Here is a 117325-nt window from a genome sequence, read left to right on the forward strand (position 1 = left end):
AATTTATAATAAACGAACATAGAGTACAAAAGAATAAAGAAGAATAAATAAAATGCTGACAAGAAACTAAAATGATAATCTAATAATAAACCTCATAATATATTTCCATTAATTAATAAACTCTTCTGATACAACTGATCCTCCAAAATACAACTCGGGAATCCATACTGTGTGGACCCCTAAAAAATCCAAATTAAACAAATGACAGCAATAACTGTCTAAATGAGGAAACTGAATCATAAAGGAACTCATATGTAGCATCGGAAGAATGAAGTAGACTGATCCCAACTTAGCACGAACAACCTCTACTCCTGACGAACACCTGAAAAATAATGGTGGGTCAAGCACACAAACAAGTTCTACTCTACTACAGTCCAAGCAAATATCCGATACACGTATACATCTTAGTCAATCCAACAGTAACTAGTAGTCCGTATATATATATATATATACACACTAAAGGAACCTCACTAGACTATAGGGTTGTCTCAACCTAAATAGTAGGCAACATGCAAAACGCACATATAGTGGGCATGAATACCTAGACCTACCAGGGTACACAACTACATTATATCTAACTACACATCCCTGGCGATACACGCACCCTAACCACTGATCCTGAGACTCAAGCTCATATCATGGCACCATACTTATATATATATAATCTAGTAACCATCCTATCCAGTATAAATTAATCCTCCATAAATCATTCAACTTGTTCAGTTGACCTGACTTGAATATAAGTAGGACTTAACATTTTAGTTAATCCATTCCCTTGTATAATAAATTAATCCTCCATAAGTCATTCAACTTGTTCAGCTGACCTGACTTGAATATAAGTAGGACTTAACATTTTAGTTAATCCATTCCCTTGTATAATAAATTAATCCTGCATAAGTCATTCAACTTGTTCAGCTGACCTGACTTGAATATAAGTAGGACTTAACATTTTAGTTAATCCATTCCCTTATATAAAATAGGTAGGACTTAACTGATACGTTAATCCGTCCCTAGAATAATACCGTCCCATACCGGTGCATTAAATCACACAATTCAACAATTGATGTAACGATTAAGGAAATACATCAAACAATTCAGAAATAACTATGATAATATTTTATCAAGTTATTACAAAATAGGAATGACTTATTATTTATTTAAATTTCCTATATCACATGTCCTACATAAACTGAATCTTATACATATGATGATATTTTATTATACCGTCAAATAAGCATTCTCCATATCCAATTCATCCTACAAATTTAATCTCAATTGTTAAAACATATTAAAAGATTAAATTCATTCGTTTGTTTAAAACATTCAAATAGCAAGCATCATTATGATTGAGTCTATTTAAATTTATTTAAACCCAAACTTAGTTCCTATTTAATGTTTAGAAATCCTAGGCATGTTTCTACGTTCCATCATTCCACATGTATGAAATATACATAATTTAAACATGTAAAAATTCACACCGGAAATCAAATCAAAATCATGCATTTATCAATTCATAACACAAAAACAGATATGAACCAAATTCATAAAACCTATATTCTAATTTAATTAAACATGCATAATTATTTAATTTAATGTATTTAATAAATCCTGAAATTTCCTAGGCATGTATAGAAATACGAATCAAAGGGAAAGAGATAGAAGAAGAACTTGCCTTAAACTTTCGGATCGAAAGTTAAACTTCTTCTTCCTTAATCTTCTCTCTACAGGGTTTTTTTCCTCCTTCCTTCTCTAACTCTCTCTCTCTCTAGAATATATCACTTGAATATTTCTAACCCCTTTTTACAACCTATAGTTATATATTTATAGGCTAAATAAAATAACCCTAACCCTTTTTCCAATCCAAGTCAACTTAAAAAATATATATATTAAAATATTAAAAAGGTAAGTAAAATATGTTACGTATATAATTTATGTATATGTTTATTAAATAAATAAATTATACACATTCCATTATTTATTAATGGATTATCCAATAATACTTAAGTTACCATAATATTATAAAGTAACTTAAAACATAACACGTATCAAATCTATGTATATTTTTATTATTTAAATATAAAACATATACATCAGATTAAATATTACTACCCAAGTTACCATATAAGTAATTAATAAATTACTTTCCCTTTTATATATATATTAAAAAGGTAAATAAAATATGTTACGTATATAATTTATGTATATGCTTATTAAATAAATAAATTATACACATTCCATTATTTATTAATGGATTATCCAATAATACTTAAGTTACCATAATATTATAAAGTAAGTTAAAACATAACACGTCTCAAATCTATGTATATTTTTATTATTTAAATATAAAACATATACATCAGATTAAATATTACTACCCAAGTTACCATAAAAGTACTTAATAAATTACTTTTCTTTTTATATATGTATATAATATATATCTATATATATACATATACAACTATTCATGGGTAATAATCCATACACATCCAACCTCCTATCCAAGTAGTCAATGGGATCGAATTGGTTAGCCCATTACTACTAACCATAACCATAAAAGAAAAATAAAATAAAATAATAAAAGAAAAGAAAATATTTAATTTACAATTAATCAAAATACCATTTAAGCACATAACCTAATTAAACAATTAACACATAGACAAATACAAATAATACATAGACACAAAATCAAATAATTAAGTAATACCTAATTCAATTAAACACATAAGCAATTAGTCAAATAATCAATTAAATAATTAAAAATATAATTAAAACAAATAAATAAATACCGAGACTATCCTTTTAAAATTAGGGGTATTACATTTTTCCCCTCTAACAAAAGGAATTTCGTCCTCGGAATTCACCCTTACTTTCTTCCATTATGCTTGGAAACTGTGAGTGAAAAATATCCTCTTATTCCCAAGTAGACGCAACCTCACTATAAGGGCTCCACTTAACTCCAATATATCAAGTGGTATACAGGGCTCCTATATTTTAAGAAACACAATAATCATACGATGCGTAGGTTGTATCAAATAACAACGTAATCCTCCCATGTCGACAGGGGCATGATCTACATACCTCCAAGTGCCATAGAATATACGCACAAACTCCTATGCACCCAACGCTAATAATTTGGTAATGCCAATTCAGAGGCGACTGCCTCAATTGCGAAACACAATCCTCTAAAAGTCAATGTAATAAGTAAAATTGACCTTTCTCCAAAAATCGCCTTTCTTCCTACATGGAAAACAGAACGAGCAAACTACTCCCCGATAGAAAAACTCTAGTATACGAGTTCAACTATTTACAACATCCCACTGTCGCCTCCCAACCGCGCGCAGTTCAATACAAAGAGAAGTATCTCTTTCCGACATATTTTTAAATGAAATCGAGGTCTGATTGTACAACCCTTACTTCCATTTCCAACCAACAAATGAGAGGTATGCATTGTGAAAGATACAAAACCTTCAAAGTTGTCACACTAACCTCCTTGTGCCAACAATTTCACAGATAAAATTCCGACAAGTGAAGTAAATACTTCCAACAGTCCATGAAAATCTAGGATATACGCCTCAAACATATCATTTATGGTCTAATTTAATCTCTCGATTAATTCCTCCGTCTATATATATGAAGTAGAGCTGCTGCTCCAAAATCTTCAAAAAGCTCCTTCGAAATAGCACTGTGCATCCACTAATATGGACATCCACATGCTATAACACCACTATCACTGAACTATAAAACTACTATGAAGTTCTAAAATAAGCATCACTCAAATTTATGTCCTCAAGCAATCTTTCTCAATCCACCACTCGGATTCCATATGAAAAATTGAAATTCCAAATCAATGTCGATCCTTCCCACTGACCGTCACTCCTGTTTAGTTCAACTTCCATATTTGTTATAGGAAGTGGCTAAAGATTCCTATGATATCCGATGATCAACTTTCCACCTTTGTAGCAGGTTTTACACTTAGGGCAATTATATACACGTCCCTATCCGTACTTGTTCACCAAAACTGACGTTTAATGTCATGATGTACCTTTGAACCATTTGGGTGTACCAAGAAAAATTATAAATTTCCATCTCAGTCGCCCGACCGTCATATCACTATTTACAGAAACTACTAACTCTCCTCCAGTACCTTAAACTCCTTCTTTAGGGTCAGCTCCAATATTTAAAATTGACCTCCTGAACTACCTTGGTAATAACAAGTGTTATTATTACACCTGCTAGACATTCAACTGATAACTCATCAACGAACCGAAAGATTTAAATATCTTATCGGTTGTTAAGAGCATCCACTTCCATAGTTGCTTCCATCAGACGAAACTTGATATAAAGTGTGAATTACCACTTCTATCCATCTAAACCGTCTCGTGATCCATTCTATTCGTATGAACTAAAGTCCTACTAGTTCGAAATAGACAAGAACTAAGCTGACCTAACTTATCAGTCAACCAATATCCCATCCAGAATCATGACCCTTATGCAAAGTCAGCAATCCCTCAACCAAATCCGTGAAAAATGCTTTCATTTCCACTTCAAAATAGGGAATAGCTGTAAATGATCTAGTGATCTCTGATGGTCCATCTTGACTATCTAATAAAAATTACAATGGGAGACAAAATCACTATGTCCCCCCTCCTGTCTGTCCTCCAAACGTCTGTTTCATACCGTGAAACATCATATTTCCACTAGGATAAATAAAGAACTAAAAGTTGTGAAACTCAGTCCGTGCATCCTCCATCCAATTTGTTTATAGAAAGTACCATTAGTCTAGTACCACCAGCTTTCGTCTGTACCCAACGTTTAAATTGGAGAATCTTCAAAAGCGAATTCTATAACTAAATCTATCCACCACTGATTCGTGATAAACTTGCCGATATTGAAAATCAATCGGTAATTCCATTTATCAATAGTTAACTATAACTTTAACTCAACAAAAGTCAACAAACTACGACCTTTCCATACATACCATGCACCTCATCTTTATATAAGTATTTGATCTCACCATCTTGTCTTTGACACACCCTACTTCTTTAAGACAAGTTAATGACAATCCGACTTCTTTGTCTAACTTCAAAAAAATATGAAATCTTCCCATCCTCACATAAGTCATCAATTTCCTTGCAACAGCTAATTGTTGCAAATTGTGACTAAAAAAATAATTCCATATTATTTATGGAAATGAAGAGACTTAATTTCCTCCTCCATGTGCAACACCGACAAATTCCTCCTAATGACACACCCTCTTGAATAAATTCTTGATTAAGAATTTAATGATGAATATTTATTCAGTCTCTTATCCTCACTCGGTGTCATTCCAATAAGTACTTAATTCAGTACTAAATCCTCCTTCCGTCTTGGTAACAACTTCTGAAATTTTCAAGAAGATGTTCAGCAAATCCAGCACCTCTGATAAATCATCATGGTGTTACAGTGATCTTTATTTACCACTACTTCACGCATACCGAAACATTAACAATCACCAATATCATGGCGTTGTAATATGATACGAATCCATACCTAACATAAAGTCTATCAAACTAATCGTTCTAAATTGTTTGACTTGTAGTGATTGTTTAATTATCCCATCCCAAAACACACCATAATGACACATGTCCAAGTCCAATAGATTGGCTAGATTTATGTGTATCTACCAAATCTTACGACCGTATGCTCACAAATCTAGCGTAAATAACGCTATTACTCAATGTTATTAAAACAATAATTGGTTGATCACATATTTATGTCCCCAACTAAACCACATACCAAATCCCGAGTAATTAACAAAAATAAAAATAAAACACATATGATAAACACAATAAAACAAAATATACTCCTACTTAGGACATCGTTCTTTCTAGAAAAGAAAGTCTCATTTGAAATCAACCTTACTAGATTGTTTCAAAATTTTCTTTTATAGTTTCGTAAATAATCATCCAACCTCTAAACATATCCTTTAAAACATAGCTTAAAAATACAAATGTTTGCTTAAGCAAATACCAAGGGATTAACCATCATCCTTCTTATATGCGGAATGTAAACTGTCTAACTTGGTTTTATAAAACAAATTAGAATGTCACAACATAATACCAATGCCCTCTTGTATGTGATTTAAAAATTATGTATTTTGTTCTGATAAAAACACATCCGATCCCCAAACTCCTGAACAATACTTCTTATATACCTCTTTTAGAGATGATAAGAAAGATTAATTATTTGTAGATTGATCAACCCCAATTCTACTATTAACATTCGTTATACTATTAGTAATTCAGATCACCTCGCGCGATCACCATCTTCAAGATTTAGTACCCTCTCTATTGGATGCACATAAATCTCCTCCATTAGGATCCTTTTCGGCTCCTACTCCTCGCTTATCTCCTTTTTGAGATTAACTGAAGTTGTGTTGGCCCCGATATGCGGTGACCTATCACGTGCACCTAAATCCTTCCTTAGCTTATACTTTTAAAGTAACGCCAAACAAACCTAAACCATCGATCCCTAGCTCTGCCTTTTGGCAACGAAATCGATAACGTACTCCTTTACTCCTTTGGATCTTTATCGTTTTCGCCTTGAACCCATCATTTTCCTAGTGCTAACCATTCTATGACTACAGAATATAATTGACATCAACTCCTCCTAACAAACCGTAAATAGAGTACAACGAATCCAAATACGGGCTCTAAGTTTTAAGAGACGCAACGCGGAAGTCACATAACAAAAGACACTCGTAAGAACACTTGAACCTGGAGTGCTCTGATACCAACTGTGATACCCCCAGATTCCCGAATGCGAGTTGGCCAGGCCCACGCCCGAATACCCGAGGATATCAAAACAAATTGATAATAAACGAACATAGAGTACAAAAAAATAAAGAAGAATAAATAAAATGCTGACAAGAAACTAAAATGATAATCTAATAATAAACCTCAGAATATATTTCCATTAATTAATAAACTCTTCTGATACAACTGATCCTCCAAAATACAACTCGGGAATCCATACTGTGTGGACCCCTAGAAAATCCAAACTAAAAAAATGACAGCAATAACTGTCTAAATTAGGAAACTGAATCATAAAGGAACTCCTATGTAGTATCGGAAGAATGAAGTAGATTGATCCCTACTCAGCACGAACAACCTCTACTCCTGCCGAACGCCTGAAAAATAATGGTGGGTCAGGCCCACAAACAAGTTCTACTCTACTATAGTCCAAGCAGAGATCCGATATACATATACATCCTCATCAATCCAACAGTAACTAATAGTCCGTATATATATATACACACACACTAAAGGAACCTCACTAGACTATAGGGTTGTCTCAACCTGAATAGTAGGCAACATGCAAAACACACATATAGTGGGCATGAATACCTAGACCTACCAGGGTACACAACTACATTATATCTAACTACACATCCCTGGCGATACACGCACCCTAACCACTGATCCTGAGACTCAAGCTCATATCATGGCACCATACTTATATATATATATAATCTAGTAACCATCCTATTCAGTATAAATTAATCCTCCATAAGTCATTCAACTTGTTCAGCTGACCTGACTTGAATATAAGTAGGACTTAACATTTTAGTTAATCCATTCCCTTATATAAAATAGGTAGGACTTAACTGATACGTTAATCCGTCCCTAGAATGCTACCGTCCCATACCGGTGCATTAAATCACACAATTCAACAATTGATGTAACGATTAAGGAAATATATCAAACAATCCAGAAATAACTATGATAATATGATATCAAGTTATTACAAAATAGGAATGACTTATTATTTATTTAAGTTTCCTATATCACATGTCCTACATAAACTGAATCTTATATATATGATGATATTTTATTATACCGTCAAATAAGTATTCTCCATATCTAATTCATCCTACAAATTTAATCTCAATTGTTAAAACATATTAAAAGATTAAATTCATTCGTTTGTTTAAAACATTCAAATAGCAAGCATCATTATGATTGAGTCTATTTAAATTTATTTAAACCCAAACTTAGTTCCTATTTAATGTTTAGGAATCCTAGGCATGTTTCTACGTTCCATCATTCCACATATATGAAATATACATAATTTAAACATGTAAAAATTCACACCGGAAATCAAATCAAAATCATGCATTTATCAATTCATAACACAAGAAAAGATATGAACCAAATTCATAAAACCTATGTTCTAATTTAATTAAACATGCATAATTATTTAATTTTATGTGTTTAATAAATTCTGAAATTTCCTAGGCATGTATAGAAATACGAATCAAAGAGAAAGAGATAGAAGAAGAACTTACCTTAAACTTTCGGATCACAAGTTAAACTTCTTCTACCAAAATATACTCCTTGCCATTTGACATTCCTTGATCTTCTCTCTACAGGATTTTTTTCCTCCTTCCCTTTCTAACTCTCTCTCTCTCTCTAGAATATATCACATGAATATTTCTAACCCCTTTTTACAACCTGTAGCTATATATTTATAGGCTAAATAAAATAACCCTAACCATTTTTCCAATCCAAGTCAACTTAAAAAAAATATATATTAAAATATTAAAAAGGTAAGTAAAATATGTTACGTATATAATTTATGTATATATTTATTAAATAAATAAATTATACACATTCCATTATTTATTAATGGATTATCCAATAATACTTAAGTTACCATAATATTATAAAGTAACTTAAAACATAACACGTATCAAATCTATGTATATTTTTATTATTTAAATATAAAACATATACATCAGATTAAATATTACTACCCAAGTTACCATATAAGTAATTAATAAATTACTTTCCCTTTTATATATATATTAAAAAGGTAAATAAAATATGTTACGTATATAATTTATGTATATGCTTATTAAATAAATAAATTATACACATTCCATTATTTATTAATGGATTATCCAATAATACTTAAGTTACCATAATATTATAAAGTAAGTTAAAACATAACACGTCTCAAATCTATGTATATTTTTATTATTTAAATATAAAACATATACATCAGATTAAATATTACTACCCAAGTTACCATAAAAGTACTTAATAAATTACTTTTCTTTTTATATATGTATATAATATATATCTATATATATACATATACAACTATTCATGGGTAATAATTCATACACATCCAACCTCCTATCTAAGTACTAACTATAACCATAAAAGAAAAATAAAATAAAATAATAAAAGAAAAGAAAATATTTAATTTACAATTAATCAAAATACCATTTAAGCACATAACCTAATTAAACAATTAATACATAAACAAATACAAATAATACATAGACACAAAATCAAATAATTAAGTAATACCTAATTCAATTAAACACATAAGCAATTAGTCAAATAATCAATTAAATAATTAAAAATATAATTAAAATAAATAAATAAATACCGAGACTATCCTTTTAAAATTAGGGGTATTACAATGGCAATCTTATAGTCTTGGATGGACAAAAACAGATTGTTTGGTCATCAAATATTCCAAATCCTTCCTTGATTCTGGGAACCTTATCTTGTGAAATGACTCCAATGGAATCATGGTTATCAAAATCGCGATTCTGAGTCGTAGAATCGCACGATTCTACGATTCAAAGTCCAAAATCGATTCAAATCGTAACAAAATTGTTCAATTGATAGAATTGGGGATAGAATCGGTAGGATCGGGGTAGAATCGTAGAATCGGGGGTAGAATCGTACGATTCTACACGATTCAATCGATTCTACAAATTTCAATACACTGTCAAAGATTGTTATTCAATCATGAATCCTAAAGGTTTCATCACTATACTATAGGTGAAGAGAAGAGGGCAATTCACTGGACAGTCACAGAAATCAGATTAAAATCACATAAATAGGCAAAACATGGTACCTTCATCCTTGTCCGCTGGTAGAACTGGTTGCTGCTCGCCGGTCGCTACTTCATCGGTCGTTGCTCGCAGGTCGCTGATCGCTCCCCTCTGGTCGCCGCTTGTGTCGCTGATCCCCTCCTCTTCGTCGTTGCTCCCCTTTTCTTTATCACTCCTCTTCTTTCACAGACTTTGAAGTCTGAAAGCAAAGATAGATACTGATGGCCAGAGATAAGGTTGCTTCTTACGTGGGCCGTCAGGATTAATTTAATGCAAAAAAATATAATTTAAGTAATTTATAAATACATTCTAAATATGAATATAAACCTTACCAATATATATGTCACGTGCGAAAGAGGCTACCGTGATCTGCCCTTCCTTCACAGACTTCGACCCACATCATCTTCATGTTATTTAATTTAAGTAATTTATAAATACATTCTAAATATAAATATAATAAAATATGATATGAGTACGATAATAAGATAAATATTAAATAAATAGTCTGTAAGATACAAGTATATATAAGATACAATAAAAAAATAAAAAATTATATATATATATATATATATATATATATATATATAATTTAATTTAGTTTTCAAAATATTATAAATGTAAATATAATTACTAATATAATATAGGAGTTAATTTAATGCAAAAAATATCTCTTAAATGTCAAATTTTATTTTTTGATAGGCTATGTTGAGGTTAGATATATTTAATTGTGTGTTTTGATCTTATTTTTGTCATATTTTACAGATTTTATTGTTTAAAAAGTTAGTTTCAATTATTTTTTCACAATTTGGTAGAATCTTACGATTCACGATCCGATTCTACGATTCCGATTCTACGGAGACCAAAACGATTCTGCGTAGAATCCCGATTTTAACAACCTTGAATGGAATCATAATGTGGGAGAGTTTTGAACACCCTTCCGATTCTTTCTTGCAGGAGATGAAAATTAGTACTAACAAGTTTACAAATAAGAAGATTCAGCTGACCTCATGGAAAAGCCCTTCAGATCCATTGAATGTATATGTATGGAATGGTAGAATTTTTAGCTACTTCTTTTTCTTTTCTTTTTTCTTTTTTAAGTGATTTTCTCAACTTCCAAACATATTTTACTCCTAGCAATTAATTCAATGAACTGGTTGCTCTTATTTTTCCTTTCTTAAACAATTACCCACAAATCTTTGCACACCATATGTCCTTAAAGGACTTTTGCAGTTTAGTGTGTCCCGTCAACCTAAATGCAAGTTGTTACTGGCATGGGGGATTTTAGTAAATTAGATTTGTTGTAATCGGAAGAACTGCTTGGTACACGCATATATGATATAGCAAAAATCTTCATTTTTGGTGTTTTAACCAAGTTTTTGAGAAGTTAGTAAGCTAGTGTTGTGCAGTCACTGTAAAGACTAGAGTTCATTGATCTATTGAACCATGCATGGCTCTAAAATTAAAACCATCTCAATTAAATCAGTTTTGGCCTTTAAGTTGACATAGAAATGCAACCTACATACACTGTCTGAATCAGTTAATTTTTGTTTGACAATTGGTTTTTTAGTTTTGGATCTCGCTTTTGTTGTGATAATCAGGTAATCATTCTTTGTGTTTGGGATTCCCATGCTTGCCTTGTCCTAATCATTTTTTTGTGTTTTTACCAAGATTTTGAATGGTTAGCAAGTGTTATTAAGTAAATAAGTCATTACTCACTCTAGGAAGCTCAAAATTGTGCACACTTTGTTTTGTTAACGTGTAGACTCATTGATCTATTCTATTGAAGCCCAAAAATTCGAACCATCTCAATTAAATCAGGTTTGGCCTTCAAGTTGACATAAAAATGCAATCTGCATTCTCTGTAAACTTGGATCAGTTGATTTTTCTTTTGGTCAATTGGTTGTTTAACTTTGGATTTTGCTTGTGTTGAGCTAATCAGTTAATCTTGTCTGTGTTTCTAATAGGTGTGTGACTGATTATTAAGTTCAAATTTCTTATATCATACAATAATATGCGTAGCCGTGGTGAAGTTCAGGGCATCGTCTTGGTGAAGCAAGTCCTGAACTTTCCATATGAATGAGCTCAATTCCTTTTGTTCAATCTTTGGTGAACTCTTTATTTCTAAGTTAGCTTTCTTGTTTGGCACGAGCCTAAAAATTGAGCTCGAGCTTGGCTCATTAGCTTAACGAACGAACTCGAGCTGTTCATGAATAGTTAGCCCGGTTCATTTTTCAGCCTTAGGCAGTAGACACATAGAGCAAGTTTGTTTCTTGGAGGTCAGTTCATGAACATTGATGAAAACCAGTTCATTTTTTCTTTTTCTTTCTCCTGCTCCAAAGATGTTATTTCCTAAGCTTTCTTCTGATAAGTAATTACTGATGGAAATTATGGAAATAGGGATGAATGTAGAAATGGGATGGAAAAATGTTATTAAGGATATTCCACTTGAGGTAGGAATCACCGTTTACACGCAAAATGTTGATCAAAATACTTCCTACCTTTCCCTAACTTGATGACACTCTTACATAATCATGCTCCTAACAACTTGATAAATAAACTAGAATGATAAAGATAACATCTCCTAATAACATGGAGATAACCCAACAAAAGATAAGCACAACCCAAACACAACTTGTTGCTTTACTTATAGGATTACCCCTGATATTTAGGATTAGGAGTCCTAATCCTAGTCTTCCGACCAGAGTCCCTATCATCTTCTTGGACCACCGTCTGTAATTATCATCTCGCTCTCAATTGCTAGTTTTTTTACTGTACTTATTGTTATGATAATCATTATTTCATTGCAAAATGTCAACCTTGGTTATATACTTATCAAGCATCTAATCATGTAGGTCGGCTCATTCATATGGGAACAAACATCTTATCGTGTAATCGGGCTCATTCATATGGGATAAAGATAAAAATGACGAATGAGGAGTAGGCTTGATACAGGACTATGCTTGCTTCTATAAGAGATCCAATATGCGAGGCTTGTAAAGTCGGCCTATTTAGTTGGCTTGTAAATCAATAATTTTTTATTAAACCAAAACCAATAACCATGTTTTGAAAAGTCACTTTTCGAACATGCAAATTATGGCATATAGGTGGAAATCACTCTCTCTATCTCTCTCTCCGCTTTAGAAAAGCTTTTTGTAACAGGATTTAATTATTTTTTTATTTTTTATTTATTCACACCAGTGCTTTTGTAACAGGTTGTATTAGACCGAAAGGAGTCGACCAATATAACTGATTTATATTGGCTTTGATAATAAGCTACAAGTAGGCAGATTTAATTTTTTTAATTTATCGGTAAATGGCAAAATTAAATATTTGAGACAAAATAATAGGGGTTTTGAAAAGTTTAAACAAACTACTTGCTTAAGGAATATTAGACCATAATCAGAAAGGACCTGGCCTTGAGGAAATCAGTAACAAGTCCTAATCATTTCAACTTTATATAAATTTCAAGTAGCCCTGAAACTTGTGAATTATTGTCTTAGAACAGAAGACATTATTATTATTATTATTATTATTATTATTATTATTATTTTAACCACCATAAATATTCTTTGGGGCCACACATGTGGGTGAAAGCCGAGCTTTACTTGACCCACATGGATGGAGTTTGGAATTTATTACTTAAAAAAGGGAAAAATCTTTTATCTCTAATTTTATATCATCACATGGATTTAGTGAATTTATTTCTTTATTTTTTGTCATTAGTAAGAAATTCATACACATCACTCACCCATACACTTTACTCCTTTAAAGACTCAAATCCTCACCATTCGCATTGGGAAGTAAAAGAAATATCACTAGGACAAGGGTGCATGAATCTAGTAAATTCAGAGAGGTTTCATAGGCTAGTAGTACTACCTTTCTTTTTTTTTTCTTTTTTTGGTAATTACCATTACAAACTTCTATTAAATTTTACTCCATGGAAGATGGAATATTTTGTTTCCCTCTAGATGTATCACACCAAGTATAGCAGCCACCAGAACTATTAAAAATTTCGAAACGTTGAAATAGAGAAGTTCAAAAGAAGTATAGAAGGAAGGGTAGTTTAGCCTGTGAACAAATTTGAAACTCACCACCCATCAGGAAAAAAATAGTAAGAAATATTCCTAAACAATCTCGATTTCTCTCTAATTTCAACTATTCGTATTGACTTTGACTTAAATGTGTTAAATGACTTTATACCTATTGTAAAATATCTAATTTTTTTTTGGACAAAATAGCTTTTTTAAGTTTTTTTACCTTAAAAAAAATACATATACATTAAAAAAAATCTAGTAACATAATAGGTACCTTGATTGAATTATTTTCATTCAAATATTCAATCTTTACATACTAAAAAACTCGTTGTTATTTCAAAGAAAACTCAAATAAGTTCAACTAAAAATTCTTATTTTTTTTCAAAGATTCAATCTTTTTACATTAAAAATGTCTAGTGACTTAAAAGGTACCTTGATTGAGGTATTTTCATTTAAAGCTTTAATTTTAACTCGTTAAAATACTCTTCGTGACGTCAAAAAGAACTCGAATAAGTTTAACTCAAAACTCTAATTTTTTTTCAAAAAAACCCTGCTACTTGCAAGCTTTTTCACCTTAAAAAAATCAAAGCAGACTGAAAGGAGTAGTCATAATGTTCGAATTTTGCAAAACAAAATTGATTCAGTGGCAGTTACAATTGCGCATCATTGTTTTGTTTCTAATAACATTTTAGCAGTAATCATCATCATAGTCAATTTTAGCTGTGTTAGATCACAATCGTGCTTGACAAACAAAAACAGAAAACTTCAACTAAAAACCAAGCAAGCATAGGAAATTATGCCCCCAACTTGAAATGTAATGGCTATAATATTCAGAAGGATGTAGATTACTCTCCAGCTCAAATGACACCAATAGGACATGAACTGAGGTCAAGATCAGTGCAACTGCATCAGCTACAGAGAGCTTCTCTGTGAGAGCTTTAGGAAGTCCCATAACACAATCAGCAGTCCCAATCTGGAAAACAATGGCAATAGACAGCTGAAGTCAGAAGAATATATATATATATACACAAAGGCTGTGTTTGATTGTCTGAAATTGGAGGAAATTTTAGTTTGATTATTGTATTATTATATATATAAATTGATATTATAATTGTCTTTTTTTTTCTTTTCTTTTTTTTATTAAGCTTTTTATTGTCATAAATTTACATGATATATATATGATCATGTATTTTTTTTAATTATAGAAATTATAACCTAAAATGATGTTTTTTAATTGATTAAAAGGCTAGTTACTTTCAATTATGGAGAATAGTAATATTTCATACATATATTATATTACATTATAGTACTAAATTTGAAGCCTTCCAAATTTGAGGTCATTGGTCGCCTTGCCCCAAGATTGGCCCTGCTTAAAATTCATGAAACAATAAAAAAACAAACAAGAGACAAAGTCTAAAACTCCTTAAAAATATTTGCCTGTGTAAAAATGCCAGAAATGAGGCATTTAGGTGATGCGATAGGCCGGCTTATGAATTGGCGCTGGTCTTTGGAACTTGAAGTAAGGAAAATTTGTCCTATGCATTTATGGTTTAGCCGGTTGTAAATCCCTATAAAAAGGTGGAAGTTTGAAGCGAAAACATATATTAAATGAAGAATTGAGAGAAATATTATAATAATAAAATAAATCATTTTCTTGTGTAAATATAAAAAAAATTTCTTCTTTTTTTAAGAATAGGGATAAAAATAAATTATTTTTACCACACAAATTATTGTATTATTACGTATATAAATTAATATTATAAGTACGTGTTTATCGTCTTATTTATTTTTTTTAAAGTTATTTATTGTCATAAATTTATATGATTATGTATTTTTTTTAATTATGAAAATTATAAACTGAAATGATATCTTTTAATTGATTAAAAGGCTAATTACTTTTAATTATGAGAAATAGCAAAATTTCATGCATCTATTGCGTGCGGATTTCTATATTACTAAATTTGAGGCCCTTCTAAACTGAAGGTCCTAGAGGACTGCATTGGTCACCTTGCCCCAAGACCGCCCTGTTTGGGAGATTATATGTCAAATGACTAATTAGATCATCCCTTTTTCAGTAGACCACGATAGGCTTTATTGGATTGAAGAAGAGCATGACTATGGTCTCAATTGCCACAAGACTACTTCACCGATGGTCCTGATGGATGGAGATGATACGGTCCAACATATTTTGGATTATGTTGGTCGCCTCACGAAAACAACTCTTCCTAATTTTACACCACAACCAGTGAGAGTGGGAATGGAGGTGACAATTGACAAATCTGTAACCCTGCCGCACCATGAATTAATCAAATGTTTTATACTAACCAAGTCAAACTTAGAAACAAAGCAATATCAAATGAGATAGAAATCAAACTATTTACCTACGGAATATAGCCGTAGATAAATTTTTTAGATACTATTATATGACTATATTGTAATAAAAATCTAGATTTATATATTTATATTTATTTACAAGACAAAAAATCTAGAATAAATAGTACTTTTTTGGGTTAATTACAATGACACCCCCTGAGGTTTGGGGTATTGGCATGCATATATAAGTTAGTCATTTTTTGAACACTCACACCCTCCGCCAGAAATTTAATCCAAACAAGCCCTTAAAAGTTGTGAAAAGACGATATTGCCCTTCGATAAAATACCAATTATTTATCTAAAATATCAAAAAATATATATATGACAGAATTACCCTTTTTATAGGTTTTTCTCTCTACCTCTGTTCCAAAAAAATCCCCCAAAATTTTCCTCTCTATCTCAAGAACCCAAAAAAATTTGTAAAGTGGTGGTGGCAATTGTGGCAGGGGCGTGGAGTGGTGACGGGGCTGTGATTTGGGGGTGGCGGGCTTGTAAAGTGGTGGTGGCGAGTGTAGGGCTGTGATATGGTGGGTGTGGGTGTGGGTATGGCGGGGCTGTGAAGATAAAAGGGTAGAGAGAGGCGTCGATAGAGGTGGCGGTACAGTGATGGTGGCTATGGTGGTGTGCCGCCAGTGGAGGTGGCAACTCAGACCTCTGCCACCACCGAGTCCAACTCAGACGATGATGGGCGACGACGAATTTCAGAATTTCCCCTTTCTCTCTCTAAAAAACGTCACCGACATACCACCAATTTCAGAAATCTTTGGTGCCTCACCGGTCCGACATCAACCTCTCCCTCCAAGACTGCCCTCGATCTCACCTGCCCTGCCGTCATCTCCTGTGCCGATATCATTGTCGTCGCTGCCCGGGAGCCGTCACCATAATGGCTCACCTGCCCCGCCGTTGTTTCCTTCGCCTGATGCGCCACCATCTCCTGCGCCGAGATCCTCGCCGGTTTTGGTGTTGTGCTTGTTTGTATATATATATCTGTGTGTGTGTGTGTGTGTGTATCTATATATATATATGTATGTGTCTATCTATATATATATAATTTGTAAATTTACAACCCTTCGTCTCCTACGACGTTAAACAACCCTTCGTTTCGCCGGTAAGCAGAGTTCGGTTTGGTCTTGCATTACAAAAGCCCCATATTTCAGAATTGGGGTTTTGATTCTCGGCGCATACTCTCTACTCTTCCTCTGCTCCACCATTCATCCAGAACGGGGATCAACAGACCAGAAAAGATCAACCCCTAAACTTTGATAACAACTATAATATATATGTATATATAACCTCCACCAATTTCAGAACTTAAAAGACACAGAAAAAGATCTATTACCCAGTTTATGCCACCACTCCACAAGACATTGAGAAAAAGATGAGATTAAAGCTATGTTTGTCTGTGAAAGAGAGATGAAAGAGAAAGATGAGATGAGAGGGTAGTTTGGTCATTTTAGGTGAGATTAAAATATACCTTAGGGCATATTAGACATTTCATGTTACTTAAGACTGTGTTTGGCACCATTTTTTTTAAAATAGGGTGTTATTGTTCAAGTTTGCAAACTTAGGGGGTCTCATTGTCCAGAAAAGGACTAACTTATATATGTATGTCAATACGACAAACCTCAGGGGGTGTCGTTGTAATTAACCCTAGTATTTTATTTTTTTAAGAAATAAAATTTTAAAATATCTACCAAATTGATACTATTAAATTTGCAAAAAAACTATAGAACATTTAAAACTCTAGATTTTTTATAACTTTTGGCTATAAATACCATCAGGAATGGTATTTCACCATGAAATAGCTTAAGCTTATATTTCAATCATTTATGAGCTTATTTCAACCCAATTCAACAAGTAGATGGTGCTAGTAGTTAACAAATAGAAAGAAAGAAATTCTCTAATACTTAACAAAACGTGGGTAGTCCAAATAATTCGGGCCGGGTCGAAGTCATGCTAATTAACTATCAAAATTGACTTCCAAAATTTCTTTGCATTCTACATGTTGTTCGAGGCCTGAGCCGTGATAAAATCAAATTCTAGCCTTAATGTATTTATTTAATTTATAATCTTGATTTTGCATATCGATAGGCGTGACAATTCGTGTTTGCGAAGTACAAATAATTCGGGCCCGGTCAAATTCTAATTGTTAATTAACTGATTGAGTTGAGCCCAAAATTTAAAGAGTTCCTCTCACAAAGTTTGAACTCAAGAACAAGTTTGAAATTAACTAAAAATTCAATTTCAAACTTAAAATTAACTAAGCTCCTCTTGAATTAATTGTTGAGAAAATATTAACTTCCTCCAACTCACCCAACGATCGGCTATTGTTGAGAGTTAAATCACTCTTTCATCATACAAAGTGAAAGCATCATCACATCATATCAACACAAGCATATATGGAAATAACAAGGGTTAATTACAATGACATCCCCTGAGGTTTGTCTTATTGACAGTTAAATGAAAGTTAGTCCATTTTTGAACATTGACCACCCCTTAGGTTTAATAAAGTTAACAAAGGTACCCATCTGCCACATCTGATACGGTGAATTGACAATATTGCCCTTTGACTTGGTAGTGGACTTGTTTGGATCATAGAATTACATGTTAACCTTTATAATTCATTAATTAAACCAAACTACCCTTATATGCAAAAACATGTCAGTAAAAAATGTGGGTGAAATCAGCCTTCAAACCCTTGTATCACACGCACCACCATCACCACTCCACATCCCCACGACCACCCATATATACATTATCAAATCCAACCTAATCACCATCCAAATCCACATAATTGCAAATAAAAATCCACATACATGTAAGAATAAATCTCATATATATATATACAAATATACAAATCCCATATTGAAAGAGAATCACATAATCTCACAGAAATTCTATAAATTGCTTGAATTTCCAACACTTGGTTCGTTAACGTTAAGTTGGTGGTGAATTTGGAGTGGTAGTTGGAGTGGAAAAATCGTTGCAAAGCTTCTTCTGGGTTCACTGGGTAAGAAGATGAAGTGCACAAGTGGGTGCAACCCCACGCGCGACGATGGAGGGGTGCGTGAGCCCATTCCAATGGCGATTGGTGCCGGAAAAGGAGTGATCCAACCCCACGATACCATCCCCATCCCGTCGACGATGACAATCTGAGACTTACAGGGCCCAAATTCAACGCAACCTGGACTAATATGGAACTCCACATCATACCTTGTTGCTCGTCGATTACCCTCAAGGTGGCGGTTTCACAGGGTGGCCATCGTGGGAAGAGGTGGCAGTGGCCATGGTGGTGATGGTGTATAGGAGGTTAAGAGGTGGCGGCCGTGTTTTTTTGGGGGGCAATGGCGGTAGGTGAGGGTAATGACAGGTGCCCTAAAACGTGGAAAATAATAATGGAGGTATTTCGGTCACGCAAATATTCTGATATTTGGATTAAGAAATTATTATTCTATTGAAGGGCAATGGCATCTTTTATACCTTTTTATGGTCTTTTTGGCAGCAATTTTTGAGAGGGGGTGTGAGTGTTCAAAAAAAAGCCAACTATCATCTGCCTGTCAATAATGCAAACCTCGGGGGTGTGAGTATAATTAACCCAAATAACAATCACACATATCCACGCACAAAATAATGTTTTACATGGTTCACCCAACTCAAGGGTTACATCCATCAAAGAAAGGGATTCACTATTATGAATCAGGGAAGAGAATATACAACCACGTGTCAAAACCTTACTCACTCACTCATCATCTATTTTGAGGCTATATGTATACACTCGGGAATTACATATACTCATTCATCTCCTCACAACACTCACCCTTAAACCCCTAACATCTTTTCTCTTTTCTCTATTCTCTCTCTCTCTCTCAACCCCTCACACCAATCTTTATTTATGGAGTCTTCAAACTCAATTCCTTGTTGGACAAGTATTCCACAACTTGCCTACAAGAAGCTGCCATAATGATCACAACTCTAAAATAGAAACACAATATGATACAATTTCCTCCACAAATTTTAGCCTTCCAAAACGAAAAAGGAAACTAATTTTTTGCACACAAATTTTGAGCCACAAACCCAACAATCTCCACCTTGACTCAAAATTCAATCTTCACATGTTTCTCCATACCTCCACCTAGAACAAGGATCTTTTCATAGCTCCATCTCAATTAAAGATTTCTCTACCTCGAACAAAAACCCTATGATAAACTTGAGAAACACTACAATCTCCACATTTTCTCAAATTTCATCATTTTTTTTTTTTTTTTCCTATCTATCCCATTGGTGTTCAATTGCTCACGCATGGCTATCCACTAATTTTCAACTCATCTTCATCAATTGCTTTTCTGACTCAAAGCAACAAACCTCTCCTCTTCACTCTTCATATTCCCTTTTGCTCTTTATTGGGCTTAGAACAAACCTCTTCATTCTTCACACCTTTGCCCCATCTTGAAAACGAGCATCATCCAGCTTATCCTAAGACTTATTCCTCATGGGCTTAATAGTATCACCTTCTTCATACCTTCGTGTCATCATCATCTCTGATTGAATCTCCATAGCACCTCACGATCATCTTCTACTCTGACAAACTTCGCAACAATCTTCTTCTGCTAATCTTTAGGATCAATCACATGCTCTAACCCACCATCGGCTCTAAAACCAATTGTTGGGAATAATTAACTCCCTCCAACCCACTCAACGATCGGTTGTTGTTGAGAGTTAAATCCCTCTTTCATCACACACAGTGGAAGCATCATTATATCACATCAACACAAGCATATATAGAGATAACAATCACACACATCAATGCACAACACAATATTTACATGGTTCACCCAACTCTAAGGTTACATTTGTGGGAGAGAAAGGGATTTCACTATTATAAATCAAGGAAGAGAATGTAGAACTACATGTCAAAACCCCACTCACTCACTCATCATCTATTTTGAGACTACATGTATACATTCGGGAATTACATATACTCACTCATCTCCTCACAACACTCACCCTTAAACCCCTTACATCTTTTCTCTCTTCTCTCTCTCTAAACCCCTCACACCCATCTCTATTTATAAAGTTTTCAAACCCAATTTCTTGTTGGACAAGTATTCCCCAACTTGCCTACAAGGAGCTACCATAATGATCAAAACTTTAAAATAGAAACATAATGGAATACAATTTCCCCAACAAATTTTAGCCTTCCAAAACAAAAAAAGAAACTAATTTTCTGCACACAAATTTTGAGCCACAAATCTAACATTAATTAACTCTTATTTGATGGGACTCGAATTCATAAAAAGCCTATTTGATTATATTCTCTTGAAAAACAATTTTGAGTAATTCTAAACATAATTCAACAATATTTTCATATAAAGATTTGAGTTCTTTTTTTCTTTTTTCTTTTTTTTTTTTCCCACCATATATAAAATAATAATTTGCGAAAAATTGTTGACCAAATATTCACTGTGTCGCAAAGTTGGCATAATTCTTTTTGGCATAACTGAGAGGCCTTGTGTCCAACTCTTGGATGCATATGTGCCTGCTCTGGACTTATCTGCATATCGTCGATTTGGAGTGATTGCGAGTATCTAAAAGCAATTGTCCACACCCTAAAGGGTGTGTGAACATGAAAAATTATTAGATAGCCCTCGTTCATAAGCCACTTGGTAATCCAACCAAGCTCAACCAAACTATGAAAGTAGTCATAATGTTTATAATTTCACAAAACAAAAACCATTCAGAGGCAGTTACAAATGTGCAACATTGTTTTGATTATAACATACAACAGCAATCATCATCATAGTTGATCTTAGTGAGTGTTAGATCACAACAGTGCATGTTAAAATTGACAAACAAATACAAAAAAACTTAAGACTAAAACCAAGCAAACATAGGAAATTATGCCCCCAACTTGAAATGTTATGGCTAAAATATTCAGAAGAATGTAGAGTACTCTCCAGCTCAAATAACACCAATAGGACATGAAATTAGGTGAAATGACACCAATAGGACATGAAATGAGGTCAAGATCAGTGCAACTGCATCAGCTTCAGAGAGCTTCCTGGATGAGCTTCTCTGTGAGAGCTTTAGGAAGTCCCATAACACAATCAGCAGTCCCTATCTGAAAAACAATTGCAATCAACAACCGAAGTCAGGAGAAATACATAAAATCTTTTAAATGGAAGCGAGCTAATTCTCTTCTGCCATGACATTGATGGTTTTAATAATCTACACAGTTTTTGGGATGTGAATTCCGGTAACAAAAAGAATAAATTAAGAAAAGAAGAAAAAAAACATATGATACTCTAGTTGGTGGAAGATATTACGAAAAACTTAATAGGACTGTTAGAAGAGCTGGTTTAGGAACTTCTGATGAGCTATTAATGTCCTTGTTAACATATCTTTGAAAATTTTACTTTTATCACACGCAACAATAAATCCGAGAGAGCTAACCACTGTATCAACCAAGGGTAGTGTCAGTGGATGTTCAAGCATCAAACCGCCAGCAACGTTGAGAATGATTCCTTCCTCAATCTGAGCATAACACCCCATTATTATAAAATAGGCAATGACGAAAAATCAAATACATAAAGATAAACTAGGGGAAAAAATACATAAAGATATCTTTGCAAAATTTACCAGGCTATCAATGACCTCAGCTGGTATGTCATGGAAATAAACCTGCATCACAACACCACCAGAAACTGATTTTCAAACTTAATTATGACAAACATCAAGTTCAAAGAATTTAACAGGAATCATTCTAAATTATTGAACATAAGACACAAGAAACTATTGGGAAAATTAAAGAACAAGTTTTTTCTAGGATAATATGAAAATATGCCTGTTAAGTCGAATTATGTTATGAATGTTCACTGTGGATGTGTGCCCTCAGATTTGTCTACTGTGCAAATATTTTTCCATTCCTTTGAAGCATCAGATACATATAATCATATCCGTATACGGTACAGTTACTCCAAGGTGAGCAAAAGTTCCAGGTAAGGAAATATCTTAAGCGTACCGAGACAGCACCCCGTTTTAAATAGTTCAGTACTAGCAACACCATTGCTTACACAAGCCAGGATTAGTCTGCACAGAAAATTAAACAGAGTGCGATGTAGGACAATGTGTGTGTGTGTGTGGTGGTGGTGGTGGTGAAGTAGTTTTTGCAGGTGAAATAGTGCAAAGCATGAGATTGGTATAGGAAAAGTAAATAGTGAACATGAAAACCAAGTTGATAATTGGTTGAATGTTTCTTGGGTGCATTTAATGTGTTTGTGTAAAAATGCCAGAATTGAGGCATGAAGGTGTTGCGATAGGTCGGCTTATGAATTGGTGCTCATCTTTGGAATTTGAAGTAAGAAAAAAGTGTCCTATGCATTTATTGTTTAGCCAGTTGTAACTCCCTATAAAAGGATGGAATTTTGAAGAGAAAACAAATAATTGAAATGAAGAATTGAGAGAAATATTATAACTCTTTTGAGTTTGAAGCTTTTGCTTTGTAATCTGCGCGAGATTTTATTATTTTCAGCTTCCACTTTGTCAGAGTGATGGTTAACTCTCACTTTTGGTGGCAGCTACTACGAAGGGATTTCCTCTTCATAGGAAACCGGGTATCGATTCGTTAAAGAGGAAGCCTCAGGCAATTCAAGCAATACCACAACACGTAATTTCCTTGCTTCCTTGGAATATATGACACCAACATATTAACATCAGCAAAACATAAATAGGGCATGTGGTCATTTTTCAAAAAAGAAAACTGTGTGGATTACTAAATCCGACCCATGTGAACTGAGCAAATTGGAAAAGCGTGCTTATCAGTTTGTTGATTTGATAAATCTAATCAATGAAGTTGTGCATCACTGATTCAGGAAACCTATGGACAGATGCAATATGCTTATAATTTCAACCATGCAAACATGACAAGGAATTAAGAGGAGTGTGATCAAATGGTCCCAAGTCCAGTGAGTTGCAAGCTCGAAAATAGATAGCCTCAGATAGATAAAACAAAGGACATAGGATTAATCTATAATGTGTTGACATGCACTGAAGCTTATATGAATGCAAACCTCTTCAATCGCAACTGTTTGATGAGAGTCAAAAATTAGATACATGCATGAGAAGAAAATACCTCTGCCCTCTCCCAGCCTCCTTTTCTTGTACCCGTCCTAAGGTTTATTACCAGTACAGATCCCACCACTGAGGCATGACCACCAGAATAGCCTGCAATTTAAATGGATTTTACCACTAGATCAAGCTAATTGATGAATGTAGTGGAATAAGTTGGTGGGGAACCCAACAATTAGGCAAACCTTTGATAAATTGGCGTGCTTCTTCCTTGCTGGACGGTTTTTCTCTGATTATCCCTTCATAGACCACCACCTCAATATCAATTAGATTTAGCAGTGAGATGCAACCCCAAAATAATGTCCATCCCCAGACCAGTTAATCTAGGAGACAAAGAATATGTCAGGCATGAGGCCCATGACATGATGAGAAAGCAAATTGGATACGAGATATCGACAAACTTATATTGTAACAGAGAACCTGTTCACTAATCTCTTAAAAACATTTTTCCTGACACCCTTACAAAAACTCCACCTAGAATTTTGTGAAGAAATAGTAGTTAATGAGGTGAAAATAACTACAAACTACAATTTTCTTCCTTCCTCTTCTTTTTTCCCTTTTCTTCCATTGGAAAGATTTTCCATATTTTTATTCATTAGAAGGCAACAATGGTTATATAAGTATGGTGTCAATAGAAATGTCCCTTATTTAGCTGCAATGCTAGAACAGGATCCATAACATTACGAGTCATCTTATAATAAGTTGATGCATGTACAACAATATCTAAAATAATTAATTTGATGAAATCAAAATCTTTGGGTAACAATTCTTACACTTGGTACCTTAAAAGATGGAGGCCATGAAAAGAGAGAAGTTATTATGTCAAAATCCAATAATGAGTAATATAAATATGTTCTATGACATTGTATCTTCAATTTGATAATAAATTCATTCTTATACGGTCAAGGCTTAGAGACCTAAATCTCCCACCATAATTGAAAAGGAAGCACTACCGGCAATCAACTCCAGCTTTTCCCTTTCCCCATCATGAATACATGGATTTAAAGGAGCATGCAAGAAGCTAAAATTGGATTTCCAATGAGGATATGGTAGATAATCATTAAATGTGATTCTCTAATTTATTCTTCCTTTTGGGAAACTGTGATGTTCTCAGCTCTGATGATCATTTGGGTTTGTTTTACCATGTCCTCCTCATAACATGAAGTTCTTGAAATTCTCAACCATCAATTTATAAAAAAATTAGTAGAATGTCTTTACTTTTCCTTTGCTTGGTGCAAAATTACCTTCTGTTAAAAAAATAAAGTAAAATTAAATTGATTTTGTTTGCAATTCTTAGTGTAACAATTCGCCACTCCTTTGTATTTTTCAGCATAATGCTAAAACACAATGCGAGCAACATGCCCTTGCCTCCACTTTAGCATGCTTTTACAGTATTACTTAACATCAGCTGTTCTTGCTGCGAAAAATGGCTATATATTACGTCAAAATAAGTAAACTGATATCAGCGAATAAGTAAAAGAACAAATAGAAGCATACTGTGTCTGCAGTAATTAGAAGTGTTGAGTAAGCATCCTCTTCCAAATGACCAGTAGTTTGGAGCCTTGATAAAATGGCATCTGCCTAGAAGAAATTCCAATTTAACGAAAGTAAGACACTATAATCAAACCCACTCTTCGAAATAGTAAGATGAGCGTCTTGATTAAATATGCGAAATAAATTTGGAGGAAGAAGAGAGGAGAAATTAGCTTCCATACAGGAACTATGAAAAAGAAAAGAAAAAGAACCGCAATCTTTGCATAATTGCGATCAGTGCAACAGACAAAGGTAACTGAAACACAAGTCATGAGAAAGCGGACAAAACTACTCAGCAGGAAAGTGGACTTCCATTGCAATCAGACTAAGGGAGCCTAACTTTAAACTTGATTATTGCATTAAAATGAATGTCGTTTGTCCTTGATTTTCTTCCTTCTCCACCAATGTCATTGTTGAAAACCTCAAACACGATTTGCTTTACTCACCGATTGTGAAGACATGCTTCAGCTATAGGAACATAAACACTTCCACGGACAGTTAATTCACCATGTCCATGTTGCCAATGTGAAGATTGAAGAGGAATGGGAGACTGCCCGAGTGGTTTTTCACTTGACTTCGGATCCCAATGTTCAACAATGTAAGTCTCTTCTTTCTGGCTTTGAGTTACTCAAATCATGCTTTTATATATATATATAAAAGCCAGAAAGAAGAAACTTACATTGTTGAACATTGGGATCCGAAGTCAAGTGAAAAACCACTCGGGCAGTCTCCCATTCCTCTTCAATCTTCACATTGGCAACATGGACATGGTGAATTAACTGTCCGTGGAAGTGTTTATGTTCCTATAGCTGAAGCATGTCTTCACAATCGGTGCCCGAGTGGTTTTTCACTTGACTTCGGATCCCAATGTTCAACAATGTAAGTCTCTTCTTTCTGGCTTTGTGTTACTCAAATCATGCTTTTATATATATATATATATATATATATATATATATATATAGCTAAACAAATGAAAGAGGAAACATGCAGAAGTCTCTCACTGCAAAAACAAAAGTGAGAAGAAGAAACAAAAAATTTTGAAAGAAAAAAAAAATATATATATATACACACACACACACACACACACACACACATATGTATAAATAGGAAGAGAATTAGTCCTTAGAAGGAAATGAAAATACAAATAAAACCTATCACAGACCAGCAAAGCGAATTTCATATCACTACGCTTAAGAAAGACACTAAATGGCATGCATTTCCACATTGCTAGTCCTCTTATAAGAGAAAATGCATCAAGATTGGCTGAAATAATAATCCAAATACACATCCATCCAATATTTTAAAAAGATCAAACACTTCTTTTAACAGATTGGAGAACTCCAAAAAGCTCCTAACATTCTTAATCTAGTCAATCACATACAAAAATATGGCAGCTTTGAAAAGTTTTTGAAATAGATGTTTATTAGGTTTTGCAAATTGCAATGTGTGTCAAAGTAAATTTTTGGATGTCATTCCACTAAGAGAAACACATAGTAAGTAAGAGTAGAGATTCAAAGAACCATCTTCAGAGTAAATGACCAGTACATGGGAAGTAAGAAGACAGACGGAACCCCCTCCTCGCGCAAAGGGGGGGTGAGGGGGGTTCAAGGCCCATAGTGGGCATTCATGGGTGTTTGTATAAGGTAGTATTGCCTTCTTAGGCCATCTCGTCTGAACCATATTTCTATTGTTAGGGCCTTTATATCGATTATTGAATCACATAAGTAAAGAGAGTGTTTACATAACCAAGGGACACAAATCTTTCAAAAATCATTTCCATGTGAAAAAGGATAACAATAGCCAATTTAGGTCTAGGGAATTGGTTGAAGAAACCTGGAGAATATCGCAATCTATATGGAGCTTCTCATGATTTAAATCACTGCAATTCCTACAGTTATTCATGAAAAATGAAGAATTGAAATTTGAGGAAGTTTTATTTAACTTGCTGCTTATTTAGACACAATTTAAAGAAAGCATACCTCCTTTTTTAAAATAAATAAATAAATAAAAAGACATTCAAATGTTACTGTATTAGTTTTGGGATGTTGTTTAAAAACATACCAACTTCACTTTTAATGTGATTGTAATAAGAACTGACACCATTTCATACTTCGACAGGTTAATAAAGGTCATATTTTCAGGTTGTACAAGTGACATTTGTGTTAAAGTTGAATTAACCAATTTTACTCCCAATAGTTGCTAATTAAGACATATCTCCGCAATCCACCAGTTTAATTCCTAATAATATGAATACCATGTGATGGGTAGTGTGGAGCATGATAAATACAGTACATCAAGGCCCAATTTCACTAATTTTTGGGATGTATTTTGGTATTCCCATGCTTGTTATGTTGCCCTAGTGTGTGTTTGATCTGTTTTGCTGTTTTATTTCGCAACACCATGTAAATAATTGCATCAAAAAATTCACATTATATGACATTAGCTCTAATTCATAGAGCTCAAACAAGAAGAAAACTAAGTAAACTCAAACCCTGAAAAGGATAAAGCAGCACAAAGTTCTGATTACCATTTAGTCATTTACCCACTTCTTCCTCAGTCATAAGGACCGTGTATGTGTATGTCTATACACACACATACATATTTATTTATATATATAATGGCTAATAGTAACAGTCATGGTGTCATACCTTTGCTTCAGCTAGAACCATTACCAATTCCTCTGGCTTTTCCTTCCTAATACTTTTCTCATCTATGTCTGCAGTCTAAATCTATAACCCAAATTAATGTTCTGGTCTTTCAAGTCAACAAATAACAATTAAAATTAAAATTGATAAAAGAAAATTTAATTATGCTTCGTTCAGAAAAATACCATGATTGTGAATTCATAGCCCATCTCAGACAAAATCTCTCGACGAGCCATTGATGATGAGCCTAAAATTACCTTCATGAGAAATTACATCGAAACATTCAAACATAATTTAAATAAAGAAAGTAAAAATGAAAATAAATTGAAGAACTTGGAGGATGAATGAGGATAATGTAACCTTGAATGGCGTGTTGGGTATGGCCATATCTCTCGCAGCTCTTGAACAGGTGTGTGTATGGAGAGTGAATTACAAGAATGGAACAACTTTATCCTTTTACAATTAGCGGGAAGCACACGCGAAAAAAATAAATTAAATTAAATAAATAGCTAATAAAAAAATCAACTTGACAAAATTAAGAAAGAAAATAAAATAAAATAAATGCAAACGCACAACTATTTTTGCGAATTGAGACGGATGGTCTTTTCAATGCACTTTTTACACTTCCAAAATTGTCTTTAAAGTACATTTTTTGTATCTACTTTTCAAGTATTATTATTATTATTATTATTATTTCCGAAATTACTATTATTATTTTTTATTCGATGGTAAAGTGCAATAGGGAAGTATAATAAGTTCTAAATTATAGGTTAAACTGTTTTATGTTTCTAAATGGTCCGAAAAAGAAAAAATAAAAATAATTTCATCTAAAGACAAAATTATTATTTGAATAATACACGAGCTTTACCAAACAGACAAACAATTTCTTCTGATATTAAAAAACTCTTTTAAAATATAATTCTCAAACACTAACACAAAAGTCAAATAAAAATGTTAATTACTTAGGGCCCGTTTGGCATGCGTTTTACTTTAGGCGTTTTGTTTTTGACTAAAACAGAAATAGCGTTTTTACTATTAGAGTGTTTTGGCAAAAATCGGAAGCATGTTTGGGAACGATCTTTTACTGTAAAAATGTCGGAAACAAAAACATGCAAAACATGTTTGGTAAGTCATGCGTTTCAAGAATTTTAAAAACAAAACATGTTTGGTAGCTCTAACTGTTGTAAACAAAATAAAACAGAAACAAAAAACATGTTTGGTTATCATTGTTTTTAATTTATTTTTATAAATTTTAAATTTATTTATAAATTTATTTCTATATAAATAGTCTATATATTTTTAATAAATATATTAAAATTTGAACACACAAATACACACACACACACACAGAGCATGTTATCTTGATCTGAAACTACACTTTAAGTTATTTGAAATTTCCTGGTATAGTTTGTTCCTTTGGTGATGATTGTCCATAGGTTTGTGTTTCATTCATTTTGCTCATTTTTCGCATTAGCGAAAGAAGAAAAAAAAAATACTACACAGCGCTGATAATAATTTTCGACTCTTATAAGTCTGCATTGGTAGAAATTTAACTCCAAAATACAGATTCTTGCCTTCTCTTTTGTAAAAAAATGTAAACCCCCACCAAATTATATATATATTAATTTTTGTAATAACCTATTTACAAGTTATTTGTAATAACCTACTTCAATTTTATTATCATTATACATGTATAGTCCAACTCAATATTAAAAATAAATAATCTCTAGTCACATTTTACTATACTACATGAGAATCAACGTTTGTAAAAAAATTTGCAATAACCTATTTACAAGTTCTTTACAATAACCTGCTTCAATTTTATTATGATTATACCTGTATAGTCCAACTCAACATTTAAAATAAATAATCTCTAGTCACATTTGACAATACTACATGAGAGTCAATATTTGTAAAAAAAATTTGCAATAACCTATTTACAAGTTCTTTGCAATAACCTAATTCAATTTTATTATCCTAATACCTGTATAGTCCAACACAACATTAAAATAAAAACAAACTCAATTGAAAGCATAATTGAAATAGAATGTATAACATTTACAAGTCCTTAAATATTCAACCAACAAATTAAACAAGTTTAAGTTGTACATAAAATGTTTGGAACAAAGCATTAATAATACATAGTTGTCACTAAAAATTGATAAGAAGTTCATAAAGTGGATGCAATGGCAACGACACATCATCTTCATAACAGCACATGTGGCCTTCAAGAGAGCATCAACACACTTCATATCTGCAATAATAGCATTTAAGTTGAATTATATATCTGTAAAAAAGATTTATATTACATATATATATTGCAAGCTCACAATAGCAACAAATATATTACATATAAAAGAAAAAATATACCATCACTTTCAGAAGGATCAAGAGTGCTGAAGAGAATTCCAAATTTGATCAGCAATAGTATTACGCAACTGATCCATTTCTCGAAGCTGAGCCGAAGGCACATGCTCAACAATCTCATCATCTTCACCATCACTTTGAGGAGGATCATTACCATCAAATATGTCATCAGGCTGATGCTGATTTTTGATGAAATTATGTAATGTGCAACAAGCCATTACAATCAATACTTGTGTTTAAAGTGTTTTAATGTGACAAGTTAGAAACTTACCGTGAAAATGAGAGTTTTGAGTTAAAATTGACTTTATTCAAGGTACCTTTATAGAAACAAGAGTGTTTTGATGTAAATGTAATAAACTAGGAGTGAAAATGAGATATTTGAGTTAAAAATAACCATATTCAAGGTACCTTTGTAGGACGAGAGTGTGTTCATATAAAAAGTTAGAATCTTTGAGTGAAAACGAGTGTTTTTGGTTAAAAATGACCTTCTTCAAGGTACCTTTAAAGGAAATATAGTGTTTTGATGTAAAAACTTACAAACTTCGAGTGAAATTTAGTGTTTTGAATTCAAAATGACCTACAAGAGTTTTTTTACATAAAAAGTGTTAAACTTTTAATCAAAATGAGAGTTTTGATTTAATACCTTTTGAAGTAACGAGAGTGTTTTGATGAGATGAAATAAAAATGAGATGAATGACTAATATAAGACGACTTTCAATCAAAGGAGAAAGAAAAAAAAATTCTATTCTGTAAGACTATAATTTATATAAACAGCATAACCAACTTTCATTTGGTAAAACCGTGTATTTAGTACATGGAAATGCTAAAGTTCAGACATGCAACTTATATGCAATCACTTGAAACAGAGTTATAAATTGCATGTAAATTATTGAGCGAGATGTTGAACCTTTTGATTGCTGCATGAATTTGAGGTGCTAGATACAAATCTGCCTGAAAGAGTAGCCAAAATATATTTTAGGAAATAATATATGCATAACAAAAGTAATTTGTAAGCACGTGTACTGCATTTAATAAGGGTCCAAGGTGCTATGCCACATATAACTCTGATCAAGGCCGAGATAACCATAATTATTAATGCAAACAATTCTGATTCCTTGTCTAACATGCTTTGTGATGCCCTAAAATTATAAAAACAAAACAATATAAAATAAATAAATAAATAAAGACATTGCACCTCTTTGAAAATAATTACATCATAAAATATTGAAGTACACTTAGCTACCTATCTAAGCTACAATACAAGTGTACAAGCAAACAAAGTGGATCAATCCATATTATATACATCTGCACTCTAATTCACTACTCAAGCGAATTTTTTTCCCTAAAACAGTTTTCTATTGAGTTAAAGTTCTTGAATTAGCAATTTAAATAATTTGAATGCAATGATTCACATTATAATCGTATTTTCAGAGCTTCATCCTGATCTTAGATGCAAGAATGCAAGTGAACAACTTTACAAGACATCACCAATGTCAAATTTTCATATCTAGATATATAACATATTAAAACAAATGACCTCCGTATTAATTATTATATAATCTGAGTGATGAAAATATCAATTTGAGTTGCATTAGCCAAAAGTACAACACCATTATTATTTATTTTAAATTTCTTTCAGTTAATCATCTAAAATACGTGAAACATAATTCTTATTGTTATTCTCATTAAAGAGGATCATAATATATGCAGTGCTCTTTCATACAACAACTTTACAATTGATCAGTCAGGACCATCTCCAACATGTCAATTACAGAAAGTGTAAGATTACTTGCAAGTTCTTACTTTTAAATCATTATTATTTTTCTTCAAACCAGCCTAACTTTTCACTCTGTTTATTTTCTTCAGAAACATGTTCAGCAGCTCTTCAGCGGGCAACACATCGTAAATTTCTAAAGCATTAGAAGAATTTCCATCATAAAATTCTCCATCATTTGCATTAAGTTACTGAGTACATGCTTCAATTTATTATATTAATTGAAATAGTACCAAACAAAAAGCAAAGAAAGCATCAAGTAATTAGTAGAAATAAAAACAACAAATCTGGAAAACTAGTTCAAGAAGACAAAGAAACAGAAAAGAAACAGAAAATACCCTAAAAATAATAATCAATATGATCAAGCCTGCACAGCTGTACAGAAATGGGTTGATAATCAAGGAAGAGAACGATAACTCTACATGAACAACGGCTTAGAGAGGGAGAGAAATGAGGAGAGAGTGGCGGGTAGGGCGGTGGAATCCTAGGGTTTTGATAAGATAAACACTACAAAATATACAAAAATGGGTTGATGATCAAGAAAGAGAACCATACCTCTACAAACTCTGGTGATAATAGGTTTTGATTCTTGCAGACAGATACATAAACTGAAATAAATGGGTTCTGAACTTCTGATTCTTGTAGATTTAGGCAAGTTCAGAGTAGAGAACGAGAATAAAGATGGAGGCGATTGGAAATCGCCCTTGAATCGTAGAGAGCGTATCGGGCGAGGAGAGACAAAATTTGTGCAAAAATAACCTAAAATGTTTGTATAGCTGAAACAAATTGGGCCGTCTGTTTCATCCGCTACAGTGCTTTTTATTCGGCTACAGTGTTGAAACAACAAAAAACACCAATTTGGTGTTTCACTTTTGGGCCAAAATTTGGTACTGTTTAAAACATTGTTTTTTACTGTTTAAAACAAAACAAGTGCTACCAAACATGTTTTTGGGCCTGAAATGAAGCCCTGCAACAAAAACACCAAAGTAAAACACCAACCAAACAGGCCCTTAGCTTCTGCTTTTCTTATTTTCATGTTGAGTGTTTAGTCAGAAATTATGCTGTCACGAATCATGTAAAAAAAATCCATTGGAGAGGTCCTATGAGTCAAAACTTAGCCATTTTGGTGTACAAACAGAGCCCAAAAATAGGAGTAGGTATTGGTGAGCCGAACATACAATATCATTAGTATGCCCGGCCAATGAAAATATAACAAATCAATTTATAGAGGGCAATTTTTAGGCAATTTTTTTTAAGTGTTCAGACCTATTCATGATAGAAATTTCATTGACTAGGCATACCAATATCTTCTTAAAAAATAGATTGTGTAGACAATAGAGCCCTAATAAGAGACTTGTTCTGGACTCCATTCCTGTGCACCAAAACAGCGTCATTTGGCGCATAGACTTTGCACAAGATCTCTCCAAAAAAGTGGGAATCCATTTTCATTACTAATAACTCTTTTATGTTATTTTTAATTAAACTGTAAATGTTTTATAGTGCCTATGATGGGTGAAATCTGTTAAGTTTTCTAATTGCCAATTACTTGCCACCACCAGAGAATGGACTAGAGTTTGTATTTTATTATTATTATTATTATTATTTTTAATGAAAAACCTTGTTTATGGGTCGATGTTAATAATTAGGCAAAAGTGCTATAAACACCTCTTTAATATTGAAAAATGTATTCATCAACTATTAACCTCCAGAGAATGAACTAAAGTTTGTATTTTTTATTTTTATTTTTTTTTAATGAAAAACCTTGTTTATGGGTGGATGTTAATAATTAGGCAAAAGTGTTATAAACACCTCTTTAATATTGAAAAATGTATTCATCAACTATTAATTATTATAATTAAGTCCTTCAACTTTTAATGCAAACAACTTTTAAAAGTGCCCACGTTGCACTCCAAAGAGTGACACTCATCAAATTTGATCCTTAAATGATAAAAGTAATCCGAAGTTAGACTATAAGATAATTTGACCAAAACAAAAAATTATGATCTATAAGAAAAATATAACAAAGGAAAGGTCCCACCGAGATTTGAACTCGGGTTACTGGATTCAGAGTCCAATGTCCTAACCACTAGACCATGGGACCATTCTTGTCAATTTATCCAGCATAAAACAATAAATTATCAATAAACGAATAAACAGTTAAGAAAAAAAAAATGGTCGCGAATTGAAAGACTAGGAATGTGGCGAAGGAGGTTCAATAGCATTGCAGGGCCCACAAGCGCGTTGACGGAGAAGAAATGGGACGCGCTTGTGGTAGGCGGTGGCCATAACGGCCTCACCGCCGCCGCTTACCTCGCTCGGGCCTGCCTCTCCGTCGAAGTATCATTGGCGGCGCCGCCGTCACCGAAGAACTCGTCCCAGGCTTCAAGTTCTCCCGCTGTAGCTACGTCCAGAGCCGCCTCCGCCCCTCCATCATCCAGGTTCAGACCCTACTCTTCTCTCTCTCTACACACACACACACACATATATGTATTTTCTATGTATATATTGTGCATTACATTTCCAATTGAGCTTCAATTCCTTATAAACTGTAAACCAAGGTTATTTGGTATTATATATATATACACACACACACGTGTATATATATATATTTATATATATAATGTGCATTACATTCCAATTGAGCTTCTGATAAACTGTAAACGAAGTTTATTTGGTATCATAAAGGGAATTAGAGTTAGTTAGACATGGATTGAAGTTGTTGAAGCCCAAGATTTCATCCTTCACACCCTGTCTTGATGGGCATTTTCTTCTTTTGGGGTCAAATCCAGAGCAGAATTATTCTTAAATTTCGAAGTTTTCGAAGCATGATGCAGATGCTTATCCAAGGTTCAATTGTCTAAATTCATTCCAAATGATAATTCAATGTCACTATAATAATTAAAGTACTATGCCTCAGAGTTTGTTATAGAGAACACTCATTTAGTCTTGTGTGTATTGTGGTATAGATATGAAGATCAGCTGCATAAATTTTGTAAGGTGACGGACTTTCTTTTGGATTCGCCTCCTCCCGAAACATTGTATGAGGTTTCATCTTTTAAGGACCGGTTGAGGGATAAGTTGAAAAAATCAGTTTTTTGGAGTCGGTGCCTACGGCAGTTTCTCTCCTTGGGGCAGAAAGATATGGTGTAAGTAGTAGTGTTTTGCTTTGATAATCATAGAAGTTCCATTTTTTGTGATTGCCATAAAATTTTGGAAATCAGCTTGAATGGGGAAAACACAAACACACACACACACAGAGATTAGTTGTTTACTAACCTAGCTTTTGGTGATGCATTTTACTTTGCTTTGTCAGGGATTTTATGGACCTTCTATTGTCCCCAACATCAAAGGTTTTTGAATAACTGGTTTGAGGTCATCATGCTTCTTAATTATGTGGTCATGTTTTGTTTGTTATCTTTTGGATGTAAAATGATGGTATGGCATAGCTTATCAAATCTTGCGCCCATGATTTCACATCATTTCGCTCTCTTTTGATGATTTAAAGTAGACAGATGTTCTAGTAGAATGTCCTATTAAAATATTGTATGTCCAGAAAACATAATGTTTGATTCTATTTCAAATTAGTAAACTTTTAATGTTATTTCCATATGCATATGTTGCTTGCAACAGTTTATTTGAAATTTGTAATTACAAAGCATATAATATAATTTGGGTTAAGTGCATTAAACCCCCTCAACTATGAGCCAATTGCAAGAAACCTCCTGAATTAAAAAATACCCCCTCAATTATAAAAGTGTTGCACTTAACCCTACGGTGTCAAACAACTGTTAACCAAAAAATAAAATTACTGTTTTGCCCATTAATTAAATGATGCCGTATCATAGATATCCAACTTCAATTACTGATTTGGCCATTGTAATCTCCCTATCCAATGAAAATTTAACAAGTCATCCTATCATCAATAATTTTTCTTATGGAGACTAACACACCTCTCCCCCCCTAGCTAACCCTAACGCCTCCCCCACCCTTTCCATCTGTATCTTCACCATCGTTCCCCACTCCCCACCACCCTTTTTCTTCTTTCTCATTCTCTCTCTGTCACACCTCAAAGCTAAATTGTCAATCTATTGTTCTACAAATTCGATCAAAATACACCACAAAAGTTTCTGCTCGACAAACCAGTGCCGAGGTGGATGAGTTATTCGGCAAAGGCAATGGAGACGAGGACTAGGCCTTAAAGCATGTGAAAAAAAAGAAGAAGGAATTGTTGAATTGGTTCTCAATCTCTACTCCATCAATGTGTGGATTCATTATAGGTTTTCTATGTAATTATATTTACTCATAGACACTAATCAAAATATGAAGATTTAGAGGGTGGAGATTGATTGATGCTGGTGATTAGAGAGAGAAAATACGGAGATTGATTAAGGCAGGGGACCAGAGAGAGAGAGAGAGAGAGAGACAGAGGGAAGAAGTGAAAAATGATTTTAGGCTCGGTACTTTCATTTTTTAACTGGATTAACCTGTTACGTGTTGTCGCCGATCACCAAACCAACCCAATCCCAACTGCCCAAAAAAATTAGTGTTATTCTTTCAATCAATTCCCCTCCAAACATCGACCTTTGCAACAAAACAATTTTTTGTTCAAGGATTTTCCACCTTTTCGTCGTTCTAGTCATTGCTGGGGTTGAAGGTTAAAGAGAAAAAATAAAAAATAAAAAAGAGAGGGCGGTGGTTTGGAGAGAGAGAGAGGGGGTGGTGGCGGTTGTTGACGGTGGAAGTGATTGTGAGGGAGAGAGAGCGGTGGCAGCAGCAGCCATGGACGGACAGTGGAGGTGTTGTCCATGGCTGAACAGGTGGTTCGAAGGGGGCAAAGAGAGATTTTGGAACACGCGCGTGTATATATAATATTCATTTAATAACTATAAGGTTATTTTTGTCTTTCTGAATTTTTGCCTAGTCACATGTTTCTTTTCCGTTAGATTTCAAACGGCTAACTAATATTTTGCAACAAACTGAATAGTTTAGGGGGTTAAGTGTCTTTCTCATAGTTCAGGGGGTTTTTTGAGAAAGAGAAAAATGTTCAGGGGGATTTAATGCACTTAACCCATATAATTTTGATATAATTTATAAAAAAATGTAGAGTTCTATCACCAGTACCAGCTTGAGTGGCATCTCCTCCACAGATTCAAATACCAATTGTAGTTCATCAATATGTTAAAGTTTGAAGTAAAAAATCGTGTATCAGTGCATTTTGTGCCCTATTTGCAATGTTAAAAGAATTGATAACTGTGACGCCTGACTCTATTATGTTATGCCCAATATGGCACCACGTCCGATGCACCACATCTGCATCTGCTTCTAATAACCATGGTCCCAACTATTTGGGGATGGCTACCTGAATCTTATTCCACAATTATGCTCTATTTAAAGTCATGATTTCAGTTAAACAAGACTATCTATTTCATTACTATTTCAACTCAAGTTATCTCTTTCTCTTATCATTACCCTCAAAGTGGACCATGCCATTCTTTCTTACCTTAATTGATGTTCGATGCACATGGCCAAAGCATTTTTGTCGCGTTTCATTGATATCAGCATACATGCTGAATCTTCTGTTTGAGTACCCAATTTAATTCTATTGTATATGCAACTGATATATTATTCATGCAGCATTGTACAGAAAATCTTCTATGTGAGAGCTCTCAACAGATCAAATAATTTTGGTTTTTATTTTTTATGCTGTCATTTGCTTCATGCCCTTTTTGGTATATTAGTGGAGTTTTAAACATGTAATTTGAACACTGAATTTCAGAAGTTGTCATCTGAATGATGCTTCCCACCAATTTTGGTAAATAATATATACGGACGGATTTGATGAAGCAAACACTCGCAAGGGATGCTATCATTGGAAGTATGGTAAGACTCTTATTCTTGTTAAACAATGAATGTGCGTTGGGATTATATCAACTTTAAACCATTTTTGTGGCAGTCAATGGAAATTGACTCTGGAGAAAATATTGAAATTACAATTTTTGTTTCCTCTCTTCCTCACCTTGATTCCTGTGTTAAACCCTTCCAATGCACAAATCTTATTGTTTAAATGATTGGATGTTCTTGTAAAAAATAAGTGGTAAGAAGGTGGGTATGTCATCTGTGTTGACTTGTTTAATGAAGTTAGATAGTGTATTAGCTTTTTACTGCAATGGCAACATCAGAATTGCATCATCTACAGGGAGTTGTAAATTTGTTTAACCTATTCTTCTATCAGTACTTCCTATGCACTTGCAGACAGGAATTTATGTTAGGATAATCAATGGATTCATTCCCTTTCCTCTCTTTATGTAGCTTAGATGTTCTTTCTGTTGCGGATCAAGAGTTCATTAGAATGGCTTGAATGATGATCCTATTGCTTGATAGTATTATTATTTTTTTTTTTTTCCCTTGTAAATATGCTAGTAAAGTTGTTTCATTAACAAAAAGAAATGCTCCAATGAGGTTTGGATGAGTTTCTCAATTGTGTCAATGGCTGCTGGTTTAATTGATTATTGCATCTGTTATTCTAATATACATGGCATTTTAAGTTGACTATAGGCAAGTATCCATACACCTGGGAGTGGCTATGTTCTTCTATATCTTGTAATGGGTGAAACTGATGGTGATCGCAATATTTGGTTGTAAGTGTCTTCTTTTCTGAAGTTTATGTAGTGGAAAATTTGTTAACCATGTATCACGAAGAGCAAACTGTCAACTTCGTATCAAGATATAATTATATACATACACCACACACATATATTGATTACCATCATCCCATGCATGTAATGTGTATCAAGTGTCATCTCAAATGAATATTGTTGGCCTTTCATTCAGGATACAATTTTTGAACAGAATGCTGCTATATGAATCAAATGGTTGTCTTCCTTTCTGGTTCATTACGGATATAATTCATGATACAACTCTTAACTTTCTTCATTCCACTTTGGAGAAAATTTATAAGTCCTACCATACCGGCTTGCTGCTGATGGTTGGAGTATTAATGGTTGGAGCAATTCAAAGCATTAATGGTTGCAGTAATTCAATTACACATATAATACCTGATGGCTTGCTTTGTGATTATAATAGATTTAAGTTCCTCAAGTTGTTCAGCTATCTGTTTACTTTGTTCTGTTACATGTTCTCGCATTTCTTCTGATCCTACCATCCTCGGCTTGGAGCCTTTAAAATTCCTCAATCCATTGAATGAAAAATTGTGTACGGACGCTTTTCCTGGGATACATACATTATATTAATTTCTCTTACTTGGGTCAATTTGAGATAACACTTTCAGACCATAAAGATATTACTTCTGGTAGGCATATCATTGAATGTTGTTAGGTATATGACCCACAGTCATTGTAGGCACGTTGAAGGTGGGATGGGTTCTGTATCCTTGGCTATAAGTAAGGCTGCTAGGGAAGCTGGGGCTCATATTGTAACTAGCACAGATGTATTCTTGTGGTAATCATCCTTTCATCCTTAATGGTAACTATGCTCATGAATATACTTTTTTCATTGAATATAAAAAGTGAAAAAGAAAAGAAAAGAAAGATAAAAGATATTTCTCTTCAAGCAATGACTTACAACCTGATATTTCATTCATCCATCAGGTTTTGGTTCGACTACCTGTCAGTGAAAGTTATTATAAAATTCCATATTTCCTTTATTCCAGGATTTGTTCAAATTTTTTAAAATTACTGGAAGTTTCATGCAGATAATGATTTCATTTAAAATTTTATTGACATTTTTAAATGGGTAATAATGGAAATCATATCTTTAAATTTGAATTTTTTTTCGAAACTTAAAACCTTATGTTGCATTTTAGGAGTAACTATTTAATTTTTTATGAGGCTTTTTTTTTTTTCTTTTCTTTTCAGTTGATGGTAATTTTTTACTGAGGTTGTGGGTTCCCTTCATAATTCTAACAATTTTAAGTGTTATTGTCATTCAAATCTTCTTAAAATCAAGGTTAATATAGAGGACAGAAATGAACATAAAAAACAGCCTTTTTAGTTAAACCTATTTACCATCCAATAACTAGAAATCATGATTACGCATGGAAGGTGTTGATCTCACTCTCGAACCAGTAGAAGCATGTAAAGCAGCCAACACCTAGGATTCATTTTTTCAGTTCTTTCTTCATTCTCCTGTCCCACAGTTAGGTTCACTATTTAGAAATTTCTCTCCAATTTTTATTACTTACCTTTCTCTATAGGCTCTGCAATTGATGATTGAAGACTCCGGCAAAGTAAACGGGGTCAGTTCACTCTTTAAATTTCTTCAGCTAAGTGATTTGAATCTTTCATCAAAACAGACTTGATCCTTTTTGGCATATATTTTGAAATCCTAGGTATTGCTGGCTGATGGGACACGTGTGTATTCTTCTGTTGTCTTGTCTAATGCAACTCCCTATAAGACTTTCTTGGTAAAGACTTCAACGTTGCTTTTCTTTTTGTTCATGTCCAGAAGCAGCATGGAACCATAAGCAATTTTTTACTTGTATCATAAAAAATGGAAAAAGCACATTTATGTTGGCTATTAAACGTGCTATTGTTAATAGATTATGTTTTGATCAAGGGCTTTGCTTTCTTGTGCAGGAACTAGTGCCTCCAAATGCTCTGCCAGATGACTTTGTTCGTGCCATTAAGTACTCTGATTACAATTCTGTACGATCTGTTTGCTAACAACTTACTTTTATTAATACACGGTAAACATAATTCTTGATTTTTGTCTGCTCATTTCTGGCAAAGGTTCCTTTTAATTTTAATTTTTTTTTTCCTTTCAGTACTACTCTAAATGAAAATCCAGGGTGCAACTACTTACCTGAGGGGGATGTTGAAAGGAATAAAAAAATTGAAGAGAGAAATTAAATATGAAGAACACAAGAATATAACATGGTTCGGCCACTACGGCCTACATCCACGGCACACAAAGCCCAAAGGGCTACATCACTTTTATTATTCTCTCTTAATATTGGTTACAATGAGCACCTCTTTTTTTATAAGTGAAAGAATATAAGAGATAAATATGGAAATACATTAATGGAGGATTCCTAGAATCAAATCACTCCCATCAATATTCTATCCTAGGCTAAAATCACTTCTTATGATATTCTCCCAACAGGTCAGCCAACACATCTGACGAGTAGGAAAAAAAAAATTGATATTAATGTCATCTAGAGCCCAATTGGCACATGCGTTGTTATGTTTGGAAAAGATTTTGAGTCTCAGATTTTTACAAACCTATAAACTATCATGTGGATAAGGATAATCACGGACTCCAAAATAGCAATTTACAATTTTCTTGGGGTCATATCCTGGGAATATATAAATAAGAGTGATGTTATTGATAGGTTGAGAGGTGTTAAATGATAATTTCTGACTTTGATTTTTCTTCAGTAATATCAGAATTGGTGATACCGATTGGCCAAATGTTTATATTTACTCCATTCCCAATCGGCACTGTTTGTAGTTACTACATTTGCTTTACAACCTTCCAATTTCGTTCTTGATCATCAAAGGATGATTTTTTCTCTGCCAATCAGAATTTTCATTCAATCATTAAAACTCAAGTCAACTCAACAATTAAAGTACAAATATTATATTTGTATAGGTGATGTGAACTACAATTGCATTTATTAAGCTTTCAGGGAATTTTATTTATGTGTGTGTCTATTTTTAATTCCATGGATGGAAAAGTTTGTTTATTGGCGGTAACTGAAGCTCAGTTTCATATTGCTGTTGCTGAAACTGGGAACAACAAAAATTAATGTAGCTGTTGATTCATTGCCCCTGTTCCCTTGTTGCGAGTTGGATCATCCAGGGTGGGTCCTCATCATTCAGCTATCATTCATATCGGCTATGAAAGTTGTGCGACTATGCTAATGGGTCAGTGTTATTTTGCCTTTTTTTCACTTATATTCAATTTTATATTTTGAGGGCTAGTTTTGGCCCCATCTGTTTTTCGGACCTACCAATGTCCTCATAATATGAAGGAAAGAATTTATTACTCATCTCTACTTCTACTTTTCCTAATTTCTAAACCAATCACATAATAAGGGGAACTGACAGCTGGTTGAGAGCTTCTCAGTTCTCTTACAACTTGTTCAGGTATAGGGAAACAACAGATTAGCTGTCCTGAAAGACTTAGATGTTGATGATGATGTTAATAAACATTAGAAGTTTTTTTGCTTCAGATATTAAAGTTACCATTCTCTTTAGCATGAGTGGTCAGTTTCAATTTGCATCACATAGAAGAAATTCTAGATGAGGATAAAGCTAAGTCATGCTGAGAGACAGGTGCTGGCCCAAAACTGTAGCCAGATTATTTTACATCATATTTCAATTGGGGTAGAAAGACATATCAGAACTCGCGTAGATGATGCAATGATGTGGGAACAAGGCCTGAATGACAAAGATGGTGATTACAGTATGATTTGACCTTTTTAGGTCAATAGGACTTAGTTGACTAATTTCGTTCAAACTCTGAGTCTGTATTTTATTTATTTTTTATAAGTAAGTCTGTATTTTATTTTTGCTTTTAATTAGTGTTTCAAAAGTTAGTTATGTTAGTTGAGTTTCCTCTATCCAAGGGTAAATTTGCAATTTTGAGGTACAACTGAGGGCAAAAGGTAGTTACAACTCTCAATTATACATTCACCAAATTAGGATTCATATATATTGCATTCATATCATTCAACTTGTTAGGGTTTTCAAATTATATTTTTTGATTCATTAAAACCTCTTTTGGAATGCATAAAATAGTTTTTTGAAGTTTCTATTTTGAAATCCTAAAAAATCCAGGACAGGGCTTCTTCAATTTGTTGATGGATCAAGTGAAAGCCACTGGAGTACTTTCAATCGATTGATAGCTTGTTTGATTGAGCGAAACCTATGAAAATTGAGTTTCGAAAAAGGATTCAAACTCTTTTTTCCTTGATGAAATAATAATAATAATAGGATTCAAACTCTCTTTATCCCTACATATTCTGTGCTTCTTTGCTCTAGATAAACACACAATGTTCTTAGAAAACATATGCACAATCGAAGCAAGCATAACTCAGGCATATTGAATATATTGCAGCAATTCAATTGCTAGAATTTTCTTTTCTTTCCATTTTTGTTTTTTTTTTTTGGGGGGGGGGGGGGGGGGGGGGGGGTGTTGTTTGTCATCAAACATGTAGAGGATGAGCATGATTTAAGTGTGAACTACAAATAATCCAAGTGCTACAAGGATTATTCAACACCAGAAGTATCTTCGATGCACCTAAGAAGAACGAGCGATACTAGTCATGGAGATCAATGTGTTAAAGGAGGAGTGGATCGCATGAGGAGCGATTTTGCTGATATGCAGCAACAGAGTTTGAGGAGAACATCCAGTTTGAGTCTAGTTTAGAGGTAACTAGGGGATTATTTGGTTTAGAATCTCGTTAACCTAGTTGTAAACCTTTTCTCATAGCAGATTTGATCTGTCTGAACTAAGTCCCATGCTTTTTCTCTTATGGGGTTTTCCATGTAAAAATCATGTGTTCATGTAATATGGATGTTTTCTTTATTTACTTGCTTCATATTTGCAAACATAATGGTTATGACTTACTTATATGGTTATTCAAATTACAACTAATAGTAGTTCAAAATTTGAATTTCTTTTAAAGTTCGTTATTGTTTAGCATGACATATTCACCCCCTCTAGGTCTAGATCGCGACGTTCACTTACTCTGACTCTGAGCCTAGAATTACTCTGATTATCCTTCAGAATTCATACCATTTCGCCTCAAATGCTAGCATAATGAGTTTTTTGTTTATCGGAAATGCTACAGTTCAAGTTATTTAGATATATCAGTTAGGGGTGTAATGGAACTTCACACCTTAACAATAAAGCATGTACCTAATTCCATTCTAAGCTTATTTTAGTTTCCTTAAACTTAAATTTTTGGCATCTGTGGATGATTTTCTGCTTTCTTACTATTCTCTTCTCACTCATGGATGAAATTGGCTTAGCTTGTCAAGATGCTTGGAATGGGCTTACCATCACGAAGACCTGTTATGGTGATGACAATTCCTTCTTCATTGGACAAGACTATTTCTCCCCTGGTATGATGCACTTAATGTCCTGATGCATTTGTCTGTTCTTTCACAGCAACTTATGTATATTAAGAGGCCGATATTTAGTTTGACGCATCAAAGTTTTACATTTTTTAAAAACAGAAAGTAGAAAATCAATTATAGAAGTTAAGGAACTCTTTCTTTTTCTTTTTTTTTCCTCATTTTTCTTCCCCGCCCTGGGACCTTATGGCTGTTACAACATTACAGAAGAATGGAAGAAAGTAGAAACAGAGTTCAGTATGGAATGAAATAGAAATGCTGCATGAATAGAATGCTCATTCTTGTTCCATTTTTTTGGTTGCAGCCATATCTAATGATGCATTCTGCTGTTTGGTTGCAGACATGGCATGCAGTAATTAAATAATCATTCCTTTTCCCGAATTTAGTTAGATTAGTTTAATAGTGGAACTATGTGGAATTTAAACTGATTCTTCCAATATACCCCTGTTTATGATTGGGTTGGTGAAGGGAATCTAAACAAAACAAAGGGATGAATGAGTAGATAAGATGGGGAAGAGAGATGAAGGGAACTGGTCAGAGAGAGAGAGAGAGAGAGAGAGAGAGCTGTTAGATTGTGGTTGGTAAAGGGAAGCTAAACAAAACAAAGGGATAAATGAGTAGATTAGATGGAGAAGAGAGATGAAGGGAACTGGTTAGAGAGAGAGAAATGGATCTAAATTGAGGGTTTTGACCCTTCATAGGAATGAGTCAATCTAGGTTATGCTCCCTCACCTGTTATTTCTGTGAGGTGTCTCACATATCTAGGAAGTGCAGATCAACCTCATTATTTTCTTTAGGTTTTTAACTCAGGCTGTTTCTGAAATGAGTTTGAAATGCAAAGCTTAAGATGAATGGTGCAAAACAAAATATATAATTATAAATTAATATGTGTGAAAAAGATTTAGGTGGGACAATTGAAGGACAAGATGAGATAGGTTAAGAAGGCCGTGCTGTGTACAATAATGAGGAGTAAGACCAGCAAGGAGGACGGCTATGATTCAAGTTTTAAGGTTTTTCAAGGACATGAGAATGCCAAGAGGATGTAGGTTGAGGGAATGAGAAGACATCCGGTGCGTGATTTAGAGAAACTATGGTCTTAGATGGAGCTGAGTGGCTTAGAAGACTAATGTAGCTGAATCCAAATAATGGGAGAAAGCTTTATTGGGTAGAGTTGAGTTGAAGTTGATCTGGATATACATATTTAAATTGATATTAGGTGAAGACAGCTTGAGTGTCTGTTATTTCTGAAACTTGACCAGTTCTCTAAAATAACTTGTCCAAAATATGAGGGGATTTCTTCTTAGATGTTAGAAACAAGAGGGATATGTATGTGAAACTAAATTATGTATATAATTGATTAATCTTTTTTTCCTTCCATTTTATGCTTCAATATTATTTTTCTCCTCATAATGCATCATTATTGTTCTTACGCAAATGCTTTCCGCATCAAATATGGGGCTATAGTAAACTAATGGACAAAGCTTCTGTTTGTAAAATCATTGGTTCATACTTTATATTGTACAAATCTTGCCATGTTCTTGTAGATTAGCACATGATCAGTTTATTTACGCAATAAATGCCTTACAAACCTCAGATGGTAGCTGGGAGGATCCTGCATACAGGGTAAATTAAAATCTATCCAAGCAATTTATTGTGGGTTGGGGGTTGTGTGACAATGCATAATACCCTTTTCTTTCGCTAGTGATATGTCTGACCGTAAAAATTTCTTATGTTTATACAAGTGGCATATCCTCTAATGTTTTGACTACATGCACACTTTGTTGGCATCTAATATTTTTATTCCCTGTCCTCGTAGGAATCATATGCACAACAATGTTTCACGATGATTGATGAATATGCCCCTGGCTTCAGCTCATCAGTTATCAGCTATGACATGTTGACACCACCAGATCTGGAAAGGGTGATTGGTCTGACAGGTATTCTGCTATTACACCCATATAAGTCAGCCGGCCTAGCATGGGAAAGTTCCGATTTTTTATAATCTCAAAACTACAAAGTATGCAGTTTGGGACTTGCAATGCTAAGAATTAAGCAACTTATATGCTATAAGGTAGTCAGCTTATGTTAAAATTAAATGATTCTATGGGGAAAATGTACTAGTTATTTATAGGGAAAAAATGTACTAGTCTCTTGTTAAATGCATAAAAACCAGAAAAAAATAAGTAATATTTTTAATTATAAACTTTGATTTATTTATTGTTTATATAACTTGATAGGGTGAAACATTTTTCACGGTGCTATGGGTTTGGATTCAATATTCTTGATGCGACCTGTCGAGGGATGGTAAATTTCAGCTTGATTTCTTCATACTTCTGAGTCTGACTAGCACGGATTTTCCATGGATGATTTTAGTTTGAACTGTATTTATATCATTTGAACTCATCAATCATGAATAAAATGTGTCAGATATTTTGGTCGCAGGTCAGGTTTCCGAACACCTGTTAGAGGGCTGTATATGTGTGGGAGTGGATCACATCCTGGTGGAGTTAAGACCCAAATCCCTCCCCCTTTCTTCTCTCTCTGCCGGTCTTGAAACCTTGAGCTAGAGTTTGGGAGTTAAGGCCCAAATCCACTGGGACAAAGGTAGGCCGGTCAAATTCATTTTGTCAACAGTAAGCATCACTTGTTCTCTGACGAGGAGATCCATTTTTCCCATCAACTGTTCACTTAGGCTCCGAGTAAAATATTTTCCTTATAAAATATTTTTAAAATAAATACTCAATGAGCCCATATTTGTAACTCAATATGCCTGTGGTATGTCATAGTTAGTAAAATAAGGTGTAAGAAAAATATGTGTTCCTAAACATAAAGATATATAATTTGCTTTTCGTTTACAAAATGTTTTTTTAAAAAAATGGCATAAAAGAAAGAAAAGGAAAAAATACTAATAAGGATATGTTCGGTTTTTTTTTTTTTAATGTTCACCATTAAATTATTTCAAACATACAACATTTTTCTTCTGTTATGCCTTGTATGTTTTTATGCCTTATGTGTTTTTATTTTATTAATGAAAGGACTAAATAATAAGAAAATACGTATGGAGTGTTATATAGTGACGAGTATCCTCGAACATTGAAGAGTGACTTTGTAGGAATTGGTAAATTGAAAAATATTTGAGAAGAATTGAGAATTTATTAATATATAGATATTTTGGTGAAAGAGTTTTAGAAATTAAATCTTAATTTGAATTGTAGTCATCTTAACTTTTGAGGTGGATATATATATATATGTATGTATGTATGTAGGAGTCGAGTTTCAAGATCAAGGGTGAGAACTTTCGCAAGTGATAAAAAAATGTTCCTGCTAATAATGCGTACTTTTAACAAATTTAATAACTAGGATTTATGTATGTTTTTATCTGTTATAATTTCATTATTATTTAAATCAGTTGTTTTGTCACACGGTGCCTCCCTTGTAAAAAAAACAAACAAACAAAAAAAGTTGTTTTGTCACACTCGGTTTACACATTTATAAACAATCCAGTGTAAGAGTGAGTTTGTACAAGGAGGGAGAAAAAAAAAAAACACCAAAGTATTGGCCATTCGTAATTAACTTGCCTGAACTACAATTTGCCCATTGAATTTTTGCAATTAACCTCCCAATGTGACATTGCCGGCCAATTGATTATGATGGAATTAGTGAAAGATAATTTTACCCCTTATATAAAACTGCGTCGTTTCACTAAAAATTTCAGCAACCATCATTTGCTAAACAACTCCTATGTGACATCTCCGGCCGGCAATGGAGAGGACGCTATATCTATATATGGATCTCTATCTCCACCTTTATCGCAACTATCGACCATTACAAGTCGTCGCCGGCAGTGGCCGTAAGTGTACGCAACAAAACCCAAAAGCAACCAAATTGCGTCACCGCCACCATTCTGCTCCCTAATCACCAACAACAATACCATATTTCCGGCAAATTAACAACCGCCACAACTTGTGCCATCACCACCGCCATCCTCACCAACAACCACTACCTCAGACCGCCACCGCAGTGGTTGCTACAGATCGTTTAGGTGAATGACCACCACTTTTACACAACAAAAACCATCATAGCCAAATTAGCGTCGCCACCACATTTGCACAGCAAAACCAAACACAGCCAAATCGGCGTCATCATGACATCTACACAACCAAACCCATCACAACCAAATCAGCGTCGCCACCACCATTGCCGCTCCACGACCCAGCAACAACGCTATATTCTGGCGATAGAATTATTTGGGTTTTACGCTATGAATTATTTGGGTTCCAAGATAATAGAGAAGGTGGTGGTTGAATTGGCAGTGGCGGTGGCGAGGCTGAGCACCAGAAGATGTGTCGATACAAAGCAAGCAATCGGAGTTGTGAAATTGGTGATGAAGCATGAACTTGTCGTGAGTTCACCATCACAGCAGTCGCGAGTTCACCATCACAACCCGCTGCTCACCGCGCCAAGCTCTCCACGGCCAAGCCAACAGCCAAGCTCTCCGCAACCGGCCGATTCTTGCCCGTCGTCCATCTCCACCAACTTCGCCGATCAGAGCTCCACCATTCGAGCTCTTTGCTATCGTCTCCACCGGGCGATTTCTCCACAGCCTAGCCCTCCCTTGTTCGTCGACCGCCGATTCAATCCAGCTGAGCTCACCAGTTTTATAGGTTCTAACTTATTTGGGATTTGATCGAGGAAAATAGTGCCACGGAATTCAATTTCCACTTAGCCACGAATGAGGAATTTATGGAGAGAGACTTGATCAAGGAGGATGATGAATGAGTTTAGGATTATGACGTATTTGGGATTTAATGTACTAAAAGGGGCATTGTGGTCTTTTAGCTTCATAAAGGGTTGTATGGTCATTTCAAGAAATTTAAGTTGTCACGTGACCCGTCACGTGCTTCTTCACGGTCAAATTCAACCGCTGATCACAACAAAATGGTTAGTTCAGGGGGTTATATGCCAAATTATTAGATCATGGGGGTTTTATGCGAAATGACCAATAGTTTAGGGGGGGTTTTTGCACTTTACCCAAGAAAGATAATTTTAACTTATTTTTTTGTGTTTGAATTATTGACAAAGAAATAATTCTTTATGATAATGGTTTTATTTCATGATTGGCAAGGATAAAAGAAAAAAAAAATTTCTAATAACGAACGAGCAAAATGGGTTATCATTAATTAAACTATTCATTTATTTTATTTTTTTAAAAATCTTCTCACTTTTTTGAAAGAATGACTAAGACACTACATAAATTCAAAAAACAATTTTTAGAGAATTATCAAGGACTTTTCTTTGAAACTAGGTCCTTTTTTTTTTCTTTTTTTTCCTCACACAAAACAATTGAAACAAATTAAAATTTTGAACCAGTGCTTACACCTTGAAAAAAAGCCCAAGCCCTATTTGTTTTGACGTAAATTATTCTATTTGAATAATATATATTTTTTCAGGTTATTTTTTTTTAATTTTTAATTTTTTGTATTTGATAAAGGTCTTGGTTTGATCTAAGTTACATACAGCAAGAGCAAAAACGGCATATTTCAAAAAAAATCTTAGAGCGGGAGCACTGCATTATAAACTTATAAAATATTAATTTATAATAGTAAATATATGTTTTAAATAAACTTCATGCAAACAAAAAGACAAAATAGTGAATCAAATATGAGTCCATTACAATAAATATAATCTGCTTTTATAAAAATGCATAAATTAATCCAAACATGACAATCAAAATAAGTTGCTTTATAAAAGCAAAAACATAACAGTGAATAAAGCATAATAGAAAAAATAATAATAATAATAAATAAAAAATACTTCCAAGCATAACAGCAAAAAAAAATAAAAAATTGTTAATGAATTTCATTCATTTTTATACATTTAACCTATTTTAAGGTCTCAAGATCACAATCATTGTCTTTGAAATAGCAATGTTCAAAATCAAAGACTTTGTTGGAATGCTTCCTCCACTTCAAAGAGCCATAAACTCAATAGGCAGAAAGAATATGAAATGTTTTAATATTTGGAACAAGAATAAGATTGAATTAGGGATACAAGAAATCATGAGTCAAGAGACTCAAAAGTTCAGAGGGAATACTTTGTTCTCTCCGTTCAAAGAACCCTTCACCTAATAGCAGAGATTGGCTGCTGATATTTCTCTTTTTAACCAAACAATTACTAGTACACCTATTGTGATTTCTAGAATAAAATAACTTGTAAATTGATAAGTAAATTATTTTTATTACATTTTAATTTTTTCTTAAATATTTTATGACAATTAAATACTAAAAAATTAAAATAATTAAAAAAAAACATTTTACATTTAAACAAAGCGAAAATGAGATTTTTGTTTATACAATTGATAAAAAAAACACCAAATGCAACTAGACAAATAACTGGACTTGAATTTTTTAAGTTAAATATTTTATAAGTTATCCTAAGTTGAATTCTTTACAGATTAACATGTGACATTTAAAATCTATTTACTGCTTGTGTTAAACACGCTAACTAATTTAAAGAAAGTTTCATTCTCTCTCCCTCATCTTTTCCAAAAAAAATCTATCCTCTCTTTTCTCTTGCTCATTCTCACTATAGGAAAATAGCCAAAAATAAATGTTCTTTCCTATTATTTTTGGTGCCTATAACCTCGTTCACTTTTTTTAAAAAAATCTAAATTACAAAATTTCTAATCTTAAAAATAAATAAGAGGAGAGATATTATGTATTTCAAAACGGAACAATTTTTAAACCTTAATAAAATTTTCTTATATCAAAACAATTCCATTTTTAAACTTTCTTTAAATTAGTTTAACTTATAGACTCAACTCCTTCATTGTTATACTCCGTGCGTGTAAGCAATTGAAATTGAACCAAGTGCTTACACAGGTGTAAGAGAGAGCCCTAACAAACGTAGAGGACAAAATTACCGGCGTTCAGCAAAGAAACGGACAAGCTGACTAAGCTTTGACACACAAATCAGCAGTAAGACCAACTGAGTTTGTGAGCCACTGTGTGAGAGAGGAAGTGCGTCTGTGTGTGTGAGAGAGAAATGTGGCGAAGAAACTTCAGCAGCAGCGCGACCTCCGCGCGGGCGTTGAAGGAGAAGAAATGGGACGCGTTGGTGATCGGCGGAGGCCATAATGGCCTCACCGCCGCCGCCTACCTCGCTCGCTCCGGCCTCTCCGTCGCCGTCCTCGAGCGCCGCCACCTCGTTGGTGGCGCCGCCGTCACCGAGGAACTCATCCCCGGTTTCAAATTCTCTCGCTGCAGCTACCTCCAAAGCCTCCTCCGCCCCTGCGTTATCAAGTATAGTCCCCGCATTCCACTAAAATAATTTTATGTATCATTTGTGCTAATTATCGTTTATTAATATTCAATCTTTGCCAATCACAATTTTTTTTTTTTTTTTCTTTTCAGTTTTTTATTAGTCACTGTTTGTTCTTTTGATTTCTTGATTACTAAATAATTTTATGCATCATTTGTACTAATTATCCTTTATTAATATTCAATCTTCACTAATTACAATTTTTTTTTTTTTTTCAGCTTTTTTATTAGTCACTGTTTGTTCTTTTGATTTATTGATTACTAAATTATTTTATGCATCATTTGTACTAATTATCCTTTATTAATATCCAATCTTCACTAATCACAATTTTTTTTTTTTTTTTTTTTCAGCTTTTTTATTAGTCACTGTTTGTTCTTTTGATTTCTTGATTACTAAATAATTTTATGCATCATTTGTACTAATTATCCTTTATTAATATTCAATCTTCACTAATCACAATTTTTTTTTTTTTTCAGTTTTTTATCAGTCACTGTTTGTTCTTTGATTTCTCGATTGCTAAATAATTTTATGTATCATTTGTACTAATTATGGTTTATTATTTATTAGTCTTCAATCTTCACCAATCACGATTTTTTTTTTTCTTTGAAGTTTTTGATTAGTCTGTTTGTTATTGATTTCTTGGTTACGATGTTGTGAAAAGAGAACTAGAGTTAGCGAGACACGGATTGAAGTTATTGAAAAGGAGTCCTTCATCATTCACACCTTGTATTGATGGCCGGTATCTTCTATTGGGTCCTGATAAAGAACTCAACCATTCAGAGATTTCAAAGTTCTCGAAACTGGACGCCGATGCTTATCCGAGGTTCTATTGATTTCTCTCTGTGGTTATATATACATATATATAATCTCTACATGTATAATGCGTATATAGAGTAGTTACAGACACATATTCAACACGTGCATCCTAATTCTCTGCCCTTAGAGTTACAAATGTGTGTATATATATATATATATATATATATATATTAGTGTCTTGGAATTGAAATTGAAAAACAAAATAGTGCAAGATACAAATTCCATGCTATAAAACTGAGTATAGATGTCCTCGGAATCCTGCAAGTTTAATTATATGTTCTCGGAACCCTGAAGAAGTACCATTGAATTAATCCGTTATCTTCATCTTTGCCTTAATCTAATATGAATAGGTCGGCCACATAAATTCACTTTTCCTGAATATATATGAACCATGTAATAAATGGTTTCCTTATCATAGGACAGCTCCTAAGTATATGTTGATTGGATCCTTCTCAAAATGAGAGATGATTATGTATCCAATTTTATTTAGATGCATGATAGACTATTTACATTAGTTCTAGGCCATAATGTAGTTTTTCTTGCAAGGGAGAGCCACAGAACTTATAAGCCCAGTGGTTGTATTAATCAAGCAATATATCTGACGTAGAATATGGACAGAAGAAAACTCTGTCAGCTGGAATCAGGTGATTTCAGAAAGTGCACAGATATTTTTGTATTGTTCCCGAGCTATTCAAGATGTAATACCATACGGAGACAAGTGAATGTAGTTGCCAGTGATGATTGTAGATAAAATTCATAAAAGCTGCAAATATAATGTGATGTTTTGACCAAGTGTAATGATTTGCTGAATGTGTAACTTCAGTTTCAGAGCCTACTTGAAGGATTATGAGAACATTAGCACAAATAACCGAATGGAAAATAACAGAAAAATCAGCATATGTAAAGCAAAGGAATAGATAAGAAGTTTTAACTGCTTTAGTTTTAGATCATAAAAGTTGAAATTTGAAAATGTTTGATTATAAATGCATATTGAATAGTTTCACATCTCTATTCTTGAGCGCCTGAATCTTGATTTTCTTATGAATTATGTTTACTACTCTATTTATTATTTACTTTATGCATTGTCTTTTAACACACAGATACGAGAATCAGCTGGAGAACTTCTGTAAATTCATGGATCCGCTTTTGGATTCGCCCCCTCCTGAAACTTTGCAAGGCGAATTTTCTTTTAATGTCAAGATGAACGAAAAGATAACGAAATCAGTTTTTTGGACTCGTTGTATGAGGCGGGCTCTTGCCTTGGGACAAAAAGATATTGTGTAAGAGGTTTCTCTCTCCATATTCCTAACTTGGGTCCTTTTATTGTTAACGTGTTAAGTCTTTGGTTTCTTTTTGTTATTACCAACCAGAAGCAATGCACCGTAAACTATGTATACCTGCATTGATCAAGTCCATACAAATTCATTAACCTATTAAAAGAATTCCATATGGATTCATTAACTTAAGTAACTTATGATTTGTGAGTGGTGTTCTCATCCTTTCCTAACTTGTATCAGTTTATATTTCAGGGACTTTGTGGACCTCCTAGTGTCCCCTGCATCGAAGGTCTTGAATAACTGGTTTGAGGTTATTACACGATTTTAATGCTCTTGTTATTTATCATTTGACTTTGTGGATTGTTGTGTCCATATATCCATATATATATATATATTCCAGCATCACAATGGCAAAGAAGTGCTCATTTTATTCCTCATTAGTTCAAGTTTACATTTTTTTCATCCAATCTTGTCTAATCTCATTCCAAAATTTATCTAAAAGTTGTTGGAAATGTTAATTTGCAGCATTTAATTTGATCTTTTAATATTCATTGGAAGGGTAAATGAATTATTGGAAGGCATTGTATTTCCATTTGTATTTCCTGTTGTTATTTTTGTGTTGCATCACCTTGAATCTTATATTTCTGAGCTTATGTTATATTTCAATGTAGGGAATTAATTTTTACATGTCTAAAAATGTTTTTGACCACTACCTTGTGTGTGTGTGTGTTAACTAAATTTGTGGGGTTCAATTGACGAGTTTCCATGTTACCAATTTAGTGATGTTCATTCATGTGAATAACTACAGGCTGATGTTCTGAAGGCAACACTTGCAACGGATGCCGTAATAGGGACCACGGTAAGATTCTTATTCATCATGTTGAAATTCGCTAGTTATGGGCTGTCTGAATTTTTTCCTAAAATACACTTGCTTTAGTTTGATCCCTATGTCGGGAAAAATCCATGGGACTGCTAGTTGCGGATTATTTTCTTCTAGTTTGTAGTTTTATCCTTTTGTTCAGTAGAGAAGACAAACTGATTTTGGAGGAAAATTCTAGCGCAAAACTTTTTAAAATGATCATATTATTATGTTGGGGAACTTTTGCAATGAGAATTTCGGTCTATTTTCCGTCTTTTTTGGTCTTGGCCTAGCAAAATGATATTTTAAATATTAATTTTGTACCTTTCCATTTCACCCAAATGATAATGGCCTAATGAGAATGGTTAAATGAAAAATAAAAAAATAAATTAAATAAATAAATAACTACCAATGCACGATCTATGGGGTGATCCATTTAGACTAGTTATTGGCCTTGTTATGGTAGTAGGTTTGGGGCCTAAGCCAATTGCATTCAATTTTCCGTAAATTTTAAAAGTAGTCTGTGTCATATATAGTGCCTCATATACAGCTGGTCTTAGACCCGGAAAAAAGGAGGTGTGGGAGAAAGTTTTGTCTGTTGTCATTGTTATAGTAAATTTTAAAACTTCATAATCTAAAAATTCTTGTCTCATTACACTTTTATTTTAATATTTGAATTTTGTTTTTTGTTTTAGTTTTTGTTATTAAAGAAATGTGTATCCCCTAATACTCTCTTTTTCATGTATGCACACCAAGGAAATATCAAAACTATGGTATTGTGCAATTCCTGTGTGATATATGTCATTTAGACCTTTCAGTTCTCTGTTTTGTACATTGGGTGAGTATTAATGGGTATCAAGTAACACATTAGGCTGTACCAGAGTCCTTCTGTTTGAAATATACACTTGTACAAATTGGTAATGTCTTCATATGTGACCTGTCCATGCCAAAAAAACCAATTAGTTAGGTATATTTGTGTAATGTACATGTGTATACTCTTCAAGATTTTTTTGAGAAGCTATAGCATTATAATTGAAATCTTATTCTTGTCACCATCTACCTCTTTTCCCCTTTTTCCTGTCTTATTCATAAGGCTGGTGTGGACATTCATGAACAGAAATGTTACTGTCCGAAGATTTACTAGTATTTGTCACAGGGCTCATTAGACTTTGATTGAAGTATGGCATTTTCTACAAATTTACAGAACTAATAAGCCAGCTGTCCTCAATTGTATTGCAGGGGAGTGTCAATACTCCTGGGAGTGGATATGTTCTGCTTCATCACGTGATGGGAGAAACTGATGGTGATCGTGGAATTTGGTCGTACGTATCTTAGTTGCAGACTTGATGTTGAGTATGTTTTATAATGTACATAACTGAATTAACTGCCTGTCAAATTCCGGTATTTTGGGAGAATATATTGGGATCTTTGGTGAAGTTTTGATATTTAATTGGCATGTGAATTATGTGCACATATCTCAAACAAACAAGTGACATTATTTTCGTTGTTCCCCTAAAATTTCCCAAGGAATGGCATATTGCTTTGGTTCTCAAATATCTCTCTCCTTTACTCTATATATCAAGATATATGTATCCACCATATAAATATTGGAGTATGCTTTGAATTTTCTATGTGCAAACATTTTTTTGATGACCCTCTTAAATTTCCGGGTTAAATTTTGTACATTTACCAGTGTTTGCAACTACATTATGTGGTTCCTAGCCCAGCTGATTCTGTTGTGAATTATGTTATTTGGAAGGTCTCTTTAACAATATCAACATTTAAATCTTCACTTAGGATCCATAATATAGACTATGCTTTCGTTGAGTCTGTATGCTAATTGCTGTTCATTTCTTATGTGATACAAAATTAATTTAATAATTCTCACTTCCACAAAAGTACTTTCAGCTTTAAACTGTTTTAGTTTGGAGTGTTGATCTGGATCGCTGTTAACTATTGTTGAGAAGCGTAGTTGAATGTGTTCTATCACATTGTACACTTTCGCATAGACAACATATATACTTGAGAACTGATATTTCTTGTAGGTATGTTGAAGGTGGAATGGGCTCAGTATCTTTGGCTATTAGTAATGCTGCTAGGGAAGCTGGAGCTCATATTGTAACCAATGCCGAGGTTTGCTTTATTGGAAGTACTCTTTTAGGCTTCATGATGCAAATTCATTCTTCTTGTTCACATTTTGTGCATCAATTTTAAAATTTTAATTTCAATTGCAAATACCAGGCCTGTGGCCTAGCATTACAAGGCTCCTACTTCCCAAAGGGAGATTAGGGGTTCGAACCTCAGCGGAGGCAGTGTGTGTGAATCCCAACTAGGAAAAATAAATAAATAAATCTGGAAGAATCAAAGTTTTTTAAAATTCAGAGGAAGGTTTGTTGTTAAGATTCTGATGGATAAAAGTGGGCAAGAAACCGGACTTTTTTTACAGTTTTGTTGTGATTAAAAGTTTAAAAACTTTCCTAATTGTAAAAAGTCTGAAGCATGTTTCTTTTCATAATCGAATTCCTGTTTTGGTTATGCAAGTGTGTCGTGGCTCAGTCAAGTTTCTTCTTAATGGAGCTTGGGTACTGTGGTCATCTAACTTATCACTTCTGCAATTTACAACACAGGTTTGACCTTCAAATAGGTATTTCTTGTCCCTTGGTGATTTTTTTTTTTTTTCTTTTTTTTTTTTTTGTATAAACTTAAGCAAATTACCAGGTGATCTTGGGTCCCAATAGCATTGCTAAGTTCAGTCACTTCCTAGTAGGGCAAGCTAGAGCTTAGTGAACATTCCTAGTAAAGCAAGCTAGAGCTTAGTGAACATTCCTAGTAGAACAAGCTAAAGCTTAGTGAACATTGGGCTTTCTAATAAAAAAATGCCACAAGATTCAGCAATTTGGACAAGAGGGTTTGACCTTCATGTCTTCTTTTTTCCTTTTGGCCAAAAAAATTTGGATTGACCTAAAAGAGATTAGATATCACAATGTAAAATGGAGGAACTGAACTAGCATACAATTTTGGGGGTTGAACTAATAATAATTTCTTCAGAGGGGGCATGGTTAGCTTTCGTTCAGGTTTCAGCTAAAATGTTATACTAAGCCACTAGGGCGACATGCTGGTAATAAAGTGATCAACAGTAGTTTTTGGATTGAACTAAAATAGATTAGATATCACAATGTAAATGGAGGAACTAAATTAGCATCCAGTTTTGGGTAATAATAATTTCTTTAGAGGGAGCATGGTAAGCTTTCACTTAGGTTTCAGCTCGGGAACCCTATGTCAATCCTTAGAAGAATTTTGGTATCTATCAGGATCTTGTAATGGAAAATCGGTCCTGTGATTTTATAGTGAAATTGTATTTTTGCTCCCTTCGGGAAATAGAGAGTAAGACGGCTGAATTTCAAGTGAAAGTGATATTTTTTTCACTTAGTTCAAAAAAGAAAGTTCGGAACTAATTGAATTTCATGTTGGTAATGTTCAATAAAAGGAGCGAGTCTCAACATTATAGCTCATTGGCTTGTAGCTGTTAGATCAATAGGACTTAGGCTGATAAATTTTGTACAAATCGGAGTCTGTAATGTCATTTTCAGTTTTTCTTTATGTTTTCATAAGACTGAATGTTGACAAGGGGAAAAAGATAAATTCGATTCTCAGAATTGTGCGCTCCACAAATTAGTTTTCGTATGTATGATTAAACATGTTAGGGAAATCTGCATGTTTTGATTTCTAAATTGCGTTTTAGATTTCATTAATTTGTTTCCATTCAATTAAAATCCTAAAGGAACTATGATATGGAAATTCGATCAATTTCTCGATCTAGTGAAGCTCACTTGACTAGGCTCAATTGATCAGACGTATGTCTTGATGATTTAAAGTCTGCGGAAGAGTTTTTATTTTTTCTTTTTATTTTTTATTTTTAAGTTTTAATCACTTAAACCCTAATCCTTCCTTGCGTCAGAGTTCTTGACCATAATTATTAACAAAAACTAGGCAAGCATACATAGAGCATTCTTTTTTTTTTGATAAGTAAAAATGTATTAGAGAGCGTTCAAAAGGGGAACGCATCCCGTAGACAAATACTTAGCATTCTATGACATTGAAAATCATATCTGAGTGCATCTACATTGCTAGATTTTTTTTTCCTTTCATTCATTACCATGCATATAGATGGTGAACGACTTGTAGTGTTAAAGACGCAAATCAAAGAGTTCCAAGGATTTCAACACCACAACAAAATCCACACAACCACCAAAAATTGGACTGCCATTCAGGAAATCAAAGCACATATTAAAGAGCGGATCGTGTGAGTAGTTCATTGACTGGAAACAACAGAGTTCATCTGACGTGAGTTTAGGTTAGGGGTAACTAGATGATTTTACGGTTAGAATATGAGACCTAGGTTTGTAAACCTTCACTTAATAGTGACTTTGATTTGCCTGGACTAAGTCCCGTCACTCCCGTGTTTTCTTTCCTTTGAGGTTTTCCGCATAAAAATTTGGCATTATTTTATTTGTACTTTTTCTGCTTTATAATTTCTGCACTATGCCTATTTTTACTTGCTTCAATTTGTTATAATTTGATTTATTTTGGTTAAACTTGGCACTTATTCTGCCTTGTATTTTCTGAGCTATGCCTATTTTTACTTGCTTAGATTCGTTATAATTTGATTTATTTTGGTTAAACCTAGTTATTTAGTTTTTGAGACCTACTCACCCCCTATTAGAGCCTAGGGTATTCCTCAATAGCTACCTTTCAAACAAAAGACGGATATTTCGTTAAGATTCATAAGTATTATTCTTTTTCCAATGGAAAAATATATTTAATGAGCTTGTTTTAAATTTATGAGCCTTTCTATTCTTCTTCAACCACGACACACTTGGTTCGAACCTCAGCGGAGGCAGTGTGTGTGAATCCCAACTAGGAAAAATAAATAAATAAATCTGGAAGAATCAAAGTTTTTTAAAATTCAGAGGAAGGTTTGTTGTTAAGATTCTGATGGATAAAAGTGGGCAAGAAACCGGACTTTTTTTACAGTTTTGTTGTGATTAAAAGTTTAAAAACTTTCCTAATTGTAAAAAGTCTGAAGCATGTTTCTTTTCATAATCGAATTCCTGTTTTGGTTATGCAAGTGTGTCGTGGCTCAGTCAAGTTTCTTCTTAATGGAGCTTGGGTACTGTGGTCATCTAACTTATCACTTCTGCAATTTACAACACAGGTTTGACCTTCAAATAGGTATTTCTTGTCCCTTGGTGATTTTTTTTTTTTTTCTTTTTTTTTTTTTTTTGTATAAACTTAAGCAAATTACCAGGTGATCTTGGGTCCCAATAGCATTGCTAAGTTCAGTCACTTCCTAGTAGGGCAAGCTAGAGCTTGGTGAACGTTCCTAGTAAAGCAAGCTAGAGCTTAGTGAACATTCCTAGTAGAACAAGCTAAAGCTTAGTGAACATTGGGCTTTCTAATAAAAAAATGCCACAAGATTCAGCAATTTGGACAAGAGGGTTTGACCTTCATGTCTTCTTTTTTCCTTTTGGCCAAAAAAATTTGGATTGACCTAAAAGAGATTAGATATCACAATGTAAAATGGAGGAACTGAACTAGCATACAATTTTGGGGGTTGAACTAATAATAATTTCTTCAGAGGGGGCATGGTTAGCTTTCGTTCAGGTTTCAGCTAAAATGTTATACTAAGCCACTAGGGCGACATGCTGGTAATAAAGTGATCAACAGTAGTTTTTGGATTGAACTAAAATAGATTAGATATCACAATGTAAATGGAGGAACTAAATTAGCATCCAGTTTTGGGTAATAATAATTTCTTTAGAGGGAGCATGGTAAGCTTTCACTTAGGTTTCAGCTCGGGAACCCTATGTCAATCCTTAGAAGAATTTTGGTATCTATCAGGATCTTGTAATGGAAAATCGGTCCTGTGATTTTATAGTGAAATTGTATTTTTGCTCCCTTCGGGAAATAGAGAGTAAGACGGCTGAATTTCAAGTGAAAGTGATATTTTTTTCACTTAGTTCAAAAAAGAAAGTTCGGAACTAATTGAATTTCATGTTGGTAATGTTCAATAAAAGGAGCGAGTCTCAACATTATAGCTCATTGGCTTGTAGCTGTTAGATCAATAGGACTTAGGCTGATAAATTTTGTACAAATCGGAGTCTGTAATGTCATTTTCAGTTTTTCTTTATGTTTTCATAAGACTGAATGTTGACAAGGGGAAAAAGATAAATTCGATTCTCAGAATTGTGCGCTCCACAAATTAGTTTTCGTATGTATGATTAAACATGTTAGGGAAATCTGCATGTTTTGATTTCTAAATTGCGTTTTAGATTTCATTAATTTGTTTCCATTCAATTAAAATCCTAAAGGAACTATGATATGGAAATTCGATCAATTTCTCGATCTAGTGAAGCTCACTTGACTAGGCTCAATTGATCAGACGTATGTCTTGATGATTTAAAGTCTGCGGAAGAGTTTTTATTTTTTCTTTTTATTTTTTATTTTTAAGTTTTAATCACTTAAACCCTAATCCTTCCTTGCGTCAGAGTTCTTGACCATAATTATTAACAAAAACTAGGCAAGCATACATAGAGCATTCTTTTTTTTTTGATAAGTAAAAATGTATTAGAGAGCGTTCAAAAGGGGAACGCATCCCGTAGACAAATACTTAGCATTCTATGACATTGAAAATCATATCTGAGTGCATCTACATTGCTAGATTTTTTTTTCCTTTCATTCATTACCATGCATATAGATGGTGAACGACTTGTAGTGTTAAAGACGCAAATCAAAGAGTTCCAAGGATTTCAACACCACAACAAAATCCACACAACCACCAAAAATTGGACTGCCATTCAGGAAATCAAAGCACATATTAAAGAGCGGATCGTGTGAGTAGTTCATTGACTGGAAACAACAGAGTTCATCTGACGTGAGTTTAGGTTAGGGGTAACTAGATGATTTTACGGTTAGAATATGAGACCTAGGTTTGTAAACCTTCACTTAATAGTGACTTTGATTTGCCTGGACTAAGTCCCGTCACTCCCGTGTTTTCTTTCCTTTGAGGTTTTCCGCATAAAAATTTGGCATTATTTTATTTGTACTTTTTCTGCTTTATAATTTCTGCACTATGCCTATTTTTACTTGCTTCAATTTGTTATAATTTGATTTATTTTGGTTAAACTTGGCACTTATTCTGCCTTGTATTTTCTGAGCTATGCCTATTTTTACTTGCTTAGATTCGTTATAATTTGATTTATTTTGGTTAAACCTAGTTATTTAGTTTTTGAGACCTACTCACCCCCTATTAGAGCCTAGGGTATTCCTCAATAGCTACCTTTCAAACAAAAGACGGATATTTCGTTAAGATTCATAAGTATTATTCTTTTTCCAATGGAAAAATATATTTAATGAGCTTGTTTTAAATTTATGAGCCTTTCTATTCTTCTTCAACCACGACACACTTGGTTCGAACCTCAGCGGAGGCAGTGTGTGTGAATCCCAACTAGGAAAAATAAATAAATAAATCTGGAAGAATCAAAGTTTTTTAAAATTCAGAGGAAGGTTTGTTGTTAAGATTCTGATGGATAAAAGTGGGCAAGAAACCGGACTTTTTTTACAGTTTTGTTGTGATTAAAAGTTTAAAAACTTTCCTAATTGTAAAAAGTCTGAAGCATGTTTCTTTTCATAATCGAATTCCTGTTTTGGTTATGCAAGTGTGTCGTGGCTCAGTCAAGTTTCTTCTTAATGGAGCTTGGGTACTGTGGTCATCTAACTTATCACTTCTGCAATTTACAACACAGGTTTGACCTTCAAATAGGTATTTCTTGTCCCTTGGTGATTTTTTTTTTTTTTCTTTTTTTTTTTTTTTTGTATAAACTTAAGCAAATTACCAGGTGATCTTGGGTCCCAATAGCATTGCTAAGTTCAGTCACTTCCTAGTAGGGCAAGCTAGAGCTTGGTGAACGTTCCTAGTAAAGCAAGCTAGAGCTTAGTGAACATTCCTAGTAGAACAAGCTAAAGCTTAGTGAACATTGGGCTTTCTAATAAAAAAATGCCACAAGATTCAGCAATTTGGACAAGAGGGTTTGACCTTCATGTCTTCTTTTTTCCTTTTGGCCAAAAAAATTTGGATTGACCTAAAAGAGATTAGATATCACAATGTAAAATGGAGGAACTGAACTAGCATACAATTTTGGGGGTTGAACTAATAATAATTTCTTCAGAGGGGGCATGGTTAGCTTTCGTTCAGGTTTCAGCTAAAATGTTATACTAAGCCACTAGGGCGACATGCTGGTAATAAAGTGATCAACAGTAGTTTTTGGATTGAACTAAAATAGATTAGATATCACAATGTAAATGGAGGAACTAAATTAGCATCCAGTTTTGGGTAATAATAATTTCTTTAGAGGGAGCATGGTAAGCTTTCACTTAGGTTTCAGCTCGGGAACCCTATGTCAATCCTTAGAAGAATTTTGGTATCTATCAGGATCTTGTAATGGAAAATCGGTCCTGTGATTTTATAGTGAAATTGTATTTTTGCTCCCTTCGGGAAATAGAGAGTAAGACGGCTGAATTTCAAGTGAAAGTGATATTTTTTTCACTTAGTTCAAAAAAGAAAGTTCGGAACTAATTGAATTTCATGTTGGTAATGTTCAATAAAAGGAGCGAGTCTCAACATTATAGCTCATTGGCTTGTAGCTGTTAGATCAATAGGACTTAGGCTGATAAATTTTGTACAAATCGGAGTCTGTAATGTCATTTTCAGTTTTTCTTTATGTTTTCATAAGACTGAATGTTGACAAGGGGAAAAAGATAAATTCGATTCTCAGAATTGTGCGCTCCACAAATTAGTTTTCGTATGTATGATTAAACATGTTAGGGAAATCTGCATGTTTTGATTTCTAAATTGCGTTTTAGATTTCATTAATTTGTTTCCATTCAATTAAAATCCTAAAGGAACTATGATATGGAAATTCGATCAATTTCTCGATCTAGTGAAGCTCACTTGACTAGGCTCAATTGATCAGACGTATGTCTTGATGATTTAAAGTCTGCGGAAGAGTTTTTATTTTTTCTTTTTATTTTTTATTTTTAAGTTTTAATCACTTAAACCCTAATCCTTCCTTGCGTCAGAGTTCTTGACCATAATTATTAACAAAAACTAGGCAAGCATACATAGAGCATTCTTTTTTTTTTGATAAGTAAAAATGTATTAGAGAGCGTTCAAAAGGGGAACGCATCCCGTAGACAAATACTTAGCATTCTATGACATTGAAAATCATATCTGAGTGCATCTACATTGCTAGATTTTTTTTTCCTTTCATTCATTACCATGCATATAGATGGTGAACGACTTGTAGTGTTAAAGACGCAAATCAAAGAGTTCCAAGGATTTCAACACCACAACAAAATCCACACAACCACCAAAAATTGGACTGCCATTCAGGAAATCAAAGCACATATTAAAGAGCGGATCGTGTGAGTAGTTCATTGACTGGAAACAACAGAGTTCATCTGACGTGAGTTTAGGTTAGGGGTAACTAGATGATTTTACGGTTAGAATATGAGACCTAGGTTTGTAAACCTTCACTTAATAGTGACTTTGATTTGCCTGGACTAAGTCCCGTCACTCCCGTGTTTTCTTTCCTTTGAGGTTTTCCGCATAAAAATTTGGCATTATTTTATTTGTACTTTTTCTGCTTTATAATTTCTGCACTATGCCTATTTTTACTTGCTTCAATTTGTTATAATTTGATTTATTTTGGTTAAACTTGGCACTTATTCTGCCTTGTATTTTCTGAGCTATGCCTATTTTTACTTGCTTAGATTCGTTATAATTTGATTTATTTTGGTTAAACCTAGTTATTTAGTTTTTGAGACCTACTCACCCCCTATTAGAGCCTAGGGTATTCCTCAATAGCTACCTTTCAAACAAAAGACGGATATTTCGTTAAGATTCATAAGTATTATTCTTTTTCCAATGGAAAAATATATTTAATGAGCTTGTTTTAAATTTATGAGCCTTTCTATTCTTCTTCAACCACGACACACTTGGTTCGAACCTCAGCGGAGGCAGTGTGTGTGAATCCCAACTAGGAAAAATAAATAAATAAATCTGGAAGAATCAAAGTTTTTTAAAATTCAGAGGAAGGTTTGTTGTTAAGATTCTGATGGATAAAAGTGGGCAAGAAACCGGACTTTTTTTACAGTTTTGTTGTGATTAAAAGTTTAAAAACTTTCCTAATTGTAAAAAGTCTGAAGCATGTTTCTTTTCATAATCGAATTCCTGTTTTGGTTATGCAAGTGTGTCGTGGCTCAGTCAAGTTTCTTCTTAATGGAGCTTGGGTACTGTGGTCATCTAACTTATCACTTCTGCAATTTACAACACAGGTTTGACCTTCAAATAGGTATTTCTTGTCCCTTGGTGATTTTTTTTTTTTTTCTTTTTTTTTTTTTTTTGTATAAACTTAAGCAAATTACCAGGTGATCTTGGGTCCCAATAGCATTGCTAAGTTCAGTCACTTCCTAGTAGGGCAAGCTAGAGCTTAGTGAACGTTCCTAGTAAAGCAAGCTAGAGCTTAGTGAACATTCCTAGTAGAACAAGCTAAAGCTTAGTGAACATTGGGCTTTCTAATAAAAAAATGCCACAAGATTCAGCAATTTGGACAAGAGGGTTTGACCTTCATGTCTTCTTTTTTCCTTTTGGCCAAAAAAATTTGGATTGACCTAAAAGAGATTAGATATCACAATGTAAAATGGAGGAACTGAACTAGCATACAATTTTGGGGGTTGAACTAATAATAATTTCTTCAGAGGGGGCATGGTTAGCTTTCGTTCAGGTTTCAGCTAAAATGTTATACTAAGCCACTAGGGCGACATGCTGGTAATAAAGTGATCAACAGTAGTTTTTGGATTGAACTAAAATAGATTAGATATCACAATGTAAATGGAGGAACTAAATTAGCATCCAGTTTTGGGTAATAATAATTTCTTTAGAGGGAGCATGGTAAGCTTTCACTTAGGTTTCAGCTCGGGAACCCTATGTCAATCCTTAGAAGAATTTTGGTATCTATCAGGATCTTGTAATGGAAAATCGGTCCTGTGATTTTATAGTGAAATTGTATTTTTGCTCCCTTCGGGAAATAGAGAGTAAGACGGCTGAATTTCATGTGAAAGTGATATTTTTTTCACTTAGTTCAAAAAAGAAAGTTCGGAACTAATTGAATTTCATGTTGGTAATGTTCAATAAAAGGAGCGAGTCTCAACATTATAGCTCATTGGCTTGTAGCTGTTAGATCAATAGGACTTAGGCTGATAAATTTTGTACAAATCGGAGTCTGTAATGTCATTTTCAGTTTTTCTTTATGTTTTCATAAGACTGAATGTTGACAAGGGGAAAAAGATAAATTCGATTCTCAGAATTGTGCGCTCCACAAATTAGTTTTCGTATGTATGATTAAACATGTTAGGGAAATCTGCATGTTTTGATTTCTAAATTGCGTTTTAGATTTCATTAATTTGTTTCCATTCAATTAAAATCCTAAAGGAACTATGATATGGAAATTCGATCAATTTCTCGATCTAGTGAAGCTCACTTGACTAGGCTCAATTGATCAGACGTATGTCTTGATGATTTAAAGTCTGCGGAAGAGTTTTTATTTTTTCTTTTTATTTTTTATTTTTAAGTTTTAGTCACTTAAACCCTAATCCTTCCTTGCGTCAGAGTTCTTGACCATAATTATTAACAAAAACTAGGCAAGCATACATAGAGCATTCTTTTTTTTTTGATAAGTAAAAATGTATTAGAGAGCGTTCAAAAGGGGAACGCATCCCGTAGACAAATACTTAGCATTCTATGACATTGAAAATCATATCTGAGTGCATCTACATTGCTAGATTTTTTTTTCCTTTCATTCATTACCATGCATATAGATGGTGAACGACTTGTAGTGTTAAAGACGCAAATCAAAGAGTTCCAAGGATTTCAACACCACAACAAAATCCACACAACCACCAAAAATTGGACTGCCATTCAGGAGATCAAAGCACATATTAAAGAGCGGATCGTGTGAGTAGTTCATTGACTGGAAACAACAGAGTTCATCTGACGTGAGTTTAGGTTAGGGGTAACTAGATGATTTTACGGTTAGAATATGAGACCTAGGTTTGTAAACCTTCACTTAATAGTGACTTTGATTTGCCTGGACTAAGTCCCGTCACTCCCGTGTTTTCTTTCCTTTGAGGTTTTCCGCATAAAAATTTGGCATTATTTTATTTGTACTTTTTCTGCTTTATAATTTCTGCACTATGCCTATTTTTACTTGCTTCAATTTGTTATAATTTGATTTATTTTGGTTAAACTTGGCACTTATTCTGCCTTGTATTTTCTGAGCTATGCCTATTTTTACTTGCTTAGATTCGTTATAATTTGATTTATTTTGGTTAAACCTAGTTATTTAGTTTTTGAGACCTACTCACCCCCTATTAGAGCCTAGGGTATTCCTCAATAGCTACCTTTCAAACAAAAGACGGATATTTCGTTAAGATTCATAAGTATTATTCTTTTTCCAATGGAAAAATATATTTAATGAGCTTGTTTTAAATTTATGAGCCTTTCTATTCTTCTTCAACCACGACACACTTGGTTCGAACCTCAGCGGAGGCAGTGTGTGTGAATCCCAACTAGGAAAAATAAATAAATAAATCTGGAAGAATCAAAGTTTTTTAAAATTCAGAGGAAGGTTTGTTGTTAAGATTCTGATGGATAAAAGTGGGCAAGAAACCGGACTTTTTTTACAGTTTTGTTGTGATTAAAAGTTTAAAAACTTTCCTAATTGTAAAAAGTCTGAAGCATGTTTCTTTTCATAATCGAATTCCTGTTTTGGTTATGCAAGTGTGTCGTGGCTCAGTCAAGTTTCTTCTTAATGGAGCTTGGGTACTGTGGTCATCTAACTTATCACTTCTGCAATTTACAACACAGGTTTGACCTTCAAATAGGTATTTCTTGTCTCTTGGTGATTTTTTTTTTTTTTCTTTTTTTTTTTTTTTGTATAAACTTAAGCAAATTACCAGGTGATCTTGGGTCCCAATAGCATTGCTAAGTTCAGTCACTTCCTAGTAGGGCAAGCTAGAGCTTAGTGAACGTTCCTAGTAAAGCAAGCTAGAGCTTAGTGAACATTCCTAGTAGAACAAGCTAAAGCTTAGTGAACATTGGGCTTTCTAATAAAAAAATGCCACAAGATTCAGCAATTTGGACAAGAGGGTTTGACCTTCATGTCTTCTTTTTTCCTTTTGGCCAAAAAAATTTGGATTGACCTAAAAGAGATTAGATATCACAATGTAAAATGGAGGAACTGAACTAGCATACAATTTTGGGGGTTGAACTAATAATAATTTCTTCAGAGGGGGCATGGTTAGCTTTCGTTCAGGTTTCAGCTAAAATGTTATACTAAGCCACTAGGGCGACATGCTGGTAATAAAGTGATCAACAGTAGTTTTTGGATTGAACTAAAATAGATTAGATATCACAATGTAAATGGAGGAACTAAATTAGCATCCAGTTTTGGGTAATAATAATTTCTTTAGAGGGAGCATGGTAAGCTTTCACTTAGGTTTCAGCTCGGGAACCCTATGTCAATCCTTAGAAGAATTTTGGTATCTATCAGGATCTTGTAATGGAAAATCGGTCCTGTGATTTTATAGTGAAATTGTATTTTTGCTCCCTTCGGGAAATAGAGAGTAAGACGGCTGAATTTCAAGTGAAAGTGATATTTTTTTCACTTAGTTCAAAAAAGAAAGTTCGGAACTAATTGAATTTCATGTTGGTAATGTTCAATAAAAGGAGCGAGTCTCAACATTATAGCTCATTGGCTTGTAGCTGATAGATCAATAGGACTTAGGCTGATAAATTTTGTACAAATCGGAGTCTGTAATGTCATTTTCAGTTTTTCTTTATGTTTTCATAAGACTGAATGTTGACAAGGGGAAAAAGATAAATTCGATTCTCAGAATTGTGCGCTCCACAAATTAGTTTTCGTATGTATGATTAAACATGTTAGGGAAATCTGCATGTTTTGATTTCTAAATTGCGTTTTAGATTTCATTAATTTGTTTCCATTCAATTAAAATCCTAAAGGAACTATGATATGGAAATTCGATCAATTTCTCGATCTAGTGAAGCTCACTTGACTAGGCTCAATTGATCAGACGTATGTCTTGATGATTTAAAGTCTGCGGAAGAGTTTTTATTTTTTCTTTTTATTTTTTATTTTTAAGTTTTAATCACTTAAACCCTAATCCTTCCTTGCGTCAGAGTTCTTGACCATAATTATTAACAAAAACTAGGCAAGCATACATAGAGCATTCTTTTTTTTTTGATAAGTAAAAATGTATTAGAGAGCGTTCAAAAGGGGAACGCATCCCGTAGACAAATACTTAGCATTCTATGACATTGAAAATCATATCTGAGTGCATCTACATTGCTAGATTTTTTTTTCCTTTCATTCATTACCATGCATATAGATGGTGAACGACTTGTAGTGTTAAAGACGCAAATCAAAGAGTTCCAAGGATTTCAACACCACAACAAAATCCACACAACCACCAAAAATTGGACTGCCATTCAGGAGATCAAAGCACATATTAAAGAGCGGATCGTGTGAGTAGTTCATTGACTGGAAACAACAGAGTTCATCTGACGTGAGTTTAGGTTAGGGGTAACTAGATGATTTTACGGTTAGAATATGAGACCTAGGTTTGTAAACCTTCACTTAATAGTGACTTTGATTTGCCTGGACTAAGTCCCGTCACTCCCGTGTTTTCTTTCCTTTGAGGTTTTCCGCATAAAAATTTGGCATTATTTTATTTGTACTTTTTCTGCTTTATAATTTCTGCACTATGCCTATTTTTACTTGCTTCAATTTGTTATAATTTGATTTATTTTGGTTAAACTTGGCACTTATTCTGCCTTGTATTTTCTGAGCTATGCCTATTTTTACTTGCTTAGATTCGTTATAATTTGATTTATTTTGGTTAAACCTAGTTATTTAGTTTTTGAGACCTACTCACCCCCTATTAGAGCCTAGGGTATTCCTCAATAGCTACCTTTCAAACAAAAGACGGATATTTCGTTAAGATTCATAAGTATTATTCTTTTTCCAATGGAAAAATATATTTAATGAGCTTGTTTTAAATTTATGAGCCTTTCTATTCTTCTTCAACCACGACACACTTGGTTCGAACCTCAGCGGAGGCAGTGTGTGTGAATCCCAACTAGGAAAAATAAATAAATAAATCTGGAAGAATCAAAGTTTTTTAAAATTCAGAGGAAGGTTTGTTGTTAAGATTCTGATGGATAAAAGTGGGCAAGAAACCGGACTTTTTTTACAGTTTTGTTGTGATTAAAAGTTTAAAAACTTTCCTAATTGTAAAAAGTCTGAAGCATGTTTCTTTTCATAATCGAATTCCTGTTTTGGTTATGCAAGTGTGTCGTGGCTCAGTCAAGTTTCTTCTTAATGGAGCTTGGGTACTGTGGTCATCTAACTTATCACTTCTGCAATTTACAACACAGGTTTGACCTTCAAATAGGTATTTCTTGTCTCTTGGTGATTTTTTTTTTTTTTCTTTTTTTTTTTTTTTGTATAAACTTAAGCAAATTACCAGGTGATCTTGGGTCCCAATAGCATTGCTAAGTTCAGTCACTTCCTAGTAGGGCAAGCTAGAGCTTAGTGAACGTTCCTAGTAAAGCAAGCTAGAGCTTAGTGAACATTCCTAGTAGAACAAGCTAAAGCTTAGTGAACATTGGGCTTTCTAATAAAAAAATGCCACAAGATTCAGCAATTTGGACAAGAGGGTTTGACCTTCATGTCTTCTTTTTTCCTTTTGGCCAAAAAAATTTGGATTGACCTAAAAGAGATTAGATATCACAATGTAAAATGGAGGAACTGAACTAGCATACAATTTTGGGGGTTGAACTAATAATAATTTCTTCAGAGGGGGCATGGTTAGCTTTCGTTCAGGTTTCAGCTAAAATGTTATACTAAGCCACTAGGGCGACATGCTGGTAATAAAGTGATCAACAGTAGTTTTTGGATTGAACTAAAATAGATTAGATATCACAATGTAAATGGAGGAACTAAATTAGCATCCAGTTTTGGGTAATAATAATTTCTTTAGAGGGAGCATGGTAAGCTTTCACTTAGGTTTCAGCTCGGGAACCCTATGTCAATCCTTAGATGAATTTTGGTATCTATCAGGATCTTGTAATGGAAAATCGGTCCTGTGATTTTATAGTGAAATTGTATTTTTGCTCCCTTCGGGAAATAGAGAGTAAGACGGCTGAATTTCATGTGAAAGTGATATTTTTTTCACTTAGTTCAAAAAAGAAAGTTCGGAACTAATTGAATTTCATGTTGGTAATGTTCAATAAAAGGAGCGAGTCTCAACATTATAGCTCATTGGCTTGTAGCTGTTAGATCAATAGGACTTAGGCTGATAAATTTTGTACAAATCGGAGTCTGTAATGTCATTTTCAGTTTTTCTTTATGTTTTCATAAGACTGAATGTTGACAAGGGGAAAAAGATAAATTCGATTCTCAGAATTGTGCGCTCCACAAATTAGTTTTCGTATGTATGATTAAACATGTTAGGGAAATCTGCATGTTTTGATTTCTAAATTGCGTTTTAGATTTCATTAATTTGTTTCCATTCAATTAAAATCCTAAAGGAACTATGATATGGAAATTCGATCAATTTCTCGATCTAGTGAAGCTCACTTGACTAGGCTCAATTGATCAGACGTATGTCTTGATGATTTAAAGTCTGCGGAAGAGTTTTTATTTTTTCTTTTTATTTTTTATTTTTAAGTTTTAATCACTTAAACCCTAATCCTTCCTTGCGTCAGAGTTCTTGACCATAATTATTAACAAAAACTAGGCAAGCATACATAGAGCATTCTTTTTTTTTTGATAAGTAAAAATGTATTAGAGAGCGTTCAAAAGGGGAACGCATCCCGTAGACAAATACTTAGCATTCTATGACATTGAAAATCATATCTGAGTGCATCTACATTGCTAGATTTTTTTTTCCTTTCATTCATTACCATGCATATAGATGGTGAACGACTTGTAGTGTTAAAGACGCAAATCAAAGAGTTCCAAGGATTTCAACACCACAACAAAATCCACACAACCACCAAAAATTGGACTGCCATTCAGGAGATCAAAGCACATATTAAAGAGCGGATCGTGTGAGTAGTTCATTGACTGGAAACAACAGAGTTCATCTGACGTGAGTTTAGGTTAGGGGTAACTAGATGATTTTATGGTTAGAATATGAGACCTAGGTTTGTAAACCTTCACTTAATAGTGACTTTGATTTGCCTGGACTAAGTCCCGTCACTCCCGTGTTTTCTTTCCTTTGAGGTTTTCCGCATAAAAATTTGGCATTATTTTATTTGTACTTTTTCTGCTTTATAATTTCTGCACTATGCCTATTTTTACTTGCTTCAATTTGTTATAATTTGATTTATTTTGGTTAAACTTGGCACTTATTCTGCCTTGTATTTTCTGAGCTATGCCTATTTTTACTTGCTTAGATTCGTTATAATTTGATTTATTTTGGTTAAACCTAGTTATTTAGTTTTTGAGACCTACTCACCCCCTATTAGAGCCTAGGGTATTCCTCAATAGCTACCTTTCAAACAAAAGACAGATATTTCGTTAAGATTCATAAGTATTATTCTTTTTCCAATGGAAAAATATATTTAATGAGCTTGTTTTAAATTTATGAGCCTTTCTATTCTTCTTCAACCAACACCACCCCCCACCCCACCCCCCCCCCCCCCCCCCCCCCCCCCTCCTTTCTCTCTCTCTCTCCCTCCCTAGCTGGTTTGATATTATGCTTGTTTTGTTGTTCATGCTCTTGAATTTGCAATTAGTTTTGCTCTTTCGCAATTGGAAATCTCTTAGCCACTATTACGTTTGAGTAATTTGGGTTCAAAAGATTTTCTGTGGAATCCAATAATTTTATGAATTTCATTGTGCGAGGATTTTCTTTCAAACTTATCATGTGCTCTGCTATTACTTATTCTTATGTTTATACTGTTTTATGTAGACTCAGGAAGTATTTGTCTACAATTTTTTTGTCTTATAATTGAAATGGGAAACTGATGTGGATATTGAATTCAGCGGCAATATGGTTTTTCTGATTGGTCTTTTTCATTAATCTCAATAAAAGAAATAAAAGAGGTTCATGCTTTGGTGTTTTTTTAAGATAGTTGATTTAATTGCCTAGATTTAATTGCCTAGGTTCATGCTTTGGTGTTTTTCTTGCTACCAATGAGAATTTATTTCATTTGCTAGGTTTCGCAATTGCTGATTGTCAACTCCCGCAAAGTAAATGGGGTTCGTTTTGCTACATTGATTCTTTCAGTAAAGTACGTTTTCATGCTTGTATATAATAATTCAGATTTTGTGTACATGGATGGAATTATTTAGGTTTTGTTGGCTGACGGGACACGGGTACATTCTTCAGTTGTTCTGTCAAACGCAACGCCTGACAGAACTTTGGTAAGCTGGCTGCTCCTACTTACTGGGCTTGTAAGAATAGGCAAGTTTGTTATGACAATAAAATAGGAAAAGGCATATAGGAGTTAAGCCTTTCAACTTGTTCTTATAATTGGATATATTTTATTTTATTTTATCATGAGTTTTGCTTTTCTGATGCAGGAATTAGTGCCTAAAGGTGGTCTTCCTGATTTTATTCCCCATACATTTGAAAATTTGAACTACGACTCTGTAAGTTTTCTTAAAATATTACTCATAAAGTCAAAAGATGTGTTGAAACAGGAGTTTATATAGTAAGTGACTGGAATATTCTTAACGGCTTTGTTTAGCACAGTGAATTGGGAACAGCTTCTTTTACAACGTTAAACTCCATAAATATTGGGGCACCTTAGCACCTATTACGTATGGATCACATTGAATAGAGAACCAATTCTAGATTTAATCCTTAAGATTTATTAATAATAATAACATGCATTAGATGTTGCATTGCCTTTAGCAGATTGTTTTATTCAAATTGCTTTAATTCTGCTTGTAGTATTCTGAACTAGTCACTGAAAACCAATGTGTAGTTTATCATCATCGTCATCATCCTTGCCTTAATCCCATATGAACGGGGTCGGCCACATGAATTCTCTCTCTCCAACCTTTTTTATTACATGCCACTTCACCTACTATATCTAATTTTTTAAAGTTATTTTTAATAATAACCTTGTCCATGTTATTTTAGGTCACCCTCTCTGTCTCTTACAACTAGTCTTCCTTGTTTGACCGGCGTGTTTCTAGATCTCCGATGTATGTGTCCAAACCATCTAAGTCTACTCTCTATAATTTTCTCACCAATGGGTGCTACACCTAATTTTCCGCTCACACTTTCATAGTGACTCTCTCTCTTCTAGTCACTCCACTCATCCATCTTAATATTCTTATTTTTGTTACATGAAGGCATTGTTCTTGTTTCTTTTTTAAGGCCCAAAACTCCGCTCTATACAACATAGCTGGTCTAATAATGGTCTTATACTTGCCTTTTCTCTTTGTATCATTTCCCAAATGGGAAAATGCTCCAAACCAATACATTTCTGAAGCAAGGGAACAAGTAGACGGGAATTTTATTTTAGCCTATATGTTATTCTTTTATCACATAAAATTCCACTAGCTTGTTTCTATTCCGTCGAACCGGATCCAATCCTACTAGTTATATCACTATCTATCTCTATCCTTTTGTATTATCGGTCCTAGATAACGAAAGTGGTTGTTTTAAGTAGTTTTTTGGTTTTGAAGTGTTATCATTACATTATCAATGAATATGGGCTTATGGAAAACTCATGGTGCATTATCAAATAAATACAGGCTTAGCACTGATTCTTGGTGCAATCCTACGTTTATGGAAAACTCACTAGTGTCATCACGCATGGTGCCAACCATCAAAATGGTTTGACATAAATTTTTATAGCTTGGGTAATGGCAATGGGATAGCTATGTCACACCGTTAAATACATGAATCCCTTACACTCTATGTCTGATAGACAGTTGAACTTTCTTTCTGTTTTATTAAAAAAGGACTAATATCATTTTGAAATCCTCTCGCAGAAAGGTTATTCCCATTCTAATTTAACAAGTGTGCCCTATACTTCTCGATTCCACTCTGAACTTGAATATATGTTTATAAACAACTTTGGAAATCCAATGATTTTATTAAATTATTCAATTTGGTGTGCTAATGTATTCTTTAAAAGGATGGATTATATTTTTCACAAGGGAAATCAGGGGCGGTTTTCCCCTTCATTAGTACTTCGATATGTTGTAGATGGTAGCAGTTCTAACTAGTGCTGGTGAGAGGCCCTACTCAAGAGTCTTGCATTATGTGGATCTGCAAGCAAGAACTGAAATTATTATTCTTGGGAATAAATAAAATACATCACGGAAAGTTGGCCATATATAGCCAAATATAATCTGTACAATCAGAAAAAGAATAAAATTTGAATCCTATAAAATATGGGATTTTCCTAACTAAATCAGGATACTAGCTAAATGAGGATTAGTTTCTAACTAATTACAAAGTCAAAGATTTTCCCACTAATTTACAGCTGTCCCGGTTTTCCTATGAATAGAAAACTGTGACTTTCTAACACTCCCCCTCAAGCTGGTGAATAAATGTTCTCCATTCCTAGCTTGCTAATGAGTTTCTGAAATGCATGTCCGGGCAGTCCTTTCGTTAGAACATCTGCGAGTTGACCTGCTGTTGAGATATATGGAGTGCAAATTAAACCGCTATCAAGTTTTTCCTTTATAAAGTGCCGATCCACTTCCACATGTTTTGTTTGATCGTGTTGTATTGGATTGTGAGCAATGTTGATAGCCGACTTATTGTCACAATATAGCTTCATTGGTCCTTCCCACGTGATTCTGAGATCCTCCAGAATTATCTTGAGCCATAAAAGTTCACAAATTCCTAGTGCCGTTGCTCGAAACTCCGCTTTTGCACTTGACCTGGCCACCATTGGTTGTTTTTTACTCCTCCATGTCACTATATTTCCTCCCAGAAACATGCAATAGCCCGATGTCGATCTTCTATCAACCATTGATCTAGCAAAATCCGCATCTGTATATGCCTCTAAGTTCAAGCTCGTCCCTTTCTTGAATAAAATTCCCTTGCCTGGACTAGCTTTTAAGTATAGTATCCGGTATACAACTTGAAGATGTATTTCCTTAGGATTATGCATAAACTGGCTCACCACGCTAACTGCATATGCTATGTTAGGCCTAGTATGGGACAAATAAATCAGTCTTCCCACCAGGCGTTGATACATTCATTTATCCACTGATTCTTCCTTTGTACCCTCACCTAACTTATGATTGGCTTCTATTGGCATTTCGGCTGGTTTGCACCCTGTTTTTCCAGTTTCCTTGAGAAGGTCTAACATGTACTTTTGTTGTGAGATGAATATTCCTCCCCTTGACCGAGCAACCTCTATGCCCAAGAAATATTTTAGGCCTCCCAAATCCTTTATTTCAAATTCCTCTGCAAGGCGTCTCTTAAGTGCTTCCTTTTCTCTTATGTCGTTTTCAGTGACGATGATATCATCCACATATACCAGCAAGGCGGTTACTCCCCCTGAGTTTCGAGTGCTTTACGAATAGCGTGTGATCACCTTGACTTTGTTTGTAGCCCATTCCTTGCATTGCCTCTGCAAATCTCCCAAACCATGCTCTTGGTGACTGCTTTAATCCATACAATGCTTTCTTGAGCTTACATAGTTTCTCCCCTCTAGTGTCAACACCAAATCGTGGGGGCTTCTCCATATAAATTTCTTCTTCAAGATCCCCATGTAGGAAAGCATTTTTTTACGTCGAATTGATGTAAGCTCCAATCCAGGTTGGCTGCCAAAGACAACAATATCCTCACTGTATTCATCTTAGCCACTGGTGCGAATGTTTCCTGATAATCAACTCCATAGGTTTGTGTATAACCTTTCGCAACTTATCTGGCCTTATACCGTTCCAACAATCCATCTGCCTTGTACTTCACCGAGAACACCCACTTGCATCCAACTGGCTTCTTTCCTCTCTACTAACTCCCACGTCTTGTTCTGCTTAAACGCATCCATTTCCACTTTCATAGCCTGTTTCAATTCTTCCTTCCCTAGAGCCTCAGACAGTGTTTGTGGTATGGTTATAGAGTTTAGGTGGGTGAGAAAACTTCTATGTGAAGATGACAATTTTTCAAATGACACAAAATGAGACAAAGGGTGTTGTGTGCAATTTCGAGTGCCTTTCCTTACTGCAATGGGTAGGTGCAAGTCATTTTTTTCAATTACTTCAGAGGATAAATCAAGAGTAGGAAGAACTGGGACATTTGTTATACAAACCTCTGTATTTACCTCATTCTTGAGAATTGGCTTGGACACTTGGGCCTGCTTCAGTTTTGCAGTGGGACCTCTTTTCCTTGAATATTGCCGCAATGGTGTAGTGACAACAGGTTCCATCAGATTTTCAGGTTGTCTTGGAGTCTCGGGATCACGTGGTTGTTTTGGTGTTTCAGGTTGAGGCTGTTCGAGTAGCGGATCAGGTGATTCAGTAGGTAGCAAATTAGGTGAGGTTATGGGGTGGCTGTTTTGAGCAGGAAGGTCCATGAGAAATCCAAGATCACTAAAATCCTTATCTTCCCTAGTAGAAGTCTCCTCTGGAAAATAAGGGTGAAAAAAATTCTCATTTTCAACAAAGGTAACATTAGCGGAAATGAAGGTTTTACGTGACGGTGGATGATAACATTTGTATCCTTTTTGCGTTGAGGAGTACCTTATGAAGACACACTCGAGTGCTCGAGGATCAAGTTTGCTATGACTCTTGGAATGAATATGAACAAACTCAACACACCCAAATACCCGAGGAGCCAATTGGTTGTGAGAGGTAAAATCTGGAAAAAAATTTGATAACACTTCCTAGGGACTTTTAAAGTCAAAAATTCAGGATGGAGTACGGTTTATCAAGTGAGTGGATGTAAGGACAGCTTTCCCCCATAAATATTTTGGAACTTTTGTTTGGAATAGCAGTGCTCGGGTTGTTGATAAGAGATGACTATTTTTCCTTTCTGCCACTCCATTTTGTTGGGGTGTATCAATACAAGAGGATTCATGTATAATCCCTTCCTTTTGAAAGTAAGGAGATAAAACTTGATTAAAATATTCTTTTGCATTGTTAAATCTTTTTTTTTTTTTTTTAACCCCAAATTGATTTTTTATCATGTCATGAAAAATTGGAAAAAGCGTACACATATCAGATTTTTGTTTCATCAAAAAAACCCACATGACACGAGTACAATTGTCAATAAAAGCGACAAACCATCTAGCCCCTGAAATATTTGCGATTCTTGAGAGACCCTAAATATCACTATGAATTGAATAAAAAGGTAATGAAGATCTTTTATTACTCATAGGAAATGGAACACGTGTCACAATGAAGTTGACTAATATCAACACCCCTGAACAAGGAGGGAAACATGACACTCAAAACTCTAAAGGAAGGATGCCCATACTGTAAATGGTAGAGCCAAATTTGGTTTTTTATTGATGACTTGGTATCGGACAGCAAAGAAAGTGATGAATTGACCTTATTGTTCACAGTTTTATTTGGCAAATCCAGGTAGTAGAGGCCACTGCTTTCCTTAGCATGCCCAATCGTCCTCCCCGAAACTCGATCCTGAAAAACACATGTAGTAGGTAAAAAGATTAGATTGCAGTTTAGGTCTTCTGTGAGATGCTGAACAGAGACAAGGTTTGTGGTAAGCTTTGGAACTTGTAAGACATTTTTTAAAATCAATGAAGAACTTAGGTGAATATTTCCTTGACTTGCTACAGTAGCATAAGAACCATCAGCCACTATGATTTTTCTACTACTAGAACATGGGCTGTATGTGGAAAACATGTGGGACAAATGTGTCATGTGGTCGGTTGCTCCTGAATCAATGATCCAGGAGCCAAAGTGGTTGTGATCTAAGGCGCTAAGGGCATGAGAAGAAGAAAACATACCTGAAGGTGCAAATGAACACTTACCTGATGGTTTTTCCAGAGAGTTCAGCAAGGATTTAAGCCGTTCTATATCGTCTTTGTTGAATTCATTGCCACTGGAATTTTCTCGATTACTGGAACCATCATCATTAGCTTGTGTCAGATTGGCCTGCCCTTTCCATTGCCAGTTCGTTGATCCTCCACCATTTCGGGCAGAGCCTTGTGGTCTCCCGTGAAGCTTCCAACACTGCTCCTTAGTGTGTCCTGGCTTCCTGCAATAGTTGCATACAAGATTTGTCCTATTCCCATTTCTTAGATCTGGACGTCTGCTTTCGGTGTTGGCAGTGAATGGTTTTTTTGGAGTTGGTTCCTTCGGGTCTGTTGTAGTTAAAGCCGAGCCTTCCAATGGTTGAGTAATAACCATTACTCCTCTTCGACTTTCCTCAGCACGAACGATTGCAATAGTCTCGTTCAGAGACGTTAATTCCTCTTTTCCAAAAATCTGCACTCTTACTTGATCAAATTCGATATTGAGTCCCGCCAGAAAGTCATATGTTCTATCCTTCTCAATAAAATTCTTAAGAATAGCAGCATCCTCACTATCTTTCATTTTGATACTTCTATAGTAATCCATCTCTTGCCACAAATTCTTTAACAAGTTGGCATATTCAGTGACCGAGAGATTACCTTGTTTAGTGGCTGTGAGTTTAGTCTTGATCTCGTAGATTTGCGCCGAATCATTCACCTTGGAGTACGTCTATTGGATTGCCTCCCATATATCTTTGGTTGTGGTGAGAAACATGCAGGTGTTATTTCTGGCACCATTGCACTCCAAAACCAAGACATGAACATGGAGTCTGTCTCGTCCCAAGCGGCAAATTTGGGGTCTTTGGTGTCGGGTCCAGTTCCAAGGAGATGGCTAAGTTTCCCTTTCCCTTTGAGAAAAGTTCGAACAAATTGGGACCATTTCAGATAGTTCTTACCATTCAGTTGATATGCGGCTTGAATGTTCTGCAACTCACCCATGGCCTGATGGGTAGTCGTCTCCTCGGATTGACCAGTTGTTCCAGAAGAATCTGACATCATTGGTTCGCCCTTTTACAAAAAGATTGATTCCCAGGAAGAGAGCCTAAAGTTCTGATACCATGTAAGCGAGAATTGAAATTATTATTCTTGGGAATGAATAAAATACATCACGGAGAGTTGGCCATATATAGCCAAATACAATCTGTACAATCAGAAAAAGAATAAAATTTGAATCCCATAAAATATGGGATTTTCCTAACTAAATCAGGATACTAGCTAAATGAGGATTAGTTTCCAACTAATTACAAATTCAAAGATTTTCCCACTAATTTACAGCTGTCCCGGTTTTCCTATAATAGAAAAACTGTGACTTTCCAACAGGATCAAACTAAATGGAGTTTATGATAATTAAATCTGGAGAATAGGTCTTATAGACTTGCATAAAATCTGTGTTGGTGTGTTCAAAACTAGTTGCAAAGATTTTACTTTACTTCAAACTAAATTTTGGTCCCTGAATGGAAATATATAGAAGTTTGCTGATCTAGAAAGGAATTGTCAATACGTGTTCAAGCTTCTTAAGTTGCAGTGTAGATAAACTTCAGTTTTTCAAAAGTGTAGTATTTCATGAACGGTAGTTTTATTTCATGCCTACTGTGAGTTGTAGTTCTCTGCCAATCTTTGCCTACTGAAACCCAGACAAAAGTTGGGAATGTTTGGTGGACTTCTTTCCTATTATTCTTCGTCCTTAGATTAGTTCCTGAATTGGAGTTTACTTGGATTTATCTGAGTTTTTGTGAATTTATTTAATCAACAGGGAACTACTAAAATGAACTTAGCTGTTGATGCATTGCCTCAGTTCCGGTGTTGCAAGTTGAGACATCCTGATGTTGGTCCTCAACATGTCGGTACAATTCACATTGGTTCTGAGAGGTATGCTTTTTGGTTCCCCCGATTATCACTGTGTTGGTTTTAGAGTTCATTTATTCTACTGGTGTACTTCTGGCCTGGAAGCATTAACAAGCCAAATCTACCCAGAAAATTGTCTAGTTGATGCTGGGCAAAAAGCTTTTCTCTGATTCTGGTGCCAGTTATCTCAAATCTCAACTGGGGAGAGAGAGATTGTAGAATTGGTCTAATTTAGTTCAGAAGATGGTGTTGCTACATGTGGTCGCGCTATGCTTCATATCAGCTTCTAAAACTAGTTTCCATTAGTTAATTCTAGAATTAGATTTTGGAAAGGGAGGTTTTGTCAGGTGAACAAATAGATTAGAATATCAATTCTATTCCAGTTTCAAGTCAGGGTGAAACCATTGAAAGGCATAGCAGAATGGATTGTAGCCCAAATAAAACTGTTTAGGAAATGGCTCAGATGACGATATTGTTACCTGTTGGTGATAGTTTTTCCCCTAGCATTCAAGCTATCCTATCTCACTAAATCTTGTGATCATAAATTGTTTATTAGCATTAGTGGATTTCATTTGGGACTTTTGTATAGAAATGATATATGGTGGAAAGAAACCCCAAGTGCTGAATTATATCATTTGTTAAAGACCATTATCCGATGTTGCTACCCTAACTGTGGATATGGGAGGCTTGGCTGTACAGACCTAAACTTCGTCATTATTTTCATAAATTGGTGGCTCAAATGTTCTCAAACTTAGCAGACTGATTTTTTACTATTGCACCAAGTAGTAGTCCCAATTATCTTACTTGTCTAATACACTAATACTTCCTTACTTTTATTCTTGGTTTCGTGTAAGTTACCTTGGCCTGTATTCCTGGCATTCAAAATTGATGACATCCTATACCTTCTCATACATGCATTTCGCTCACTTCAGTATGGAAGAGATTGACTCAGCATGTCAAGATGCTGTAAATGGCTTACCATCACGAAGACCTATCATCGAGATGACAATTCCTTCTGTTTTGGACAAGACTATTTCTCCACCTGGTACTCAAAATGTCTTTCTTTTTGTGTCATGGAAACTGATATACTTTATTAGGCTAGATTTTTTATTCTTTATTTCTAGCATCTTTCTTCAATATTTTCTGACATTTTGAAGGAACTCTGATTTTGCATTCAGGAAAAGGAATAATATGAGTGTTGCAATTCTGATGTTATACTCTCATGCTGAAATCTTGTTTGACATCACAAAAACCTGTAATCAAGATGACATTTCCTTCTCTCTATCTTGGATAAGACTATTTTCCACCCAGTAGTCAAAAAATTAATTTTTTGATGTCTTCATGATGTGTGATCTCTCATGGGACATTGACATACTTAATAGGCTATAATTTCTTTATTCTATATTTCTTCACATTTATAAGGAACAAAGGATTATGAGGAATTATAGAACTTTGTTTTTGCATTTAGAAAATGGAACTAAAAATATTAGTTACTGGAGAAAATAAGGTGACTTGAGGCCAATTTAAGTTGTTTCTACTTAATTTAACCCTGGAAGACGCTCATTTTACATCATTGCTGACTATATCACATGGGACTCATGGACATGGTATCTGCTCATTGTGAAATGATCGTAGGTTAGCTTTATGCTAAATGTGACTTGAGAGAATCGTAAGTTCTATCCCGATGTCATTTTTGCTTGCTCAATGTTCCTTATATATTACCTTTATTTTTTTCTTTTAGTTAAACTCACTGTTCTTTTTCTTTTCTATTTGCCCACTGAATCTCCATATAGACACTAGTTTTAAACTGTAATGGTCTACTAAGCTTTATCTATGAGTATTCTTTTTCCCAGGTAAGCACGTGATCAACTTATTCATTCAATACACACCCTACAAACCCTCCGATGGCAGCTGGGAAGATCCTTCTTACAGAGTGAGTGGGTTTTTAGAGTGTACTCCGAAGCTTGGGTAGTATATGAAGCATTTAGATTTTGCAGTTGGTTATTGCTAACTCGATACTTATTAGCAGTTTTTTTGTGGAGCTTACACTAAATCCATTCTTGAAAATATCATAAATTATATAATTGTGCAGGCACCACAACTTTGCTCTTTGGAACCAAACAATTGATGACTAATAGATGGACTTTTTGTAGGAATCATTCGCCCAAAGATGTTTTACGCTGATTGATGAGTATGCCCCTGGCTTCAGCTCGTCAATTATTGGCTATGACATGTTGACTCCACCGGACCTTGAAAGGGAATTTAGTCTGACAGGTATTATCTGTACTTTCTAGTGTCATGCCTTTGCATATGATTGGAACTGAACAGTCAACCTTTGAAAGGCACTAGCAATTTAAGAGAAATTATTACATTGTCCCGGCCAATAATAGACTGCCATGCAAGCAAAAAAATTAATAAAGCTGACACATTTACTTGTATGGCAGCAGGGACGGAGCCAGAAAATTGTGCGCGCCGGAGGGGGGGTTGCAATATTGTAATTTTATAATAATTCCAATGGGGGTGGTAGTGTAATTTTGTAGGTATATATATCAAAAATGTAAATTAATAAGGTATATTACTAAAAAAAATTAAAATCAGACTGACTTGTGAATGGTTCCGTCCCTGTGTGGCAGTCTGTTATTGGCCGGGACCATGTAACAATTTCTCAGCAATTTAAAGGAAAAACAGAGGGGAGCAGGGCAGGAGATTTCCTTTTTCAAATGATGCAACTATATTCTCATTGTATCTATATAGGTTTATATGATATCCGAGTATGAAATGTGTATCAATAATTGGGGTCAATTTACCGTGGCAAGTTGGGTTGCCAATATCCTTTTAGTTGGCATCAAAGATTTTGCCATGTCAATGTAGGAAATGTTTAGGACCTATCAATCTTATGGTGGTTCCTATTGTTTTTGGTGTTACTGAAAAAAGTGTGTGTGTGTGTTGTGAAAAGCACATATCTACAACTTTTAAGAATTTAAAGTGTGTGTGTGTGTGTGTTGTGAAAAGCACATATCTACAACTTTTAAGAATTTAGGTTTCCCGGGATTTTGTTAATTTCTTCCAAAATATGGAAGATAGTTTCAGTACATATGCACTCAATTATATCCCAGTTTGAGTTTATTTTGTCTAGGCTGGATTCTCAAAACAACGAGGGCATATGGAAGATCTTCGAATGATGTCTTTCACTTTGAAATTCCTTGTTTAGAAGTTGCTGCAGTGTTTATATTTGTGAAGTACACCTGCCTCCGAATAATAGATTGGACAAGAGAGAAATGATGTTTGCAGGACTTCGCACCTTGCTAGCCCTATGAAGCTTAGTATTCTCTAGGAACTAACAGGTCTACTGGCCGTTCAATTTGCGAAAGTTGGATAACCCTGAATTTTTTTCGACAGGTGGGAATATCTTTCATGGCGCTATGAGATTAGATTCTCTGTTCCTCTTGCGACCTGTGAAAGGATGGTACTTCTCACAACATATAAATGTTCTGTTAGAAAAATTTTTGAACGATTTTTTCCACTTCTAGTCTCGTATCTTGGCTGCTGTACTACTTTCCCTTTGTTTTTATTTCAATTTTGGAATGCAGGTCAAGTTATAGGTGTTGGCTAACGGGATTGTATTTATGCGGTAGTGGCACCCATCCTGGAGGTGGTGTGATGGGGGGGCCGGGGCGTAATGCTGCAGGTATTGTCCTGGAAGATTTTAAGTCGCGGAATTGACGCTTGGCTACCACACATTATGTTAGTGATCGAGCACAGTTTCTCCAATGATCTAAACATTTTGTCTTTTTTTTTTTCCTTCTTATTTTGCCATTTGAATCTAGTTGTTTTTGTATCTTAATAAAGCAAGTGGTAATTGACATCAGATTTTTAGTGTGCCTTTGTATTTTCTTGGGTATGTAACAGTCTCTCTATATTCATGAAGGGTCTGAATAATCTTCTAGCCAAAGTTAATAGGTAGAGAAGCAATTTGAGTTTATAGTACTGCCCATCAGCCTGCCTTCTAGTCGTTGGTTCGGTTTATCGACTTAAATTTATACCGGCCAGGGCTGGCCGGTCTTTTATTCCCTATTTCTGAGCCTACCTTCTGAGTTCGGTTCGGTTCTGACCGAGAATTGAGATTTTAAAACCTGGTCCATTTGCAGTAGGTGCCCAGCGTTTGATACCTTTTTTCCAATTTTTTTCGGAGCATAGTTCTCTCTAGTGCAAAAAAACGCTCGTGATTTGCACAAAGGGTATTAGATGGTTCTTAAAATGCTCTATCAACCAGCTTGTATTAAATACACCAAACAGTGGTTCATAAAAATAAATTGCTATGGATATATGCAATTCTAGAAAAACTGTCTCTTTAATATATCAAATTTAGGGTTGAATCAAGCCGAGTCAAGTTGATTATTTTACCTGTTTAAGCTCGAACTCAGTCGCTCACTCGAGCTCAAGTTCAAATACAAGTTTTTAGGCAAAATCAATGTTTAAACTCAACACTTGCTACCCTTTTAATCATGCATTAATATCCAAACTCACAGAACCTTAAAACACACACACACACACACACACAAAATACCATACCATCAAACCCAGTATAAAGCAGTTCTCAAAACAGCTGACAATCTGTTGGTCTCAACAACTTCTTGTAACAAAGTCAAACTGAAACCTCATACGAGAAAAATCAATATCCGAAACATTTGGTCAAAATGATCTATTCAGCTACATTGTGTCAATCATTGACTCAAGATGCAATTTTTGTTTTTCTTGCATGGATGCATCACACCACCATCATCATTGTAAAGGTCAAGTGCACTATAGCTGAAAGATGCTCAAACAGCCACCATTATCATTGTGAAGGACGGTGAACATCGGTATAGACTTGGAGGTTCCAATGAGCATTCTGTATGTTTGGGCATCTAAGCAAAATTAGTCGAAGATAAAAAGACATGATGATGCACAACCAGCTAATATATAAGCTAATGAGAAATTCAAAGGGCAATTTAGTCAATATCCATAGCCTTCTCCTTTCCATTGTTTCTGCTTGACCATAGCTTGATAGTCCGATCATGTGAAACGGTTGCAATATACTGTCCATCTGCGACCAAATAACAATTAATCACGATAGTGGACTGCTAAACTCAAATGGAGATGATTTGTACAAGAAAAGATGAGAGTCTATAGATTAACATTTTTTATTGAACAAAGTTAAGAAAATAGTCGACAACTGTTGTGCTTTGAATGATGATGAAAGATTATGGCATTATTTTCCAAAAAGGAAAAGCTTTTATTCAATTTCAAAGGCACAAAATGAACTTACAAGCAAGGATATTGAATCATACAAATTCAGGAAAACATAGCGTAAGGATTAAGAATCCATGTTATAATCACCATTTCTACTTGATCACCCAAATCAAAATTTTTGCATATAGAGTGCATACTGGCCTAGATGCCAATAGTTAATATCATTATTACTGTTGCTGCTTCTACTACTATTCATTCTGTTTCTTGAAATGTTTCTGGCACAAAAGTCATATTTTCTAATTATGTAAAATACTTTAATTTAGGGGTTTTTCCTGATGAATACTTCAATTTAGTGTTAGTGTCCCCATGCAACGTTTTCAAGCAGCATCACAGACATTAAGAACTTGGCATCAGTACCACTTATTAACCATTATCATTTCAAATGCTTTCCTCAGACCTTCTAAAGAGCAAAAAGCTCGATTTTAGAAGCAAAGCCACCTCTGGCTAAGAAAAAAAAATGGATATGGGTAAGGAAGAGGGAAGTAAGGTAAAAGTGTAAAGTTCAGTTTTCACCAGATGTGGAATTGGACGAAGATGGAGAGGAATTACTCCTTGAATAGAAACAAAATTTTCCTTTCAGTCTAATATATATATATATATATTTCTCAGTAAGTCATTTTAACAAATGATGAATAGGAATAATCTACGTTTTCTTCTCAACTATGTCCTCAAGAGTAAGAAAATGAAAGGTTTCCCGCTTCTTTCAATCAAAGTTCACTATATTTGCTTCAAAAGGTCGTGCACATAATGCACATGTTTTCACAATTTTAAATGTCATCATGTCTGTAAATTACCTTAAGGCTTAAACCCTTAGATGAGAGAATTTTGTAATATATCCCTACAAGATTACAATATTTTCAACTTATACCCACACTTTATGTACCTTTTTTTTACATACATGAGCCCAACTCTTGGGGACAACGCTAGAAAAATGTCCACATATCCTAAATTTAGCATATCAAGAAAATGACACACAAACACACTGGCACACAACACTCATTAGCATGGGTTGTCTCCATGAAGACAAAATCCATGGTACATTAAAACACCTACTATGGGCAAAAAAAGTTTTTCTCATATAGTATTATTCCATTTAGGAAATTAAATATGATATTGAATTGTATATTGCAGATATTTCATGTAACAGGAAGTTTTTATTGAAAACACAGCACGATTCTCAAAGTAGGAATATGAAGCGATAGATTGCAATACATCAAGGTACTCTAAACATGCCAACTATTCTGTTTCAGAAACAATGCCTAAAACTGAACATAGCAGGCCTCAATACATTAATTATGGTGTAGTTAATTATGGTGTATCTTCATAAGCATATAAAATGGTAAAACATGGTAGTTAATATTTAAAACAGAATAACTCATATACATACACATGCAAACACATCTATCAGACTTTTACGACATACTTGGGTTCTTCAAAGCTAAAGAAACTCACCTCCTACAACGTCTAATGATGTTACTTTTGCTTCATGACCAGATAGCGTCTTCACAGGCTTAAAGTCTCTGGATGACCATACCTGACACAGATAAACAGAAGACTTACACCTGAACAACATGCACTGATATATTCAAAGATCCAATTTCTAGAATACAGTTAAGGTAGCAGAGATAATTATTACCTTAGCAGACATATCATATGAAGCAGTTACCAGAAAATAGCCCTCTTGAGGCTCAAATTTGACTTGAGAAATAAGATTCGAGTGAGCAGGTATGGTGTACAAAGATTTCTTCTTCCTTAAATCCCAAATTCGACAAGTATTGTCTTCACCACCAGTGGCTAAATGATAGCCATTGGGAGAAAAATCAATACCAAGAACCTGAAAAAGAAACCACATTAACATTATTTCAGTGGACAGTTTCATTCCAACTCCCCAAGGAATATATATATTTTTTAAAATGATATTGTAACAAAGTATGGAGTCCCACCGGCTTGACATGACCTTCAAATGCAAGAATACTTCTCCCAGACCGAAGATCCCATACACGAGCAAGTGCATCCAGTCCACAGGATGCTGCTAAAGATCCATCATAATGAAAACATAACCCATATATACTTCTACTGTGACCTTCTTGGAGAAGCAACTCTACACCAGTATCTATATCCCATAATCTCCAAGTCTTGTCAAAGCTGGTAGTGCCAAAGTACTTCCCTGATGGATGAAAGGCAATACGAGCTAGACGATCCAAATGGCCCTCAAACGTTCTTAGAAGAGACCCTTCGCTGTTCCATAACCTTGCTGTGCAATCAGCAGATGCAGTTGCTATAAAGTTATCTATAGGAGAAAATGCAACATCAGTTGCACGTTCTGTGTGTCCCTTTAAAGTAGAAACCTTTTTGACTTGAGGCATGCTCCATAACTTGGCAACTCCATTTAAAGCACTAACCCGAAAGAAAAAAGAAAAAAAAAAGGAATACAACCCCTGACAGTTAGTGCAATTAGTAACAAACTCTTTTTAAACCATAATAACTGCAAATTCCTATCACTCGTAAAGAGGAGTGGGGAAAGATAGAATAGAGCGACAAAGTGGATTCGTATCTATCTACAGAGGAGGAGTGAGTGAGTGAGAGTGAGAGAGAGAGAGAGAGAGAGAGAGAGTACCACGTAGCAAGCATTTTTCCATCGTGTGAAAAGGAACATCCTGAAAGTGGCCGATCATCTCCAATTTCACTGCAATCAAGGACCAAGCTTCCTGCCTGCTTCAAAGCCCAATCAATCTCTGCATCCATATCTTCATCTGGATCATCCCTTTTCCTCCTAGCACGCTGAAGACGTAAAGCTGCCCTCACAATAGAATACTTGGCAATGTCTAATCGAGCTTCTAAAAGAGCTTGTGAGCCTTCAGTATAAAATGGATACTGGACCATTTCATCATCAGCTACTTCTGTTGTTGTTGCAGAAGCTGCAGCTTCCTCCTCCTCATGAGCTTTCATAAGCCTCTCCAATTGCCCTTCAGCATCCAGCTTTGCCATAAGCATCCGCAAACGGTCCCGTCTTTCCATCTCCCTTTCTCCAAAGAGAGTTATTGGTTCACCAAGCTTCTGGAGACGAGCCCGCACAGCCATGTCATTAGTAGGCACCGCAAGAGCAGCAGCACGTCGCTTCATCAGAAGTTCTTGCATGGCTTTCTCATGCTGCTCCTTGATCAGTTTGCTCTCTTCTGAGATCTCATATTCTGCAGCTGAATCTGCAGCAGTCCTATTGATGCCCGAGTCGTCATGGTCAGAATCTGTATCATCATCCCCAGCCTCGCCATTTTGTGGTGGGGGTGGCCTAAGGATAGGTGGACGGACAGGGAGAGGTGCCAAAGCTCGGGGAATCGAGGAAGGAACTATAGGTATTGGGGCAATAGGAGGCACAATTACAGGTGTGATTAATGGTGTAATGACAGTTTGAACCGGTTGAGGTGGAATTGGGTCAATTGCAGATACCACATTCTGCCCATTAGTGACTGCAACTGCAGGCTCTGCAAGTGAGGTTGAGACAGAATTTTCCTCATCTACCTCCATGATGCCTGAACATCGAATACTCAAAAAATTATTAAAGTTCACAAAGGTGAATTGAGACTATTCATCTACTACTTTTCTTCAGCAAATGGAATTTCTCATAAATGATCCTAAAAAAAATCACCCCGTAAAAACTACACATTGTCACAAAATGTGAAGAATGAATTCAAAGCCAAACCACCAGAATATACTTGTATAACAAAGGGTTAGTCAAACAATTACTAAATCAAAATTAAGGGAAGCAGAAAACAATCAAAAGACACTCACTAAAATTGGAAAGCAGAACTCTAAAGATCTTGAGTCAAAGAGCAGACCTATGATTTAGAAATTACTCTTTTTTAATGATTTCCAAAACCAAAGACATAATCTGCTTAGGTCAGTAAAACTACATTACGAAACAACAAATTTATCATCATCACTTTTCAACTTTAAAAAATAAGAACTATTGATGGTAAAACTATAAATTTACACTTAACGCCATCCGACTAAAATTCCTGACAGGAGAGGTCAATGTAATTTTTGAATAGGCAAGACTCGTGTAATTAGAACGGATGGTAATTTAATAATGAAGAATATCAATGGTTCACCAACTTTTAGACAATAACATTGGTTCTTCAGAAATTTGTGTAATTACAAGTTTGTTAGCATAAATTCAGTATCCTTTACGTATTAAATTAGATGAGGACACTCCATCGTGCTGACTGCTCATTAAGTTGAATAGATTTACTAGCTTAGATTATCAAGATAATTTGAAGGACAGACTAATCATAAGATCTCAGGATCCTTTTTCCATACTTAAAAATCAGTTGCTCCAATTCCTAGTAGTTCTTATAAGTTAAGGGTTTGTACAGTGGAGTGAGTGATGTTAGTTCATTTGCCAAGTTTAAGATTTGTTCAATTATTGTTAATACTATAAGTTGTCTCTAAAAAGCATAATCTCCTTTATAAGTTGAATGGATTTTCATACCACGAGTTGATAGAGGGAGAGAGACAACAACAGCCTTATATGCACCAAAAATAGCAAAATCACATTATAAGTCTTTAATTGATGGGAATCAGAAATAAACAAGCTTGAAAGGGACTGAATCAACCCGTCTAAATATCATATAATGCCTAGAGATGAACCATCACTACTACTACTTCCAAAAGAGGAATGCTCAAATCAGCCATTGAAAAACTCACACATTATAATCTGAGAAATCAAAAGAACTCAAACTTGATAATCTGAATTAATAATTGTAGTATAGACTAACAAGTTAAACAAAATCCAATCGCAACAAAACAGACATATATGATATATATACATATATATATATATATATATATATATATATGTGTATATACACACGAAATTAGAACAACATATAGACGGAGAGAGTGAATGAGTAAAAGTTGAAGAGAGCATACCTTAGAGAGAGAGAGAGAGCGCAGTGGCACGGTGGAAAGAGGGGAATTTAGGGCTATGATTACGAATCCAACTATCCAAGTGTATCATACCCATCGATCTTAGACTTCATTCAAGGCTTCAAGCCAATATCAAGAGAACAGATCAGATGAGAGAGAATATGGGCTGCTGTGATCGTCAATTGATTGGGGGCTCTTGACGTTGCTATGGTCGTCGTGTGCTTGAGAAGTGGTGGTTTGTCCGGCGACGGTTGTGAGATGGAGAGAAGAGAGAGAGGCGTTTTCTGATAGAAAAGACGCAGATGAGAGGTTATTATATTTGTATAGATGGGCTTCACAGTTTGGGCTTGCCTTTGGGCTGTCTTAAATTCTTAATTTGTTTGAGTCCATTATATGTTTGGGCCTTATATTAAGTGGATCTCATGTAAAACTAATTAATTCATTGTATTTTTCTGGACTTTATATAAATGAATATCATATGTAAACTAAATAGATTTTCACTTATTAATTAATCTATGAATTTATATATATATATATATATATATATGTATGTATGTATGGGATTATTACAAATAAATGGTGCTAATGACTCATATTTATTATTTAATGAAGTTAAAGTCTCATAGTTTCAAAAAAATAAAATTGGCCAAAATATTGACATGGATATAGAGAAACACTGTTTACCCTCAATGGTATCACTTTTTGTGAAGGGAGATACCACTTTTTGTGCATCAGGTTTCACTTTTATTTTGGGTATAGAGGATCACTTTTTGTGTGTATGCATGCACCACTTTTTGTCATTAAGTATAACTTTTTGTGCACATAAAAAGTTCTATGTGCTCAAAAGCGGTACATGAGGATAAACAATATTTCCACAAAAGTCTATATTTACCATTCCATGACTTTTAGTATTTTGAAACTTGAAAAGTGTGTGGGCAAAAAACAAGAAATTTACACAAACACTCGTGAATGAACAAGAAAAATTATCATTGCTTTGGCTTTTAGCTTTGGAAGTTCAATAATTGACCAGTTCCATTCTCCCAATTGTGTTTTGGTTTCTTCTATTTATACAATGAACTTATAAAGCCCGTAGCTAACTACTCTCAATTTATTTTTTTTCGATTTTATTCTTGATTTGTTGCGAAAAATTTGGTTATAAACCTGTTAATTCGATCAATTTATACTAATATTCACCCAAATTTATAACATCCCGACTATTACTCGTGATTTAATGTCTTCATCCTTTCCATTTTTTGAATTTCAACTATGATTCGAATCTCTGTGCCATGTGTGGCTCAGTTGCCTCGGTGTGTGGCTGTTTGCTATCTATTGGTTGATGGTTTCTACTAGTCCAATTTTGGTTGGCCTGGAGTTATTACCTTTAACAAAAAGTTAATTTAATAATTTTAAAAGAAAGACCATGCATATATCGAAAACCCGTCTTAAAAGGTACAAATGCGCATAAATATGCATTAACTAAATTACCTTTAACCTTTCATGAGATTGTCCAAATTATCCCGATCAAACTATCTGAAAAAATATAACTAATCTCTCTAGATGTTTAGGATAACCACTCCACCAGGTCCTAAAGTCAGTTAGAGGTAAAGTTTGTCTATGATATAATTCCTAAAGTCAGTTAGAGGTAAAGTTTGTCTATGATATAATTTTTAAATATCACAATTATTCTTAAGTAAAGTAAAATAATTTAAATGGCCCTATTAATATACTAAATGACCATTTTGACCAATATTAATCGGACAAAAGCATCATATTTTTGTGTAGACCTAGTGACGGCTGTTTTTATCTCTAATCTAATCTTCTTATTTTTGCCTAAGCTTTGATATAAACCTAAAACAAGATAAGTGAGATAATAGAAAGGAAGAAAAAATACCGAAAAAAAGGGTCACCAACCAGTGACGGACCAGAAATATTTTTTGAGGGGGGCGGGTTGAAGAATTAAAAAATTTGGAGAAAAATATTTTTAGAATGAAAAAACAAATATAAGAATTCAATTTTTTTGTGTCTTGTCCATCGGTGTGAGAACTAGATTTTTTTGACCTTTCAATCGTGTCTAATAAGAGAGACAATTTATTTTACTTTATTATTTACTATTAATATTAATAGATGCATGAATATTTAGTGGGTATTTTCAAAAAAATTGAGTGGGAATATGAGAGTGTGAAATAGAATTAATTATCACAAATGCAAGGACGGTAGAGAGTGAAAAGGACAGACAATTATATTTCGGATTAAATAAACAGTGGGGGTAAGAATGTCAAGCACATAATATTGAGTGGAGGCTAGAATATTAAGCGTAATATTAAATGGAGGCATTTTTAAAATTGTAACAAAATATATAACTAATAATGTAAATAAAAAAAATTCTGCCCCACTGGTCCCTAATTGGATCCGTGCCTGTTAGCAACATGTGTGAGATGACATAACTATTATAATAAAATAACTCATTAATATTGGTAATTTTATTAAGTATGTATACCATCAGGGTGAAGTATTTACTAATATTTGTGATATTCAAAATAAATGATTGGTGAAATATAATAACTATCGTGGTAAAATAACTTTGAAGTGTAACTCCAACTTTGTTTCAAATTTTCATCATTCACATTTCAATTTCGTGAACTATTATTCTCGCATATTTTTTCTTTTATTTTATGTTTCAGAATTTTGAATGAAATACCCTCGATATTTATGCATGATTTTCTTTTCTATTTCACAATTTTGAATGAAAACACCATCATAAACTTTTGCTCTTTCACCAATTAAACCAGTATTCTTGAATTTGCTCAAAAATTAATATTGTTAAACCTTCTATTATTTCATTGTTTTAAAATGTATTATGATTAAACAGATTGATGGTAAACTGTTTACTTTGCACAATAACAACCGCATTTTTTTTTATTGCACAATATCAATCGAATAATAAATATATACTTGAGAGATAAGTCTGAGAATGGGAATGAGAGTAAATTTAAAAGCGTAAATATCAAAAAAAAAAAAAGAAAAAGAAAATCAATAAGTCACGTACTAAAAATTAAGACTACAAATACACTTGAAACTTGAGACAAAAAAAAAAAAAAAAAAAAAAAAAAAAAAAAAAAAAAAAACACAAAGCTATCATTGAAAAGAATTACGTGAATTAACTCGAACCATCTCCATTCTTCAATAATAATTTTGAGTTTCAAAACACAAAACCAAATTATATCTGTGGATCGATATAAAGATACTAAGCAAGATCGATAATATAAGATTAAAACAAGAGTTGAACAGACTTACAGAAAACTTTCTTTATTAAACTTCCAAGCTAATACAGAGAAATATTACAAAAGAGAGGAAATGAAATTAAAAGATACATTGATGGGAAACTTTGCCCTCTATTTATACAAAAAATGGACTTGAAATTATCATTTTGAAGTCCGCATAGTGTATGGGATCGTGTGCTAAACTACTGCAGTCGGTCGGCCCACCACTAAATTCTGTCTCCTTATCGGATGGAAAGTAGATATCTGATGAAGGACATACTGTAGAACCAAAGACTTTTTGGGAAAAGTTCTTTGGCTGCTTCTGTCGGCCGGATAAAAGGAATCTTTACTTTTTGGGTGGATTCATCTTGTCCATCAAGTGACTGGTGAGAGAGTCCCAATAGTCTGCTACTGTAGGCTCATCTTCAGAAATAAGATCTTTATTGGGATCTTGTGCATAACCGGCTAGACAGGAAAACTGATTACCGTCTTGACTGGCCTGGCTAGAGACTGACACCATGGATGCATCATCTCGTACTGTAGGAGTGGAGGAATCAAATGATTTAACAAATTTGGTCCTCATAAAATCCATGTATTTAACCATTAAATCAGCTTCGGTAATTAATGGTTGTTGTTTTCTGATCATATCTTTAACAAGTTCAAATGGGTTAAAGATTTCGGGTTCTGGAATAGTTAACTTTGGAATCTTATCCATGTATTCCAGTGTTTTCTTTCTGATCTGATGGAGAAGGGCTTGGATAGGTTATTGAGTCATGCCTGACCACCATTGGTAATAAAAGATCCTCTGGAGGACTGGTAACTTATCAGTGGTATAACCACATTGGAAATCCCATTTCCAAATCCAAGGGATTCCAAATTCAGTAAAGAACAATAGGGTGGATTTCCCTACAGGAATATTATCCTGCCCTCGTAATTGAGGATGAAATTGTTGCCATGGTAAGTATAATTGGCTGATAGATTCGGGCAACATATCCAGATCAGGGCCAAATATAGCCCACCAGGGTATAACCCAGTTGGGGAAATCAGCCTTAACTGATTGAGGGCATATCTTGAAGAACCAAGAATGCTTATGCTTCGGATTTTGATAAAGAACGAATATGTCCAAGCTGAGATATAATCCCAATAATTATAACTGTGACCATAGGATATTTTCCTTGGCAAATTGGGATTTAATCCCCAGTCACTAGGCCGTATAAGCCTCTTAAAGATAGCTTTACTATAAGTAAGAGGACTATCTTTGGAATTCGGAAATTGCTTCGTGTGGTTGATCTCCACAGAGGAAGTTTCAGTAAGAATGGCTTCATAGATATATCTATGGCGACCATCCGGTGCAGCATATTGTTGAGTTTGGAAATATCTGGATTTTACTTCCCGAGGATCTGGCATCCATTGCTCATCTTGAGAATCCAGTGTCAGTACTGTTTGAATATACCTTTGATTAGGTATCCATGGAGTTTCTTGTTCAAGAACCTCTTTCATGGTTGGTTTCTGTTGTTTTTGCTGGGAACTGCTGCTTCCTTTAGAAGGTGTGTTGAGCAGATCAGCAACATGTTCCAAATATGGAAATTGATCATCAGTGAGTGGTATAACCACTTTGGCCTTAGCCTTGTTTTTGCCACGAGCCTTTGGAGTATTACCCCGGCCCTGCCCATGGGGGGGCGGATTCATGAACCCTGCAAAAATTCACGAGTTAGAAAATCAGGTAAAGAATTAGAACTGCCTTTAATATATTCAATAGAAAAATCAAAAGCAGATAAATCAGCTTGCCAACCAGCAAATATCTGTTTGGACACTAAATTCTTTACATCTTTTTCCAGTACTTGTTTAGCCGCACTACAATCAATGCGTAACAAGAATTTCTGATTGATTAAATCATCTTGGAATTTATAAATGCATTTAACCAAAGAAAAGAATTTCCTTTTTGATGGTTGAATAATTTAATTGTGCATTTTTCCAAGTTCCTGAAGTGAAGCGAACAAGCTCCTCTGTTCCTGTATTTGGATTTTTCTGTTTAAGAATACCACCGTATCCAATATTGGAGGCATCTGTTTCCACAATTTTGAACCATGAAGAATTGGCTAGAGCTAAGCAAGGAATTTGTTTGGCTCTGAGTTTAATCTTCTGGATTGCCTTGGTGTGTTCCAAAGTCCATGGGGAAGGAGATTTCCTTAACCTGGTGTACAAAATTGCTGTGTCCTGTGCAAGATCTCTGTAGTGATTTCGAATATAATTCAAGCTACCCAGAAATCTTTGAAGCTGAGTTTTATCCTTAATTTCATCTGGAAATTTAGAAGCAAACTCAATACTGCGATTAATAGGTTTAATTTTCCCATCACAAATTTCATGTCCAAGAAATCTGACCTTAGTTAAAAACAGTTTTAGTTTAGGAGCAGAAACCACTAAACCACTACGGTAAATGACATCTTTGAAAATTTTCAAGTGTTTATAATGCTGATCTATGGATTTTGAAAATATGAGAATATCATCAATATAAACAATAGAAAATTCAGTAAAAGGATTAAATATGTCATTCAAAATATGTTGAAATTCTGAAGGGGCATTTTTTAATCCAAATGGCATCACTGTCCATTCATACTGTCCAAAAGGTACACAAAAAGCTGTTTTGTACCTGTCTTTTTCTGCAATCTGTACCTGGTAATATCCAGATTTAAGATCAAATTTAGAAAAGATTACAGCAGATTGTAATCTATCTAAAAGATCTTTGATGTTGGGAATTGGATACCGGATCCAACTCAAAGCAAGATTGAGCGGCCGATAATCAATAACCAATCGAGGAATTCCTCGTTCTTTTTCAGCATTTTTATTAACATAAAAAGCTCTGCAACTCTAGGGGGAGTAGCTCGTGGTGACAAGCTTTTTAGCTATTAAAGAGCTGATTTCAGTTTTACATAATTCCAAGTAGTCAGCTTTCATGTGGCTAGGACTAGCTTTAGAAGGAATCATGCGATCGGTAAATCCCTTTTCATAGGGTAAATAAACAATATGCTTCTTTCTGGCCCAAAAAGCATTAGGAATTTCACTACAGATTTCCTTTAGAAAGTTTTGTCGTAGTGACTCAATTTTCCGTTGCTCAGTGGGTTGTACCAATCTTTGATTAATTGCTAAGGAGGATACCTCCTTTTGCAAATAATTCAGTTGCTTTTCCTTAAAGATAATGTTATCTTTAAGAGCATTGATATGCTTGTTTACTGATGGGGTCAAGAACTGGAAAGTAATTGACTGGCCATGTAAATTAGAGCATATTCTATGAGAATCAATTTTCCCAATTGGCATAATCAAAGCTAAAAAGGGAGTGCCCAAAATAACTTGTTGTGCCATATTCCTGATGAGTAAGAAAGTAGATGGTAAACAAACTCCTTCTTTGCAAATGAAAACATGATTAAGTTTATACTTAATCTGCATCTTACCTCCACTTACACTGGTAAGACCTTGAGTGGTTTTCTCAAAGTATTGAGTAGGAACCAATCCTTCCTGTATGCAGTTCATGTCGGCACCACTATCAACTAAGGCAATTGCATTAGTGATTGTATACTCCTGATTAATTACCAAATTGATAGATATATACCATTTATTCAAGAGTTGGAGATAATTAGTACCTTCTGATTGAGGGACTTCATCATTGGATGATGAAGATGGAATTGCAGATTTTGTTTTTAAAAGAGTAAGTTCCAAATCCATCTTAGTCTGACGAGACTTTAATTGACGAATTTCTTCTTTTAAAAGATTAATCTCCATTCTGAGATCAGGGAGATTAGCAGGACAAGAATTTTGTCCTTGGTGTTCTAATCTGCTTAGAACTTCTTTCATGCTGTAATGATTTTCTGCTCTCAGAAAATCTGGATTATCCGTATCCTCATTAGATCGTGCCAGAGCAGAACCTATTTCAAAGACTTTCATCTTGACTTGAGGATCCTGGATATGATCTATAAGATCCAATAAGGATTGTTGAGTCGAAGTCAAAACATTTAAGCTTAACCCATTCATCTCAACAATTGCCTTATAATAATCATCATGCGAGGGATTACAGGAACATCTAGGTTTTCAATCTCTGCTTCAGAGGAAGAAGAAGACTGTAATTCCATGACAACATCCCCATAATCACTTGATGATTCTGATTCAGAAGAACTAGTATTAAGTAACAATTTACTTAATTGAAGTCTCAGTTCTTCTTCGATATGAAGACTACTGAGTTTCTCCTTAGTTCTGCACTTGTTCGCATAGTGGCCGATACGTCCACATTTGAAACATTTAGCCTCAGCTTTGGGTTTTCCTTTACCCTTTGTTTTAGGAATATATTTCCTTTTAGGCTTAGTATACTGTTTAGAATTATCCTTTTCTTTTGAATAATTCTTTCTTTGAGAATACTTCCTTTTATAAGGTTTTTCAACCTTATTTCTTTTCCTAGGTTTAGGATAAGATAAGGGAGTCTGGTAGGCAAATTGATCACAAAATTCACCTACTTCCTTTCGACCAGTTAATCTTTGTGATTTTAACTGGGATTGTAATTTCAGATCATTACAGAGAGCTAGACCTTCCTGGATTACAATGTTGACGAGCCCACCATAGGTATAGTTTCTGTAAGGGATAGAGATACCATTATTCATATCTCTAAGCTTTTTCCTGATTCTTTCGGCAAAAAAGGTTGGTAAACCATCCACAAATTTTGCCTTCCAATGCTCATGATTGGCATCATTGAGTTGGAGAACCTTTGCCAACCATTTTGCGTTCTTGTAGAAATTCATAAAATTGGGTTTTAAAAAGCTGTAATTGATTTTGGTCAAAAACTTTAAAATACCAATTTCTGAATTCTTTATATTGATCCTGTTGAAATTCAGTATTAATGGCAATTCTATCAGGGACAAAATCCATTAAAACTAATATTCATGAGGGTCATTTATGTCTGGAGGATCATCAAATTGATCCTTGACAGATTCATTTCCGATTCCAATTTCAGATGGAGTTGGGCTGAATTCAATTCCGAATTGGCGACAAGACATACCTATTGGTGCTGGTGCTTTCTCGTAGACTCCTCTTGGAATTTGATTCTGAGATTGCTGTATTCCTTTCAGCTTGAGTTTGGAACCAACTGCTTCAGGGAGTTCTTCCTTTCAGTAATCCGACGAGATCGAATGTCGAGAAGGAGGACAAGAAACATGATAAGGAAGATGACTTCCTTTAGATGATGTAGATCTGGATAGATCAATGGATTTTCTGAAATTCAGAAAAACATCACCATCTTGGTCCTGAATAACACAGTCTAAGCTATGATTAGCAATTGGCTGTGCTGGAACGGCATTAGAAATCGTCCAGTGTTCAGGAAATGTTATCTCACTCCAAGGAATCATCCTTTTTGTGGCAACATTTGATGTGTACATGTTGGTATCCCATAACGCTGTTACTCCTTTAGAGTCTTTGTGTATGGCATTGGGACACATAGTATCAAGTACTTTGTAATGGATGCGATAAATAACACTTATCACTTCCGATCCAGGTAAGTAATCATACCCTTAAATCTGAACCCTAAGACTAACTGCCTCATGGATATTTTTATCTGTCAAAGATAAATTCAGACTAGGATAGACATTAAAATAAACCGGTCCATGACATAGACTGGTTTCCAGTGCACCCATCAAGGAAGGGTGAAATTTCAGACATCGAGCATCCCTAAGGGTTGCTTGAATACAAGCATCCATACCTAACAAGGTTAAAGGTTTAAAAGCAATTTGAATTAAACCTATATGGATGTACTTATATTTATGCATGTGCCTCTGAAGGTCACGAGAAGACAATAACTTAATTATTGTATCCTTAGTGCTTAATTGCATGGTCTGTTCCATGGTCTTGATAGTCCATAGATCAGTTAAATTAAGCATTCCGATTTTGTAAATGCTTTTTGCACTTACTGGAGGGATAGTCCATCTGTTCAATTTATTTTGAACATTGGTCCATTCCACTACTTCCGTATTTTTTACCAGTTCTGAATCCTGGTTTTCCTGTATTCCTGAAGAGGAGGAAGAAGATGGTTGTAACATGTCTGTTAATTATTGTTAATGCTTTAAGGTCTGCATAGTATAAATATTATAATATTATATAGTGAACAGTAAGTTACTATTCTGTCGTCTTTCTGCTTAAGAGAGATTCTATTACTCGTCTGTCAACGATTTACTGGGAACAATACCCTGTGCAGCAATCTAATGCAAAAACGGGTTTAAACATTTCAACGCGACTTTTGGACGACCCATAATTGAATCTGGGATAAACCCATAATTGAATCTGGGATAAACATAATTTAGACAGAATAATATTCATATTGTTCATTACATAATTACGATAATAATCATGCTACCAGAACCTAAAAAGCAGTAACAATAATATGAAAATAACATAATTAAATTATAAATAATAAAATTTTGAATTGCGAAACTACGTTCCAAGACTCCGATTGTGTGACTCCCTACCTAAACCAAGTAAGCAAAAATGAAAAATGGACCCCACGTCATCCGGTAGCAGCAAAATATTACTAGTAGCTCAGTTATAAATAACGAAACCCTAACTGACTAACTACTTTCTCAAAACAGCGAAGCCCTCAAAGCGGCGTTTGTTATGGCCGTTGAAGACGACGACGTTGACATCAACCCCTTCACTATGCTCTTAATACCAGACGACCAAGACGATCACACAGAACCATCATCTACTCTACAATCGGATGCACCAAATCAGCAGCTCCAGCACCATTACATCCATTCGATTCAATCAACGGTCCTGATCAGACAAATCAAATCACAAGGAATTTCCTTCCAGCTCTGGCCCGCCGCCACCACTCTCGTCTCCCTCCTCGACCGCCACCGCGCCGACCCTAGCTCCGGCCCCCTCACCTCCTTAGGCGGCCAAGGCCGCCGCCGCCGCCTCCGCATCCTCGAGCTCGGCTCCGGCACAGGCCTCGTCGGGATCTCCGCCGCCGCCATACTCGGCGCCGACGTCACCGTGACGGACCTCACGCACGTGCTCCCGAACCTCCGGTTCAACGCGGACGCGAACGCGGACGTCCTGGCGCGGCACGGCGGGGCGGTGGAGGTGGCGGCGCTGGGGTGGGGAGAGGCGGATCAGATGGAACGCGTGGGGAGAGAGTTCGATCTGATATTGGGGTCGGACGTGGTGTATCACGAACACCTGTTCGATCCTCTGATTAAAACCCTAGGGTTTTTGTTGGTGGAGGGTGAAGAGGAGGTGGTGTTTGTGATGGGTCATCTGAGGAGGTGGAAGAAGGAATCGGTGTTCTTCAAGAAGGCGAAGAAGTTGTTCGATGTTGAGGTAATACATTCAGATGATCCGACGAATGGGGCTAGGGTTGGTGTGGTTGTGTATCGTTTTGCGAGGAAGAAGGGGAAGAGTTTGAATGGTGTGGTCAGATAACAGTGACTGTGACTGAGGATGGTGATATGTGTTTGAATGGTGTTTGGATTCCACGAAAATTTTGTTTTCCCAAATTAAAGGCGCAAGCCACGGTTTTCCAATGATTCAGACTTAAATCTCTTGATTTTTTTACCCTTTTTTTATTTAATTATGATTTTTTACTCTGGAAAATTTTCTTAAAATTTATTCATCATTTTAGTTATTAAATTGGTTATAAATGAAGAAGGAATGGGGAGGTGGAAAAAAGGTGAAGGAGTGGAGAGCTCTTTCGCATTTGGTGAGGGGGAAAATGAAATGAAAAAGAAAGAGAAAGAGAGGATAAACAATGCATCCTTCATTTCTGCATTGTAATATATATATATATACTCTGTATATTTATACACACACCAAATATCTAACTGTCACTGGAGAAATTAATTTCTTACTCGTGAACAACATATATGACATTTTTTTCCTTCCCACAAGTCAGATTTTAAATGGGCACTCAAAGTTCATATGAAGTATTAGAGAAAGTCCAGTGGGAGAGAGTAGAGTGATCGGTGGTGCTGACAGTAGAATCCAATGGTAAGAGTACATTGCTCGGGCTTATTAAAGTTCAATTCAAACTTATTTGTTAAACAAACAAGTCCAATTCTAATTTTATTTTTAAACTCTTTTAATAAACAAGTTTGATTTTAATTAACATTTGGCTCAACTTGTGAATATTAAATCCTTTATGTATGTTTCATTTTTTTAAAAAATTACAAGTACAATTGTACTTATGTGATTTTTGAAGTGTTTTATATTACATTATATTATATATTTAATACAAATTTCATGAAAGGAAGGGACTACATGGATGAGACCTAAGTCACATAATTCGCGTGGACGACTACCGCTCTAGAGTTGCACACTAAAAAGAATTTTACTAGATTATAGGGTTGTTTCAACCTTAGGTAACATGCAAAACGCACATTCACAGTTTGACGATTTGGCGTGTGTGACGATTTGGGAGTGAATTCGCCCCAAATTTGCGAACTCGGTTTTTTAAGTTTGCGAACTCAGTTTTAGAATTCGGCTTTTGTAAAGACGAAGGGAGAAGATGAAATCCGAAGAGATATATACATATATACGTATATAGATTTACATAATTATAGCGTTGATGAAATTATGTTCGTCTCAATCTCCGTGCGGTAGACGAAATAGAGGGTCTGTATCTCTGGGACGAAATGAATGAGAAAGCCTAAAGGGAAATTTGTTTAGGGTTTCATGCCGCTGAAATGGTAAAGTGACCCTGCGGCTGCCGTTGGGGTTTATTTGGTAATCTCATAACATGTTATGAAATTGATACAGGGTTGAGATAAAATCATGAATTGGGCCAATTTTGTTACTTAACTAAATGGATTTAATTTGATATATTGGGCTTCCAAATAGGAATGTACTAATTGGGCTCATATCAATATAAGTGGACTTGGACTAAAATTATATATGTGGGTTATGTTCTTTACTTCAAGGTTGGGCCTCAATCCTTTTGAAAAAAATATTAACGCTTATTCATTTCAAACAAGTCGAATTCTAATTTAATTTTTAAACTCTTTTAATAAACAAGTTTAATTTTAATTAAAATTTGGCTCAACTCGTGAACATTAAATCCTGTATGTATGTTTCATTTTTAAAAAAATTTATAAGTATAATTGTACTAATGTGATTTTTGAAGTGTTTTATATGAGATTATATTATATATTTAATACAAATTTCATAGAAAGAAGGTACTATAGTGTGATGAGACCTACGTTGTATAATTCGCGTGGATGGCTCCACACACGGTTTGACGATTTGGGAGCGAATTCGTCCCAAATTTGCGAACTTGGTTTTTTGAGTTTGCAAACTCAAATTTAGAATCCGCGAACTCAATTTTAAAATTTGACTTTTGTAAAGAAGAAGGCAGAAGATGAAGTCTAAAGAGATAATACATACATATATATGTGTGTGTGTGTGTGTGTACATAGATTTACATAGCTATCGCATTGATGAAATTATGTTCGTCTCAATCTTCGAGCAGCAGACGAAATAGAGGGTTTGTATCTCTGGGACGAAATGAATGAGAAAGCCTAAAGGAAAATTTGTATAGGGTTCCATGCCGCTGAAATGGTAAAGTGACCCTGCAGCTGCTGTTAGGGTTTTTTTGGTAATTCTTTTAACAGGTTACGAAATTGATCTAAGAGTTGAGATAAAATCATGAATTGGGGCAATTTTATTACTTAACTAAATGGATTTAATTTGAAATATTGGGCTTTCAAATAGGAATGTACTAATTGGGCTCATATCAATATAAGTGGACTTGGACTAAAATTATATATATGGGTTATGTTCTTTATTTCAAGGTTGGGCCTCAATCCTTTTGAAAAAAATATTTAGTAAATTAATAAAATAGTCATATTACAAAATATATTATTTACAGTTACTCCCGCTCACAACTAATTTTAGAATTTACGCTCTTGCTTTCGTATTATGTGACTTAGGATGAGACTAATAAGTTTGCTTGTAAATAAACTAATTAGAAAAATTAAATAAGCTTAGCTCCAACAATCCAATTTCAAGTCAACTTATGTTATGTTTGGAATATCGTGTTGGTGCCTTGAATTTGGAATTAAATGAAATTTAGTTCAAAATTTGTATTGAATTTTCTTCAATCTCAAATCCAAGGCGCCGATTCGGTGCCCTAGCAATGCATGGGGGATGTGGTAGGGAGTGAAATGGTGAAAGACATAAAGAGTAAGGAGTGTTGCAGAATGGGAGAATGTTCGTGATATATAGGTGGTGTTGATAGTGAATGATTTTAACCATTCAAATGAACCCCAAAAAAAAAAAAAAAAAAAAAAAAACATTTCAAAATTTGACAATGGAACAAGGAGTAAATCATTCAAGTTTGGTCATTTGAAGTTGAGAAACACACTGAAAATAATGGCATATGGAGAGGAAGATAACTTTGCTCAGCCGCAAGGTGCAGCATATTAACGCTTATTCATTTCAAAGAGCGCGGGAAAATCATTTCCACTTCTCATCAGTAGATTCGATACACGTATTAGCTAACTCTGTCAGCTCACTGTTCGACATTCCTTTAGGTTTTTACATACTCATGGGCATTTTTGTCTGACTCAGCTTGCAGGTGGTGCAGACTCACCGGTTCTGGAGCCACCTCTGCTCCCGAGTAGCCATTCATAGCATGGCAAGGCTTACTATCGTCGAATCCCCAGAATTTAGCGGTTTTGACATCATCCTGGGCCATCAATCTGGAAAACTCTTCATGATCATATTTCAAGCTGCCTGTTCCTCCAAACTCACTCGGAAGGTTTTCAACATCAAAAAAGGACCTCATGATCTCCTCACTCTCTTTGTTATTTGGGTAAACAAACTTGATCTTCTGAAATGTTTTTGGGTCCAAAAAAAGCTTCACAACCTGCAGATTTGGCAGTAGCGCAAGTTTGTCATTAATAGATATATAAAAGCTGCTAGAATTACCCTTCCCGGGAAAAAAAGAAAAAGAAAAAGAAAAAAAGCTGCTAGAAATATGATCAATGCACCTACAACAATTTATAGTCATGCCACATCCCTGAGGAATTTGATCTAAAATGAGTTTTCATATCCCCTGCTTCAATATTAAATCTAAGGTTCAAATTGAGAGAGAGAGTATTAAAAGAAATAGAAGAAAAACAGAAATCGAAACAAGTTTTGGAGTAAGAAAAAGGAAGCTCGGGTTTGAAAAAACGAACTAATAGAGTTGATAATGGCACTTGAATATTTATGAAGATAAACATGTTCAGCGCACCAAGAGGATAAATTTTACTACGATTACTTGAGATTTAGAAGTATCACAGCAGATGGAGATCAAAAACTACTATTGAGGTTATTAAGAAAGAAAAGCTTAAAAGAATAGAACAAGTAGAACTTAAATTCAGTTCAAAGGAAAACAAAACATGATATGAAGTATTGTGTGTAGATCTGAATAGAATTGCCAAAAATATCACTGTAACTAATGACCACTAAGACCAGCACAAGGGCAGGAGCTCAGACCTTCCAAAATGCCTGAAAAATTCGTGGTGGATTATAGAGAACTATTATGGCAAGTCTCTCGGGGTAGTGATTCTGTAAAATGTAAGCAATGTCTCGGGCTGTTTTAATGGGGACGTTAGTGTTCAGTGACCATCCAGTGAAGTCTATAAGCCATGACATTTTTTCTTGACCCTCCGGGAGGTTAAGGATAGCATTCTCTATGAGATAGACTAGATGACGGATATTATTTTCTGCTGATGTGGTGTTCTGCAACCAAAAGACAGAGCAATGGGTAAATTTACACGAGCTAACAGAACGCAGACAAAGGGGAGAAAGTCCGAGCACAAACCTGCTTTCCTGGCCTCATTATAAGGACAGACCTCCCAAGTAGATCATGAAAATTTGCTCTGGACACTTTGCCAGTCTCACCTTCATGTGCTACTTCATGCTGATAAATGGTACAAGTTGCGCATTAGAGAAGACTTACAGGAGATGATCAGATTGTGAATCAGATCATAACCCCAAATATAATAATAATATCATACTGGATGCAAAAAACATAATGCAGGTACTGATATTTTTGACTGCGGGGAAAAGAAGAAAAAAAAAAAATGATATTTTCAATGCAACAGTGATGTCACAGTTTCAACAAAACTCTCAGACAATTCAGAATATCATCTTAACTTTAAGCTATTCGAGAACAGATGAGATATCCAGCACTGACTGCTATTAAATGTTATGTTAAAAAAAATGGGATGTCATTTAGATTTTAGACAGACAAAGATTGATCCAAACAAAATTCTACACCATCAGGGGCATATAGGTACAGGAACTTATAAGATGGTGAACATGCTCATGAACCAAGATATGAATGTAAGCAAAATGACACAATTTATTGGGAAAAAAAAGGGGGGTTGTTGTTTCTAATATTTAGCACCTTAAACTAATTATGAAAGAAAATTCAGTAGAGGCTATATGTTAAGTCACGAAGTTACTATATATATATGAGTTTCTTTTCAAAATTCCATCTTTTAACACTTAATTGTTGACTTTTGAACAGATAAGTAAGAACTAAGAAGTTTAAATTCATCTAGAAATGGGGCTTCATCAAATAGATAGATGAGGCCTTGTTTATAAAATTCATTTTGTTTAGAAGGAGATTTTAGGTCAAATGGCTGCCACAAATAGTCGTGCAAATACTTTTGTTTATATAGCTTGAGAAGAATTAGGATTATATTTCAATAACGTCTGAAATATGCTTATTGTTTCAGGTATGCTGTGTTTTACATAATGATACAGACACTATTTTGTTTGTTTGAATGCTGCTCATGCATTAATTTTGCCAAAAATACGTGACATTCATGTAAACTTTTTCAATTGCTTTTGGTTCAAAGTTGCTGCTTGCAAAATATAACTTAACTAAGAGAACTTCTATGACTGTCTGACATCGCGAACTGCTTAAATATGACACCAAACAAAAGCACTAATTAAACAAGTTTTTATTTCGAGCATACAAACACCACTAAAATGTTAATTGTTTTTACTCTTTCTAAGAAGGATGATTAGGGTGTTTTCACATGTAGCATATGGTCTCTTGTTCTTTGTATTAATAACAATTTATGGTCTTATTTACATAACTAGTGCTGTAAAAGCTCCCTGACATCTCAAAAAAGGAGAAATTGTGAAGTATAAACAGGATAACAGAATATTCATCAATATTAAATCTATATAAATCTTTATAAAATAGCATTTCCTTCATGTGAAAGATAATAAGATCAACAAACACACACACACACACACACACACACACACACACACAAAGATGAAAATCAAACAGTAATATACTTAAATATTTCTAATGGGTGCACATCATCTACTAACTTACCCAGCGGATTTCCTCTGGCTTATAGGTTGATCTCCACTTGAGTGTCTCTTCCAACATTTTCTTTGATTTTCCAACATTCCAGTTTCGAGCTACCAAGTATCTCCTCAGGCATGCATCAGTGCAAAATTGCAAGCAGCGTCCGGATAAGGGTCCAAGAGCAGTCCTGAGTTCCCTGATCTGCTTGTAGAAGTATCAAATGTCCATTTAATTTTTCACGATATCATGCATGTATAAAAATAGACACATATCAATCTAACAGATTCCTGCCTTGTAATGTCACGATTCAAGCTTCTCATTACCTTATCAACCTGTTGTGAAGGATCATCCTCCTGCTGATTCTGAGATTGTCTTCTCCGAAACATGGCAACTGTTTATTGGAAAAAGGAAAAGCCTACATCAAAGAATATTTAAAATAAGAACATTTGAAAAGTTGCAAGATACTCCATATTTGGTCATATGATAACTCTCCATGATTAAATAATTTAAGAAATAAGAGACATATTATATACGTCATCAAGACATCAAGTACACTAAAGCAAAATTTATAAGGAATGAGCTAACGGACAACAAAATAGCAACCCAGTTGAAATTAAGCATATGTTCAATGGAATGAAAGTTTTTCAGTAATTCTGAAAAGTGTATACTAGAATTGTAAGGGACATCCTATGAAGTTCCAGAGCTTATTTTTCTAACAGAATTCTATTTGTTGTATAAGATTAGGAATATTCGATATGTCACTTGTTTTCCCACCATAAACAACACAGTGCAGTTAACTTGATTTGTATGTGACAACATGATGGTTGGGAAAATTCAGAATGGTGATTTCGGTTTATACATAAGTTGCTAATGTGCCCAAAAATGGAGAGGGATCAGCGTGTCAGTCAGAATCGAATCTGGATTCTACCAGCCACCACACATCACGGTGATCACCTTTAGGTCCTTTACATACACCAATGATTAAGTTATTCAATGTAGTTTATTGCCATCACCAAGCTTTAGCTCAAGTGGTATCTCCTCCTCTTTCCATATGGGATGTTGACGGTAAGTCCTCATTAGGGCAATAATAGGTGCGTGTGAGTTGGGTGTTAGCTTGCTTAACTTACTCCTATATTAACATATTTCTGGCATGCCCTCTGGTCAGATTTTCCTATTCGTACAGTTAGAGGTAAACTAGAATGTTTGCAGACCATCTCAAGTGTCGATTCTTTATTTTAGTCCTTGTAGTAACAGCGACAATTTTGCTGCACAGAATGGGCATTACCCTTTTCCTTTCCATGAAAATTTTATAAGCAAACTAACAAAAACATTACAAGCATAAACATCAGAATATACATGCTTGTATAAGAAAAAAATTAGCGCACCACATAGATGATATTGTTCAGTGGTTTCTAACTCAAAGTTCAAAGCTCAAGGAGAAGCAACAATACCCAAATATGCTAACTTGGAAGGTGATTTTTATAATTCGCTCTTCCAAATACAAATTGTTTACAATCAATGCATTCGTGAATCAACGTACAAAAGAATATGCTGAAACTATCATAATCTTAAGCTTGATGGAGAACAGGAGTACAGGACATGACAAGAGCTTGAAGTGCGCGTGTTTTGCCTCTACGTTTGGAGATGGGGCAAGGATAGATAATTTATCAAATGTGAACAAGTTCCAAGACAGCTACAGAGTAAGACATAATACTGAAACAGAACTTAATGCATTTCTTAGCCATCTTAAGAATATCATCCAGCTGAATTGCCTAAAAGGTTTGATGCCATCTATTCTTTTTAGCTTCGCGCTGAAACGAATTGCTTGATCCACCAACCGATTAATCTACACAAACACACATGGATATATGCAAATAGATAATGGACACTATTGCTGCAGTAGCCCTCTTCTCCAGTTGAACAGGTCAAAACTTGATCTTAATCATAATGGAATATTCACAACATACAAATTGCACTATCCTTACCTGGTCTTAATAGACAAATATGGAAAAATAAATATAAAATCTCACACCCATTGACCTGATTGGTTAAGTAAGAATATGAAATATCATGAAACATAGATAATTATTATCATAATAAAAATATTTCTTACACCCTATTATATCATCAACAAAGTCAATAGAAAAGAGAACGAAATAAATCATATAGCATGAGCCATTGGGACCATCGGTCCCGGGCCAATCACCGTTTGACACCTAAGCAAATGTGTCATATATGTGTAAACTTTATTTTGTCTTTTTTGCTCATATGTCGAATGGTGATTGTCTGGGACAATGTAATAATTTCTCATCTAAAGTGTCCTAAACTAGTTAAATCCTCTGCAGTGCCCTATATTAAATCTACCTACTTCGGCCCAATATAATGTGTTGAAAACAGATTTAATTGCGTTAATTAGCAGAGAATCCATTATAGCAAAGGATCCAGACACATCAAAACCATATAGCAGAGTACAGAAATAAACCAAGACATTAATAAATCAGCTATATTATTGACTTTACAGATCTGAACATAACTTTGATACAAAGTCATTAAAGCTAAGTTGTTCTATATATGAATCCAATTGTTTCAGTGACAGATCTACACCTAAATGCAATTAAATGGAAATAATATTACAATTATACACAGAAACCAAGTGAATAAGAAAAATAAAAAGAATTTTCATACATTTGTAGTTTATTGGAGATAGGATTGTCAGCTATTGTACATACCTCGCGGAAGTGGTAGAGAGAGAAAGTACTCGTGAAAGATCGATCAAGTTTTAGAGAGAGAGAGAGAGAGCTGTTTTAGGTGAATGGAATTTGATTCTGCTACCAAACCAGCGTACAGCTCAGGGCAAAGAGAGAGAGAGATTGTTAGTGCGTGATTTTCAACAATTATGGAGGGAAAAGAAAAATGAGAGAAAGTTGGGGGTCCAGACTCCAAGAGTCAGAGTATCTGACCGTATACAATATGGGTCCCACCAGCACTTATTTATTGACTCCATTTATTTATCGTCATCGTGTTGACCTTTTAAAACACTCTCCAATTCATGAATAGCAGAAATTGGGTGCGCTAACTTCCCCAAAAAAAATAAAAATGAAAAATAAAAAATTGGGTGCGCTGGAGGCACCCGTCTCGTTTAATGGACTAGTTAAATACAAATTTTCAGATTAAAAAAATGATCTCAAAAAAATGTATTAATAAATTATAAAATTTTATGATCGGAGGGTTTTCATTAGATCAGTCCATCAGGTGTCAAATAAACCAAGATAATAATTTCTCAATTTGAGGAGTAATTTGTTCGAATGAGTTCGGTGCGCGGAACTTCGGACACACTCAATATATTTTTTCAACTCATTTACTAAGTTTAAGAGGATTAGAATTTGAATGCCAGTGTGCCAACGATTCTAAACCCTTATTTTTTAAAGAGAGATTGATCAAGTCTAAGTAAAAATATAGGCATGTGTACTTGAAAAATGAATAAATAAATAATAATAAAATAAAAAATCTTTTGAGTATAAAGACCCTTTAAGTTCAAATCACTAATGTATAATTAATAAATTATAATTATGTAATTATCAAGTTTTACAAAGAAATGGATAATTTTTATACGAACAATAATTTTGTTCTTGTCGACATTCAACAAACGGTGAAGAAAAATTGTCAAGTATCAATTGACGTAACACTATATCATGTCATTGTTTTATTTATTAGATTCTCAACTCTCAAATCTCTTAACAATTACAAAATGTAAGAGCATCTCCAATGCACTTCTATATGGGTTGCTATTTCAAAATATGACAAGTGGGTTAGAAATTGGGCTCTCCAATGCAATGCTATTTGGGCTGCTATTTTTTAACTTTGCCATTTTTTGTGCCAATTATAGCAAAACAAATAGCAAGTGCTATATTGGCTGACCTAAAGAAAAAAGGGGCGGCTCCAATTAAAGTTGGACTTTTGTGAAGTAATGCCATGCATTTGCAGAATTATTAAAGTTGCACTTTTCTTGTTTCTTTCTTCCTTTACTCTTCTTCTTTAGACAGTGTGAGGAGGAATATGCTGGGCACAATTCTTATTACAGTAGTGTTATTGTATAAATTCATTATATACATGCATCAGTGAATCACATTACATTAATACATAATAAGTTGTTGTAAAATGGAATTAACACTCTTTGTATAATAGATAATTAATACTCCAGATAATGGATAAAAAATATTATTGACATTTTAGGTTGGATTCTTAAATACTACATATTGGGGTTTTGATAAAAAAGAATGTTATGCATATTCTAATTCCAAAAATTTTAAAAATATATATATAATTTTGTTTTATATCTCTTTTTTTCTTTTTCTTTTTTTCGTTTTTGATCTTTTTTTGACAAGATATTTTAGATTTTTGCTTCTTTTTAATTAGGTTTAATTTTAATTTCCTTCTAATGTTTACAACTTGACTTAGAATGTGCTTAATATTAATATTAATGATGCAAATATAAATGGTGGGAATGATAGTTGAAAAAGAAAGGTGATTGTGTCAAAAAATAACATTTTTCACGAAATATACTATTAAAGCAGAATTGCTAAAATATAATATTTTGACATTATAGCACTGTCAAAATATAGATTTGGCATTCGAATTTAACACTTTAGCATTAAAAATGCTCTAACGGGACCAATTATAGGACCAATGTGACAACATATAAAAACAAGACCAATGTCCTTTGGTGAACATTAATATTGTTATTGTCTAGGTGGACATTTATATTTTGGTAATAAAGTATAAAACCTTTGTGGTTGTTGGCCTCCAATTTGGAGAACAAAAGTGAGCTGACCAGGTCACACATCCACCTAAAGTTACTAATTTCTATGATGGGGTGCCGATGAATTGTTCCCGAAACAATGTTTTAAATGTGTGTGAATTGTTTTTTCGAATATTTATCACGATTCATGAGGAGGGGGGTGTTTGGTTGTCAGTTTTTCTAATCCCCATCTTTCTCTGGACTGTTATTTCAAATTTATAAAAAAATGAAATATGAAAATTAAAAGGTCCGTTTCTTTTGTCACTCAAAAAAAAATTTTAAAGACTCAAAAATAGAAAATATATTTCAAAATTAAACATTTTGGTAAATGACGATCTTGGTTTGTAACTTTAAGAACAGTTTTCTGTTTTCAAAAACCTGTACAAAAAATTCTATTTGGTTAAGTTTTCTAAAAACTATTTTTTGAAAACTTTATTATAAAAAGGCCTCAGAGAACTGTCTTTTATTATTATCTGAAAATTATTTTCTATTCTCTAAATTTTTAAAAATTATTTTCAGAGTTATAAACTAAGCAATCTTTGAGTTTTCACAAAATAATTTTTAGAGACTATCAATCAAATAAGTTTTTGTACAAATTTCTAAGAGATTTTTATATATATATATATATATATATATATATATATATATATATATATGTTGAGGTGTGTTTGGTTGTCAATTTTTCTAATCCCCATCTTCCACATGGTTGGCTGACATTTTTTTTTTTTCTCTCAAATGGTGTGTTATTTCAATTTTATAGGAAAAGAAATGTGAAAATTAATCGGTCCACTTCGTTTGTCATTCAAAAAATAATTTTAAAAGACAAAGAAAATAAATTATTATTTTCATAAAATTATAAAAAATAACAACTTTTCAGAAAATAAAGTAGTTGATTGGATTTAGAAATAAAGAAGAATCAAATTTAAACTATCTTTTCCTGAATTTTAGAGTTTGGATTCCAATTTAAAATTATTTTTCTTTCAATTTTTTGTTAAGGTTTTTTTCTTGTTGCGGCCGGGCCACCATACCTACACGGGGTAGGACCTGGACGCTTGACGTGATACCGAATTAAGAATTGGGTCTAACTCTGATATTAACTATAACGAATGGACGATTGCCCATTTACACAAAAACTCAAGCTATTGGGTAGTACTACGTACCAATCCATTTATACACACTTTAACTCTTATCTAAATTTAATATGGAACAAATCCCACTTGCAACATTACCTGAATATAGACAATTGAATGACATTAAGATTTATTTCAATTTCGGGGTTAAAATTCTTCCTTTTTGTCTAGGGAATTGACGAATATAGTTGCAGTGTCACCATCATTCACAATTATCTTGAAGGAGAATTACAAATGAGGTCAATTTTTATGAATGAGACACATGGATTGAATTGATGTATATATGAATTAAAATTGAAAAAAAAAAAATAAAGACTCAAAATAATGAAGAGATAATTAAAAGTTAAAACTTGGCGTTTGATGTGTATAGGGAATATTTTTCTTTAAAATTTTTAGAGTTCGGATTCCAAATTAAAATTATTTTCTTTTCACTTTTTGTTAAGGTTTTTCCTTTGTTGCGGTCGGACCACCCTACCTACTTAGGGTAGGACTTGAATGCTTGACGTGACACCGAATTACGGACTGTGCCAGGCTCTGATACTAACGATAACGAATGGACGATTGCATATTTACACAAAAATTCAAGCAGTTGGGTAGTACTGCATACTCACCCAGTTATACACACTTCAACTCCTATCCAAATTTGATATGAATATAATATTACCGAATTTGATGTGAATATAATATTACCGCGGAGATAGACAATTAAATGGCTTTAAGATTTATTTCAATTTCAAGGTTAAAATTCTTCCTTTTTGTCTAGGGAATTGACGAATATAGTTGCAGTGTCACCATCATTCACAATGATCTTGAAGGAGAATTACAAACGAGGTTAATTTTTATGAATGAGACACATGGATTGAATTGATGTATATATGAATTAAAATTGAGAAAAAAAAAAAAGGGCTCAAAATAATGAAGAGAGAATTAAGGCTCCATTTGTTTGGACGTAAAATATTTTTCAAAAAATATATTTATTTATTTTTTAGTGTTTGGTTGTCGTAAAATATTTAGGAAAAAAAAAATATTAAAATTTAACAAAAATAACTTATCTATCAATTTTGGACAAATTATTTTACATGTGCACGAAGCCTAAAAGAAAATTATTAGAGTTCAGATTCCAAATTAAAATTATTTTTCTTTCCACTTTTTGTTAAGGTTTTTTTCTTGGTACTGCATACCTATCCATTTATACACACTTCAACTATCATCTAAATCCAATGTAAGACAAGTCACATTTATAACATTATCGTGGAGATACACTCTTGAATGACTTTAAGATTTATTTCAATTTTGGGTTAAAATTATTCCTTTTTGTCTAGGGAATTGATGAATATAGTTGCAGTGTCACCATCATTCACGATGATCTTGAAGGAGAATTACAAACGATGTCAATTTTTATGAATGAGACACATGGATTGAATTGATGTATATATGAATTAAAAAAAATAAAAATAAAAAAAATAATGAAGAGAGAATTAAAAGTTAAAACTTTGAGTCTATACGGCATCATACTAGCGTTTGATGTGTATTGGGAATATGTTCGAGGAAATAAAAGGAAAAAGATGTTCTTATATTTGTGTTAAAATGAGAAAATTATAATCGTAACCATAGAAAATCAACTCATTCCAACTCCATTTCGACATTTAATCCAAAAGAAAAAAAAAAAAAATCCGCCTGGCAATATTACTGTTAAAATATGAAAATGATATAATTTGACTATATAATATAATATAATATTACTGTTAAAATATGAAAATGATATAATTTGTTAAAATATGACACGAGAGATGAGAATCTAACTGCCGAAACGATTTATATTTCACATATACATCCGACCCGTAACAATTTCTAAAAAGACAAAACATCATGTTCAGATTACCAATATTTTAGATGCATATAGAATTCAGAAACCATATCTTTTTTTACTTTTTCATGAGAAAGAATGGACATTAATGGACATTATCTTACCTCATCTTCCCTATTTGCACCACACGAAAGCTCACGAAGATAGGACAAGAACCATGAGCTCTTGTTTATGTTGGCCGATATTCCCTTTCATCCAAGACTAGTTTATTACGTTTTTTCAATTCTTATTCTTCTAATGGTAGTGACAACAATGTCTTGATATTGATGTTTTTTTTTTTTTTTTTTTTTTTTTTTTTTTTTTGGGATAGAGAACCACTTGAATGTGATTAATATAGTTGTAAAATTCTAATTTAAGTCACATAAAGCGGGAGTTAGAGTTAAAACGTGAGCGTAAAAGTAACAAAATTTAAATCACATACAGTAAGAATAAGAATAGGAGCATGTTCAGAGCGTGAAAGCGATACCCATTGAAAAAAAAAAAAAAAAAAAAAATGCGCACTGAATATAAAGAATGACGTTAAAGAATGCCCTTTCTTATTAAATTTCATTATTTCCTTCCAAGGTTTGAGAATTTTTTTTGATGGTAAGAAAAATGGAGAAATGAATAGAAGAATAGTAAAAATAAGGGTATTTTTGGTTAGTCCATTATTAATGACGGTTTTTTTTCTTCTTATTATTATAATTATTATCATTCCACACTCATTATTTAAGTTAGACGTCAGTCTCATACGCTATAAATATCTTTCATTTTCCTTATCTCTTGCATACTATTTTGGATGGATGAAAAATGGTGAACTAGAAAGAGCGTGTCCTTCTTCCATCCTTTTCTTTTCTTCTTTAGACAATGAGCATGGCTCCTCTCCTCTCCTTCATTCTACGGAGTTAACCACTTGTCAGTACAAATATAATTATGAAATCAAATTTAAAAAAAGTTTCTGAGGTATCTTCAGAATCATCTCGGTTACAAGAGAGAATCTGATTTACACTATAATAATAATTTCTGTTTTCTCCGCAAGTTATAACATGTCTGTACAAGTATTCTGTTAACAAGTCCACCAGTTCTAAAACTAATACACAATATATATAATATATATAAATATTAATATATTTTTATGGACAAGTAAATATTACTCAATAATCAAGATTTAAGAAATATATATATATATATATATATATATATATATATATTTCTTATATCTTGATTATTGAGTAATATTTACTTGTCCATAAAAATAAATTAATAATTACAAACTTAATAATCTATTATAGCATTAAAAAAATTTATGTATATTTATATCTATATCTTTTTGTTTATTCTTTTGGGCGAATTGCAAAAAATCCTCCAAAATATTAGTAAGTTGTAAAAAAAAATCTTATCAATCTTTTTAGCAAAAAACTCCTCTTAACTATCCCAAGGGAGTGTTTTTAACTGATATCAGTCTAAGTGATTATTTGAGAAAAATTTTCGGACGAAATTACCCTTTAATAGATTACTCTTCAAACAATTTATTTATTTATTTTCTTTCTTTCTGTCAAGCAAGGAATGTGAAGCAGCAAAGAAAAATTCAAAAAAAAGAAAGAA

The 117325-nt window shown here is 34.2% G+C and overlaps 5 protein-coding genes, 1 long non-coding RNA gene and 1 other non-coding gene across 33 annotated transcripts; 3 read left to right on the forward strand and 4 right to left on the reverse strand.

The window, feature by feature from the left end:
- Positions 1 to 21987: 21987 nt before the first annotated feature.
- On the reverse strand, positions 21988 to 29087 carry LOC132266702 (uncharacterized). Of its 4 annotated transcripts, XM_059767670.1 has the most exons (9): positions 28962 to 29087; positions 28787 to 28858; positions 28605 to 28679; positions 25921 to 26004; positions 24609 to 24678; positions 24428 to 24519; positions 22936 to 22977; positions 22750 to 22830; positions 21988 to 22417 (listed from the first exon to the last, which is right to left on the reverse strand). In XM_059767670.1, exons 1-9 carry the CDS (start codon positions 28986 to 28988, stop codon positions 22346 to 22348), a joined length of 615 nt encoding a protein of 204 aa, XP_059623653.1. In that variant the 5' UTR covers positions 28989 to 29087; the 3' UTR covers positions 21988 to 22345. The 4 variants fall into 4 exon arrangements, with proteins under 4 accessions (XP_059623653.1, XP_059623654.1, XP_059623657.1 ...); XM_059767671.1 differs by lacking the exon at positions 28962 to 29087 and having other exon boundaries at positions 28605 to 28685; XM_059767673.1 differs by lacking the exons at positions 21988 to 22417; positions 22750 to 22830 and adding an exon at positions 23318 to 23385.
- Positions 29088 to 34302: 5215 nt separating this feature from the next.
- LOC132266703 (uncharacterized) lies at positions 34303 to 48395 on the forward strand. Of its 22 annotated transcripts, none has more exons than XR_009468672.1 (12): positions 34898 to 35180; positions 35428 to 35589; positions 35709 to 35888; positions 36056 to 38622; positions 40102 to 40200; positions 40955 to 40996; positions 41090 to 41164; positions 41337 to 42626; positions 44739 to 44831; positions 46660 to 46780; positions 47081 to 47147; positions 47286 to 48395. It is a non-coding gene; the product is annotated as an uncharacterized LOC132266703 (long non-coding RNA). The 22 variants fall into 22 exon arrangements; XR_009468679.1 differs by having other exon boundaries at positions 34901 to 35180; positions 36056 to 36114; positions 38519 to 38622; positions 40102 to 40996; XR_009468682.1 differs by lacking the exon at positions 40102 to 40200 and having other exon boundaries at positions 34905 to 35180; positions 36056 to 36114; positions 38519 to 38622.
- On the reverse strand, positions 34772 to 34843 carry TRNAQ-CUG (transfer RNA glutamine (anticodon CUG)). Its single transcript has one exon. It is a non-coding gene; the product is annotated as a tRNA-Gln (tRNA).
- A 3266-nt stretch (positions 48396 to 51661) lies between the features above and the next one.
- LOC132266705 (uncharacterized) lies at positions 51662 to 84988 on the forward strand. Of its 2 annotated transcripts, none has more exons than XM_059767678.1 (16): positions 51662 to 52144; positions 52825 to 52986; positions 54080 to 54259; positions 54509 to 54566; positions 55065 to 55115; positions 56355 to 56437; positions 57161 to 57248; positions 73481 to 73513; positions 73616 to 73687; positions 73847 to 73915; positions 81029 to 81144; positions 82053 to 82165; positions 82974 to 83053; positions 83274 to 83394; positions 84520 to 84586; positions 84711 to 84988. In XM_059767678.1, exons 1-16 carry the CDS (start codon positions 51888 to 51890, stop codon positions 84841 to 84843), a joined length of 1683 nt encoding a protein of 560 aa, XP_059623661.1. In that variant the 5' UTR covers positions 51662 to 51887; the 3' UTR covers positions 84844 to 84988. The 2 variants fall into 2 exon arrangements, with proteins under 2 accessions (XP_059623661.1, XP_059623660.1); XM_059767677.1 differs by having other exon boundaries at positions 51663 to 52144; positions 73481 to 73522.
- A 718-nt stretch (positions 84989 to 85706) lies between these two features.
- Positions 85707 to 91633, reverse strand: LOC132266704 (U4/U6 small nuclear ribonucleoprotein PRP4-like protein). The gene is made up of 6 exons (XM_059767676.1): positions 91342 to 91633; positions 89030 to 89942; positions 88356 to 88809; positions 88049 to 88246; positions 87865 to 87946; positions 85707 to 86206 (listed from the first exon to the last, which is right to left on the reverse strand). The coding sequence occupies exons 2-6, from the start codon at positions 89935 to 89937 to the stop codon at positions 86112 to 86114; spliced, it is 1737 nt and encodes a 578-aa protein (XP_059623659.1). The 5' UTR covers positions 89938 to 89942; positions 91342 to 91633; the 3' UTR covers positions 85707 to 86111.
- Positions 91634 to 101203: 9570 nt separating this feature from the next.
- On the forward strand, positions 101204 to 102491 carry LOC132267541 (uncharacterized). Its single transcript, XM_059768693.1, has one exon. It carries the CDS (start codon positions 101244 to 101246, stop codon positions 102051 to 102053), a length of 810 nt encoding a protein of 269 aa, XP_059624676.1. The 5' UTR covers positions 101204 to 101243; the 3' UTR covers positions 102054 to 102491.
- Positions 102492 to 104930: 2439 nt separating this feature from the next.
- Positions 104931 to 110861, reverse strand: LOC132266706 (uncharacterized). 2 transcript variants are annotated; one of them, XM_059767680.1, is made up of 6 exons: positions 110676 to 110861; positions 108270 to 108337; positions 107971 to 108147; positions 106435 to 106533; positions 106107 to 106352; positions 104931 to 105492 (listed from the first exon to the last, which is right to left on the reverse strand). In XM_059767680.1, exons 2-6 carry the CDS (start codon positions 108330 to 108332, stop codon positions 105154 to 105156), a joined length of 924 nt encoding a protein of 307 aa, XP_059623663.1. In that variant the 5' UTR covers positions 108333 to 108337; positions 110676 to 110861; the 3' UTR covers positions 104931 to 105153. The 2 variants fall into 2 exon arrangements, with proteins under 2 accessions (XP_059623663.1, XP_059623662.1); XM_059767679.1 differs by having other exon boundaries at positions 108270 to 108361.
- Between the last annotated feature and the right edge of the window lie 6464 nt (positions 110862 to 117325).

This window comes from Cornus florida, unplaced genomic scaffold (genome assembly GCF_030987335.1).
Source record: "Cornus florida cultivar Cherokee Brave unplaced genomic scaffold, ASM3098733v1 CherokeeBrave_3.0.0_Hap2_Chr07, whole genome shotgun sequence".
Classification (NCBI taxonomy): domain Eukaryota; kingdom Viridiplantae; phylum Streptophyta; class Magnoliopsida; order Cornales; family Cornaceae; genus Cornus; species Cornus florida.

What these genes read in the sequence shown, in the direction of transcription:
- LOC132266706 (XM_059767680.1), bottom strand. Translation starts at nt 108,332, where the DNA reads ATGTTTCGGAGAAGACAATCTCAGAATCAGCAGGAGGATGATCCTTCA. An exon ending in TAATGAGGCCAGGAAAGCAG is followed by an intron (nt 106,353 to 106,434) that starts GTTTGTGCTCGG and finishes TTTTGGTTGCAG; the next exon opens with AACACCACATCAGCAGAAAA. An exon ending in TTTTTCAGGCATTTTGGAAG is followed by an intron (nt 105,493 to 106,106) that starts GTCTGAGCTCCT and finishes CCAAATCTGCAG; the next exon opens with GTTGTGAAGCTTTTTTTGGA.
- LOC132266702 (XM_059767670.1), bottom strand. Translation starts at nt 28,988, where the DNA reads ATGGCCATACCCAACACGCCATTCAAG. An exon ending in AGCACGCCAATTTATCAAAG is followed by an intron (nt 24,520 to 24,608) that starts GTTTGCCTAATT and finishes TTTAAATTGCAG; the next exon opens with GCTATTCTGGTGGTCATGCC. An exon ending in CTGAGGTCATTGATAGCCTG is followed by an intron (nt 22,831 to 22,935) that starts GTAAATTTTGCA and finishes TGTTATGCTCAG; the next exon opens with ATTGAGGAAGGAATCATTCT.
- LOC132267541 (XM_059768693.1), top strand. Translation starts at nt 101,244, where the DNA reads ATGGCCGTTGAAGACGACGACGTTGACATCAACCCCTTCACTATGCTC.
- LOC132266704 (XM_059767676.1), bottom strand. Translation starts at nt 89,937, where the DNA reads ATGGAGGTAGATGAGGAAAATTCTGTCTCAACCTCACTTGCAGAGCCT. An exon ending in TTGAAGGTCATGTCAAGCCG is followed by an intron (nt 88,247 to 88,355) that starts GTGGGACTCCAT and finishes TTTCTTTTTCAG; the next exon opens with GTTCTTGGTATTGATTTTTC. An exon ending in ATCATTAGACGTTGTAGGAG is followed by an intron (nt 86,207 to 87,864) that starts GTGAGTTTCTTT and finishes ATTTGGTCGCAG; the next exon opens with ATGGACAGTATATTGCAACC.
- LOC132266705 (XM_059767677.1), top strand. Translation starts at nt 51,888, where the DNA reads ATGTGGCGAAGAAACTTCAGCAGCAGCGCGACCTCCGCGCGGGCGTTG. An exon ending in GGTGATCGTGGAATTTGGTC is followed by an intron (nt 56,438 to 57,160) that starts GTACGTATCTTA and finishes TATTTCTTGTAG; the next exon opens with GTATGTTGAAGGTGGAATGG. An exon ending in AAGGGAATTTAGTCTGACAG is followed by an intron (nt 83,395 to 84,519) that starts GTATTATCTGTA and finishes TTTTTTCGACAG; the next exon opens with GTGGGAATATCTTTCATGGC.